General features: G+C 42.1%; 18 protein-coding genes and 1 non-coding gene across 35 annotated transcripts; 13 read left to right on the top strand and 6 right to left on the bottom strand.

Moving 5' to 3' along the window:
- Positions 1 to 767: 767 nt before the first annotated feature.
- Positions 768 to 2,407, bottom strand: LOC115684906 (uncharacterized protein At5g39865-like). Its single transcript, XM_030609853.2, has one exon. It carries the CDS (start codon positions 2,003 to 2,005, stop codon positions 1,196 to 1,198), a length of 810 nt encoding a protein of 269 aa, XP_030465713.1. The 5' UTR covers positions 2,006 to 2,407; the 3' UTR covers positions 768 to 1,195.
- A 557-nt stretch (positions 2,408 to 2,964) lies between these two features.
- Positions 2,965 to 5,731, bottom strand: LOC115684947 (protein SENSITIVITY TO RED LIGHT REDUCED 1). Its single transcript, XM_030609912.2, has 2 exons — positions 5,438 to 5,731; positions 2,965 to 3,952 (listed from the first exon to the last, which is right to left on the bottom strand). Exon 2 carries the CDS (start codon positions 3,918 to 3,920, stop codon positions 3,108 to 3,110), a length of 813 nt encoding a protein of 270 aa, XP_030465772.1. The 5' UTR covers positions 3,921 to 3,952; positions 5,438 to 5,731; the 3' UTR covers positions 2,965 to 3,107.
- A 2,423-nt stretch (positions 5,732 to 8,154) lies between these two features.
- Positions 8,155 to 16,367, top strand: LOC115684903 (flowering time control protein FY). Of its 2 annotated transcripts, none has more exons than XM_030609848.2 (18): positions 8,155 to 8,553; positions 9,448 to 9,539; positions 9,811 to 9,879; positions 9,974 to 10,078; positions 10,308 to 10,403; positions 10,496 to 10,578; positions 10,754 to 10,825; positions 10,903 to 11,000; positions 12,194 to 12,253; positions 12,339 to 12,399; positions 12,480 to 12,567; positions 12,719 to 12,782; positions 12,960 to 13,038; positions 13,845 to 13,934; positions 14,329 to 14,417; positions 14,598 to 15,064; positions 15,235 to 15,486; positions 16,123 to 16,367. In XM_030609848.2, the coding sequence occupies exons 1-18, from the start codon at positions 8,364 to 8,366 to the stop codon at positions 16,189 to 16,191; spliced, it is 2,124 nt and encodes a 707-aa protein (XP_030465708.1). In that variant the 5' UTR covers positions 8,155 to 8,363; the 3' UTR covers positions 16,192 to 16,367. The 2 variants fall into 2 exon arrangements, with proteins under 2 accessions (XP_030465708.1, XP_030465709.1); XM_030609849.2 differs by having other exon boundaries at positions 8,175 to 8,553; positions 14,601 to 15,064.
- A 1,938-nt stretch (positions 16,368 to 18,305) lies between these two features.
- On the top strand, positions 18,306 to 19,889 carry LOC115684924 (uncharacterized). 3 transcript variants are annotated; one of them, XM_030609876.2, is made up of 3 exons: positions 18,319 to 18,450; positions 18,577 to 19,067; positions 19,279 to 19,889. In XM_030609876.2, the coding sequence occupies exons 2-3, from the start codon at positions 19,038 to 19,040 to the stop codon at positions 19,513 to 19,515; spliced, it is 267 nt and encodes an 88-aa protein (XP_030465736.1). In that variant the 5' UTR covers positions 18,319 to 18,450; positions 18,577 to 19,037; the 3' UTR covers positions 19,516 to 19,889. The 3 variants fall into 3 exon arrangements, with proteins under 3 accessions (XP_056160069.1, XP_030465736.1, XP_030465738.1); XM_056304094.1 differs by lacking the exon at positions 18,577 to 19,067 and having other exon boundaries at positions 18,306 to 18,450; XM_030609878.2 differs by having other exon boundaries at positions 18,320 to 19,181.
- Positions 19,890 to 20,423: 534 nt separating this feature from the next.
- On the bottom strand, positions 20,424 to 22,636 carry LOC115684923 (two-component response regulator ORR9-like). The gene is made up of 5 exons (XM_030609875.2): positions 21,711 to 22,636; positions 21,486 to 21,592; positions 21,316 to 21,393; positions 20,911 to 20,981; positions 20,424 to 20,812 (listed from the first exon to the last, which is right to left on the bottom strand). Exons 1-5 carry the CDS (start codon positions 21,811 to 21,813, stop codon positions 20,620 to 20,622), a joined length of 552 nt encoding a protein of 183 aa, XP_030465735.1. The 5' UTR covers positions 21,814 to 22,636; the 3' UTR covers positions 20,424 to 20,619.
- Positions 22,637 to 26,126: 3,490 nt separating this feature from the next.
- LOC115684919 (protein LONG AFTER FAR-RED 3) lies at positions 26,127 to 33,601 on the top strand. 2 transcript variants are annotated; one of them, XM_030609872.2, is made up of 15 exons: positions 26,129 to 26,305; positions 26,431 to 26,600; positions 26,839 to 26,940; positions 27,896 to 27,968; positions 28,729 to 28,835; positions 28,933 to 29,056; positions 29,677 to 29,871; positions 30,329 to 30,414; positions 30,990 to 31,097; positions 31,325 to 31,420; positions 31,503 to 31,601; positions 31,740 to 31,814; positions 32,104 to 32,235; positions 32,323 to 32,438; positions 33,180 to 33,601. In XM_030609872.2, the coding sequence occupies exons 1-15, from the start codon at positions 26,227 to 26,229 to the stop codon at positions 33,352 to 33,354; spliced, it is 1,737 nt and encodes a 578-aa protein (XP_030465732.1). In that variant the 5' UTR covers positions 26,129 to 26,226; the 3' UTR covers positions 33,355 to 33,601. The 2 variants fall into 2 exon arrangements, with proteins under 2 accessions (XP_056164821.1, XP_030465732.1); XM_056308846.1 differs by lacking the exon at positions 33,180 to 33,601 and having other exon boundaries at positions 26,127 to 26,305; positions 32,108 to 32,235; positions 32,323 to 32,411.
- A 1,854-nt stretch (positions 33,602 to 35,455) lies between these two features.
- On the top strand, positions 35,456 to 40,720 carry LOC115684920 (uncharacterized). Its single transcript, XM_030609873.2, has 8 exons — positions 35,456 to 35,792; positions 36,455 to 36,739; positions 37,450 to 37,509; positions 37,616 to 37,825; positions 38,652 to 38,770; positions 38,973 to 39,070; positions 39,783 to 39,907; positions 40,098 to 40,720. The coding sequence occupies exons 1-8, from the start codon at positions 35,511 to 35,513 to the stop codon at positions 40,257 to 40,259; spliced, it is 1,341 nt and encodes a 446-aa protein (XP_030465733.1). The 5' UTR covers positions 35,456 to 35,510; the 3' UTR covers positions 40,260 to 40,720.
- Positions 40,721 to 46,131: 5,411 nt separating this feature from the next.
- Positions 46,132 to 50,756, top strand: LOC115684921 (protein LATERAL ROOT PRIMORDIUM 1). Of its 2 annotated transcripts, none has more exons than XM_056308791.1 (3): positions 46,132 to 47,332; positions 47,668 to 47,985; positions 50,456 to 50,756. In XM_056308791.1, the coding sequence occupies exons 1-3, from the start codon at positions 46,555 to 46,557 to the stop codon at positions 50,470 to 50,472; spliced, it is 1,113 nt and encodes a 370-aa protein (XP_056164766.1). In that variant the 5' UTR covers positions 46,132 to 46,554; the 3' UTR covers positions 50,473 to 50,756. The 2 variants fall into 2 exon arrangements, with proteins under 2 accessions (XP_056164766.1, XP_030465734.1); XM_030609874.2 differs by having other exon boundaries at positions 46,135 to 47,332; positions 47,686 to 47,985.
- Positions 50,757 to 51,786: 1,030 nt separating this feature from the next.
- On the bottom strand, positions 51,787 to 57,388 carry LOC115684801 (phosphatidylinositol 4-phosphate 5-kinase 6-like). 2 transcript variants are annotated; one of them, XR_004006179.2, is made up of 9 exons: positions 55,796 to 57,388; positions 55,038 to 55,205; positions 54,486 to 54,651; positions 53,970 to 54,086; positions 53,685 to 53,878; positions 53,157 to 53,302; positions 52,987 to 53,062; positions 52,207 to 52,558; positions 51,787 to 52,108 (listed from the first exon to the last, which is right to left on the bottom strand). XR_004006179.2 is itself a non-coding variant. In XM_030609681.2 (8 exons), exons 1-8 carry the CDS (start codon positions 56,965 to 56,967, stop codon positions 52,270 to 52,272), a joined length of 2,328 nt encoding a protein of 775 aa, XP_030465541.1. In that variant the 5' UTR covers positions 56,968 to 57,388; the 3' UTR covers positions 51,787 to 52,269. The 2 variants fall into 2 exon arrangements, 1 of the variants encoding a protein (XP_030465541.1); XM_030609681.2 differs by having other exon boundaries at positions 51,787 to 52,558.
- Positions 57,389 to 64,136: 6,748 nt separating this feature from the next.
- LOC115684905 (NAD(P)H:quinone oxidoreductase-like) lies at positions 64,137 to 65,804 on the bottom strand. Its single transcript, XM_030609852.2, has 3 exons — positions 65,602 to 65,804; positions 65,311 to 65,502; positions 64,137 to 64,616 (listed from the first exon to the last, which is right to left on the bottom strand). Exons 1-3 carry the CDS (start codon positions 65,687 to 65,689, stop codon positions 64,312 to 64,314), a joined length of 585 nt encoding a protein of 194 aa, XP_030465712.1. The 5' UTR covers positions 65,690 to 65,804; the 3' UTR covers positions 64,137 to 64,311.
- Positions 65,805 to 69,022: 3,218 nt separating this feature from the next.
- LOC115684913 (hydroxyproline O-arabinosyltransferase RDN2) lies at positions 69,023 to 74,089 on the top strand. 7 transcript variants are annotated; one of them, XM_030609860.2, is made up of 10 exons: positions 69,023 to 69,096; positions 69,682 to 69,729; positions 70,294 to 70,855; positions 71,561 to 71,628; positions 71,742 to 71,943; positions 72,153 to 72,250; positions 72,380 to 72,449; positions 72,571 to 72,642; positions 72,835 to 72,948; positions 73,724 to 74,089. In XM_030609860.2, exons 3-10 carry the CDS (start codon positions 70,436 to 70,438, stop codon positions 73,784 to 73,786), a joined length of 1,107 nt encoding a protein of 368 aa, XP_030465720.1. In that variant the 5' UTR covers positions 69,023 to 69,096; positions 69,682 to 69,729; positions 70,294 to 70,435; the 3' UTR covers positions 73,787 to 74,089. The 7 variants fall into 7 exon arrangements, with proteins under 7 accessions (XP_030465720.1, XP_030465722.1, XP_030465721.1 ...); XM_030609862.2 differs by having other exon boundaries at positions 69,026 to 69,096; positions 70,298 to 70,855; XM_030609861.2 differs by lacking the exon at positions 69,023 to 69,096 and adding an exon at positions 69,116 to 69,400 and having other exon boundaries at positions 70,298 to 70,855.
- A 4,756-nt stretch (positions 74,090 to 78,845) lies between these two features.
- On the top strand, positions 78,846 to 81,385 carry LOC115684873 (aspartyl protease AED3-like). Its single transcript, XM_030609810.2, has 3 exons — positions 78,846 to 79,376; positions 79,965 to 80,439; positions 80,837 to 81,385. Exons 1-3 carry the CDS (start codon positions 78,888 to 78,890, stop codon positions 81,193 to 81,195), a joined length of 1,323 nt encoding a protein of 440 aa, XP_030465670.1. The 5' UTR covers positions 78,846 to 78,887; the 3' UTR covers positions 81,196 to 81,385.
- A 2,393-nt stretch (positions 81,386 to 83,778) lies between these two features.
- LOC115684874 (U-box domain-containing protein 11) lies at positions 83,779 to 85,054 on the top strand. The gene has a single exon (XM_030609811.2). It carries the CDS (start codon positions 83,854 to 83,856, stop codon positions 84,829 to 84,831), a length of 978 nt encoding a protein of 325 aa, XP_030465671.1. The 5' UTR covers positions 83,779 to 83,853; the 3' UTR covers positions 84,832 to 85,054.
- On the top strand, positions 85,052 to 88,755 carry LOC130137414 (uncharacterized). The gene is made up of 5 exons (XM_056308664.1): positions 85,052 to 85,610; positions 86,083 to 86,217; positions 86,469 to 86,629; positions 86,706 to 86,804; positions 87,555 to 88,755. Coding segments are annotated over exons 2-5 (504 nt in total). The 5' UTR covers positions 85,052 to 85,610; positions 86,083 to 86,215; the 3' UTR covers positions 87,797 to 88,755.
- Positions 88,756 to 88,810: 55 nt separating this feature from the next.
- TRNAN-GUU (transfer RNA asparagine (anticodon GUU)) lies at positions 88,811 to 88,884 on the top strand. Its single transcript has one exon. It is a non-coding gene; the product is annotated as a tRNA-Asn (tRNA).
- A 3,672-nt stretch (positions 88,885 to 92,556) lies between these two features.
- On the top strand, positions 92,557 to 94,414 carry LOC115684914 (trihelix transcription factor ENAP2). The gene is made up of 2 exons (XM_030609864.2): positions 92,557 to 93,261; positions 93,811 to 94,414. Exons 1-2 carry the CDS (start codon positions 92,653 to 92,655, stop codon positions 94,213 to 94,215), a joined length of 1,014 nt encoding a protein of 337 aa, XP_030465724.1. The 5' UTR covers positions 92,557 to 92,652; the 3' UTR covers positions 94,216 to 94,414.
- A 1,209-nt stretch (positions 94,415 to 95,623) lies between these two features.
- Positions 95,624 to 97,831, top strand: LOC115684786 (thioredoxin-like protein CITRX2, chloroplastic). The gene is made up of 4 exons (XM_030609656.2): positions 95,624 to 95,990; positions 96,356 to 96,478; positions 97,241 to 97,321; positions 97,702 to 97,831. The coding sequence occupies exons 1-4, from the start codon at positions 95,751 to 95,753 to the stop codon at positions 97,816 to 97,818; spliced, it is 561 nt and encodes a 186-aa protein (XP_030465516.1). The 5' UTR covers positions 95,624 to 95,750; the 3' UTR covers positions 97,819 to 97,831.
- Positions 97,832 to 107,517: 9,686 nt separating this feature from the next.
- On the top strand, positions 107,518 to 112,674 carry LOC115684787 (nudix hydrolase 16, mitochondrial). Of its 2 annotated transcripts, none has more exons than XM_056305138.1 (4): positions 107,518 to 107,986; positions 109,818 to 109,932; positions 111,341 to 111,424; positions 112,200 to 112,674. In XM_056305138.1, exons 1-4 carry the CDS (start codon positions 107,916 to 107,918, stop codon positions 112,455 to 112,457), a joined length of 528 nt encoding a protein of 175 aa, XP_056161113.1. In that variant the 5' UTR covers positions 107,518 to 107,915; the 3' UTR covers positions 112,458 to 112,674. The 2 variants fall into 2 exon arrangements, with proteins under 2 accessions (XP_056161113.1, XP_056161115.1); XM_056305140.1 differs by lacking the exon at positions 107,518 to 107,986 and adding an exon at positions 108,063 to 108,491.
- Positions 112,675 to 114,323: 1,649 nt separating this feature from the next.
- LOC115684842 (E3 ubiquitin-protein ligase KEG) lies at positions 114,324 to 127,755 on the bottom strand. 4 transcript variants are annotated; one of them, XM_056308998.1, is made up of 17 exons: positions 126,723 to 127,755; positions 124,730 to 125,089; positions 124,404 to 124,634; positions 124,030 to 124,155; positions 123,613 to 123,949; positions 123,371 to 123,528; positions 122,441 to 122,598; positions 122,134 to 122,249; positions 121,856 to 121,990; positions 121,133 to 121,183; positions 119,388 to 119,512; positions 119,075 to 119,179; positions 118,758 to 118,991; positions 116,921 to 117,254; positions 116,606 to 116,794; positions 116,226 to 116,531; positions 114,324 to 115,938 (listed from the first exon to the last, which is right to left on the bottom strand). In XM_056308998.1, the coding sequence occupies exons 1-17, from the start codon at positions 127,445 to 127,447 to the stop codon at positions 114,703 to 114,705; spliced, it is 4,926 nt and encodes a 1,641-aa protein (XP_056164973.1). In that variant the 5' UTR covers positions 127,448 to 127,755; the 3' UTR covers positions 114,324 to 114,702. The 4 variants fall into 4 exon arrangements, with proteins under 4 accessions (XP_056164973.1, XP_056164972.1, XP_030465602.1 ...); XM_056308997.1 differs by having other exon boundaries at positions 122,134 to 122,252; positions 126,723 to 127,754; XM_030609742.2 differs by lacking the exon at positions 121,133 to 121,183 and having other exon boundaries at positions 122,134 to 122,252; positions 126,723 to 127,754.
- Between the last annotated feature and the right edge of the window lie 6,757 nt (positions 127,756 to 134,512).

The raw sequence follows: 134,512 nt of genomic DNA, 5'->3' as shown, positions 1-134,512 counted from the left end.
TGTCATCTCAATCAACAGTTTCTTCTGGTACGCTATAACTATAATGGTCCCCATCTGGAAGAACAATTCACAAACGGTGGTCAGAGAGTCTGGGATCAAATGGAAAAAAAAAAAAATCCTTCTCCAACAAGATTTCATCTAACATCACATGAACTCACAAGTTCTTAAAGAAAGCCTCATGGCATACAAAAACATTGACATATTACTGCTCGATAAAATGTTCAAGAAAGTGCATTGTCCATTACATGCAAATCTATTGCTGTACGTAAGGATAGCCCTAAACATATATGATTAAAGTGCCAACAACTTTTGATTTGAAGAAGCTTGATATGAGCTTTCAGCCTTTCAGTTCAAGTGGATCAGTTGGTCCAAAAGAGGGCTTTCATTAAGAGCAACAATCTATCTATTCTTCAGAAAGAGGGTTTTCGACAATAGCAACCATCCACCAGAATCAGATACATTGAGAAATTAAAGATGACACCGCGAAGCATAGGCAAAAGAAAGTATACTTTTTTTCTGAGTATCAACAGAAATGCTCACATACTATCTACACAAGTCCTACCAGAAAAAATAAACAGAAAGAATCAGGCCACTCACGATCCAATAAGTTAAGCAGCACCTTGTGTTAGAATCCAACTAATTGCGGCAAATTGTGTCCCATTTTCCTGTTAAATTCTCATCGAAATAATTCCTATGATATACAACCTCTTCATACAATGCAGTTGTCTAAAGAAATGTAAAGCAGTGGAGGAAAGTGGAAACCACTGTAAATCAAGAACTCAAAGCATGAGCTTTAACGAAAACAAGGTTACCAGGAAATGCCCCTTCCCGGCAGTCAATCATTGAGAATTTGAGGATCAATAAACCTCTTTTCTCGACAACCATCCGTGACAATATTTGCATCCTTGTCCATGTTATGGACTACATATTTACATTCTGATGAAGAAGACAGTTGTTGTCTTCACTATATAAGTAGTACGTACAATCCCCCTTGACCCCTGTCCAGAGAGATGATGAACACCAATCCCAACTAAATATTAGTTAACAAAGAAAACCCAACATGAACCCTATGTGGATTCACATCCCAAATCCAAAGACATGTCCACATTGTGACTGACTCAACAGTAGCCAGTCTTAATGGAGAAATCAGCATTGAATATTTGCAGAAAAACAGTGCGGAAACTTCTTTGACCCTTCAAGAACAGCAATCGGGGCAACGAATCAACCCATTCTCATTGCACTCCAAACACCTCTTCAATGCCCCTTCATCTTCATCGAACACCTTCCTACTTCCGCTGCAATTCGTGCACGGGACAAACCTCGCATCCCCACAACAATCGCACACGAACCCAGGCGCCCGTTTCGGAAACCGCTCGAGAATTTTCCCCAATTCGCCGACTTCATAAAGCTGCTTGATCACATCAACTCCGCCCACGTACTTGCCCCCAACGAAAACCTGCGGCAAGCTAACATTTTTCTCCCCCAACACGCTCAGCAGCTCCTTCCTATACGCCGAGTCCATCGACACATCCCTCTCGTCGACCCAAACCCTGAATCCCCTTAATATCATCCTCACCGCGTAACAATCCTCGAACGTCCTCCGAACTCCACGCAAACTGGTGAAATACACCACGATCCTATCCTCCGTGCCCGGCAACCTAAACGAGCAGCCGTGATCATACCCACAATCGACCGACTTCGCGGGTTTCAGCTTGGAAGGGGCATGAGCAGCCACGGTCTGGGCCTCATCCGCGCCCCCCCGAGACGGGGGCTTGGCGGATTCGAACAAGCTGCGGAGCCTCCGGACCTTACCTTTGATGGAATCGCCGGTGGGCATGAACGATTCGATCGAGCTGTAGATGCTCTTGACGGAACCAGCTCGCTCGAAAGAGGGCTTACCGCCGCAGGGCTTCTCCGCGGGCTCCGCGCGCATGGTGACCGACCGGTTGAACGGAGGCGATCTCCGCTTGGCGGAGAGATCGAAATTGGCATCGCAATTCGCCATCGAAGATCGCAGGAAGCGCGGGGAAATGACCGAGCAGGTCCGGCAAATCGTGTGTTTTGACAGTTCACCACGCGGGGGCTGACGTGCGATCGAAGCAAAATGGCGGAGAGACGAAATGGTGGAGGAGGAGGCGGAGGAAGGAAGGAAGGAAGGAGGAGGAAAAGTTTGTGGAGGAGCTGGCTTTGGGAGGCGTAGGCACAAAGGCAGGACGAAGAGGATGATGAAAAGATTATTGTTTGAGGATTTTCGATTTTTCGTTCAATTTGGGAGGTGGGGGCTGATATGACTGGACGCAGCACCGCCTGCTCGGAAAGGCGACGCGGTTCAAAAGCATTTGGTTTGAATCCGATGATCTCGAACGTGATTGACTCGTGTCGTCCCACATCGGCCGCCCTTTTGCTTTTCCTTCTTTTTTCGTTACGAACGGGAGCCGGAGCGTAACGGAAAAAGCAACCAGTTTCGTCGTCCTAAGCCCGTGTTGGGCCAACCGTGGAACTAAAAAGTCAAAGGAACCGGTTTCGTCCTCCTAAAGCCCGTGTTGGGCCAACCGTGGAACTAAAAAGTTCCAAGGCATTGCGGATGATGATGACCTCACCCCCATTCCCCTTTTCTAGAAATAATAATGTTTTGAGGTGATTAGCCAGTTCTTGTGCGAGGAGAGCTCGGGATTTCATCGATAGAGCTGCATCGCCGGGCGCCGAAGATGGATCGTTAACGTTGGCAAGTTGGGAGTCGGGGAATACCGGACTATAGAGGGCCCCGAAGGGAATACTTATAATAGGGCCTTCAATTTTGTTGCTTATATTACGAGCGTCTTAAGCTTTCAATTTGTGCAACAGCACAGAAAGGCCACCAAGAAAAAGAAGAACATGAAAAGTAAGACTACTTATTTCCGAATGCTAATGCTCATTAGGAAGTAAATGAGAATTGGGGAAAAGATAAATGACAACTTATCTCACAAGGGACGATTCGTTTAAGTCCATTTCATTCGTAGATGAATTTCCCACAATAACTTAACGCCAAAGCCATTCTATTTCCACCAGCATATAGTTTTTCACAATGCTGATCCAACAATAATTGGTCAGGGTTACACAAATAGCAGCTATGCGTCATGCACATTGCTGAAAAAATGCCAACTTGAATCATGGAAGGCTTTAAAATAATCATCGGACACAATCTGGATTTTGTACTCACATGTGAATTTCTTAAGAGCCAATATATGCCCTGCAGAATGCACTATGGACGAATTTCTAATCGCAGATGCATACTCCTCATACGTTTCGAAGCTATTTCCAAACAGTACTACGTTCTTCAGCGTGGCCGCCTCCTGATTGGCATGCAGAAGATTGTCGTATAACTCAGCCTCGCAATGAGGCATGTAAAAAAGCGTGGGCTTTAGAGCACAGCGACGACCTTGCTCATTAACTGAGAGGACATAGCAACCAAGAGCTTGTAACACTTGAGATTCTGTTGCAGAAAGTATGGGATCAAAAACTTCTATGCCGCCCATCCAACTGAACTTTCTCTTCATCAATAATAAGAGACTCAGCTGCAACCTCGGGGTTTCATATGAGTCAATGCTGCCAATACCATAAACAACCACCTGCATCTCCGATTCAGAGCCCAAAACCCGGCGAAAGCAATTAAAAGATTCTGAATTTGCAATTTGCTCCACAAAACGCCGGTAGAACTGAGAGGTCTCCATCCTCTTCATACATATCTCCAGCTTCTGCAGCAATTTTGAGACTCTTTCAGTATCAATGTTGGTATCTGCTGGAGTCCATGCTTCTCTTACTTCTGGAAGTTTGATCCTCGGGACATATCTTCTTTGTTTGCCACGCCGTCGTCCAACAACAGTCCATTCTCCGTTTAAGGAACAATTTCCAACGGTAAGAGGTTTGGCAGAAGCAGCCATGTCAAGCAAGATCTTCTATCCTGATTTTGATCCTGCTCGAGTATGGAAAGTCAACAGGGTGATCCATAAAATGACCGTGTGGGGTAGAAAACAGAGAAAGCAAGACAAGCATATACACGGTATGCGGAAAGCAACACAAAAATTCAACAAAGGAATGCATTGATTCTGCCATATACACTCCATGTACTTCTGTTTTCTTATCTCCCATTTTGTTAGGTACCTTAAAGACGACATAGACAGCAACAGAAAGGTTGACTGCAAAACTTAGGTAGTCATCATCAGCCGTCTTTACAAATGAATTGTCAGCCAAGATGACATGCGCATGACCAAAACTATCTATCTGCAGAACTCTATCCTTCAAAGTACAGTTAGACGTCATCCAGAAACATAGACTAGCACAGGCATGTTCTCATTACTCATTCCCTAAACATCACAGATGGGATCTGCGTTTAATAATCAAGGAATCTAATCATTTCTTCTTCAACAGACAACAGCATCAATGTCGTGTTGACGACCCAAGGAGGAATCTAGGCATTATACATTGATTTCGAGGATGGAAAGAGCAGAAAAGATGCTGCTTTATTATGAATCCTTCTATATTTTACGCAACAACTGCGTTTAATAGTCAAGGAAGCTCGTGGAGTCCAAGTAAGAAGTTAATCGAGTATATGAATAATACTCTTCCAATCAACTCAAATATCCAAATGACGCCCGTGTATGCTCATTCTTTCAAAAAAGCACTTGCTTTTAAATCAGTCGAAAAGTAGTTTCAGTTTTCACAAACAGAACAGGATGTAAGACAGTGAGAATGGCATGCATGTCCCCCACAACTATGCCTTTCAGTTGCAAAGCAACAGACAAAACTTCCTGATCATCTACACTTCACTGCAGTCGACATAATAAATAGTGATCAACACCAATTAAAAATCAAAGCAACCAAGAGAGATGGACGGCTCCCTCAACAAGAAGGAAGGGGTATCGCTAGTTTGCTCGAAAATGCTTCTATATCAGTTTCCTGTTTATCCTATGCAAGAATTGCAAGTTGGATAAAGGAACCAAAACTCGAAAACTATGAGCAGTTCACTCGTTCTCGGCTATAGCCACATGGTCCACATATGCTCCAACCTCTTCTTCTTCTTTGCTATGATAAATTCGCCTCTAGCTTGAATCGAACCGAAAGTGATCTTTCAATACACAAGACAGAAATAGATAGCTCAAACTAAAAATGCTATCGCCAGATCCAACCTGATGATATCAGCACCAGAATCTTACACGGGACTTACGAAACTCTCCCCATTGCCGAGGCAGAGCGAAATCGACTCTTCCCGTCTCGAACAAATTACGAATACCCCGACGCGAAAGACGCGATGCATCATAGAAGAACCGATCGAACAGCAAACACGAAACTGATGCACCGGCATTGGCGCTAAGATCGAGACCGGAAGACTCATTCGCCGAGGCGAGAATTCGGCCAAAAAAGAGGTCGAGAGTTGCAGTTGGTGAATTTTTGGAGTTACCTTCGATTCAGGAGAAGAGAGAGCGTTTTGATCCGGATCCGAGGGATCGAAAATTGCTGTCGAGCTCAAGCTCCTGGTTCGTTCTGGAATGGAGTCCTCTTCCTCTTCCTCTTCCTCGTACCGAAGCGTTCGCTTTCGCTGTTCGATCCCGCTTCGGAATTCAGAGCGAACTTGGAAGAGGGACAGGAGAATCGGAGAAGATGGAGAAACCCTAATGCACCTTCTCTTTCGGGCATTCCTCTTCTTCCCTGCCTCTGCGGCTCTGCCTCTCTCCGGCTGCGCTTTTGATTTTCTATGGAAAAAGCAGAAAATAATATAAAATTGCTAAAGAAAAAGTATATGCGAATCTATTAATAAAAAAAATTCAGAAAATTCCGAAAATGCTGATATTTTTTTTGTCGGACCAAAAATCCCTGAATTTTTTTTTTGGTCGAAGAAATCCTTGAATTGAAGTAGCGTAATTTTTCAAAGTTTCTCCAAATGCTAAAAGCTCGACACAAATCTTCTTTATTTGAGCTTTAGCATTTTCAAATAAGGGATTTAATGAAATATTTTATTCCAATCTTATCCTCACTAATATATATTACCCCTCAACCTTGAATGGAAATAGAGAGAAAGCCGGGGTCGATTGTGGCTGGGAAGTTCCTCGGCACCAATGTGAGGGAAGCTTTGCCGAAGGTCTCGTGAGTCAAATTCTATAATTGAAGTCCTACTCGGGTTTGTCTCAGTGGCCACTTTTCCTACTTGGGAAGGGAGAGGTGAGAAATTCGATTCCCCACCTTATCGGGAGTTAGTGGTGAAGACGTTTTGTGTCAAATGTGGATTTCGACTCTCCCGTTCTGTAAAGAAGCAGGGTAAAAGTCTAAAAGTGAGTTAAAAATTAAAATAAAATAGACAAAAAAAAAGTCCTACGAGAATTGCACCTTCCAAGATCTGGTCGAGGGGAAGGAGAAGAGGGGAATCGATTGAAAATTTTGATTTTTTTAGATTACAATTGGTTTTTGAGTAGGACAGCATATTGAAGTCTTGTGTAATGATTTTATTTAACAGTCAAAGCCAAAAAAAAATATCTATATCGTAAGAGACTCTTTTGATTTAAGAAAAAAATGGTCATCAAGATGGTTTAGTATTCTATTAAGTTATCCTAATGTAAATTCCTATATATGTTATCTTCATTTGAGAGAGTGCATGCTTAAGATTGTCTGAAATGATAGACTAGTCGAGGCTTATAAAAATTGGCTCGAACATCACCATCAAAACCTATCAATAAAAAAAATTACAAAACTTTGTTCATCGCCAATAAAAATATGAAACTGCATCCGCAATTACAATTGATTTTTTTTTTCCTATATAAATACGTTATTAGTGTTTTGGCACGTGCTTAGCGGAGTGGCGACTTAAAGGGGCTAGTGGTGGCTTTAACCCTTATTTTCCGATGTTTATTGCGCTTTGGAAAATGAGTTAACGGAAAATATTTTCCTACCAAAGTTTAAATTTAGGAAAATAGTTTCCTCTTTAAACGAACGAGAAAAACGTTTTCCAAAATATGACTTGATATTGACATTGGGACTCGAAACTCTACGACTGAGCACGAAAACCCCAACGTTAATTCCTAATTCCAGCGTTCAGGATCATGTCTTCGGCGATCGAGCCCAGGTCTATCAAGACCCGGCCCGAGACCACGGTGCTCAACCCTAGGCCCTCGACGCCCACGCTCGGGTCCATCCAGGGTGGGGGTGAACCCCTAGTGCTCGTACCCGATACTCCAACACCCGAACTAGGGTCCACAAAGACCATGTTCGATCCCCGACGGTCGAACTTTAGTCCCAACCCTTAGGCCCAGGTCCACAAAAACTGTCCGCGGGTCATCGGTGGTTAGGGTGAGGGGTGATTAGTTCCCGGTCTGATCCAGTTCTAAGATGGAACCGAGGATCGGATTGGGAGAATTGACACTCCCAGTAATCGGATCAAACCGCCAGTCCGGTCTAGGCGGTTTTCAATTTGGGTAGTCCGTTTTGCACACCCCTACTTAGGGTCGGTACTTAGTTAATAGAACGTTTATTCATATAATTTTTTTGAAAAAAATTACATATTATTATTTTATTCCTTTTCTTTTCTCTTTTCTTTCTTTTCCTTTCTCCTTCTTCCTCTGTTGGCCACGTGCCTTGGCGATTGGCCAAGACATAGGTCGGTGAGCTCAAGGATTGACCGAGGCCGACAAGCTTGTGACTCGCCAGATCCAGGCAAGCTCGGGCTCGTGCGAGGCCAGCGAGCTCGAGCTCGCTTGTGACCATCGTCGCTGGAGGAAAGGAGATGAGGATAGCGGCGAGGAAGCAAATGAGCGCCGGAGAGGAAGAAGGAAAAAAGAAACAGAAAAAAGAAAAGAAAAACATAACAAATAAAAAATTTCAATTGTTTTTAATAATTGTCTTATGGAAAATCAAATCAGATTTTTTGCATCAAATAACGGAAAATATTTTTTAATTGATTTTTAGGTTTCAGCTAAATATCAGAAAATAAAATCATTTACTTGAAAAATGACTTATGGAAAATATTTATTAGAAATGGTACATTTTCTGCGAAATAAATGGACTGTCAGGTCAAAAGAAAGAGAGAATAAAATCCCAATTTTTGTCAAAAGAAAAGAAAGAATATCCCGAATAAAAGTGGGGAAACTCTCTTCCCGGGCCCAAAACGGGATCCTATATGGGCCTAATGCTTATCCGCTCTCCTTTTCCTTTCCCGCTCTTCTTCTTCTTCTTCTTCTTCTTCCTCTTCTGCTCCGTCGAAGAACGGAAGTGAACTAGGGTTTCGAAGGTCCCCGATCCCCTGGTCTTGGGTCCACCTGAGCGAGCCACGCTCCGCCGGAGAACCACCCTCGCTCTCTCCGTCGCCGGAGATCGGAGTTCGCGGCGCGTCCGCAAGCATGATGTACGGCGATCCCCAGCAGCAGCAGCAGCAGCAGCCAGGTGGCGAGTTCCACCGGGGCCCCCCGCCGCCGCCGCCTCCGATGATGATGAGGCAACCCTCCGCTTCCTCCACCAACCTCGCCCCTCCGGATTATCAGCACCACCAGCCGGGCCCGCCTCCTCCGCATCAAGCTCATCCTTACGACGGTACAGTGTCTGCACCAATATGTACATTCGTGGCATCGGATGATATCGTCGAGAAATGTCTTGTCCTAGGGGTTGGCCAAGGGTATGCTGTATTCATTTCCTATTGGATTTGGCTATCGAGCTGTCGGCATTCTTGCTCATAAGTCCGAATTAGGGTGCGGTCCTTGATGTTAGTCGTAGCGCTTTTTCCGAGGCATTTAAGTTAGGATGCTTGTGCGTGAAATGACTTATGTGTAGAAAGAGTTAGTGGTACAGAGCAAAGAATCACTGGTGTCGGGAGGCGACAATTCAAATTTTCTTTCGGTATTGTTTGTACTGGGCATAGTATTGTCTTCCCCTTCACCAATTGGCAATCGAGATTTTGCAGTTTATCAAATCATAACAGAGCATAATTAACGACTTGTGGACCGTCTCATTTTAGAAATGGCAAGTGTAAATCTAGTTCAGCTTCCTCACCATTCCTGTACCTCTTTTAGCTTCCCCTTTGCAGGAATTACTGAGATCACGACTTTTTTATCACATCTTTTATTAGAAGCTTCTATTTTACCTGGCTAGTAGCATGTGCCTGTGTGTGTCCAAAACTTTGGAGGGTTTGACCCATTGCTAAAAAGTTGCCTTGCCTCTTCTTCACGCTGGCATGGACAATTTAGAAGTTCTTCTGCAATATTATAAAAAATAGATTGAGATATTGATTGCTGATATTTTCATGGAGCTATGCATTGTAGCCAGTTACAATACCGTGAATGACAAATTTTCGTAAGAAATGACTAGGTTAATATTAGTTAATTTTGGATCGATCAATTGGGTCCTCGTACTGTTATGAATTATGTTGTATGCTCAGGAGAATGATAGAAGAATCGCCATTCAGTTTCTTCTTTCTGTCTTTATATGCAGCTCATACCGATAATTTTGCTGCGAAAAGAATGAGAAAGCTTACACAAAGGAGGGCAGTTGACTACACTAGCACTGTTGTGCGGTATATGCAGGTATCTTTCATACCATCTTGTGCATGCTACACTAAATGAAAGCGGTTCAACATCTGCTTGTGGCATTGTTACTTTTTGGTTTTCACAGGAAATCGCATGCATTTTATTTTTTGGCTCTTTCTATCCTATAGATTTCTTTTCTTAGAACTGGTTGTATATTTATTACCGACCTACCTTTGGATGCTTTCAATTTTCTGAAGCTGTTAGTTAGTTGTGATGCTGTGCAAGTCTGTTTGAGTTTGGTTGTGAAGCTTGTAATTGTGTTTTGCAGATTCGTATGTGGCAGAGGGATTCTAGAGACAGGACGGTGTTGCAGCCTACACCAGCTGCAGCCATTGATGTGAGCATCATCTGTGCTTTTTTAATCATGCCCTATTATATACTGAATTGATACTGTTTGAGGATCTTTTATTATCTACCTATCCTTCATGCAGATGTTACCAGCTGTTGCATATTCAGATAATCCTTCCACAAGCTTTGCTGCAAAGTTTGTTCATACGTCAGTAAACAAGAATCGTTGTTCAATCAATCGAGTTTTGGTGAGAGGAACCATCTTTTAGAATGGGTCGCTCTTTCTCTATAAAGCAGCAACATAATATCTTTTCTAAAGGGAGAAAGAACCGGCTTCTTGAGTTTATACATCTTGCGGCCCTAGCATATAAAATTCTACAGCACTGCCAAACTTGACCAGTACTTGTCATTTAAGTTCTTTTCCATGTCATTTAAGTTCATTTAAGTGTTTGCTGACCTTTTCTTTGTCTTTCTAAGTGGACTCCTACGGGGCGGCGTCTCATTACAGGCTCTCATAGCGGCGAATTCACTCTTTGGAATGGACAGTCCTTCAATTTTGAAATGATTCTTCAGGTGTAATAAGTGGCTAAATCCTTATTCCTTGTTTTTGAGAAACCGGGAGGAATGTTTAGTTAATAGGGTTTGGTGCATTGTCTGATTTCTAGGCACATGATCAAGCAATTAGGTCAATGGTGTGGAGTCACAATGACAATTGGATGGTTTCTGGCGATGATGGAGGATCTATAAAGTACATCATTCAATATTTCCCTTTTTTAGAGGACAAATTTTCACATTTAAATTATAATTCCCCCCCCCCCCCCCCCCCAAAAAAAAAAAAAGCCTCTCATGGATGCACAAACGTGTTGATCTCAGCATTTTCTTTTATTGCTCATGTTATTGTGTTTGCCGGGAATATCTCTCAGGTATTGGCAGAACAACATGAACAATGTGAAGGCTAATAAATCTGCTCATAAAGAATCAGTTCGAGACTTAAGGTGAGCCTTACGAACACCGATATTTATGCCTGCACCCTAGCTATATGGGGCATGTCATGATTGAACTTTTGCAACAGCTTCTGTAGGACAGACTTGAAGTTCTGTTCCTGCTCCGATGATACTACTGTTAAAGTCTGGGACTTTGCTCGATGCCAAGAAGAGCGTTCGTTATCTGGTAATGTGACCAAACTCTATTGCAAGATTGTGTCACTTTTGCTGTATAGTCAGCATGGAGCTCCTTTGCCTTTTCGTATTACTTTAGTCATGAGAATTCGCATGATTCGTTTTAAATTTGACCTTTGGTGAAGTTGCATGAATTTATCTGCACCTTTTGTTGGCTGTAGATGCTTTAAATTTCTGGAGTTCTTTAGGACACACAAAAAAAAAAAAAAGATAGTAATTCACTTAAAATGTCACTGTAGAATTTTGCTGGGAGTGTCTTCAAGTGTACAAAGCTTACTGCTTATATTCTTTTACTTGGTCAATATTTTAACCGTCTTGTTATGTCTAACATCATGTTCATGGAGATGGATAGTTTGTTTAGTGTTTGACTAATTTTAGGTCCAAAAAGGAGAGTTAAATGGCATAGCATCTTTTAATTTGTTGCAACAGTAGTGCAAGACGACATAGGTTTTGAAGAACACAATATTTAAAAAACTTTTGCGCATCGAAGCCATTTAGTTCCGAAAACTGTGTATTTTTTTCCAAAATCTTCAGTATTTATTGAATAAGTTCATCCTTCAGTCATGAAAAGGAAATAATTTGAAAATAATCAGTCCCTTGAAAGAATCAGTTTGAGGGAGTGTATTCCAATTATGAGTCAGTAGGATGTAGAAGTGTTTCCATCAATTGAATAACTTTCAAGTAACAGTTTGACTTTCCTTGGAAATTAACTAACCTGGTGTGCTCATTTATCAGTGGTCTTGTTTTGGAGGCTACTGTCACCAAGGAAGCCATGGCTCTAAGACAATTGTCGGTTGTTAGTTTTGCGACAGTCGTCATGCCTACTTGGGTGAATCTACAGATTGTTGTTGACGTTTTGTTTTTTAAAACTTTGAGACAATAAAGTCACATAACCACAGAGCATTAGAATTTTTCATGTGAATTTAAGGATGATTCCCTATTTACTAGCTTTCACACATGTGATGTATTCCTCCTTGTTTTGCACTTGGAAATGACCGGATGTCTATGTTTCCTTTTTTTCCCAGTGGTAATGTCACTTACATCTCGTATAGATTATATGGCTGGAAGACTTATCTTTTGAATCCTTTGCTGTGAAATATGAATAGTCTGTGTGTATATGTGTCATGCCAGCTTTGCTGACAATGAACCAAGACTTCTTTTTATGTGTGGGTTGAACTCAGGCAGGTCATGGTTGGGATGTGAAGAGCGTTGATTGGCACCCTACCAAATCGTTGTTGGTTTCAGGTTTACAAAGTTTTGCCATAATCTTTTCCCTAAGATTCATAAGTTTCTCGGGCACCATCATCACATTTTTTTTGTCGCTTATTAGGCGGTAAGGACAATCTTGTAAAACTATGGGATGCTAAATCAGGAAGGGAGCTTTGTTCATTGTAAGTGCTCTATATCTTTGAACTTTTGAAGGGTTAGTTTATCCTCATACTTTCTGAGATATAATACATGTCTCTTGAAGTCATGGCCACAAGAATACAGTGCTTTGTGTCAAGTGGAACCAAAATGGAAACTGGGTGTTAACTGCTGCTAAGGATCAAATCATCAAGGTGCTTACTTTTTCAATTTGGCTGTCATTAAATGGCAGGATTGGGCTTGATACTTGATTGCCATCAAGCATTGTCCTTTCATTGTTTTTGATATATATTTTTGGTTTGTCCGCCATCGATTATAGTCTAAGATAGTACCTTGTGAGTGCAGCTCTATGACATCAGGGCTATGAAGGAGCTTGAATCTTTCCGTGGTCATCGGAAGGATGTCACTGGTGAGTGATGACCAAATATTTTGTTGCTTGCTATAGTTACAATTATTAGTTAGAGTTAGTCGAGTAAGATCCACTCTTAGCTTCTCAGTGTGTTGGACTAAAGTTAATGTCTCTTATTTAACCTCATTGCTACGTTTGATATTCATATTGAAACATTTACTTTTCAAAATTTTATAGCATTGGCTTGGCATCCATTCCATGAGGAGTACTTTGTCAGTGGGAGCTTCGATGGATCCATCTTCCATTGGCTTGTCGGGTACATATTTAATAGCATTTGGCCCACCTTGTCAAATATCCTTTCACAGCTTGCTATATCACTTTGCAAACTAATTTTGTAAGCTAGTCTTAGTATACATAGCATCACCATTAGATTAACATAATTTTGTCGCAGAAGACAAAGTTGAAGTGGAAAAGGTGATTGGTCGAATAGTAGCTTTTGATATCATTGTTTACAAGACTCAACATTTAGTAATGGACTTGCCCTTTCCTGGAGGTCCGTAGGGGCTCTCTGTGAGGTTAAGTAGGGAAGGTTTAAACTAAACATTTTTAAGCAGGTGTGAAAAATTGGAACGTCATTTTCCATGCCATCTGAGGAAACATTTCCTCTGTAGAATGTATGTCTAGTAGATATATGAGGGTTTCTTCTACTCGCACATGAAGATCCAAAGTACACTTATCTTGAATGAGAAAGAAAAAGATACTTGCAAATGGACTAAAGTTGACATCTGGAAGCAAGGTAAAAATGGAATTTACCATGTCCTTTAAATTACACTTACCTTGAACAGGAAGAGGAAAAGGTAGGGTTTTGTTGGACGGACTGTAGTTGATAGTTGGATCAAGGTAAATGTGAGATATTTAGTGAGACTTGATCTGGGGTCACTCTATAAATTACGTGTAATTCACTTTCTTGCCACTCTTCTATGGACTGCATGGATACATTAGTTAATTAGTCAGTCCTGTTGCTTGGCTAATTCCAACAATTGTTATTTGTTTTATTTTCTTTTGTACTTTCAGTTTTTGGCTGTCTTTAGTGTCTTCTAACTGTCAGAAACAATTTATCAGGCATGAAACTCCTCAGATTGAAATATCCAATGTACATGAAAACAGTGTATGGGACCTTGCATGGCATCCCATTGGCTATTTGCTCTGCAGGTAAATCTGAGTTATTTTTATGGGTGTGGTTCGGGTGGTTTATACTTCTGGCCTTTTGCTTTTTCCTGTGCTTCTAGCATCTGTAAATTGTGTGATATTGACAACCTCAAATCTTTAAAAACACATGGACATAAACATTCAAAATCCTTTAATTTGTCATTTTAGCAAAACAAAAAACTGTAAACTTTTAAGAGACCGGAAAGCTAAAACTAATAATTTTGGGTCGTAGTAAACAAACCCTTCCTTTCATTTACTAGAAAAGGTGTAAGTGGGTGATCTGCTATCTGGTGCTATATTGTCTGCAAATCACCTGGATTTTGTATGATCTCGTCAGTAGTCTAAATGTAACTGACTTCTGCTCTCAACTACTAACTGTGTTTTGTTCTTACTGCAGTGGTAGCAATGATCATACAACCAGGTTTTGGTGCAGAAATAGGCCAGGTGATACTCCTCGTGATAAATTTAACGTGGGACCCAACCAAGGTTAGTTTCTGCTCTGTTTTGTGGACCCACTGTATTAAATTTAGTCGAACACTTCTTGAATACAGTGGACTTGCTGCTTTTATCATAAAGAGACAAGAAAATGCTAATTATTTTAGGCATGATTTAGCATGTAGCTGATGTTAGATATTCTCTTGAAACTAAGCATTGATTGATCTATAGCAGGTTATGGTGAACAAAACCCTGCTCTTGCTGGCCGCATGCCTGGCAATTTTCCTGTACCTGAAACCCCAACAACCCCAGGACCGTTTGGCGGGGGCTTGTCTCGAAATGATGGGACCATTCCAGGTGTAGGAGTTGCCATGCCGCTGTCAATTCCTTCGTTAGATTTTTCTTCTCAGGGAGAGCAGAAGCAGCCACTAGGTTCAATGCCTGTAGGAGCTCCTCCTCTACCACCTGGTCCACATCCCTCCCTTCTTGCTGTTAATCAGCAGCAACCTTATCAACAAAATCCTCAGCAAATCCAGCAACAGCAACAACATCAACCATTCCCACAGCAAATGGCTCCTTTGCCTATGCCACCTCCGAATATGCCACAGTTACAACCTCCATCACATTTACCTTTGCTTCCTCATCCTCATTTACCTCGACCTCCACCCCAGCTGCCTCCACTTAATATGCCCTCACAGGTACCTTCTTCAATGCCTGCGTCTTTACTTGTTCTGTCTTCAGGAACCACCTCATGTCCATTGCGAATGCATATATAGGAAAAAGGATATTGCGCAAGAGTTGTATTGTTGGTTTTGATGTTTGTTCCCAGAAGCATTAATAGGCGAGTGTATTTATTTTTTAATTGAAGGGCATGCAAGGTACGATGAATCAGATGGTTCCTCCCATGCCACAAGGCCATTATATGGGCATGAACCCAATGCACTCGGGATCGTTACCTTCAAGTGGCGGACCTCCTCCAGTTGGGGGTTTTCCTGGTAGTTTGCCAAATATGCAAGGGCCATCGAGTGGAGGTGGGGCACAAATGTATCCAGCAGGTGGTCCATTTAACCGTCCACAAGGTGGACAAATGCCTATGATGCCAGGTTTCAATCCTTTTCAGGTATGATAATTGAATCTGCCGTTAGAAAAAGGCCGAGTCGCTATTAAGTTGCTGAACTATTCTCAGTGGTTTCTGATTCATGACTGGGATGCCTTTCAGAATTTTCTGTCATTGGCTGAATCTAATGTTCATTGTAAGAGAGGAGTTTTGGTTAGTAACTTGAGGATGCACTTCCATGACCTCAGATACTTCCATGTAGTGGTGAAAGGACTCGAGGCCTTCTCATGAGAGAAGCTAGGTTAGAACTTCAGTGCTGATTACATTCTAAAAACACATGAGTGAGCTTTCTCAGTTTATTAGACCAAATAACTCTAAAGTACTTAAGAGTCTTGAGTAGTAAGATTCGATACAAGACAGAAGGCTATGATGCAAAAATGCTTGGTTTTTGTTGGCGCTGCTGCTGCTGCGAGAACATTTTATTTCTCTTTTGAAGCACTTCTTTCTATAAGCTTGTATTTGCACTCCTATTCTTTCAACAAATAGCTGGGTGGCTAGATAATCATCTCATTCTGTTGTCAGTAGTATTATTTTTCGCCGCGACTTAGATGCATTTGGTCTTTTTCTTAAATAGCGATCCCCATGATAAGAAGCACACCATTCTAATTCGGCAGAAGCTGACCTGTATTTTCTTTGCAGCCTGGAAGTCAATCTGGTATGCCTCCCCCACCACCTCCCGGTCCACCACATGGTCAAGCACCTCAATGACTTCCTTGTTGTGTCGAAGTTTGTCGCATTCCGAAGGGGCTTCATTAATTTTTTATTCCCTTCTAGTGTTGTAGTTCTGGCGTCTCTCTTTTTTATTTCTCTTTCTTTATTCCTTTCTGTAAAACATGTATCCAGCTCTTTTATGTGGCAATGCATCAGAAAACACTATTTATATCTTCTTGGTTCTTAGTTGCATGATCTGTTGGCATGGGACAGTGATTCTGAAGATGTTTTATTGCAGTGCAAATAATAGTCCAACAAAAAAAATTTCTTGAATGTTCATGGTTTCTTAAGAGAGTTTTGATTTTAGGTGAGAGACATAAACGTGAGGGGATGACCATTAATTTGGTTTGTATAATGCATTTTAATGCCATATTCTAGGTTTGTTTGCGCATGGTAATCCCCTCAAAAAGTGTAGTTTGCAATACTAAAATGGGTCATGCCAGTCAGTCATTGTATATAAAAAAAATCCAAATTAAGATCTGTTCGGAACAAATTTTATGTGATACTTCTTTTTTGTAACAGTTAAGGCTCGTGCATTGGATCTTTGAAATGTACATATGTCGAGTTTAAATTTGGAATTGATAAGAGTTTTGTGAATAAATTGATGGACTTGTTCAAACCTTTTTGAATATCTGCAAAGTTCATATTATTACCGTAATATGTTCAAAAAGCCTTTTGCCTTCCTATGGACTGTTTCAGAAGCAGGTTATTATTCATCTTATGGCGTGCATGTTTTTTTTTTGGGAACTCTTTGAAAAATTGATTTTTGGCCATGATATATATGTGTGTGTTTATTATATATGGAAGAGAATCTGGAGAAGCCATACTGATCGAGCGTAACGAGGGTGCCTTTTCAACTTTTCTTTTTCTAATTCAACTCACATCGGAAAGGATCACAACCTCAAGAGACAAAACCTGATAACGAAACCAACCACCCCCCCAAAAAAAAACAGACCCATCATGAGCAAGACAATTATCTTGGTGACTTGCTCATAGAATGTTTCGGACGAACCATGCTATAGGAGGATGGAGAACATTGAGTCATCTGACTTGTAATCAAGGCAGGCGCCAAGAAGAATATTGATTTAGAGGATTAGGTAGTTTTATATCTGCGCAGTTGAAAAAAAGGGGTAATAAAAATAATGTTCACTTACTAATTAATTTCTCGTAACTATTGGCCAAGTGATAGATACGAAAAATAAGTTTATAGATTGTAGTTTTACTATGAAAGATATTTTTAACCTTTTAGAATATGATGGAATGAAGCTATTAGATTAGAACTTTCTGTAACTTTCTTTTTTTCCTAAGACCAAGGTGCGTGAAACTTGCATGCATCTTGGCTCCCCTACCAAGTCGCCGACTATGCTGAGTCTTTACTTGGGCACTTTATTGAGAAATTCGAGGTTATTCGGAAGGACCGTCCATGCGAATCCTGCCCCGAAACAAAGTACCTGTCTTAGTCATCAACTTCAGGACAAAGTTACCCTCGACAAAATGTTTCCGAGTATTGGGATAATCTGTAATAATCGCAAAGCCTAGGGGCAAAATGTAACTCAGCCTGAATTTCCTGCACATCCTTGCCCTTCATAGCTGGCACCATCATAAAGGTCATGTGAGAGCATGCAATTAAAGTTGGGAAAATGACAAACAATTCGTGAACTTTGGCCCAACGTGTATGTTGTTCATGAATTTTTGGTACATATTCAATTTAGTCCCGGAACTATATGAAAGTATTCAATTCAGTTCTTCTATTAATTCAAGTTTAGGGACTATATTGAGCATTTTCACATAGTTCAGAGACTACATTGAACATGTACCAAAAGTTTAGGGACGACAATGAATAAACTAAAAGTTTAAGGACCACATTACATATTGGGCTAAAGTTTAGATACTATATTGAACAAATTAAAAGTTCATGGACCACATTGCGCATTGCGACAAAGTTCAGGAACTATTTATGTTATTCTTCCATTAAAATTTGACGAGAATTTGATCGGACTCAATTTCAGGGGCACATTAGAGCAGATGCCAAAATGTAGGGGTGGATATTGAAGAAGTTCAAACATCGGCGGCCAATTGGCGCAGCCTTGTAAAAAAGGATGAAAACTGTCCCGACTCCAACCATCGGACTCAAAAGCAGTTGTCTTGTCGCCGGATCAAAACTGATTTTGCTTCGTTTGTCATAGCTTGCTCTGTTTCGTTTCTTCGACATTCCAATTTTTGCTTGCTTCGCGCGTTTCGGTTTCAAGAATCAGGGTGAGTCGCCTTCCTTTTCATTTCAATCACAACGCAAATCGTATAGCTATAGTCATTTGCAGAATCTTTTTGGGTATTAACAGGAAATTCTGAAACTCTGCTTTCTTTTTATTGCATTCAATTTAGGTGGCACCTCAGTGCTTTTGCATGCGATGTCTTGACTTTGTGGTATCTGTTGATGAAACTGGCTATCCCGTTTGCCTCCTTATTCTGATCCTGTATGGTGTAGTAGTATCCCTCAGTCTGATCTTGATAGAACCAAATGTACAAGATATCGTTAAGCCATCGGTTTGAAAACATCTCATGAAACTCATCCAAGAAAAGGAAACATTTTGCAAATTTCGATAAATCCTGCCACTGGCGCTTGAACATTCCGGATATTTTACTGAATAAGGCGATACCTGTAAAATTCGTTGGACTGTAAGAGATAAAACGGTTGGTGATGTAAAAATTCAGCGTTTTGCCTCGATCCCCTCGAGGATATTTTCCATTACGTGATGCTGTGCTCATTTTTTGACGAGAGGCATATGCAAAGAACAGCGATTCGATGACCATCTCAGATTAAATGCCTTCTTCCCAATGTGGCGATGGATGGAACCATGTTAGAGTATCTGCTGGTAATAGCAATTCAGGACTAATGTGGTTTTGTTACCCTCCCCTCGCTTTAATTAGCTGCTACTCATTTATTTAACTGGAAAGTGGGGCACCACAATGTTAAGCAACGCTGGAAGGTTGGATTTGGAACCACTCGCCTTGATATTCATTAAGTTTTCTTGTCGATGCAAGCCTACAATTTCACCATCTGATTCATAAAATATCCTGATACAGGGAATGGGTTTGTGGACGTTGCTTGAAGGCCTTTTGCTTCTTGCAAATGCACTGGCAATATTGAACGAGGACCGTTTCCTCACTCCGCAAGGGTGGACCTTTCAAGAATTTCCAGGAGGCAAGGTCAAGTCACTGAAAGGGCAGGTTCTTGGTCTCATCAATGCAACCCAATACCTAAGGGTTCCGCTTATCATCTTAAACGTTATCAGCATAGTGGTAAAGCTGGTCTCGGGCTGATTCTCCCCACCAAACGCAGATCTTTATATAAATGTCCAAAGGTCGCATCCTTAATGCCTTGTCCCTCATTTTTGGTAATATGGATCATATTATCAATCTTGTAGTATATAGGTTGGGTTGAGTCAACTAAGATTTTTAAGTCACTAATGTAGGTTGTGAGGGGAGCAGGTGCCGTAAATTTGAGATTGGTCAGTAATCAACTCTGATACTAATTATCCCACAGTTAATATCTCTGTTTTCTCTGTTTCGTTTTGTCCATTGGCTTAATTAGCCCGGTTAAAAAAAATTAGCCCGGTTTAGGCAGCATCCTTTAACATTATCAGAAGTCTATTGTATGGTTTATCAGCAGATTAGATTCGTCAACTGTTCAATAACTACTCAACATCTGTCGATGACATTCTGCAATTATATATTGGAGATGATGCTCAATTTATTGTTTCAAGAGAAAGCTTTCTCCCTTCTTGTCCAGAGTAGAGAAATACTGGTATTAAGAACAAGTAGTCTGTTTGGCTTGTTGGGGTTTCAAAGAGCATGGATTCATTTGAAACATTATTAGGTGCTTCCGGAGTCTATCCTTCCAGTAACACGACGTATGGATCCCCATTCATACAAACCCACATTCATGTGGGAGGAGGTTGTCCACTTTTGGTGATGCGATAATTACTAAGTTTTTCTTTGAGTCGTCATCAATGCAATTCTAAAAGTTAATGCAGAATCAGTTTCAGTTTGTCTAGTGAAGAGCCTCAGATTACTTAAAACTATCAATGTTCCCAAAATATCTTAATTTGGACAAAGAGTGAAACCGCATATATGTATAGTCATTCGAGTTTTTCTATATTCTTCAAAAAGAAGTCTTGAGTGCATCAGGAGATTCAAATGCCCAATTAAGAGAGAGAGACAGAGAGAGATGAGGCCCTGAAATTTTCGTTTAGAGAGAATCCTCTCTAAACAGAATTCTTTGTCACCATAAAGTTTGTATGATCTATAGTTGAGAGAGAAGACAAGAGTATCTACATAGACCACATCTCAACAAACTACCATGAATTTCCTTTTCCCGTGAGTGTTCGCCACAAGAACCCTGCATCAGCTGTATCTAGTTCTAAACTAAATCACTGCAGGGACATCATATCTTGTTCTTGTTCTCCCAGGTGATAATATCTCTTCCCTGTCCTTCCTCTTTTCGCTGTTGGGATGGTGTTCTTTAGATCTGCCTCTCAACAAATGGGGTCTAAGCTTGTTGACATCTGATAGTTGAACTGGTTTGAGAAAGAACTCTTCAGCCCCATCTTCCAAGCATCTGATCAGGCATTGCCACCAAGTCATGTCAAATTCCATGGTCATGGAACATAATTGAACTTTGAAGTATTAAAGGAAAAGCGAATAATTTCCCCTTACTGGCTGATTCTCGAGGGAACATTCTCAGAAGACATGATCACAACTGGTACGTCTTTGTAACTTTTCGATTCCTGCTCGTTAAATACATTTTTGTAAGGATCTTAACTATCAAGAAGTTAACTCAAAAATTAGCCACAAGTTCAACACGTGTTCTCAAATCCTTATGTCCCTGGACGAACTATTGCCAAGAATTTTAAAAAGTTCAGAATTTTGAGATTCAGGGAAGTACATATTAATTGCTGGGAGTTTTGAGTAATACTGCATTAAGTATTGCCAAACTAAGTGAGAAATTTATACTGGATCTAGCAAAACTTGAGCACAACCACAATACTTTTGTGTGGCCAATCAACAATAGAACATTTAAAACATAAGAAACTTAACCCAGACCGGAAAAAACCATATTACCTTGATCTTTCTCAAGAGATCATAGCCTGTCATTTCTGGCATGAAATAGTCTGTGATGATCAAATTCACTTCTATCTCCTGCAGGAACAAGAGAAAATCCCTCTAAATTCTAATACTGCCAGAACAAAAAGTACAACTAAATACGAGACAACGATTTTTCTGACGCACACCTGATTATGATAGTTTGGAGAGACAGAGGTAGTGTTTGCGTTTCTGGGCTGCTCCTCGTTCAGACCCAGGAACTCCAGAGCCTTACTTCCAGAATCGACTGCAGTCACTGTCACCCATCAAGGATATGAGCAAACGCATATGAACCAATCAAATTGAAAAAGATTGAACAAGATCAGCGCCAACGCTCATTCATTCGATCAAATTGACCCGTCAAAGACGACTACCTTGATAAGAAGAGGTTTTGAGGAGCCTCTCAATCAGCTTTCTGTCAATAAGACTGTCATCAACAGCCAAGACGTGAAATTGCGACTCGGTGGTAACACCCATTTTGATCGGCGATTGATCAAGAGCAACGGCGAGGAGCGACAGGGAGGAGGAGGAGGAGGAGGAGGAGGAGGAGGGGAAAAGGATGAACGAAGAGAACAAGATGGTGGGTCAATATTCAAATGGGAACCCATTTTGGAGTGCGAGAGAGATGTAAGAATCCCCTGGTGGGGGAGGAAAAATCTTTGACAGTTTGGAAAGCGAGATCCGACAGATTTCATCCAGAATCCGCAGGATCTTCTTTGGGGGGGTGTTGATTTTTGAATTCGAGAACAAGCAAAGAAGGTGCTTGGCTTCACTATTCTATTCACGACTTTTGCGCGTCTAGACAATCATCACATTCTGTTGACCCTTTCTTGATTAATATTTATACATATGGCGGCAACCCTTTAAGGGGCGTCTAATGACCTTTCGACCAGAGCTAGAGCTACAGTTAAAAGGGTCGCCTCCCTCTCTCCTGCACGACGGTTTGTGCTCACTTTCCACCCTCCTGCCTAGCTTCACCCAAGACTGTTGATGCAGGAGACAGAGTCAATCCCTGTACAGACTACGGGAGATATACAGAGTATTCTCACGTTTCGAACTCAAGATCAAATCTTTCTCATTCTACTGCTCACAGCGCGGTCCGCAAGCGCCAACCCATCTCCAGATCCGATCAGATACGCGAACTTTTCTACCAAGTCAAGTCGTGCTTGACTTGCTGACATTGTATCGTCCATGAGGGTGGTTTCCTCGGTCGCCGAAAATCTTCCCTCGGTCCCTCCACCACTCCGAGATATATACAGATCAAAAGGGAAGATCTCTTCAATTGACCGCGTGAGGTGGACACCCCCAGGGAGACTCGTAACAGAGAAGTTTGAAAAAAGTCGGGAGCTTTGAAGGCAAGAATCGTCCCACCATCTTTCCCCTGTAATTTCCCATCACGTTTCTCTCGCGGGGTTCCTCCTTTTTCTGACCACGCGACGTACCGACCCCCACACCGCTGTCGAAAGATGTTAGCTTTTTTTTTTCTAGAACTTGCATTGGGTGGTTCTTGCGGAAAATCACACGGACAAAGAGATAAAAGAAGGAGTGGGAAAACTAATAAAGGTCCATTTTGTATTATTACATAGAAAAACGAAGAGTGATATCCTACCTTTATGGAATTATAATCCTACTTTTCTATCCCGAAATATCCTCGATAAGTTAGTTTACAAAATATTCAAGGGACGCGCGGATGCGTAAAGTAATAATTTTTTCCGTGCATTTAGAAAATTTGGATAATTTTCTAATCTTACAGAAAGGCAAATTCACATCCGAACATTTTTGTTTGAGGAAAATGACACATGTGATCCCTGAACTTTGGCTCAATGTGCAATGTGATTTATAAATTCTTAATATATTCGATTTGGTTCCTGAACTTTAATCAAATGTGCAATCAATGCGGTTCACATATTCAATTTAATCCTTTCCAGAGACTAAATTGAACATGTACCAAAAGTTCATGGACCATATTATACAATGGGCTAAAGTTCAGGAATTATGTTGAACAAATTAAAATCTTATGGATCACATTGAATATTGGACGAAAGTTCATAAATCATTTATATTATTATCTCCTTTTTTTTTGGTAAATGTGTATACGTAGAATTTTTCCATACCGTGTCGAAGATATTTTCCTCGTTAATTAATAAATTTAATTTCTTAATGAGTTGGTACGGTGAAATCTTTTAAATGTCTAATTTTTCTTTTTCGTATGCAAGTTGCAATTTGTTGGGGGTACAAATTAGAAGAATCTCTAAACTTGGCAAAAGTAATAAAACTAGTTCTCCAGGATGAGATGGCCGCCGTGGACCGTCATCGCTCGAGGTCGCTGAAAGTGATTCCACACACTTTTTCCCCTCTCATAATTTAGTTTGACCAGCCTCTCCCTTGTAAAGACCAGTCAACATACGTTCTCAAAGGACGAAGGTTAACAAAAACAATGCTTTATCGTAATCTTAGCTTGACCGATCTCTCCAAAGGACCATAACTTAAGCACACACTTAGGGTGGTTTATTTCGCGGATAATATTTAAAAAAGAACATTTTTCTCATTTTTCGGCGCTTGGTTCGCTTTGGAGAACGAGTCAATTGAAAAAAAAAGTTTTACTATCAAAGCTTAAATTCAAGAAAATGATTTTCTATTTTGAAAGAACTAAAAAAACGTTTTCCAAAATATGACTAGGTGTCGGCACTTGAATCCGAAACTCTATATTTGGACATGAAAACCCCAATGTTAGCTCTCGAGTCTTGGCGTTCAAGACTAGATCTCCTGAGGCTAGGCCTGGGACCACAGTGCTCAGGCCTAGGCTCTCGACGCCCATACCCAAGTCTATCAAGGGCGAGCCCAAACCCCTAGTGCCCATACACGTACTCGATGCTCTGGCATCTGAACTCAAGTCCATCAAGGCCGTGCTTAGTCCCTAATGCTCGAAATCTAGTCCCAACCCTTAGGCCCATGTCTACAAAGACCATACGCTGGTCCTCAGCGCTCAAACTCAAATCCTTGGTTAATGGAACGTTTATTCTTATGTAAATATATTTTTATAAACAAATCGAATTTTTAATTATTTTTATTTAAAAAAATTGATTTTTTACTTTTTTTTAAATTTTCTTTTCTTTTCTTTTTTCCTCTTTTCTTTCCTCCTTCCTTCTCTAGACGCGTGCCTCGGCAATAGCCGGCAGCTCGACGACTGGCCAAGACGCAAGTTGGCGAGCTCAATACTTGGCCGATCTAGCTCGGGCTTGCCTGCAGTGAAGAAAAGTAATTAAAAATAAAAATAATTTAAAATTTTGAATTTTTTTAGTAATTTTCCCGTGGAAAATCAAATCAAATTCTGCACACCATGCAACGGAAAATATTTTCTAATTGATTTTCAGGTTGTAGCCAAATACCGAAAAATAAAATCATTTTCCTAGAAAATGACTTCCTGCTGCGAGATAAATGCTTGCGAAAATGAACGGACAAAAATATTTTCACCGTTCACAAAAAATTTTAAACGTAAATTGTTGTCGATAATGAAAATATTTTTAAACAACTAATTATTTCGAGCGAAATAAACCATTATCTTTAGGAAAATACTTTCTAATTTGTTCATTTTCTACAAAAAAAAATGGATAGTGCTTCTTAATCGGGAATCCAAATGCAAGCATAACCACGTGGTTGCTTATAGGAATTTGGTTCTTGCAATTGTTGAAGTTGAGAGAGAAAGAGAGTAAAAAACAAGGCGAGGGATTCACGTCCCAAAGAGGTGAGATCCATCAATGTTTATCTTTAGCAAACCAAGGTCCGGTGGTCTCTATCCCAATTGTAAGTTTAGCGATACTGCTTCGCGCTTTAAGTTGCTTCTATTTCACTTCATGTAATTGCAATGCATGCATAGAGCAGAGTCGATTATGTTGATTGGGTCCAGCTGCTCATGATGGATGACAAGGGAGTTACGCGCTAATCAAATTTTCCAAAGGGTGACTGTGATGATATCGAATGATATGTTCTTCTAGGTCATATCATTGTAGTTTAGCAATCATTCCTCAAATCTAGTGACTTGTTGGTGAAATAAGTGGATGTTGAATTAGAGATTTGACCAAACTTGCTTTGTCTTGTCGTAGAGGAGGAATAGATGCTCGACTATCTCGGGCTTTTTTCGACACAAAGGGCAAAACGGCTCAGATAATACCCTTCCCTTGAACAAGTTTACCCTGGTAGGTAATGCATGTTGGTAAACACTCCATATGAAAAGTCCGATTTTTAGAAGTGTTTCAGCTTCCAAATTTTGCTCCAGAGAGCATTGGGTGTATGGTAGGAAGAATAGGGCATAGGGCTGCCTAGAGCCGTGTGTGGTCTCATTCTTTCGTAGCTCATTATATCTGCTTTAACGGAATAGCAACCGGACTGATATGGTGACCACACAAGCGAGTCTTCCTTCGGGGTAGTTGGTAGTGGAGCAGTTAGGATTTCATTCACAACTTCTTCATCGAACGGATTGTGTAAAAGTGGCTCATTCCATAAAGGTTCAGTAGGGGCCGATCAGTTCTGCGACCACGTTGGGTTCATGCTAGTTTTTTGGTCCTCCTATAATCATGCTATAAGACTCATGCATACAAACCTCGTAGAATTTGTCTAGAAATCGGGTCGAGACGTGTTAATTCGGGTCGGAAATTTTGGGCCTCACGGAAGCGACATTCTCTTATGGGCCTGTCCCCGATCATTCAACTTTTTGGGCCATGAATAACGTTGTTCGGCCCATTTCACAAATCTCATGTTCTCTTCACCGTCGAAGAATCTCCACCGCCGATGATTCTCCGCCCGTGGCCGTGGCCGTGGCGGTGACTGTTGGTTTTGGAGGGTGAAAGAGTGATAGAGTGAGCAGTGAGAGCTCAGCTGAAACCCGAGCGCATGAATCTCTCCCCCATCATCTCCGCCGCCGCCGTCCTCCTCCTGTCGGTCCTCTCGCTCCGTCTTCTCGACTCTTACCGTAAGTCTCCGCCGCTCGTTTCGGCGACTTCTTCTTCTCCTTCTTCTCGTTCGCCCGCAAGAACGCGCGGGTTCTGTTCGTTTTTTGATTGCGAGCTCAGCTGGATTTTTGTTGGTTGGTGAAAGACTGGTCGAGCGTACGGTCGCTGCTCCCCTTCACCCGGTCGTCTCCGGTCGCGGACCTGATCGTGTGGAACGGCACGATATACACGAGCGATGAGTCCCTGCCGTTCGCCGACTCCATGGCCGTCCGCAGCGGGCGGATACTCCGAGTCGGAAGCTACTCGTCTCTCAAGGTTCTTCCTCTTCTTTTTGGAGAAATGGCTTGAATGAGCTGGTGTTTCCATGCTTTAAGTATGTGCAAACGTTAAGTGGTTAGGGATTCCTTGGAGTGTGTTCCTTGTATACGGAGAGAGCCTCTTAGAGCTGGTTGTGTTGTGATAAACTCAGGGGCTGCCTTTAACTCTAGCTTTATCATAATTTCGTTAGCTCAGATAGATGCCTTCTTTACATACATGGACTGTGTGAATGCAGGAGTTGGTACACTCCGGTACCGAACTATTGGATCTTGGAGGAAAAGTTGTGGTCTCCGGGTTCATCGATTCCCATGTGCACATGATTTTTGGAGGACTGCAGGTCTACAAACCATCCCCACTTACAATGCATTGGTTTGTTTTTATAAATTCGAATGTGCTGCGACACGCTCTCAAATCACGCAGATGGGGAAAAGAGCAAAAGGAGAAAAAACAGGCATATCAAGTTGGCTCGATAAATTTATGGTTTTTCTTTTGGGGTTGAGCAGACGTTATGTTTACATTATATGGGGTCCGTAGATTCTGGCTTAGTGTATGTTCAGCACGGTTCTGTGTACACTTCTCTGGTGACCGCTAAAGCTGTCGAGGGTACTTTGTTCTTCTATCCAATAACCCCCTTCCTTATCCCAAAATAAAGGGTTTTTCTGACATTCCTCAATAAGAATAAGTATTCAGCGTTTTGTTGAGAGTTGTTTAGCCCATGAACAGGATTAAAGGCTCATTCCATGGTATTTAGATGAGATTCCAGAGTGTGATAGAAAAATTTGTATGGACCTTAGCAATGGTTAACTGGCCAAAATGCAAAGAACAAAGTAATATTTATCCTGCAATCAATCACTGATCAGTTGGAGCCCAATTCCTGCTGTAAGCCCCATTTGAACAGAAAAAATGCATCACGTTCCAAGTTAGAGAGAAATTCCAATTTGGCAAAATCCGTCCTTCCTTTCTGGTAGACTTTATGAAAGTAGTAGGTTGAGCGTGGATTATTTGTTCGCTAATATTAAGATGAACAGCATCATTCTTCACTTAAGTGGCTGCATATAATATGTGAGCTTCTGCTTGAGGCTTCTGTCTAACCCCTCCCCCAACAAGGACACAACATGGGGCTTTTAGACAAATTATGACCATTTGCATTATCTAACATAACTTTGCCCAATGGTTTGTCCTTTTTGTAAAACTTACAAAGAATGATTCTTCTTTTCCATTGTCTATTTGGTTTTTCCATCTGATCATTCCGTATTTTCATGTGAGTACTTGTTGATGTTGATGGAAAACAGATGCGCCGGGTGGAACTCCGGGGTGTTAATCGTAAAGAAGAGTTTGTGAGGAAGATTGAAGAAGCTGCAAGAAGTAAATCCGATCCTGATTTTCACCTAACTAATAGTGAAATAACACATATACCTGTAGCCCTGTAGGTCACATTTTTTGTGCATATTTCGAATGGCCGGTTGATTTCCCATTGAAGATCTCACTGTGTGTGTTTATACTTGAGGTTTATACCAGGAAAGATTCCTAAGGTCTTTCTCAGCCATTCCATTCTCCTTCATACCTTTTCCTATAGCTTAATTTTGTGTTTCACCTATAACCTTTTTCATTTCCTTTTCTTCCGTGGCTTTGACAAGCTACTGATTTATTGACTTATTGTGATGTCATCCCTCAATAAGGTCACAGCGGCATCTAATCTTTTGATTGTGAATGATCATGTCAGAAATAGACTCCTAGTCTTATTTCAGTCTGTGATCTTATAGAAAAGTAAAGGCATCCTGAAGTTTGAAAATAGATGCTGCAGATGAAGTGAAAACTTCAGTTCATGAAGACTTGTAGGCCCAGCAAAGGGTTACTCCTTTCCTTCCATTTGTCTCCTTCTCTGTCCAATTACTTATTTCTTAGAAGCAGACGTTACTAGAGCTGTATCAACCACAGCATGCACCAAGAGTTTCTTCTGTTCCTGCATACTTTTTTCTTTTGAACATCTTTTAAAGAAGGAATTGTCACTGGCTATATAGTTTGGTAGTTCTAGCTCAATTTAATTTTTGGAAATCAAATACCTGGTGTTTGTTCATGTGATTTGTAACCTACTGGAAGGCTTCTTTCATGGTAATTATTTCAGATTCCAAACCTGGTTCTTGGATATTGGGTGGTGGATGGAACAATGACCTTTGGGGAGGAGAATTGCCTGTAACCTCCTGGGTCGATGAAGTTACACCTGCAAATCCTGTAAGGAGCTATACTTTGTGTGATTAAGATGCTCTTGTAATACGATTATAAATGCCAGATTGAAATTTCAGTGGTCCTTTTGTATACATGATTACAGGTCTGGGTAACAAGGATGGATGGTCACATGGGCTTGGCTAACTCTGTGGCAATGGAGGTGGCAGGTATTTCTAAGCTGTCGGAAGATCCTGAAGGGGGAACTATTTCTAGAACTGCTGATGGAGGTAATGTTGATACTGTCCAAGTGTTCCTAAGATTCAATGAATCAAATCAGATCAGAACATGATTTTTGATGGCACATAATGGACATAATCGTCGCTAGTTAAGAGAAGCTATTGAGTTGAGTAGCTAATTTAATTGGTGATGCCTCTATTAGTGTGTACGGGTTGTAATTCCCAGTATATTCCTGGTCATGGTGCAAGGGTGGCGAGTGGGTTGGGACTCTATTAATATTCTCCCTACAGAGCTTTGGTTTCTTTAAGAAGTACCTCAACTACTATTGTATTTGGAAACGGCATTGTCTGTTGGCAGGATATCAATCATTTTGATACAAAATTAGAAGTTAGCTGAAACTACAACAGTGTTCCCCTTATACTTGCAACGGCATCAGAACTTACTGGGTTACTGATTGTTGCTGGTTACCTGAGAAATCCATAGCAGACACTTGAAATTGTTGTGGGGAACTAACAGACTGATTCTCCTTCAAAGTATTTCATGTCATGTTTTACTTGATTCTGGTTTACGTCGTCAGGAATTCCTCATTGTTACCAAATGTGCTGTATATGTAACTTTCATCCAAAGTTAACGAGGGCAATTCTGAATCTGGCGTTGCATCGTTATGCAGAACTTACTGGGTTACTGATTGATTCTGCAATGAAGCTGCTTCTCGCATCCATACCGGAAGTTTCTTTGGATGAAAGGAGAGAGGCTCTTTTCAGAGCCAGCAAATATGCCTTGACAAAGGGTGTAACGACAGTTGCTGATTTTGGAAGATACTTTCCTGGGGCTCCAGTGGAGTTCTCTTGGCAGGATTTTTCAGGTATCAGGGAATAATACTTGCCGCAGGCACTGATTATTAAGTGAAGATTATCTTGTCATAAACTATGTGAATTTTTTAATGCTGTCTTCTACTTTGAAAATCTCGGCAGATTCGACTTATCTGCTTCTTTCTCCCTAATAGAATGATTTGTGTCTTCTAATGTGGACATGCTTTGTTCCCTTATTGATTCTGCCTGTCGAAAGTTTTGTATTTGAGTTGCTTTCTTCTCAACCAGTCTTATATGATATACATAGGAAAATATTTATCTCTTTGTATCCCCTGTAGATTCAACTTTTTATCGGAGTAATAATGCTCTCGAACCTGGTATTTATAAGAGGGAAGGCACCCCTCATTAAGACAACAATAAGGTATCTCGTAAATGATAGGAAAAAAGATGATGCATCTGAACCATCATGTGTTAGTAATCAGGATTATGACTTCCTGCCGTCTCTTGCAGATGTTTATCAGTGGGCCGATTCATCAGGGAGGATGATAATGAGAGTTTGCTTATTTTTTCCAATGGAGACATGGTCGCTTTTGCTTGTACGTTGTCGTAGGAATTATAATCTGAAATCTGCATGTTTATTATATATTCGTGCTGCTTAATGCTCTCAGTCAAGTGGATGTTACCTTTATTCATTTTTCTAATAAATGTGCATGAGCTATTGTGTAGGTAAATGATAAAATATTACTTCGGCAGACAATTTGAAGTTTGTTTGATCACATTTTCTGCATGGTCTGTCAATTTTTTATTTCTTTCATTTTCTCTATAAAATATGGCAAAAAAATCATGATGTTGTATCTGCGCATCAATTAGGAGAACTTTTGCCAAATATAAGTGACAAGTCTCCTATAAGATTCTGCATTTTCAGTTGATACTTGTTATAAGATTTGGCATCATCTGTAAGTCTCTCCATCAATATACACTCTCTTGGGCACCGTAATTATCGTTTACATAATTTATTTGCAATAGAAACTGTGTCAATTGTTTTCTTGTTCTTCTATCAAAGCAACTGTCGAGGTCACATGTTTGTGGACATGGTTGTCAGTAAAATTGATGGTGTGCTTCTGCTCTTTCCTTCCCTTTCACTTATTAAAACTGTGATTTTGTTCCTTAGGATCAAGTTAACAAATTTGGTCGAGCCTTCAGCCAATGGATTTACTTGGGTGGCGTTAAGGCTTTTGCTGATGGATCTTTGGGTTCTAGTAGTGCACTTTTTCGTGAGGTGAGAGACAACCATTCACATATATTCTATGAAATGTGGGAGCATTTACCCTTGTTTAGTGGGATAGCTGTAGAATTTTGTCTTCTCTATTTCATTACCTTCAACCGAAGGCAGGCCTGTTGGTAGGTTGGTAGCGACAATCTATCGTATTGATGAATGACAAGAACACAAATTCTATTCATGTAACCTAGTAATTGTTATTGCTCATGTGTGCTTTGTTTTCACAGCCTTATGTAAATGAGCCTCATAATCGCGGTTTGCAACTTATAGAACATGAGAGGCTTCTCAACATGACTGTGACTTCAGATAAATCCGGGCTTCAAGTAATTTCTCAACGTAAGCTGCTTGAAATTGATATACTTCTCTAATGTTTGACAATTGAAAGCTTTGTTTTGTTGTTTTCAGGTTGCTATTCATGCTATTGGAGATAAAGCAAATGATTTAGTTTTGGATGTGTATCAGTCAACTGCTTCTATAAATGGAGTGAGAGATCGCAGATTCAGGGTGATGTTTTGGCCAAAGCACAGAATTAGCTGTGCTATCTCATTAGACTTTGTCACAGATTGTGGAGGGTTAAGTTTTGACTTTAGTTGATGACTTTGTAGCGTCATATTATTGATGAGTAATGTGGGCTTTTTGCAGATTGAACATGCTCAACATTTGGCGATGGGAGCAGCAGCTCGATTTAGTCAGCAAGGGATCATTGCCTCAGTGCAGGTACATAAACTATTACCTTTTGGGTTTTCCACTTTAAACCTTGTTTGAGAGATGCTTACAAGTAGAGGTTTGTGGTGATCTTGGAGATGGTCGTTTCTGAATTATGTCTTCTGCAACTTCCTGATTTCTTTACATGCACCTCGATTTCAATCTAAAGCTCTTTGGAGTAAAGCATTTTACATGGGATGCTTTCTGCTGGATGCAACTAATGGTCCAATGACCTTTCTGCCTTTTGATCTGGTTAAACGTATGAATTGTCAATGCACAGATTAATGCTTGCTTTTTACAGCCAGACCACTTACTTGATGATGCTGATTCTGCATCAAAGAAGCTTGGAAAGGAAAGGGCTGACCTGGGATCTTATTTATTTCGATCACTTTCAGGCAGCAACGGAAGCTTGGCTTTTGGTTCTGACTGGCCTGTAAGAATTATGTTACCAACTGCTATGTATGTGTTGCTTAAGAGTAGAATATTCTACTTTGATGCATTTGCGATGATTTGATTTCAGGTTATAGATATTGATCCTTTACATAGTATCGGGACAGCAATTAAAAGAATACCACCTGGTTGGGAAGATCCTTGGGGTCCAACGGAATGTCTTACATTGAAAGATGCCATACATGCGTAAGCTCAATTTTCCATTTTTGATGGGTTGTCATGCTTGCTGCTATTCAAGTACACATTATGATAAATGATCTAGCAGTTAATCAAAACGAGTACCATCGTTAGTATGTTTTGCTGGACTGCTAGCCCAACAAGGAGAATTCCGGGGGTTGGTCAGATTGCCGATTTTCAACATCATCCTCTTGAGACTGTATATGCTGGAACACTTATTTAGTTCTATCCAGCAAAGTCATATTAATTAAGAGTCTATATGAGGGGTCCGCTATCGGGTTAAGGGCCATTGCTGTGGTGGAAAAAGACTAATTGGCAATGGCATATGTGGAGAGGGCTATAGGATATAAAATGGAGGATGATTTTGCTCAGATTTGATGGGAGGGGCTGCCTAGGAAGCATTAGCTGCTATACTTGTTCTGGGAACATTTCTTTCTCTCGACTCTTACCATTTTTTATCAGTTGGCACCTCGCTTGTGCCGTAACTCCCTGTATTCCTCTACTTTTTGGGTGCAAAGGAGATGCTTTTATTGTTTACACCAATCGATTCCCACTAATCTGAAAGTTGTTCATAATGAATCTGAAAGCTGTTAATGAAAGTTTTTCTATTTACCAACGGATTGGCCATCTCTCTCTGTGATGTGCACGAGCAACTGCACATGGATACTTGTTCCTCGCACCACTCTGCCCTGTTCTGCATTCTATTGTAAGCCCTTCTCTGCTTGTTGATCACAAATCTTGCCTCTGCAGATACACCATCTCAGCTGCGCATGCATGCTTCCTCGACAATGACTTGGGCTCTTTAGCTCCTGGAAAGCTGGCAGACTTTGTCGTATTATCCACCAACTCGTGGGATCACCTTGCAGCAGGAGGATCCGCGTCGGTTGTTGCAACATATGTCGGCGGTGTCAGGTCATTCCCATGAGTGTCTAAACTATGACGGCTCAGATGGAGAAACAAAGGTAGAAGAAATGACCCTCTGTATTATGCCAAGCCAACACGAGCACGGACCACATAGTATAGGAGAAGGTCGCTGGAAGTGCGCTTAGAAGGTCTTGACTAAGCTCTTGACATAGAAGGCGCATACAAACTAATACGTAGTAAAACCGCTCAAAGTTGTAGTGATCTGCGGGTTGTCGCAGGTTTCTATGTTCAATATGTGCTCCGCATCATACCTGTTACCTTAGTAGATGTTAGTGTGGACATGGATTGTTTCTCCATGTTATCTTTGATTGTTTGGCCGAATACATCGACAGGATGAGATGATAGATGGGAGATATCAATGTGGTTGTCACGGATGCTCTCCTTGTCGAACTCTAATGCGCAAACCCACGAAAAGCTAGTGATGATCGAAGGTAAGCGGATAAAATTCAGGTCCGAATGTCAATTTTGTCCTGAATTTTTGGGCCGTGCTTTTTCCGCTCCTCATTTGACTTAGACACTCCTATTTTTTGTGTTTTGACCATATTATCCTTTAAGGGGCTCATCATTTCTAGTATAACTCTACAAAAGTGATTTTTTTTTATTATTTGGATATCGTTTCTTTTTTTTTTTTCTTTGCGGGTCTCACTTTCCTTTTTCTTCATTTTTTCATGCCTTTGACATCTTAATTCTTCACTTTTGCAAATCGCCTTTGGGCTCCATTGTTGTCAAAGAAAATAGATTACTTCAATTCTCCTAAGATTAAACAACCAGATTAAACATATCATGTATCATTGTTTCCAACAAGTCAATTAATGAGAAGCAACAACAGCATCACAAAATTGAGGATGAAGAACTTATGGAAACGATATTGAGAAACTGAACCCAGAGGAATAAAAAGTTTATAAGACATAAGTATGCTACAGACTACAAAGAAATTGTGCAACTGATTCACAAACATTGTTTTGATGCACAATATACTCTAAACGCAAAATTGAATCACAAAATCAAGAATTTCTATGATCTAAAAGTCAAATTCACTTTTAAGAAAAGATTATCAAGAAATACTCAATAGAGACCGGGATGAGCATGAATCGAGAACAAGAAAACTAAAAAGAAAAAACAAACAAGCTTTTGCCAGAACCATACCTCCAATAGTGAATGAGGAGTGTGCGGATTGCTAAAGTAAGCAGTTTTTAGGGGATTGCAAATGCATGATAGATTTACTGAAGAAGAAGGAGGAGTGGGAGGCCTAAGAGAATGGCTTGTCAAAGAGAAAATATAAAGACGATTTGAAAAAGCGAAGAATTGAGATGTCAGAGACATGAAAAGAAAGAAAAAAAAAGGAAAGTGGAACCCGCAAAGAAAAAGAAGAAGGATCGAATAATTAAAAAAAATCACTCTTCTAGAGTTGTACCAGAAGTGGTGAGTCCCACAATGGATGGTAAGGTCAAAACACAAAGAAAAGGAGTGTCAAAGCCAAAGGATGAGTGGAAAAAGCACGATCCGAATTTTTTTGTCTAAAAAAATCACAAATTTTCACTATTGTCCTAAATTTGCACTCCCATCTAAAAATAGCCATCAATTTCTTCAAAATTATTAACATTAGCGCCAATTCGGGCTTTATTATCAGAACCCGTGTCTTCACTACGAACACTCTCATCTTCGTATGAACATAGCCTCTTTATGTTGATGTTTTAAAGAAATTAGTGGCAATTTCTGGATGAGAAGACGATTTGTGATTATAGCGTAAGTTTGTGACATTCTTTTTAGACAAAAAGAAAAGTTAGGTACGAAACTGAAATAAGATACATATCCTTTATTTTATCTATTCTCGTGATTCGATTTCCTACCACAAGTTGACAACACCTTAGCGAAAACATTTTTATTAGATGGAGACGGAAAAATTAATTTTCATCGTGCTGAAATTATGACGCCAGCGGCTCATTTAATAGTAATTAAAAAAATCATGATATTAATTAAGTCCGAGTATTTGGGAGATATTACGATCTGAACTCTTTTACACAAAAAAAGAAAAAAAGAAAGAAAAATGAAAAAAATCTAAAACCGAAATATAAACTCTCTCCGTCCTCCTCGAACGACATCCACTCTCGTTCCGTGGATATTTCTCTCTCTCTCTCTCTCGATGCGACTGTGGAAATGATGAATTCCATGGCAACGGCTGCTGCTACCCCTTCTCCTTCTCCTTCTCCTTCTTCCCCCTCTCAATGCGTCAAGTTCAGGACGCCTCTTCCCCCTCCGAAATCCTCGAGATCGCCGCCGCCGCCGCCGCCGCCGCAGCACCACCGATCCTGCTGCCGCCGCCGCCGTGGTCGCGTGATTTGCTGCGCCGGGCGGAGCCCTCGGTTTGTGGCCGGCGACCTCAAGTTCGCGTTGCACGACGCTTTGGACTCGTTGGGCGTCGAGACGACCCACGCCAAAGTGAGTAACCATTGGCTTGTGAGCGTAGCTTGTGTATGAGAAATCTCACGATTCAATGCGTTGATCGGATGTAAGCTTGCTCGGCCAGGGTTGTGCCATTTTGATTTCGTTGTAATGCTCATGTCTTGCTATTTTGCTTCGTTGTTTGAATTTGAGATGTCCTCCTTTTCTTTAGTTTTTTTGATAATTGAAACCGATATGTCATACGAGGCATGCGCAATGCATGGCTAGGCTAATCAAGTACTATAGTATCGTTTATCCAGGTTACGGTCTCTGGCGTTCCAATTGTTTCTCCTTTACGATTACAGGATGTTTTTGGTTTCTGTTTAATATCAAGTTTCGCTTTTTTTTCCTACACAGAAAATTGAATATATTATTGTGCTTATTGTTGGAAAGTCAGGTGAAATTCTTGAGAAATGTTTTGATTAAATCCCACTAATTGGTAAGACAGGTCCTTTTTTTGGCGACTTAAGTCGGTTCAGTTTGAAATGTGGATCTGTTTAAATATAGGAATGTCGGTTCCTTGCTCCTTTTAGAGATCGGGTTATACAATATGGTAATTGATTACATGTGGTTTTCGCTCGTGTTTGCATGCTTCCCTGGTAAACTTGATGCCGATGCGTATTCAGTACTGTAATTGGTGCTTGATTGATGTCCCGTAGGAGGCAAGGAAGGAATTCCGCTCGCAGATTGGAAAATTTTCTGATATAGAGAGAGAAACCAGCATTAGCATCAACAGAGGTGTTGATTTGGGGAAAACTGCTCTCTATATAGCGGCGGAGGATGATTCCCTTGTTTCTCACTCTTCAGTACCTCTCCCTGTGGAGGCATTTATTCAAAGATTGGATGACCTCTCGATGGGATACTGCTCGCACTACAATTCTCGGTTCAAGTCATCACCACAGACTTTTTTGGATAGCTTAGATAAGTATTTATACAGCAGGAAGGTATCCGAATGCAAAGCTTGTTTTACTTACGTTGAGTTATTCTTTTTCCAGTTTTGTGCTTGTTATTTTTGTTTTCGATTGTCGATATGCCTCTATCGGAAGAGGGTTCCATATTTGCTTGATCAAACGAAGAATTTTTCATTGGAATATGTTTCCATAGATTTTAGATGATTAGAAAATGAGCCCAAGGCGTTGTGGTGGGGATTTTGGTTGCAATTAAGACTGATGTAAGTATTTGGTCCTCTATTATCATCTATTGTGGTATTACGCACAGTCCTGTATATCTCCCTATTTCTGTCTATCGGTGGAGGCATTCACAGAAAAGTTTATTTCCAGAATATTTAATGTTTCACAGATCTTCACCCTGATAATATAAGATGGTTTTATTCTTCCAATAGTTAATCTTTTCTTTATATATAATTTGCAAATTTGGTACTCTCTCTCTCTCTCTCTCTCTCTCTCTCTCTCTTCCCACCATCTTCCGATTCCGAGGGTCACGAGAAACTGAGAGAAAGGCTTATCGATTTTTCTGCATTTCCTACTAAAATATTGCGTTCTGCCGAAATTAACGATGCTCCTTGTGTTGGCATTTTTTGACAAAATCTGATGCTCTGCTTTCTTCGCTTCGTATGAATTTTTGCTATGTTTTAGATCTTTTATTTTTCTTAATACAATAATGGGTTGCCTAACCATGATACCGTCTTGATCAGGGATTTCGCAGAAGCAGTGCCAGGAGTCTGCTAGATTTTCGATCTCTGTATCTTCATTCGGTAAATACTTCATTATTGAGTTTATGCCCATTTTATGAAGAGAATGAGTAGAATCAGAGGTGGGCCTTTCTTCAAATAATTCATCATATCTTGCTGTTCTGAGTAGGTTTTAACGCACCGCTCAGGGTCAGCTGCAATGCTTTCCCTTATCTATTCAGAAAGCTTAAAAATGCTCAGACTTTGGGGTCTGCTGAATTTTGATGTGGAAATATTCTTTCCACATGATCTTGAGGGTCTTCCAAGAGGCTATGATAAACAGCAAAGCAAAGAGTCTGATCAACCACACATAATGACTTCACAAGCCCTACTTGTGCAGGTCATTTCTCTCATCTTCTCATTATTTGGCTTATTTTAATGATGTCAGGAAATGTTCGACAAAAGATTATGCTGATTCTAATTATGATGCCAAAAGGTCATATTCACCCATCTGTCATTCAAACACATATCTTCTATGATTTAGGGCATGTTTGGATTGATTTTTACTTTTGCTTTTTGCTTAATTTAAACCTTGCGCTCACAGGACCTGACTTTTTTCAAATCTGAAACTCTTTGAAACTTTCACAACACTAGAGTGTTGACACATAGATTCACATATAAATTTTTTCATAATGTTCTGAAATTTGAATAATATTTTAATTCTATTGGGAAAGAATAGTACTATTTTGCTTTTGTTTAAATGCAAACAAACATGTCCTTAGTTACTTGGACTGAAGATGCTCCTCTTTGATTTTGACAATTTGTGAGGACGAAAGCTGAATTATGTTCATCTTACCTTTACCAAAAAAAAAGCTGAATTATGTTTCCCATGCCATGGGGCCTGTGATCTCTAATGTTAACACAAAGAAAGAGAAGGGGGAAAAGCCAATATGAACACATAAAACAACAAAACTGACTAGAAGGAATTTTGTCAGTGTCAGTTTTAAAATCCCAATTGATATTCACTTGATATTTGTGTTCATATCACTTTGATGGTGTATTACAAATTCGGGATCCATTCTTCTCGATGTGGTTCTTCATGGTATGGCTTGTGGCATAGTATTTATGGGATTGATTTGATTGAATAACTAGTGTCTTATATTAGGCTATTCCTTTGCAACTACAGGGGGATATTTATGGAGCTTTCTGCCTGATAACTTATGCAGATTTTGAGAGATTTAAAGGGTGCTTTCTGGCCATTTCAACACAACCGTAATGAGAGTCTATTCTTAAGGGCTGCACAAGCTGCTAATTGTTCCGACAGATCCAACGTTAGTGAAGAAAGGTAGTCGAGTGTGCTTCTGTGGGTTTTACATTTTATTTATTCATTAGGGCAGCACATGCTGCTAATCAAGTTGATAGATTTGATCTTAGTGAAGATAATTGAGTTTGCTCTGTGCAGTTTATATATATATTTTTAATTGCAATTATAAAACTGCAATTTAAGTTTGTTCTAGTCATTTATGTCTATTTTGGGCATGTTACAGTGGCTTTCAGCTTGCATCTACCAAGGCAGCTCAATACAGATTGGATCGCGGAGTTTGGACTACTGTTCGTCTTGGGGATATGAGGCGTGCATTAGCCGGTGCGTAATGTGCATCTTGAAAGAGTTCCTACCATCATTGGCCAAAAAAATAATAGCAATGAAAAGTTTTTAGTGTTGAAACTGCCGCATTTAGAACTCAAGTTCTTGAGTCATAGACACTATTTGTGCTGCTTTAGTTGCCCATGCGTAAAAGGTGAGTTTTTCTTGTTTATTGGTTTTTGCATCATTACTGCTGGAAATTGCCAATGGAAGTGTGAAAGTAATGTGTATCCTAATGATATACACGACATGTCCCTGTGGCTTCGGGCTTGTCTTCCTGAAAGGCCATAGGTTCTGGAATGAATTTCATAGGCTGGACTCTTTAGGAACATGATCCGGGTCTTAAATAGTTTTTCTTCTTTGTAAGGTTCTTGGTTGATTTCAATGTTTTGGGGAGGCAATGGCCTATGTTGGCAAAAGACAAGTTCTTAGACTCCTCTCTATGCACATCAACTTAGCCACTGGTTTATTTGGATATATTTCCATAATTTGAGTGGACACCAATGAAGTCTTTTATGTTTGACAGTGGATTTGCTTTTTAGTCAAATACTTCATGTGTTTTCTGTATGCCTTCTACTAGTTTGTGTCATCTGTACTTATCGGGGAACCAAGGATTTTGTGATGCCATTGTTGAGTGTACTTCAGTGTCTTTTTATTTAGCTTTTCTGATCTCTAGAAGAAGGCAATTTAATCGGTATTTTCATTGTTCCAGCATGTGAGCGTCTTATTCTTCTTGAGTTTGATCCAAAGGAACTAAGAGACTACAGCATTCTTCTCTATCACTGTGGTCTATACGAGCAATCTCTGGAATTTCTCAAGTTGTACAAGGAGACAAAGGTAAATTTTCTATATACAAGTATTTGCCTCCAACCTGAGATAGAAGTGCGAAAAATCTCCATGTACGAAGCAAGAGATAGCTCCTACCTGGATTTGGAGGCAAATATGCTCAATTTTGAAAGAGACAATTCGACTTTCCTGGTAAGTGATCTGTCTTCTTATTTAGTTTTTGCTATCTCGGTTGCTACAGAATTCCTCTTTAAAAGACATACCAAGTGATCCATCCACCATAATGGAGGATGATGCTGAAGAGAAACTCATGGTACGCCTCGATCTCATATTGATGGAGGACGGCTGGGGAAGGCCAACACAAGCTAGGAATTTTCTCAGTAACAATTCTGAACCATGGTGAAGTCTCATCTATAGTGTTAGAGGACAGTTACAATGGAAGCTGCTTCTGTCACCATTTAGGTTTGTGAATGATTAAACTAGAATGAACCCCCAGGAACAACTGACTAGAGTCGAACATGCAACCACAAGGATTGGAAGGACTGTTAGCATTGTAGTCTTTGGGGAAGAGGAGCGAGGTCAAGGGGACTGAGAACTCTTTGTTTAAGCTGGAATTGATGCTTTTGAACTAATTTTTGGAGCATGGTTCTTTGGGTCGAGCAAAATTGACTCAATCATCAAGTGAATCGCATGAAATTCAGGTCCAAAAAGGATCGTTCAGCCTGGTGGAAAAGCTCAAAAAGCTTCCTTTTGATGTACCTTGCTGTGGATTGTGTGCGCTTCACGTCATTGGCAACTCTTGTAAATTTTGGTAAATCGTTCTGTATATTCCAAGTAATCTCTATGGCAACGATTACATCAGTATATTGCGGCGATCACATAACTGCACTTTCAGTTTTCTACTAAGTTGTACCCTATTCTGGTATAGTGCTTTGAGATTTTTCCCGTGTGTACGAAATGCATTTTCGAGCACCTGACATGATGTATGGGAATTCTGAGTTCGAGATCTCAATCTCAGTTCTTTTCCTATCACCAACACCGCTGCTTGTGTGATCTCCACCATCTCTACTCCCACTACTTATACAGCCAACATGAACACATTGTCACCAGTCACCACCACCGACGCTGCCAAGCTCTCTAATTTCAGCCCCACAGTACCTACCATTTCGACACCGGTCATGGCGTAACTGCAGGCCACAGAATTCCAACACTTCCATCCCTATCATAGCTACCATTTTCGCCCCTTCCACGAGCTCAGTCCACATTGCTAGGCAATCACTCTCCACCATCTCCCACCACTATATATCCGACAAGATCACGTTTGACATTTCCGTCTCCATTACCGCCATCGATGCCCTTTCCTCCACTTCATCCGTGCACCTCCACTCCCAATACGGGCAGCACTTCACCAAACACCAACCGCTTAACTGAAACAGCTCCACCCCATTTGCTAACACCATCACTGCTTTCCGGATTACTGTGTCTTCGTTTTTGTCAAATGGTAGCACTTAATAGAGCAACAGCTTGGCCATACCCATCCAGAGGATGTGCTATGAGATTTGTGTATAGTTTCTGATCCTATCCTGTTATATTCAACTCCAAATATCACAGATCAATGAATTCTAGACGAAAGGAAAACAAATCCAAGGTAAGCAAAATTTTGTGGGATGGGTTCATTTTACCTTTAATTTTTAGGAGACTCAGGTCCGGGCTACAAAAGGAAGGTCACTCATTTTCAGTTGAAGAACATTATCACTTATCAGCCAAGGTCTTGATCCTTTTGTCCCTTTCGAGCCTCGTCAAGCGATGTGCAGCTGTCTGGTAATTTCTCCGCCGGAAAAACAATCAATGATGCCTCGATGCTGTCTACCATCTCAAGCACGTTTCATTTATCACCTAGCACATTGGCTTATGAACCATATCATTATGAAAGAAACAGTCGTAGGGTATTGAAACTATCCATTGAAATAAAACATCATGTGAGTCACGCTCACTTTAAGAGGCCTTCACGTGATGTGAAGCCTCATGCAAAGCAAGTGTTAGTAGTTGCTAGTTCTCTTTGGGGAAAATGACGCAAATAGTTTCTGAACTTTGGCCTAATGTGTAATGTGATCCATGAACTTTAACCAATCTGCAATATGGTCCCTAAACTTTTAATTTGTTCAATTTCGTTCATAAACTTTTGGTACATGTTTAATTTAGTCCTTGAACTATATGAAAATGTTTAATATAGTCCCGGAATGATTCATGAACGTGTATCAAAAGTCTACGGACCACATTGAACAAAATAAAAGTTCAAGAACTATATTGACCATTAAACTAAAATTCTGGATTATACTGAATAAATTAAAAGTTTAAAAATCACATTGTATATTGAGTCAAAATTAAGAAAATGGTTGTGTTGTTATCCTTTTTTCTTTTAAGACCCGTTAATTATTGACCTGGTGAATTAAGTCCACCAATTGTAGTCGTAAATGGTACGATAGATTTCACGTGATGATTCATTTCAGCGCTTCTGTCAAGCCCACTGCAAGTCAGGTTCAACCTAGGATGGTGGAGATGTGCCAGGACATCCTTTTGATCGACAACTTCAGACCAATTGCATCGGCTATTGCTGCTTTGGCAATTACATAATACATTTAAAGATGATAATAACGAAATTCTGTTTGTTTTCTCTGTCCACTAAGGACATGTGTGGTTCGACTTTGAAAATGTTACTTGGGGGAATGTAAATACCTTTGGGGAAATGCAAATAGTGTTTGGTAAAAATATTTTGTAAAGCTACTTTGACCAAAATATAGTGTTTGGTGAATTTTTTTTGTAAATGGAATTTGGGAATAAAAAAACCTAACTTACCCTTCGCCAGAGCCGGAGCCGGCGCTGGCCAGCCGCCGGCGAGCCAGATCTGGCGCCGGCGGCCGTCGCCTGAGGTCGGGCGACCGCTGGCGGGCCAGATCTGGGGCCGGTGGCCGTCACCCGAGGCCGAGCGACCCTCGGCGAGGGTCGCGGGACCCAAGCGGCCGCCTGAGTCGCGCTACCCAGGCGGCCGGCGCCTGGGTCGTGTGACCTCAGGTGGCCGTTGCCTGGGTCCCGCGACCCTCGCCGAGGGTCGCCCGGCCTCGGGAGAAGGCCGCTGGCCTCTTGCCGGCCCAATCCGGCGCCGGCCTCCCTCGCCGGTCACCTCATGAAGAAGAAGATGAACAGTACACACGAGGGGCAAAAGTGGGTTTTTAAAAAAATTTTAAGGGCAAAAAAGGCAACTAACATATTTTCATTAATTGGGTATTAGCATTCCGAGAATGTTGAAAGCTCAAGACAGCCCAGGGGGTGCCCTAGGGTGCCTTGAGCTTTCAGCCTTGAGAAGGTCAACATTTGACCAAAGAGTCCAAAAAATAATTTGCCAAAAACTCCATAATTTCCCCAAAAGGCTTTGGAGGCTCAAAACTCATTCACAAAGCCCAACCAAACACCCCCTAAGACTGTGGGTGTTACTAGCTAACCCTTGATTAGCTGCTGAACTCCTTGTGATGTTGAAGTTTTGTTCAAATCCAAGGAGGTGAAATTGACCCTAGGCCAACTGCTAAGCGACACGCGTGCACCCTAAGGCCTATGTCCTCGGAGGTCACTCCGTTCGCAGATGCTGCAGTAATTGGCAAGCGATGTGATATAGATCTGCACTGTGATTTACCCAAAGAAGGGTGCAAAGAAAGATCTTGAGAAGCCAACTCTTTTGCCATTCTTGCCGGATTGGAGAAAAAGGGTTGGAAAGATTCTTGGACCTTTTGATTTTGCTGGGTGCCTTCCTAATTTATATTTACTAAACAAAAATAAAAGTTCATGAACTCTTTGGAAAGTCATAAAGTTCTCAAATTGTGCAAATGAACAACCCGCAATTACAAAACCAAATACTAAGTAGTATGAAAGAACCGACTACAATCTGACATGATTTCTTATTTTGAAAAATTAACGGAGCAATCAAAGTTTGCGTTGCCCTGAAATTACATAATGCAAGTTTGATGGATTTACCTTACTCTAATGCAAGTGGGATTGATTCTTAGCACTTGGTCGTCCTCTGTTTTTTTTTAAATATTTTTCAGAAGAAAAGTTTGATGATGTTGCGCACTATTTCTTGAAGAAACCATTATTGTGTCTGCTTCAAATATCTATTCAATTACACCCATGGTCAAATTAAACAGCACTCTCTCCCACGATTCGTGAGAAAAATGAAAACAAAGACAGAAAACTTTTCACTGACCCCCCGTTTTTCGTTTCCTTCTAATTGCGGTCCCTAGAACTCTAGGTTATTTGTATATTGACCATCATCGAGTTTTGGATAACTCAAAGAATTTGTGTTGAATATCAGCCTAAGGAACTTTCTTTTACCTCCACTGTCAGTCCAAAGCTCTGCAGATAAGCAGACTAGAGCGGCACTGTTTTCTTTAACCTCCTTGGCCCATCTATAGCTCCCCAGCCTAGCCTCCTCCACCACCTAATGAACAAGGTGAACAGAAACAAAAGCTCTCGTGATTGATTCCAATTCCTTCGCCGAACATGTCAAAAATTATTTCTTTAGTTATTGACATTTCGTTGCCTGGTGGGGCTTTTGCTTTGGAGGAAGAGAAACAACAGCAGCAGATGGAGTGGTAGGGTGGCTTGTAAGCCATTTTTTCCTGCAAAAATCCCAATTCTTGACCCACCATTCCTCTTAGCCAATGATCCCCCACAAAACACTCCCAACCCAAACCCTTCACCGCCAATTTAGCCACACCAATAATGGCAAGTAGTTATCATGCGCCCTTTTCTCCTCTTATTAAATGATAATTGGCATTCCCTCCTCCTTTTTCTAAGCACCTGTGTCAAATCGTGAGGTACAGCCAATTGGAGGGGGGGGCGGGGGGGGAGGCAATAGGGGGCTACGACCTATGTTCAGTAGGGTGGCTAGTGGACCAATTGGTAGGGCCTAGCCCTAGTCCAGCCTAGTCTAGCTATAGGTCTAGGCTTAGATCCTAGACACCTAGCAGCAAGCAAAAGGCTGGTCCCAGAACCCACTACCCTACTCCTTTTACTCTAGTGTGCAGTACAGAGAGAGAGAGAGAGGCAGTGAGTGTGAGTGTGACTGCATTAGGAATTCAATGTGACTAGCAGTTTTGATTGTGGGGGTCTGCTGGTGGTGAGGGGCTATGCCTACGCCTTCCTCATTTGCCTGCACGACCCTCCAATTCTTCTCCACCTTTATCGGCCGCCTGTCGCCGTCACACTCACTTTTTCATGCCTTCTCCTCGTTAACCGCTACTCTCTCTTCTCTCTCTCTCTCTCTCTCTGACACCCTCTCGCTCTCTCAATTTTGCCACTAGCAGCCCATGATTTGCTTGCCTTACATTTATTTTGGTACATCAATCCATTTCATTCATGAATTGAGGGGAGATATAATTGGCTTTCCCCCCCCCCCCCCCCTCTCTCTCTCTCTCTCTCTCTCTCCTCGCTTTCTTTGACAGTTGGTGTATAATGCAGCATCGTACCATGTTGGTTTTTTTATCACGCTTAAACTTCATTTTCAAGAAATTATTTGTGTGAAGGAGTTCGAAAGATGGATAGACATAAGGGTCAGATCGATTGTGGACTGCTAGAGAGAATTACTTGAAAGACTGTTGGGATGAAGGCCTAGCTAACATATCCTCGAGACGAATGACCTTTTGGTCGCTAACGTAAAATATAATGATGTGATTGGTTTGGCCACAAAAATATAAGGAAGACTAGAAATTCAATTCATCAAATTCGGCATGAACTAGCAACCAATAAGAATACTTACAAACACGTGTGATCAATGTCTAAATACTTACAAATACTCAGTAGTTCATGTCTAGACCAAATATAATTAGTAACACTGAGCAAGATAAGTTTTGCTTATTAAAAATGGGTTACAACTCGAAGAAGCACTATCAAATCCCTGTAAACTCTACATTTTGGTATCACAGAAAAAAAAAAGTTTTTACGCGTGAAAATATGCTTAATTGTATGACCCGTTTAGCCCGACGAATCAAGGTAAGCAAGCCAAAGATTAGCGTGTAATTCTGGTTCGGATTATAGTTGCGACGACCTTACATATCGCGTCAAAATTTCCCTTTTTCTTCAAAAAAAAGTAACACATATATATATATATATATAAGAAAAAGAAAGGCAGTTTTCATTTTGAAAATCTCCAAGCATTTCCTCTTAAAAAGGATTAAAAAAATCGAGCCTCGGTGGGTTTTTCACTTCCGGGGCCAAGGGGGCGATTGATAATTTGACAGGAAGTGGAGAAAGCGGGTGGTTCAATTTCAGTTTCCATCATTCCTCACTTTCCCATTTCCTGCAAACACATCCTGCATTCCTGGGCGTTCGTTTTCCTTCTTTCTTTCCTTCTTCGTTTCCTGCCTCTCTTTAGTGCCAAAAGAAAAACAAGAAGACCAAACAAATTTCAAAGATGGAAACTTCCCGTCCCGGCGCCATCATCAATACCAGCAAGCAACCACGACAATAACATCTCTCCATCTCTCTCTCTCTCTCTCTGGTATTATTTAGCAGCGCATGCAATTATTACTTGTTACACAAACCTCAAAAGATTCTCATCAACCCTCCCAACTACAACTCTTCCTCTTCCGGAAGTCTCTCTCTCTCTCTCTCTCTCTCTCTCTCTCTCTGTGTGTCCATCTCCGTGCATGGCCACCACTCACCACTTCAACTACACCTCGGCCGACCACATCAACATGCTCGGCCTCCGCGACGTCGTTTTCATTGCCCCGCCGCCCTCCCTGCACCACCAGCAACCCCAGCAACCGCCCCCCATCTCCGACCACCACGCCCACCCCCACCACCCGAATTTCCACCTGCCTTCGTCGACCGCCCTGGGCGTCGGCGTCAGCATATTCCCCGTCCTCACCGCGACGCCCTACAACGTGGTCGAAGACTGCGGGAACGCCAACCATAACAGCGAGGCCAACAACACCGCGAATTTCTGGAGGAGGTGCGATGATCAGTCCAGCTTTGCCAAGAAGGACGCGCTGGGCGGTGGTGAAGACGAGAGCAATAAAGGCGAGAAACCGGAGGAGATCAATGGGTTGAGCAATAGCAATTTGAGGGTGTGTAGGGACTGTGGGAATAGAGCCAAGAAGGAGTGTAGTTATAGGAGGTGCAGGACCTGTTGCAAGAGTAGAGGGTACGATTGCTCCACCCACGTAAGGAGCACGTGGGTGCCGGCGGCGAGGAGGCGGGAGCGGCAGATGGCCATGGTGGGGGTTGGCTTTGGCGGTTGTGGTGAGGGAGGAGCAGGAGGTGGTGGTGGCGGCGGCGGCGGCGGCGGTTCTTCGGGGTCGTCTTCTGGAGTGAAGAGACCAAAACTAATTGATGGGTCATCGAATCACGGTGCAACTAATGCTTCTTCCACCTCGAATGCTACCACTCCTAGGAGCTTTGATACTAGTTCTTGTCATCATCAAGGTCCTCTCTCTCTCTCTCTCTCTCTCTCTCCAGATGGAGTATTAGGGGGCCACCAAGAGAAGGCGCCATCTGGGCATCTTTAAATGACATTTTAAAATTGACTGAAAGCTAAGTAGTTTAGAAGATCTAAGTCCCCATGTGTTAGAAGAGCGAATGTTCAACTGAAAATGGAAAAGCAGATTGATCCAGAGGGTGGTAATTGATGATGGAAAGCTTGGATATTTCTTATTTATGTTGTCTTTTACTGCTTAATGTGGATAATTAAAGGGATTTTTTTTTTCCTCTTGATTGATCGACTAATCTGCTTATTGGATCTTATTCTAAGATCGATGTAGTGATTTCTTGGATTCCAGATGCTAGCTTCAAGCAGTCCTTACCTGGCCAAGTCCGTGCTCCGGCAGTTTTCAGGTGCATTAGAGTCACTGCAATTAGTGACAATGCAGCTGAATTTGCCTATCAAGCTACTGTTAGTATCAGCGGGCATGTATTCAGAGGCTTCCTCTATGATCAGGGGATCGATGAGAAGAATGCGTTTCCATGTATTTCCGAACTTCGATTCGGAGGAGTAGCCGGCATGAGGAACAGGGATTCTTCTCCAATCGTCGACCCGCCAAATGCTTATGAAGCATCTGGTTGTCGCAGATTGCTTGAAGGTATAGCCTCTCGTAGGACTAATCAACTATGTGCTCTACATTCTTCTTTAGTTAATGTCACGTGCAAGCAAATTCATGAATTTAATCTAGTCATTCAGGCATTGATTACATGACATCATATGAATTAGCACGTCGCCTCAATTACTCATTTAGCATAATGTGGATGTAGCAGGGGTTGGGGAACTAGTGCACCATTCCGCCCTTGAAAATTTGAAATTCATACTTCATTGTATTTTTGGACGAACCTTGTTTTCCCATATTATGATGGGCATTATTTGATGCTTAATTCATTCAATTATTATACGTTGGTGGAAGTTATATAATGAAAAATCAACAGAAAACAAGGAAGTTCTGAAGATTGATGAATAAGGTAGTGGATGTCACTATCAGTCTCAAAGGGGCAAGATGTATGAGCAGACAGAGCACTCCAATGATCTATTTCTGAATAAATTTGTGCATCTGTTTTGTGCAAGTTGCTCATGATTAGATTCATGCGCTTGTCCTTGTTCTTGCTGTTGCTGCTAGATGCTAACTTACTAAAACAATTAGAGCTCTATTCTCATCTCTTCCATTAGGTTTTGCAATGTCAATCTGATTTCATATGCATTTTCTTTGGGAATTAAGTCACTTCTCCATTGTAAAGTGTATATAGACATGATATATCAATCGTTTCTATATGAAATCCCTGCCAGAACCATATAGTATTTACCCTTCAAGATGTCTCTTGAGATGCCATAATCAGTTAAAGCTTATCTTCAAACTATAGTGCCACTCCGTATCCTGTGATTCCGTTTGCAGTTAACTTGTCAATTCTTGTTACTATTCAGATAAAAAGCGAATAAGGAAATTGCTGGGGTTTCCTTTTTCAATGGAACTGCCTACTGACCGTTAGCCTCACACATGAATAATAGTACCTTTCAAGATCATTCAAGTTAGATGACTATGGCACGTGTAAAGATCCCTCATCAAGAGAGGAGATATTTATAGGAAATCTATATATCCTGTGAAACGGGGTTAAGAAGATCCTCCTTGCCATTGAGTAATTGGAGATGGAGAGTAATATCTGGTTGCATGCAATGTTAGGCGTAACCTCTTCCTTCTCAACTTATAGAATTCTCTCCAAATTTAAAAACAAAGTATTGTCCTTGTAAGTAGTAAGTACCTATCCTTTCTTGATTTTTTTACACACAACTGCTCTTCCATGATTAAATCCACATTGATCCTACCATACAGTTCTTAAGATGATTACCCCTGTACATGAGCTTCTATTATACATAAAGTGATTGCAGAGAATTCATTGATGAGCTCTATCTTTTTGTATTTCATTGGTCGTGGACAAGCCTGTTTCATGTATGTCTAATGATAAAAGATCACTTGTGATGTGAACTATGCAATCCTTAAGAAGTGCTTTTTCCATTTTTCGACCTACGGTGCCTAAGACTCCATGTTTAACATATCATGTAGAAGCCAGCGATTGAGAGGTATTCGTCATGATAAAGTATGTCTGCATGTATTCGTCACTATGTCTTTCCAAGTTTTGAGAATAATCAGTCAATGCTGAATACATCTAAATATTGTCACAGTCTAAGCTCACTCCGCCACTTTTCTTTTTTGGGGGATAATTCGGCCTCAGTTGTCTTATATCAAGGTGTTGGTGGCTTGTTCATGTGGTTGCTGTAATTTTTAATTGCTCTTCAGCCACTTAGGATTATCTGTTGTTAGAGCAATTAAATATTTAATTACACCTTCATCTTACAGGTTAAGCTTTTAGAACAGTTGACTGTGGTCTCACCAAAATCTCACATGGTATTTTAGAGCTGGAGGTCCTGAGTTCAAATCGTTTCAGGCCCCAATTTCCTCCCCAATTAAATATGTCCACACTTAGTACTAAGCAAAAAGATCAGACTAAGCGTGAGGGGGAGCGTTAGAACAATTAAATATTTAATTACATCTTCATCTAACAGTTTAAGCTTTTAGAACAGTTGGCTATGGTCCCACCAAAATCTCGCATTTGTGATTTGACATTCTCCACGAGGACCATCTAAAGTGTTACATGATCTTGGGTAGCTATAATGAGATTCTTTCCGGTCATTTAACCGAAAGAACATAGCGTGGTTGACTAATTCCTTCATATTTGGAGACTGGAGTAATGTGTGGCCAGAAGATTGTACCTTTTTGCTTTCCCTTCCGCGCCGTTGACAAACTAGAAAGGGGCCTCCAGCTAATGCTTGAAGAAGGATTCTTATGATATTCTCTAACCACTAAATTTTGAAGTGTGATCTGTTGGCTTGGGTCTCTTTCTTTCTGAGGAAGGTGCTATTTCCTGTTAAGTCAAGCTCTTTGCTTATACTCCCAATTAACACTCATGCTATCCTGATTCACTGTCAGTTCATCTGGTATTTTCTTCTACCTTATTTTGGTTGTTCTCTCTCCATTCAGACTAAGTTGAAATAGTTCTTTCATTTGGCAGTTCCTGGTGATGAATGATATGATAGGCATGACAAACAGGGCAAGAAGAGCAGAACTGGAACATATTCATTGTATAGGAATGCTATGGACATCGTCTGCATGTGAAGCACGGTAATGGAACATGCATCGCGGGACAGAAGGCAGTACTTTTAGATTTTACCTTTGTAAATGGTACGAGATTATCTGCTGTAGTATGTATGATACTTTATTTTCGCTGTATGATATGAATCAACTCAAGCGGCAACTTTTCAGCTATATAAAATATTTTAGGTCTGGAAATAAATTGACCGGGTCAATTCTAACTCTTCACTCTGATCTCTCTCTGTGATTTGATGAATTTGTGACATCAAAGAGTTTCGTCGGACACATGAGCATTATCATTCGTGGTTGTGGCTGATCCTCAATCACTGAATTTTCAATGGAATGAAAGAGTGGTTTGCAGCAACTTCATGGTTGTTCGCAGCAAGCCTATTGGAGTAGGGATAGAGGATTCATTTTTTATTCGTGAAGATGTACGAGGGGGTTGCTCCCCATTGGATCAAGCAGAGCCGTAGCCTTAAACTGTATGGTACTGATTGCCCCTCTGGGTTTTCACCTGCTATTGTGTTGGCAAGCTCGAACATACCTTTCTCCATCTGCACATGAAGACATAACCATGATATTATGTTGTTCCGTGTGTAGACCACCTCAAAACTCAAAGATAAACAATATAAGCAAAGTGGTCACCACTGCTACTACTACTTCATGACATGGTCGCCGCCGCTTGCTGTGTGCCCTCCACAATGCCAAAGAGTACACACGTCTTCTGTTTACTTTATTTTCCAATCTTTTTTCTTTTAAGATAGTTCCCCAAGTCCCCAACCCAAAAATAAAAAAGAAAAGAAAAAAAGAAAAATCAATCGAAGGTCAACTTCCTAGGATATAGGGGATGAAGGGTAGGTTAGAGGATTTGCATATAAAATATTCCAACGTGGTAACATCATCTAGCAATTAGGCATGAACCTAGGCAAAATAGCCCTGTGCATGGAATCTTTCTCAATGGAAGAGAATCGTAGCTGGTCCAAGAAAGAAGTGGAACAGAACAAAAATAACAGTCAATGCTACAATATTTGCTCATTTACGTAATTTGAGATACTTTTAATTTCGTTGGCGAAGTTAGATAAATAATAACGAAGAAGGACTAATCAGTTCATCAACTATTGTCCACAGAAGATTTTTTATAATGACCCTTCCTGTTCTTCCCAAAACTGGTATTTACAACCATTTGGGGCTCAAAAGCAGACTTAGAAGCTTCAATAGTGGCTATCGTAATTTTTTTTCTCAGTCCAAGTCTACAATAAATCACACCAGAACGAGCCTAAGATCATTCAGCACGAATCTGAGTACCATTTACAGAACTTTCCTTCTCATTAATCTACTGTACATCTTAACTCGTCCTGAATTTCAAGACACGCCCTCATCTCCCCGGAAATGCTTCGGTACAAAAAAGTGGCGAATTTCCCATAATCAATTGCCTGTTGGTTAGTGCATTTACATTTGAAATAGGCTTTGGGGGCAACTTCTCTTCATGGCTCCAGCCAACGCTTTTGCTTCAACATGAACCTTGAGCCTTTGGAACTGTTAACTTAATGAGCCGCTGCTGAAAAATCGCGAGCTGATCACGAAACACAGGTTGCCACGGAGTCAGAATGTCTCGCTCATAATTCTAACTCAAACAACTTAGGGCCGTGATCTGATGCAGATGAGAATCACCTTCCCAAACAAAAATTGGCTGTACACTGTGTGATTGATGAAATTCTTGGTCAATCTGAACCTTCAGGTATCTTCGACGAAAATTCTGAATATGAAATCGCGGAAGCGTCTAGAGTACTGCTTCGGATCAACGGCAGATATTGAAGTCGGATCATATTGGAACGACTTGTACGCATGCTCAATCTTCTTGCTAATATCATAATCTTGCAGTATGTCTATTATGCCGAAGTAGACGATAACATCATACAGTTCTCCCGTAGGATCTCCAATCAGCTGAGATTCGCAATTGGTTTCCCTCACTGTTAACTCGGCCCGAGCAGGCATGTTTACTCCCAATTTAACGGAAGCCCATCTGATTAGGAGTAACAAAGAGTAAGATCAATTGATAGCAAACATCTGAGAATATCTTCATCCAAGAAAAATGAATAATGAAATCAAGGCTGGAGATTTAGGGTCATTGGGTGATTCGCTCTAATGCAGGGAGAGGGAATCCACTTCTGGATAAGAGCATGAGTTATATCTACCAAAGCTCATTCAAAAAAGTGAATCTAAACTATCATCATTAAAGAGTGAAGTCAGCGAAAATACGCTTTGTATCGTACATGTGACTCTTGTCCCATTAGAAAAGAGGGATTGAGCTGCAACCATTTTTCCCTAATCTGGACATTGACTATGAGAATGGATTATGTATTCACAAAGCAACTGGTAAATAGTCTTAAACTACCTTTGATGCTATACATCTTCTACAATTTCAGAATTTCCCCAAAGTTTTTCATTTACCTGGTAGGATCCAAGAAATTTCGGTCCGCCTCTACATTAGAAAATCGTCCCTTGCCACTGCCAGTGTCCCCATTCCCTGAAGAAGCATTCACAGCAATTTAATTCCATCAAGAGGCATGGACATACACTCAACTGCTTAATGATAGTAGCAATGAGAAAGAAAAGACAACCTCTAGGAGTTTGAGCTGTGGAAGGATGAGCTTCCGCCACATGCAAATTTTTGTTATAAGATATATCCCGAAAGTGAAGACCAATCAGAAGGCTGTAGTCCATTATCCTCTCCTGTTCAAGGAAGTCACAATCTCTGTCCACTTGTCTGCAGAAATGAACTCTTCGTATCAATATAGAAGGTGGAAGCATATTCAAACATCATATGTGAATGCATTGGCAAACGTATATACCAGTGGAAGTTGATTATTCCGATTGCACGGGTAGCACTTAACTGAATTAGCATCATATATATTGTGCGTAATCTCACTTTCTCACTTTCTAGAGAGATCTTTGCATGATTAACAGCATTTTTAAACCTGAATCTCAGTATTTAGAAAGTGAACAACAAAGGTAAAGACTGCAGATCTTCTGTCTCAGGATTTGTCGAGAGAGAAAGAGATAGAGAGAGAGAGAGAGACAGAGAGAGAGACAGAGAGACAGAGAGATTGCGAAAAATGAAGGAGAACTGTTCAGAAAAGCATTTTTACCTGCAAAATTCTTGGAACCAAAACTTCTGCAATCTGAAAATAAAGTTGAGGTCCAGGTCTTTTAGGGTGGTGGTTGCATCAATGTCTGTCTCTGGTTTCTCAGTGATACGACCATGTGAAGAACCTTTTAAGTCGAAGCGTCTGTGTATAGTGTACTCCGAACAGAACAGATTTCCCATTATGACAAATCTTACCTGAATTAAGGATTGTGCATTAGATATATCAAAATTCAGTGAAGCTTATTATAACGGCAGGTTCTGTCTGGTTCTTAGTACCTCACATTACCTTCTTTTGGGAAGCCCCTGTCAATTTGACGCAATGTAGGCCAAAAAATTTGGTAACTAGAGTATTCTCATATGCCCTAAAGTGATTATAGTAGGCAGGTAGCATCCTCAAGAGCACCTGGATCACATCAAGAGGCACAGTATTATATAAAACACGATCCAGACACTTAAAATAAGTCTGTCCAATAAGAAAAAGATACTTCCTAGAAGAGCAGAGTTGATTTCAATAATAAGTAGTCAGGCAAAAAAGAAGTAACTAAGCCAGGGAAGTCTCTCTCCTAGGGAAACAATCCAAATTGTGACAAGATCTCAGTTAGATTTAGATGTCATTTAATTTTACCTTAGAAGTTTTGCCATTTTTTTCTACAGGAGCTTCCTTCCAAGACACTAGAAATTTTGGAAGGCATCCAAATTCAACATAATTTCATGAAAATTGGATAAAGCTCTTTTTTTCCCAATAAACCAAACAGAGTACAGATTATTCATTTCATATTTTCATGCAAGCTCGGAAACTGACCTTCACTTCTGCTTTCTTCACTGTCTTAATCATATAGCGGTCATCATTGGTTAAGTAGAAGAAACTTCCACTTTTTCCCGGGGATGAAAGTTCACGAAGAGCATCATTTCCACATATAGAAATCATGTAATCTGCTGCGTCCACCTTGAACAACTTTCTGAGAGTCCTGTACAAATAATGCAGGATGATGTATCAGCGCAGTTGACCTGGAACTAAACTTTTATCATAGTTGGTGACACTGAATATACTTTGGTAATGTTCTATTTAGTGGAGAATTCAGAAACGGATGGCAACACAACTAGCTACTTGTCCATGAAATTGTTGTCCATGCATCTGAAATTCAGAAGACATTTCTGTCAAATTGCAACTTATGTCAAGAGTACATCTAGGTATTGTCAACATCCCAAAGAAATATGTACTGAAATCAGAGTGTGTGTTGTATGAAGTACTCCCAAAATTCTAGTGTACCACAGCACTGATTGGCACACATATCACAAAATTTAGCTAATAGGAATGAATCGTTTTAATAGTGAAAATGTTATGAGGTGTAACCTGAAAACCACTGGGCAGTAATCCTTCCACTTGAATTCACAAGATTGGTGAGGTGGAGTATGCTTAGATCCTTCTGAGGGAAATTTTGTCCACACCTTCTCTTTAGGATCAAAAGCTGAAGCCTTCAGATCCAGAGAGGTAGCTGGAGCAGGCCGCCCAACAGAATGCCTGCAGGTTTCGAATAGCGTTGTCAACAAGATTACGCATCAGTTAATATAACCACATCAATCTTCCTAGAATATACTATTTCCTGTTGCCAATCTAATCGTCTGTTCATTTCCTTTTCCATTAGTTGCGTCCATTTTTTTAGAAAAGGCCATCATGGAATCGCACTCTTTGGTTTGTTGGGCTGGTAGTCTTACAAAATTTCTAGCCAAAATAGAGATGAAGCTTCTTGTCGGTGATAGAGTAGGCTGCAGATTGCGAAAGCTACAACAGAAACTTGACTGGAAGGACTAGATTTACGATGAAGAGTTAGAATCTAGTCTAACTGTCCAGAAAAAAAGGAGCATCAGATTGATCTACAGAACTGAACCATGACCTTACCTTGAAAAGGATTAAGCATAATTGATGCTGAGTCCGTTAATGCAAGGAAGACAAAAGTTCGAGAGGTTATTACAGCTTGTCGTTACATATACCAAGGTGAAAACTACTGGCTTGATCCGGATCGACTATGTATTGCATGATAAACACAGAACAGACCACACCAAGCAAAAATCGTTTTGGCCTTAAAAAAGGGAATCTGCATTCGCCAATACCTGATTCCTAGTTGAAGATTGAGCATTAGCTCATAGTTCTTGTGCCCCTTCGATATTGTCTCCCCTTGTCTCTTGACTGGCTGTATTCTTGAAGCCCGTAGCCTTGTGCGTGCTATTCTCGTATTCAAATCATCAAGCTTAAAACTGTCTAGCCCTTCGACCATACTCCTAGGTGTCGTGTCGCCATTTCTATCACCATCAGAATCCCAGCTATAATCACAGACCCTTCCATCTACCAGTGCTCGCCTTGACTTTCCATCGTTGCCCTTTGAGGGCTTGAAAACCCCCTCAACAACAGGACAGTTTAGCATCTTCTGTGAAGGCAAAACCGGCACCTTTTCACCAGTCGATACTTTACAATCGTTTAAATCCACTGCAAAAACCTTTTGTGGATCGAAATCAACATTACCCGCCGTCGAGCCGGACGGATAGTACGTTCCACTCTGCTCCTTCGGGTCTTTACTCCAAACGCCCACGTAGAAACTCCCATCTGCCCATCTAAAAGTCCCATTTCCTCTAGGCAAACCGTCTTCCCATAACCCATCATACCGGTTTCCATTACTCCAAATCATCGTGCCAGTTCCACTGATCACCCCATTTTTCCATTGTCCAACAAAATGGTTACCATTCATCCATCGGTACCTCCCATGACCATGCTGCAACCCGCGGTGCCATTCTCCTTCATAACCATCCCCATTGGCATAACTCTGGGTCCCTTGTCCATGTTTCAAGTTCATGGTCCAAGAACCTCTATAAGTATCCCCTGAGGGACCTGTGTAAGTCCCTTTACCATCCATATACCCATTCTTGAAATCACCCTCATAAGTGGCTCCACTAGGCCAACAAAATTTCCCTTTCCCATTGGTGTTGCCTTTGTGCCACTCGCCAACATACATACACCCGTCAGTCCATAGGTACTTCCCGTGACCGTGGGGGAGGTTATCGGCCCACTGGCCAGTGTAGAAGTCGCCGTTGGAGAGGAGTTTCTCGGCATGGTAGACCTCGCCGGAGCCGGCATTGTCGCCGTCCTCCTCCTCCTCCTCCTCGTCGACGTGCGCCACGGACATGACGGCAAAAATGCTGTTTGCCCTTCTTTTGTTAGCAGCAGCAGCTTGTGATTTGCGCACCGTTAATTCCCAGGCCTTGACAATGCCAACATTTTCTTTGCTCATTTCTCTTGTCTATCCAGCAAGAGAGAGGAAAGGCACTCTCCGTTTCACATTCTTTCTTCCCCGTCGCCCCCACCCATCGGCACCCAGATCAAGATCAAGCTCTCTCTCCCCTGTCGTCGCTATTCAAGACCGAGAAACCATTTCAAGAACGAGCTCGGAACAGGGGGACGGCAATCTTGAACAAGATCGACGTCGCGGGCAGGGGAAGGGAAAGAGGACAAGACGCCAAAGAAAAAAGAAGATATCTGTTTTATTGCCCTTCTGGAACGAAGCTGTGAGATTTGAACAACAAAACGATGAAAATGTCGGAGTGACGACGGCAAAGCAAAAGTTCGGATTGTACCATGACCCACCTACGTATGTCTGGCTTTTCCTCTGTTTTTCCGAGAAATTTGTTTTCTTTTCTTCTTCTTCTCTCTCTCTCTCTCTCTCTTCTCTTTTCTTTGTGTTTTCTTGAAATATTTCTTGAAGGGTTGCGTTCGGGACAAGAGAGAGATTCAAAGAGCAGAGGGTTGGTTCTTGATTCCGGATTTGGCTCGCAAAAAGACCACTTACAGGCCAACCATTTGGAAGGAGGAGAGACGTGGTGGTGGAGATGATGTCTTTGCCATTTTTAGTGTCTCGTCGCCATTGACCCCTCTCTCATTTCTTTAATTTCTTTCCCTTTTCTTCGAATATCTTAAAGCATCGTTTTGGTGCTATGCGATTGCATTATCCTTTTATTTTCTTCTCTTAATTTTCTGGCTCGGTGATTTGATGTTTCAGACCACCCCCCCGGTCGCGTTCTTATGATTAGTCACATTTTTAGTAATGAATTTCAATAAGGAAATGATTTCATGGGCTCAATTCACGTGCAATCTTATGGATGCAATCCCTATTTGATACATACGTGAGCGAGATAACTTATGTGTATCCGTGGAAATTTGCCGAATAGAAAAATTCGATTATCCGAGTCACCGAACAAAACCAAAGGTGCGAGGCAATTTTCAATCTCGACTAATGAATCGGTGAAATAACGACGACGCAGAGAAATTATGCAAGTGAAGATTTAGTCCGACTCAAGAACTCGAATCCAAGGCATTATGATACTAATGGCACAATAATAATAATAATAATAATAATGTCATTTAATCTTGAGAGGCGGGTAGGGTTAAAAGTGGCCGAACGAAAATTTGTAGGATGGAAGATGGGGGCAATTACGACAATAACGATAGATGATGTCCTTCTATGCAAATATTCAAACAATCCGTCCTCGAAATTGAAAGTCCTGTTGAGCTAAGATCCTTAAATTAATTGAGCAGCGTCTTAGTTTTTGATTAAAATAAATTGGCTCGATGCGGCTTTAGCGCCTCGTCGTGCCGCCCTGAACTTGGATGCCTACATAAAAATCAGACAAGGTCAAACCTAATACGTAACTATCATGGGATCCACAAAAAGCGTGGCATTGGCTCAATGTCGTAGCGACACTTGTCCCCTTTGGAGCAAAGCCACTCATTAATGCATGATTACAAGGGTGGGCAACCCCTCATTACCCTGCATAACGATCTAAAATAAATTTTAGCAAAAAAAAAAAATTAATGATATAAGCATTTTGTTTTTTTTTTGGGTAGAAAAATAAACATTTTGTTAAGAAAGTGCTAAAGAAGCACTCATTTTGGACTAATTAATCAGAGAAGTGCTTGGAATTCTTTCGGCGCACCGATTTTTTCTCATAATATATGATTTTGATATTTTGAAAATTAAACCTTTTTCATTTAGGTACGATTAAAATTTACCTAAGTTGACTTGTTAACGCGGCTCGTATTCCAATCATTGAGGTAAACCAAGTTTGGCTAACAACTGCAACGTGTTTTGCCTAAAATGTAAATGGGTTTTATTGCGTAGCACCCGAAAGATATCTATTAGAAATATTTCACAAAAATAATTTTTAATGGTATTGGGCATAAAATTGAAGAATGGAAATCGATTATTGAAAAGACAAATGAAAGAATCGAAGGTAATTGAGTCACTTGTCTCTTGACTCGATATTGTGTTGAAGTTTTGTAAAACTAACCATTGATTGATTTGAAAAGCTACGTTTCATCGGAGATGTGATCTAATATTTGAAAGTGCAACACTGTTCCCGTACATTGCCAAAAAAAAATTATCATCTTGCGAAAATGTTAGGTTTCTCCTTAGGTCAGGTTAGAAAAACAACAAATCGGAATAGAAATTAGATCTGACTTGGCTTTTCTGCAATGATTTGTGTTAACTATGCAGGTGGGTGTTCACCAAATGATTTCATACCGGCAATCTGTTAATTTAGACCATCAATAGAATAGAATTTTTTTTTTACATAAATGAAGATTGATTGAGCTACATCTGTACAGATATACGAATTATGCACGCATATATATATTGAGCTACATCATTTTGGCTTTTAGTTTTCGGCCACCATTCCTACAAAACGCCTCAAAACATCTGTTAAATATGTCTTGAATTTTATGTATTCGGTCCGGTTCATGATTCGACCCGACATATATTTTTGTGTGACAAAAAAGTGGAAAAAAAATTGAGATTTTTAGTTTGCGATGTGGAGGGTTAAGCCGATAGGCTCAACTTGGAGCAAGTGAACAAATTTCTATAGCGAATCGCCCAAGCTGGAGCAAGTGAATTAATGTTTCGGGGGGTTCGGGGGCGTAGCCCCCGAGGAAATTTTTTGGGAGCACTATTAATACTGCGGCTAGGTTTCCTCATTGAGTGAGAGAGAATTTTGTTTTCGGAGAGTTTTGCGAGTCGTGAGGTTTTGTCAAGTCGTTGTTTCGACTTCTGAAAACTGTACTCTCTCTGATTATAGTGGAATCTTGTCTTGCCTCGCCCGTGGACGTAGATCACCTTGTGATCGAACCACGTAAATCCTTGTGTTCTGTATTTGTTTTTCCGCATCCGTTTACAACAACATCAATTTCACGAAAATATGACGGCGTAGCCAATCATGATCTTATATTGTCGTTGACTTCATTGTTGATGTAATGGTATCTAGAATACCATGCATTGTTGGCAGTTGCTCAGGTACCTTCACCTTCCACATTAATCTCCTCGCACATGGGTTGGCCAACTACTTCGGGTGATTGAACACGCCCGTGCTTTGTTTTTGCAAGTTGGGAATGAAGAGAGAACATTTAATTGATGTTTTCTGGTATAATGCAAGGTACCCATCTATCTCTACGTTGGTAGTAGCGTTTGACAGGCGTACTCGGATTAGCACGAAGAACAAGCATCGGAAAATGGTTGTTCTCGTTCCAATGCACGTGCGAGATCACACGGGACTTCGTATGTTCACACATATTAAGCTTGTTGTGAACTTCCCTCCAAAAAGACACGTGGAATTTTCTCTAAAAGTTCAAAAGCACAAATCGGATTGAAATTCCTTCAATTCTACGTTAGTCTCCATAGGCAGCAGCATCATATCAATAACCAGGTTGTGTAACTTGATAGTTTCGCGACCGAAACTATCCCAATGTGATAATTCAATACATGGCTCATCTTAAAATGTGCAATACCTTAGTATCGGTAAGTTTTATCATCGAGACTTAGCATATTGACAGGGTTGCGGTGATAAATTCACTAATTTTGGTTCGCCGACGATGTGAAATAGTTACGGCTCAAACCGAACATTCCGTACCGAATATAAACGATGATGATAATGCCGAGAAGAGGTCACCGGCATCGATTGACTTCCCATCTTTTTATCCATAAAAAAAAAAATCAATACTTTGGTCAGACGATGCAATAGAATTTTTTTTTTCCGCCGATTCAATAGAATTGAGTAGGTAAGAAAAACCTTAAAAAAAGACATTTTTCGATCCGCCACAGAGGGAGAGAGAGCGAGAGAGAGAGAGAGAGAGAGAGAGACGGTGACCAAGCATTAAATCGAGGGATAGAAAAGAGCACACGATTTGAGCAGTGTGTGGGGGGTTGAAAGAAAGCGTCCTTTCTGAGGCCGCCAAGAAAGGTTGCTAGACAAGTACGCTAAATATGGCAAACCACATTGGCCTTTTGGATCCCGAAGTTCAGCTTTCATCAGTACCCAAAACCATGAATCTCTCTCTCTCTCTCTCCATTTCATCATTACATTTCCACGTCCCACCCTCCACCACCACCACCACCACCACCACCACCAACCCCACCTGCCATCCGCTGAGTGTTCGGATCAGACGGTGCAGTAGGCGGCGGAGAAGGCCATAGCCACGAGGCTCTCTTTCTCTCATTCATTAATGAGGCTGGTGATCCGTACACACTAGAGAGTAATGATGAACGGTATTCAAAAGCAGCTAAGCAGTGCTGGTTCTTGATCCTGTCCAACCCGGCATTTTCTCCAATTATGGACAGTTATTAATTGCTTGTGAAAAGAATCTGTCTTCGCTTTTCTTTCTTTGCAGAGCTGCAGATCCAACCCCGATTCGCTTTAGCATTTCTCGCCTCTTTCGTTCATTTTCTCTTCGGGTTTAAACTTTTCCTCACCCATAAAAATTTCTTTTCGTTCGCATGGTGAGATTCGATATTGGTCTTTCAGAGATTCTTCCCTTGCACTTCATCAGCTCTTTGTTTCAAAATGATCACTGGGTTAAATCGTCTTCAATTCCTATTCCAGCTTCCTATCGATCCGATCTTCCTTTGCACTGTTGAAAATGTGAAATTGATGCTTCGCCCTATGATAATCCAGAGACTTTGATGCTGATGTACTCTTCTAATGGGAAAGCCTTTCTCTGCCTCTTCCGCCACCAGATTATTCCATCTCCCTCGGCCTTGATCACTTGTCGATTGCTTCGCTATAATTAAATTTTTGCAGATGCTAAAGAGAGAAAGCTATTATGACACCTCCCACTAAGAAAAGGTACAAATAATGGAGCCTGCTTGTCGGAAAAGGCGCAATTGTCCATTGCCTTAACGCTCATCTAGCTACCAACAGCATGATATAGTAGCTGACTTAAGCTAGATTTACAGATTTTGAATTCTATGTTGGCTATGAGCATTAAAATGCCGGACTGAATCCATCTCATCTCATCTCATCTTTACTTATACAGACAGAGTCCACAGTTTCTTTAGTGTTCCTAAATCTTGTTCCAAAATAAAATGGGAACTTTTGAGATAAAACAGTAAAGACCATAACAAAGGTAAACCGCCCCCTCATTCTTTTTCTTTCTTTCTTTTTTCTTTATTTGTTTAGCTTCCATCTGCATGCTCTAACCTCCAGCATACCTTGTTCCCTAATTCCACCCAAAAGAGGAACATGAGCGAGCGAAGTGGGGAACAAAAACACATGTTGTGGACTTCTGGCCGCCCAACCACTGTTACGGAGATAGTGATGCTTAGGGCCCGTTTGGTAACGTGCCAAATAGTGAAAATTTCTGTTCTTTTGTTCCCAGAAATAGTTTGGGAACAGAAATGCGTTTGGTAAATTTTTTGTTCCTCGGCACATTTTTGCAAAAATTTGTGCCGAGAAACAGTTTTGGAAGAGAAACAAGAAGTAAAAAAAAGTTGCTTCTTGTTTCTGCACAATTTTGAGAATCGGTTTTTTTTTCTTCTTTTTCTTTTTTTTCTTTTCTTATTTTGTGGTGTTGTTCTTGGTCGAGCCGGCCACCTGACGGCATGGCCGGCCACGGCGATCGGCCACGGCCCGGGCGCGAGGGCGTCATGGCCCTCGCCGCCGCGGCGGAGGCGAGGGTCGCCCTCGCCGGCGAGGGCGAGGGCCGGACCCTCGCCGCCCGGGCGAGGCGGCCTCGCCCAGATCGAGCGAGGCCGAGCCTCGCCGTCGGTCGCGACGGCATGGTCGGCCTCGCCGTCGCGACCCACGGCTGGCCGGCCGCCGTCGCGACCCACGGCAAGGTCGGCCGCCGTGGGTCGCGACGGCGAGGCTCGGCCGCCGGATCCGGGCGAGGCCGAGCCTCGCCCGGGCGGCGAGGGTCCGCCCTCGCCCTCGCCGGCGAGGGCGACCCTCGCTCGCCGCGGCCCGGCGAGGTCCGTGACGCCCTCGCGGCCTCGGGCCGTGGCCGGTCGCCGGCGACCGGCGACCGGCCATGGCCAAAGAAGAAAGTAAAAAGAAAAAAAAAATTTAAACAATTCAAAATATTATTAAAATATTATTTGGGATTTGTGTAGTTACCAAACGCATTTCTGTTCTTTTCTACTCTAGGAATAGAAATTTTGGACATTTATCAAACGCCTTCAAATACTCAGAAATTGTTTCCGGGCACAGAATCAAAAAAAATCATTTCTGTTCAGAAATAGCGCCCGGGCACAGAATGGTATTCATGCGCACCCTTAGCAGTCGTTAGCACACCTTTGTTTTAGTGGACTTGGACCAAGTCCAGTCAAGAGTTTTCCCTGTTCTGTTTTTTAAACAATGCAGCACATTATTGGGTCGTCGACTTGGAATCGTTCATCTGAATCCATTACATGATTATGTGCCAAGCATAAAACAGAGCAAGAATAAATAAAGGGAACCTGAGCGAGTTAATAAAATTGAAGAGGACAAGTAGCCGGTCTCTGAGAATATCCAATTCGCGAAGGGACGGAATTAAAAAGGGTTTGTCGATTGAGGGCCAGATGATGAGTCAGGGGCAAATACACATAGGTTTGCTATGGAATCGTTGTTTTAGGAATAAAGGAATGGCAAAATGCACGGTATTTTGTTTTGTCGAGGATAAGAAGCTGAAAATTATACAAAAGAAGGAGAAGAAATGTGCGGATTATCGACATACAATTTTAGGTATAAACTCTGAGAGAATGCATATTGTTCAACGTGAACACGCGGCAGAACCGACAAAGATTCAACTGGCAACAAGCATGAATTTATGCCAACTCGTTTTGCACGCAGGCGAATACAAGCACGAGTTGCTGTTATGGACTTGCAGTTTTAGAGAGTGTGATCTCAACTCTAGAATAATCAGATTAAGGCTAACTAACAAGTTAATCGAGAATGCAAGTTATATCAGATTTGAGGTGGTAAGAAGACTCCTCTGGTGCAGCAGCTGACCAGCAAAGTGCAGAAAAGACGATTTAAAGGAGTATGCAACTTTGTGTTGGTTTGATTTGGATCTAACTGCTCTTGGAAAGCGGAATGTCGATTGAGTCTTGAGAAACAAAGGGGATAAAGGACACTATCGAAAGTCTCCAGCATGGCATCATTTACGTAACAATCACATAAATTCATTGACGGTTTGCTCAGGTCGTTAGACAACAATACAAGCTTTAAACCCTACTCCACAATCACCAATTCACTATCAACTTGAAGTCACTGGACAACAAACGGATGATATGCAATACCAGCATTATCAAAGTGCCAGAATCCGCGATCTCATGTCAGCACTGACCCCGGAGTCGCAATGTGAATTTCTGCAGTGAAAGCAGAACCTGCTTTAGCCTCTCCTTGACCTCTGCATCGATCAAGTTTCCATGGGCATCGAACTTCGCAGGAGGTTGAAATGCATATACAAAAAGCTCGGGCTTGTTAATGAAATGAAGGTCGAGGTACACTCCTGTCTGCCGGAGATGATATTGCCCTCTTCCGCCACCAAAATTTCCTCCCGCGCTTATTATAGCAGCAGCTTTATCGGCCCAAACATTCGGTGGTCTAGATGCCCAATCTATTGCATTCTTGAGAGGCGCTGGTACAGCAATAGAACCATCTCAATAAATGGGATGCATCATGCATTAACTAAGTTTTTTCTGCAAAAAGTAAAAATTTCTATTTTGCCCTCATAACTTTGATTGTTCCTTTTAATTTTGTGCCTTTGTTTTCAGAACTCGGCAAAACACAAGAAACGTTCGTCTAATCAGCTGATTCATAGCTGCTACAGTCCACATGCAAGAACTCAGATTGATCAAGAAAAATGCAGCTGCCCACTTGTTAAACTCTCATATCTACTCGACTCCATGCTCATTCATGGTCTTAAGTAGCTGTAAAGTTCCAAAGCTGGTAAAGAAGACTTCTCAATCATGTCAAGACTGGCTGATCTAAAGGAGTTAGTGCGGTCTGTCACAGTGTCACCGCACAGCCACCACTCACCAGGTGCTCGGTAAAATGCCCGGCCGTAAAATTCACATATAGTTTGGTCTCCTCAATGTAAGGCGATTTTTTTTAACCTCGACCCTCAACGAAGGCCAGCGTAATAACAAGTCTTTTCAACTTTATACTCCTGAATCAAGAACTAGTTCGAGAGCTTGATAATCAAGCACCATATCAGATATCACCGCCACAAACAAAACCCGATTTCTCACTCTCACTCGCAGCGGTTTGTATAACGGGAGCAATTCAACAAGGCCAAAAAGGAGGGAGGACAAAAGGACAGAGTGAATTACGAGCAACGGAGTAATTGTACTCGGGAGAGGCAAAGAGGAAGCTATCGGCTCCCGAAATCTTGCGGCGGAACTCCTCGACCGCGGCCGGGAATCCGCCGCCATCCTCGAGGTCGGTGTTGATCATGGGGAGGGGCGACACTTCCACGTACTGGATGTGCATACCGGGGATGGACTCTTCGCATATCTCCATGGCTTCAACCAAATCGAAACAGCCAATGTAAGAACCGAATCAACCCCGATACACCGCACGATTCTCGGAGCGCGAGAGAGGCACGGGGACAGAGATTTTACCTGAACGAATGAGGCCTCTGTTGTAGGAAGCTTTGCGAAGAGAGCCGCAGAGAGCTGCAACTTTGATGGCCGGTGCAGCTGCCGCCATCTCTCTCTCCTCTCTCTCTCTCTCTCTAGAATTCGTGCCGGAGGGAAATTGATACCTTGCTGTTCGTCGGAGAATCTCCGGGGAAGGGAGCGCACGACAAATAAGACGAAAGTCAGCATGTGGACGGATCGATTTGCAATCTTTAAATAATTGTCTGGCGGTATTGCTCCTGACGATGCCGATGGCAACTACTTTTAACTTAGTTTTATCAGTGAACGGTCCCCAATGCCATATTATTAAGCGTGAAATTAATACTGGATTTGGCGACTCTTTTGTGCTTGGGTTTTTGCCCGATTGAGTACGTTCCTATTCAATTTTCCCCTCCTTGGATTCTTCTCCTTTTCTGTCTGAATTCCCTTTCTTTTCCTTGCTATCCTGTTCATCCGCAGGAAAATCGTCCAAGAAGTCATAAATTTATTCTACTTTTGTCAATTCATTCGTAAACCTTTTAATTTTGCCAATTAAATCTTAAATATTTTCATTTTTTACCAATTAGATCCATCGGATTTAATAATATTTTAATACTTTTGTAATTTTTATAATCTTTTTTTTCTAAACTTCGCCTCACACTGCCTGCAATCGCGGTGCTCTTGCATGTACCTCTTCACCTCCTCCAGCATCAGAGCAATCGCCAACGATCAACCATCACCACCGCCGTCGTTTTCGGCCGACACGGCACCTTCCGCGGGTGCTATGGAAGGACCTGACGCCAAGGGCTGGGAAGAAGAGAGAGAAGCGCCCATGGCTTCTTGCACTTGGAGTTGAAAGGTGTAGTTGGCGTTGAAGTCTAGGGTCTAGGATGCAACGAGCTCCCAACGTTGCTCGGGGACGACAGCTTCGAGGTGTCGACTTCCATTTCTCGAGTTGGCCAAAACATTCCTCGTTTTCTCGGAAGGTGGATTGCGGGAAAGTGAGGAGTAGTAGTAGTAGCATGAGGGCTGCCTTAGCCTAGGCGACGGGAGCTTTCACCCAGGTGAGGCCAATTCGCTCGGCAACAGGCGGCAAAAGGAACAAGAAAGGGGCCCAAAAAAAAAGAAGACAAAAATCAAAAAGAAAAAATTATAAAAATAATTCGAAAAACTATTAAAAATTATTCATGTTGGCATTAGCCGTACCGCATAAGACGGCTAACGTCCACATCGGTGATTTCCGGTCAAAATTGGCCGGATGAACTCAATTGTCAAAATGCGAAATGTTTAGAACTCAGTTGACAAAATTAAAAGGTTTAAAATCGAATTGACAAAAGTACAGTAGATTTAAAACTCTTCTGACAAATTTTCCATTCATCTCCCCTCCGTCCCTGCAATTCTAAGAGCCTTTTCTCTCGATGCCGCATCCATCTTGCTGGTCGACCGTATATCTGATCACAAGCTACCCACCTCTCGGTCCACCCACTATCCGTCTGTTTCACGAAAAATAAATGATTTAGAAAATATTTTTCTAAAAATAATCGCTTAGATCGCTTATAAAAATGAATGAACGAAATTTTATTTTTTATTATCCACGAAAATAACTAGATAATTATTATTATCTATAATGAAAATATTTTCATTGACTAATTATTTCAAGTGATACAAGCGATCGTTTTTTATGAAAATATTTTTCAAATTATTCATTTTCGCAAAACAAATAGAGTCTAAAGACTCAATCCAGGTTAGCAAATGACCAAATAACAAATATTTATGTCGTCTGAACCGAAGTCGTGTGAAATAATTACGTTACTTTTTCATAATTGTTTCTCTTTTGTTCGAAAGGAAAGCCAATGAATAGCAAGCCATTAAATTTTACCTAAAAGTAGTCAGACATATCGCCGAATAGATAAGTCAAATCAGCAGAAACCGGGCCACGTTGATTGATGAATGCACCCGAGGCATTTTTATTGAACATGCTTGGCAAGGGAAAGTTCGATTTTCAAAGTACTTATTATACAGATGTTATTGATGAGCGTGTCGGGGCATCCGTAAACCATACTCGATAGGGGGAAACGTTCTGACTTTGAATGCACCGATTACACGCAACACGATAGAGGCCGAGCACTGGAAATAAATAAATTTTCTTTGATTGGATGTTTAACAAATGTTCCGAAGTCACTTCTTCAACAGAATCCTCGACCTCATCTTTCTTTTTATTGCGAATTAGGCCAAATACGATTGGGTGGTTTCATCGGTAATAGACGAGGGGAAACCACGAAAGCTACAACTCCCGATTCCAGCATCATGCGTGTTGAGACGAAATTCCTCCTAAATTTGAAGTTAATGGCCAACCAACTTAGTGCGATCTACTGTAGTCCGGGCACTCTACAAAGAAGCGCTGTCTATTAATTATAGTCTCCTTCATGTCAAGCTTCCTTACAATTAACTGCAATACCTAACTTTTATCTTCTCTCCGTGGGCAACTCTATTGATAGATTAGGTAGATGATTCTCTTTTTTAGGTGATTGGGCAAGCGGCGGTGTGGGTCTACAGAATCTATGGATTATGGCACGAGCTCGCCTAGATCCGGATTCATATGAATCGAATCGGCATGGCCGTTAGATCGTTCGCATGATGGATGATCGTAACAAATTTCGGATCCATGAACTTTGGTCAAATGCGAGAGCTTCTCCCGTGACGAGTCCACGATTGATTCTCGAGAACCTCGCGTTAATCGAAGCGGACATTTATTTTAAGCGGGAGTTAAAATGTGAAAATTTATTATTGCTCGTGCTCAGTCATTACCGCCCAGAGGAGATAGAAAAGACAGGCTTCCGGTTTCAATTTTTTTGTTTTATGTCAATTGACATGTATCGCCATCTATGTGAAGCCGATTAGGTTAACGCATCTCATGTAAATTGATGACGTGATGATTATAAATCACTGAATATTTTTTCCAACGGGACGGACCGTCTTCTCGTTTTGCGCATATTCTTCACCCCCAAATCGCGGAAAAGAAGGAGGAGAAGAAAAGGGAGGGAAAAGAAGGAGCCTTGGGCGCTACGACTGGACTTATGAGGACTTATGAAACAACATGAGACGGAACGCCGTCTAAGTGAAGCTGATTAGATTCGCACGTTTCACGTAAATTGATGATGTGATGATCATAAATCACTGAATATTTTCTACGAACCTCTTTTCCTTTTGCGCATATTCTTCCCCCCCAAATCGCGGAAAAGAGGAGGAGGAGAAAAGGTTGGGGGGGGGAAAAGACAAAGCCTTGAGCGCTACGATGAGGTGTCAACCGACATGGACTCACGAAACAACATCGTCGTCACATTTGACGGAACGATGAAGCCGTGGCGTGCACAGCGGAGCGGAGTGCACTTCTTAAAGCGAGGAGCGAGCGCGAGCTGAAAACGACAAAGGCCCAGAAGAGCTGAAAACCAATCCTTCTCTGTCTCTTCCGTGTCGTGTCGTGGCCACGTCGATCTCGTGAGTTCTCTCTTCGCACCTTTCTGAATCTTCCTCCTGACCGGCGGCTATGGAGGATCTTGCTCTCGTGTCGACACTTTCCTTTCCTCCGTCGTCTTGCTTTGTCGCTGCTTTATTCCTTGATTGGCTCGCACTCCTATGATGCTTTTCCTCGCGCTGCGTTCGTTCATTGACCGTCCGTCGGTATGTTCGGGGCCCCTTCTTTCCCTCCCTCCCTCCCCCTCCGTCGCTGAATTGACGCCGGAATTCGTCCGCCGCGACCGGCATTCCTCCGTTCCTCCGACGAGCTTTTCCATTGCCGGAGGTTTTCTTTAACGCTAATTATGTTCGCGACGCTCCGGTTCGGCGAACTCGACTGTCTCTCTTCTCTGAGAATTTCGTTTTCCCGTGTTTTGTATTTGGATTCTCGACTGAGTTTTTCTCCTTAATTTAATGTTGGTGGATGTGATTCGTGGTGGTGCGTGATGATTAGCGGCGTCCTTTTGTTTATTGGCGTTGACTTCCATCTGGCGCGGCGCGAATTGTGGGTCTACGTGCCCGATCGAGTCTCGAGAATCCCTAAGATATCTTCGTTCATGCGTGCAGATCGCATCTTCAGCTCGCTTCTTCTGGGAAATCGAAATCGAATTCGAGGTGAGTCGCCGAGAAGTGACATCTCTGTCTGACTACTTCATTACTTGGGTTACGTTGTCTTCCTCCCGCGGTTTTCTCTGTTTTCTGTCCTCATTGAATGTCGTGCGCGTCTCATTTGACTTTCGAACTGGCGTCTAATTGCTCCACGATCATGATGATTGCGATTGCGATGATTGCGATTTACTGCTGCGTTCCTGTCATTGGGATATGTTGGTCTGGCTTTGGCTATACAGTGACAATGTCGGTTATTCTGAATTTGAATTTCCTCGTCTTGCACTTTCTTGAATCATGATCGTGGCTCCATGTCGCTGCATTCTTTTGCCTTGAGTTGAATTTTTGCGATAAACAGTTAAAAACAGAAGACCGCCTTTTCTTTTCGTTCTTCTGCGTGCTTCAAAAGTTTAAATATTCGGCTGAAGCATGGTTTAGTGATTCACAGTCCTTTCTTTGGCGTTTTGAAGTTTATCAACTGATGATATGCTCGTAGTTATGCTCCCTCTCTCATGTCTTCTGTGAATAAAACTGATTTTGCAGCTCTGATTTTGATTACTGGCTACCGCATAGGAAGGCGTTCATCATGAATTCACCTGGGAAAGTCGGAGAAATTCACTAGGAGTATTGAGAAGCTTGTTAATCCACTTCAAATAGGAAGGCACTCCAGACATTGATATCCGCGAGTTCGACCTCTGTTTTGTCATCTGGAGTTATGTGCGGAAGGAAAGCCATGGGAAGGGCATCCCCAGTCTTACTCTTTCTTTTGGCTCTACTGTTTTGCTTTGCTACATACAATGTCCTAACCATGATACGGCACAACGGAATAATTAAAAATTTGGTGGGTGCTAATACAAATGGTGTGCTAGTACCAGATCCAATCATCGAGATGCCCGAGAATGTGAAAAAACCAAAACATGTAAGGTCGCCCTTCCATGTCGCCCTTACAGCAACAGACGCTCCTTACAGCAAATGGCAGTGTCGCATTATGTATTACTGGTATAAGCAGAAAAAGGACTCGCCAGATTCAGAGATGGGAGGATTTACTCGGATTTTGCATTCTGGAAGTCCCGATAACTTGATGGACGAGATTCCTACGATGGTGGTGGATCCTCTTCCAGAAGGCCTGGATAGGGTAAGTCATTTTCTATGTCAATTGTCCAATAGCTCATGTTTGTCTGATAGTGCTGGTTATTCAATCTCTTTGCCTGCGAGATACTAAAACTCTAGTTTGTTGGCTTTGTGTTCTGTATATATATGCACACCATACTTACACATAAAACTTTTGTGCTAGTTATGGTGTGCTTTCTCTCAGTATTGTGGACATTCTGAAAGGAATTTGAGTTAGCTATATGTTCTTCATAGCTGTCTGACCACACAGTAAGGAGATATAACCTACCTGTAATCTACTCCCTCAAGGAGTCAGGTGCAAGTATTTCTTTAAGTTGCTAAGTAAGTTGCTCACAGACCAATGTATGGCGGAGGTCTACAGTAGCTTTCTGGTGTGGGATTTCTCAAACGGTCAGTCCAGAAAATCCTTGTAATTTAACTGACAAAATATGATTTGTTGTTACGAGTGCCATAATCTTGGAATTGCAGCAGTTTAAATGTGATTCGTACAGTCGGAAGAATTTTGCTCGATTCTCATTCTAATTTTCCAGCATGTAAGGAACAACTTTTCTTACAGACCAAAAAAAAAGAAAGGAACAACTTTTCTTCACAGTTGCATCCCTTTTGAACACAATATAACCATCTTTCAGTAATATACTGGGATGTGTAGTTGTGGTTATTCAATATTACTTTGAGATTGTCTTATGCCATTTGTGTGCACCGTGATCAGGGATACGTTGTCCTAAATAGACCATGGGCCTTTGTGCAATGGCTGGAGAAGGCAACAATTGAGGAAGAGTGAGTTTCCATGGATTTTTTTCCTTCCTTGGGCCAGAAAGTTTCCACGGGCATGAAATTAAGTATGTTTAACATTTTAAAGATATTTCCCTGTTTTTCCTTCTCAACTGCAGATATATACTTATGGCAGAACCTGACCATATATTTATTAGACCCTTACCAAATCTGGCTCATGAAAGATATCCTGCTGCCTTCCCCTTTTTCTACATCAAGCCGGAGCAAAATGAGAAAATTGTGAGGAAGTTTTATCCTGAGGAGCATGGACCCGTGACAAATGTTGATCCAATTGGAAATTCACCTGTTATCATTAGGAAAGTAAGAGTTCTTGCTGTCGCTTTACTTATGAGACTTGGATCGAAGTAAATTCATGCTTAGACATTTGAAAATCACAATTGTTATGCTTGATGTGCCAGAAAATACAGTTGAAGATTGGGTGATTGTCTTGCATCATTGCAGTTTTCCTTCACCCAACAGTTTTCACTTTCTACACTTCTTCTCATTAGTTTACTTGTCTTTCTTTTCAGGATTTACTGGAGAAGATTGCTCCTACATGGATGAATGTCTCTCTAAAAATGAAGCAGGATCCAGAAACTGATAAAGTATTTGGATGGGTGCTAGAAATGTGAGCAGCGAAAGTGAATGCTTGAGCGCGTGCACATACACATGAATGTCACTCGTATTTAATTTTGTTTTATCAATCATCAACTTCATTGCAATGTGCTGATGATTCTGCTTTTTGCTTTGAGCTAAGGTATGCTTACGCGGTGGCATCTGCTTTGCATGGCGTGCAGCACATTCTACGTAAAGACTTTATGTTGCAGGTCTGTGCTGCTACTCTACTCTTATGCTTGCTTGCTGATCTCTTTCTCCGTGGTTCCCATTTCGGCTATATGCTGCACCCTACGAATTTTCTTGTGTAAAGCTCTTCTTTCTTTGTTTCAGCCTCCATGGGATCTGGAAACTGGAAAGAAGTTCATCATCCATTACACTTATGGATGCGACTACAACTTAAAGGTATAGCCTTTTCTATCTACTTAGGTAGGCAATAAGTATATGCTGCTCCAAGTATAGATTACAACGTACGTTCTTAGGTGACTCTGTCGGTTATTTGTTAACTTTCTCTAGTTTAGGATACTGGAACGTGCACATTCCTATGTGAACTAAAATATAAAAACAACTATATATCTGACATTTCAAGACTTCTAGGGTGAGCTAACGTATGGGAAGATAGGCGAATGGCGATTTGATAAGAGATCACATCTTCGAGGACCTCCACCAAGAAACCTCTCCCTGCCTCCACCTGGAGTTCCTGAAAGTGTGGTATGTCCTAAAGATACATCCTCGGACTCCTGGATAATGTCATATTGGTTTGTAGGAGACATTTCTTTGCGTCACACCTCATATGATTGCGTCTCATGTCACGCATTGCCCTTGTATGCCTTGTTTGCTTGCAATGTCCACGTCCACAATTTGATGTTATAGGTCATGTAAAATGTTCCTTTAACTACCATCCCCATAGGGTCTTGTTTACCTTGAGCTGATGAAATCATGTATTGTTATCAAGGAATTCGAGATGGCTCAAGACAAAATTTACTAACCAAAATAATGATGTGCACAGTACTACTGCATTATTCTTAGAATCTTAGGCCATTGCCACGATCCTTTACGAATGAAATAATGTATTGTTGTCAAGGAATTCGAGATGCTCCAGACAAAATTTACTAACCAAAAAAAGAGATGTGCACAGTACCACTGCATTATTTGTAAAATTTTAGGCCATTGCCACGATCCTGGCCTTTGTAAAGTGGTATGATCATCCTCCATCTTGGATAATTACAGAACTTTTGGGAGGTAATAATTGTGTATCACGGTTCTTTAAGATCATATCTGGCAGATGCATCTAAAATGCATTTTGCACATGTGGGCTTTGAAGAAGAGCTTATTAGCAAGGTTTCCAAGGAAACAGAATAATTGCTTAGAGTGAATAGATTGTGCATGGGTAGTTTTGCCAATCATGAGGTAGAATTTGTGGCAATCTCGAAAACATCGATTGTTAATTCTTTCATTTCGATGCTCTTCATTGCTGGTTTTGCAGGTCACTCTTGTCAAGATGGTGAACGAAGCTACAGCTAATATTCCAAATTGGGATACATCTTAAGGACTAAGTAAGGTTCCGATTCGAGCGTAAGTCCTCGAGACTCCTTTGGGAAACACTTTGAAATTTTGATCTAAATTGAAGCGTCTGGAAAGGATTCTACGCAAAGTGAGGGTCGACTAACCCCACCTCCCCCAAAAGAATTGCAGAGTCCAGAGCAGAGCTTGTCCATTCTGTATGGACTTGTTTAAATACTCCATACAAGCCGATCACACCATTTAGTTAACCAAATTTTGTAAATCTTCTTAGTATACACGACATTTGCTTTTTGAAAACAGCCGACTCCTTGAGGCTACCTTTGTTTCAGTATACCGTTCTCTCAATGCATCTTACAAAAGAATTGCCTGTCTTTGCATACAACTAGCTGTGCATCAATATGGGAAACCTCAATAAACAAAGATTCTTCCTGGCATATGCTTCAAGATATCGGAGTTTGACGATCATTTACGGATTTTCTCTTTATTAAGGCGAGACGTAACCAGAGCGCGACTATAAGAAATTGTTGGAGAGGTGAATATGAAAATTTGCATATTTCTCTAGATCGATGAACAACAATATGACACAACAGATAGGATTGGTATGTTCTTGTACTTCCTACATATATATGGCCAGCGATTCATTAAAAAGAAGGAAAAATACTAAAAACATGCCTTATTTTTTACTCAATGACTGCTTACATACCTCTATTTTCACGGCTACCATTCACATACCTTAAGGCGTTCCACATCAAAAAAATCAAATTGCCCTCCTTGTAAATTCAATTTTAGCATCTTATTTAGGGTTTGGATGATTTGTTGTTTAGTTGGTTTTGAGTGTTTTCGGTTATTGTGAGAATTAAAGATTATGGAATGGGCATATATCTGGAAAGAAAATTATATTTTCGTAAGTAGTGACAGAAGGATAATTACGTGAAGGTGCAAAGTAGTCTAAGGTAAAATTCAGATATGTATTTGGTAGTTTTCAAAATAACATTTATCTAAATTGTATTTGTCTGTGTTTCCTAAATTTTCTTAAATGAATAAAATAAAAGCTAGGAGTACCAAAATAAGTTCTTTATTCCGAGTTGGCAAATATGAGGAATCGGGAATACTAATCAAATTTGTCCAACAAAAGTACAAAGTGATTATTAACCTTGTCATGTTTGATTCACCTCATTTCCTAGCATGAAGAACTGTAAACTAAAAAGGTCAATCCCCTTTTCTTTGTCATTCCTAGAGATTCCGCATCTTCTTAATCGCTTGTCATTCACCAACTGTATCGCTTAGAGTTTACGCGATGAGTTGGGTGCATCATACGTTTAGGAATTCAAAATGAAGGTGCCATTTCCTCAAGGGCCGAGCATACTTGCTGTTCCATACAATCTTGTCCATTTAGAATCCAGTTGAGTACAATCCACAGAATTGAGGTGCAATATCTATACATGGTCGGGTGACAAAATGATCATGAAATCGGTGCGACCGATATCGATGTCTATCAGAGTCAGATGACTTACATTAAACACAACTGTTGGTAACACGACGAGTGAGAAGAGGGCTCGTTGGCAGCAGCTGTATGCTTTGCCGCCTACATCATGATTCAACTTCTTGGCTGGCTGTAATCTCATCTCCTTTTCTGGTCAGAACCGGGGAGATAAAATGGCTGGGGTGTTATCTTGGATGTTGACCTTCCGAGACACTGACCAGTCGTAAAACTTGGGGTCACTCATGGAGTTCCTTCGACATGCAGCTCAGTCGAAGGCTCCAACGTTAACCGCACCACACACATACACGATCTGTAAAAGGTAACAGTGTAAAGAACCCAGTGAAATGACGGGCATATCCTGTATGTGCTTGACGAGATCTAGGAAGTTCCCTTCGGGGCCACACACACACACAGCGCACTTGGAAGGAAAGGAAGCGACTTAAAACGAAGGGGGGTAAAAGTCACCTCGCGTGCACGGTTTACGAGCGAAAGATCCAGTAGTATGAAAGGCTCTCGAGCCAGTAGTACTAACCCGTGATCCCGAAGTGCCCCTCTCACGTCAATGACGACGACTCGTCACGGACCTCTCGCTCTCTCTCTCTCTCTCTCTCTCTCTCTCTCTCTCTCTCTCTCTCTCTCTCTCTCCCCAAGGTCACGGGTTGCAATGACCCGCTGCCGACGCCACTGTTTGGAAAATTGGCCATTCGAGCCCATCTCGTAATGCTAAACCGGAGCACCGACGGATTGGTGGGTGCTTCGAGGTCACTGGTTCGCGACGAAAAGTATTTAGTAATCCCGGCACAGAATGGTGGGAAATCCTTGTTGGGTCCGACCACTTGGGAAAGGAAGGAACGAAAACATCACTAACGTCATGAGTTGCGGTCCCCATTCCTTTGCTCCAGAGAATATGCCACTCTCTCCCAATGATGAGTGGCCTCCACCCTATCCCTTGATCTTTTAAATTACATACGTCCTAATCAAATGCCCTTGATTAATCACTGATGTTTAATTAAACAGCAAGTGCTCGAGGACTTGCGGAGTATTCGCCACCGCAAAAGGCGATCACTCGCGGAGTTATAACAACAGCAAATCCCCTCTAAGGCCTAATCTATTAAGTTACTGAGCAAGATGTGCAATGCTCTCTCGTTGGAAAAAGAAGAAGGAAATGGAGATGCTAAGATATAACAGCCTATGGTGTCAAGTTCAACAAGGGTATGAGGAAAGATGATGACCATCCCAATCAAGCGATGGGAAGGAGCAGTGTGTGCAGACGTGGGGTGTCGGCCACAGAAAAAAGCAAGTAAAAAGTGCAAGATCAGCGCCCGTGACACCATTCCAATGCAGTACGCATCTGAACCGAACCTCTTCGGTGGATGAGAATCAAGTCATAAGAACAACTCGACAAAACCCCAGGTTTAAAAGCCTGTGAGCTGCATCACTCCCACATGTACAGCCTTTTCGTTTGTTTTATATATGCGGGTACTCACCCATATATTCCCTTTGCTTTCCTTGTTCTTTATCGGGCCACCCTTAGCTTATTCGATTAGCTTCTAATTATTGCCTAGAAGAGTTATATAATAATACTAGAGGGAGATGAGTTTCGATTTCGTCATTGCATATGGTAGAAGTGCCATCGAGTATCATATGGATACACGAGTCATGTACAGTGTTAGCATCTCGATCATATCCGTCTCAGATGTGACGGCAACTGACATTGTGGCCTAGTGTGTTGGGTATTGGAATTCAACATTGGACCGAGCTGTCTGTTCAACCATGCAATCATGGAACTTGATGACGACAATATAACTGGATTCTCTACATGGTACCCGATGGGCTAGATCAAGTCAGAAACCCAGCTCCAAATGCAAACCTTTCGATAATCTTTTTTTGGTGGTTCGATCCACGCGATTTCTCACATTGAGCAGGCTACCATGAAATCGGTGACTCTAATTGCGAGGCCGAATGACACAAACAAAAAGTCCAGTATATCTATTTGGAGTTGGACCTTGTTTTTACATCGGATGCTCTTGGTCCGGTCATTCTTTGATTCGAGTTTTCCTGGAGAATTTCCACCCTCGTTCCTTGTCGTCGAGGCATCTCTGTCTTGTAGCTATATAAAGGAACGTTGGAGAAAGGTCGCTCTGCCGGTCAACACACAGTGCCATCACATGAAACCCCAGCCCTGGATGTGATGTGCATGGCTACGAGACAAGATAACCCCCCATTTCTTCGCTGTATTCACAGTTCACCACTGACCTTGAAGCTTAAAATTTTGTTTCTGTTTGTAATCTATTCAATATGGACAGCAATATGCTGAAAAGTGAATCTGCTTTTTCTCCCCCCATTCGACGACTATTATAGTCATAATGATAGTGCTTAAAAGCAATTCAGTAAATTAACGAAATGAGATCAAGATCTCACTTAGACTCGAAGAATCAAGGCACAGCAACAAACATATGCAAGCAGACAGTAACGGGTGTGTCGCTCATTTAGCGTGTGACCTTCTCTTTTTATCTTCACTGGCTCGCATAGAGATGCTTCCTGGATGATTGGCAGCTTCTCATCCCACGCGAGGATTGTCTAATGAAAAAGGCATGTTCTTGAAAAAGATGAAAGATTTGTGTCTTGATTATTTAATATCGTTGGAATGTAATCATTGGAATGACTTGAAGGGTTACTGCACATATGGACCTTGGTTGTATAATGCAACTTTTTTTTAGCATTGCCGACAGAAGTACATTCCCATGTGTTTCATACCACGTGGGGCGTCAGATAAAGATACTAAGTATCGTAGTGTAGTGTGAACATGCGAGTTTCTCATACATGTAATCATATCAGAGGATATGAATCTTCTGGTCCATGTATAAGCATGTTTACTGTGTATGATGAGAAAAAGCAAGGAATCTATACCTCGTTTCTTTTCCAATATGATTAGAACTGGGAAACAGGATGCCAATTTTACTTTGTATGCTATTAAGAAGAACAATGGTTCGCTCGTCTCTCTCGTCCTAGAGTTTTGGCTGGGACCGACTCGATGCAATATCGAGACTCGACTATATACAGGATGCTTCATGCTACTGCCGCAATTTGCCTAATCTGCAACATTTCACATTTTGAGCAGCAGATGAAAACTTTGTGATAACATATTATGGTGTCACTGCTGGGACATATAAACCAATTGGACAGTGCATCAGCTAAAAATTCAGCCAAAAAGAAAAGGATAAATCTCATTCTCATCATGAGAGATGAAGCTCGAGGAAGTGGAGACATGTCATGTTCCGCCACCCTCATACGCACATTACAAAAAGACAAACTGCTTCACATAAAAAAAAATACAAAAGAATCGCCAGTGTCATTTCACTAGACTGAGAATGACAAAGCACTGTTCGTGAGAGAGGACCGATCCAAAAATAAATAAATAAAGAAAATAATTAGTATACTCTTCTTTTGGCCAAATGTTAAAGTACCCTTATTGATTAATCAGTACAAAATTTAATTCACAGCTTAATAAGCTCGATACCATATTCGTATTCATACACATGCCCCACTCTCCATGTCATCTCACTAGTATATATTCCATGTATATATATCACCCAAGAACACACTCACTTCCCACTCTAAACCCCAAAACCTGAAACCAGCCATGAAAACCCCACAGCTCCCTCTCTCCATCCTCCTCTCCTTCCTCCTCCTCCTCCTGCTCTCCACCTCCTCACAAGCCCAAACCCCAAAATGCAGCGTCCAAGACCAGGGGTCAACCCTGGAGGTGTTCCACATATACAGCCCCTGCTCTCCATTCAGGCCCTCCACTCCATCCCTCTCCTGGGAAGAGTCCATCCTGCAGATGCAGCAGAAGGACCAGGCCAGGCTCCAGTTCCTGTCGAGCCTCGTGGTGCGCAGGTCGGTGGTGCCGGTGGCGTCGGGGAGGCAGATCATCCAGAGCCCCACTTACATCCTGAGGGCCAAGATCGGGACTCCCCCTCAGACCCTGCTCATGGCCATGGACACCAGCAATGACGCCGCCTGGGTCCCCTGCTCTGGCTGCGTCGGCTGCCCGTCGTCCGTGGCGTTCGCTTCCGCCGAGTCCACCACCTACAAGAACCTCCCTTGCAAGTCTCCTCAGTGCTCTCAGGTACATATCTCACATTTTGGGTTTACGTCTTGTAGCTACTATTGGTATATACGTCCAGGACATGAAAAGTCTCGGTCACATGTTTCTTCTCAAGAGGACACTCTCTTGAATGCCTTCTTAAGGGTGCAGGGAAGAATTTATTACGTACCCACGAAGGACTAGAACAGGTTCGATATGAATCGGGGGGAAATAGTAACTTTTCACCGCGGTAGAATTTGCATCCTAAGCAGGACAAAATCAGAAATGCGGGGACGGTGGACCAAACAATAGTTTGTCATCTATGGTGGAGAAGAATGAATGTCACCTGGACGGTCATTCCTAGACAAGATTGTTAATTGAAAACTAATTGGATTGCAGTTCAGGGGAAGACGTTAAACTCAGCGCTCTTTCAGCCCGTGACTGGCGCCATAATCTAGGCTCTCTCCTTTACCTTTTTCTCTGTCCACAATCCCCATCGGTGCGCGTGGGGCTTCATATAATTGCACTGCGGTGCGGTCACTTCGGTCAGAAGAACTCGCGGTCCAAAAGTGTGTTCGGTCGCTCAATGTGAAATTTCACGAGCTCACGTGAATGACTGCGCATCTTCAGGTGTCGAACCCTACCTGCGGAGGCTGGGCGTGCCTCTTCAACGTGACTTACGGGAGCTCCACCATCGCGGCGAACCTCTCGCAGGACACTTTCACCCTCGCCTCCGACCCGATCCCCAACTACACCTTCGGGTGCATCCAGAAGGCCACGGGCAGCTCCCTGCCGCCGCAGGGCCTACTGGGCCTGGGCCGAGGCCCGTTGTCGCTGCTGTCGCAGTCCCAGAACCTCTACAAGTCCACCTTCTCCTACTGCTTGCCCAGCTTCAAGTCCCTCAACTTCTCCGGGTCGCTGCGGCTTGGCCCGACTGGCCAGCCCCTGCGCATCAAGTATACCCCTCTGCTCAAGAACCCGAGGCGGTCATCCCTCTATTACGTCAACCTGGTCGCGATCCGGGTGGGCCGGAAGATCGTGGACATCCCGCCCAGCGCGTTCGCTTTCAACCCCACCACCGGCTCAGGGACCATATTCGATTCCGGTACGTGCATCATCTCGCTTTTCGGATTCAGTAGCTTGTTCATGTTGTTGTATTCAGCTGTGATGTAACTGATCGGATCTGTAATGTTTCCAATGTCTCGCATGTTGCCTCCAGTTGGGCATTTGTCTTCTCCTGAAGACCAGCAAAGAGGGACATGAAAAATTGGACTAAAGTCAAAATTTTTAAGTCTTTGCGTCCAAGTAGCCTAGTGTAAAGATTCATGAATCCATATACACGAGATGATGAGCGACCCTTTAGAAAGATAGATGAAGAAGATTCGTGAATCCTTTAGGTTGACGCTGTGCTTGTGCACTGGACTGTATCTTGTTTTCTGTTCTTATGTGATTTGCCTAACGCTCTTTTCAATGTTTTTTCCTCCAAAATTGTAACAATGTAGGTACTGTCTTCACTCGGCTAGTGGCGCCGGCCTACACCGCCGTGAGGGACGAGTTCCGCAGACGAGTCGGCAGGAACCTGACCGTGACCTCCCTTGGAGGCTTCGACACCTGCTACTCCGTGCCCATCGTAGTGCCGACCCTGACCTTCATGTTCTCGGGCATGAACGTGACGCTCCCCGCCGACAACCTGCTCATCCACAGCACCGCCGGCAGCATCACGTGCTTGGCTATGGCCGCGTCGCCCGGCGACCTCAACTCCGTGCTCAACGTGATCGCCAGCATGCAGCAGCAGAACCACAGGGTGCTCTACGACTTACCGAACTCGAGGCTCGGAGTGGCCCGCGAGCGCTGTAGCTGATTAGATTTGCGATATGAGGTTCGATGTGTTGGTGGCGTTATGATATTGTCTTGTGTAAGGGCACGTCGTTTGGATGGGTCATGAATTTACTAGCGGTTCATTTGATTAATTGTTTCGGTGTGGGGGTTTCGAATCGGAACATTGTGGTTTCAATTTCATCCAATGATGCTTCCAATTTCGTCTTGCTGTACCGCTTTGGTTTATGTGTGCGGCATGTTGTTACGGTAAAAGAGCAGTCTGCAAGAAAAATGAGAGATTAACAAGTTCCCTTCTGGGTTTTCAAATGTGTTTTGAGTTTATTATACTGGGCCTGCCAAATTAGAGTACCAAAAGTACAAAGTCCATCAATGCAATTAGGGGTGTGCAACGGTCCCGGTCCGATCCGAGAACCGGACTGGACTCGTCGGTTATGGCTTTGGCATATCAGGTCCAGCGGTACTAAAATCCCATAACTCGGCCCATTAGTAATCAACACGGACTAGGCCCATGCAAAGCCGCCCTTTGTCAATTGTTCATGTTACGTACTTGTCCAATAACTGATGCTTCGTGGTTGATATGACTCGTGCCGTTTCAGAGCACCCACTTGATCATCATTTAATTGCCATTGATCATCGGTAGTTACTCGTTCATTCGTACATCACGAACAATCGAAAAATAAAAAAAATCAATCTGCCTAATCCACTACAAAAATCTCCCAACTTTAAGTCCAACTTAAATCTGCCCCGACCTTTTTTTGTTTAAAAAAATCACTAATTTTGACTCTAGTCCTAAATTTGCCCACGTTTGCTCTTCGTTAAAAAATCGCCGTTAATCATCCCTAATTTCCCTTATTTTTTCGTATCAAATAACGATTTCGTTTTGGAGATAATATTTCACTTCACCTTGCTAATGTGGATTTGTTACGGGTGTGGAAATCCCATGTCAAATAACTAATGCAATTTTTGGACAAAAGGTTAACTAGGACAGATTTTAGACCGGATTGAAAGTTGGCAGCTTTAATGACAGAAAAAAGTTCAAGGCAGATTTGGGACTAAAGTTAAAGTTAGTAATTTTTTTTATAACAAAATAAAGCCCGAGACAAAATTGGGGTTGGACCAAAAGTTTAGGTTTTTTTTTAAGATAAAAAGAAATTTGGGGCAAAATTGGAGTCGGATCTAAATTTTGGGTAAAATTGGGATCGGACCTAAAGTTTGAATTTTTTAGGGAAGTAGGCCAACTATCTACACATTGCCTTATTGTATGACAAAATACACAGCCCAACATTGGTACCGAGTCCTCCTCCTTTTATTTTTTTCACGCATTGTAATTGATTTAGTTAACGTTGAAAAGCGTCGTGAACAATATGATGAGTCGTAAATGGACATATAAGTGAACGGGTCATTGTCGACACCTTACAATAGAATGCCACATCACTTATTAGTAAATTAATTTTATCGATTAATCTTATAAACACATTTAGAGCAATGGTCTCCATTTTTAAGTTCTAGAAACAATCAACTTTGAGATTAATAAGTCTAAAGAAAAAAGGAGGAAGAAAAAGAAGAGAATGCTCCGGTGGCCACCTTTCTTTCACCCTTTTTACTTGGAATGAGAAGGTGGAGAGTTCGAATCCTCACATTTTCAGGGGGTTAAGGATTGGGATATGTAATTTCAAAGCAAAAATCCGAGAATAAGTTGAGATGAGAATTAGAGTATGGCAAATTAAAAAAAAAAACAAAAGAAGAAGAAGGGAATGTCGTCTCTTTCACGTGGGAGTGCAATGGGGGATGATTATTCTCATCGACCCTTCTGAACCTAAAAAAACGTGAAATTGATCGGTCCTTAACGCGGGCCCAACCTGGCGGCGGGGGAAGGATCGTTAATCCGCCGCGCAGCACGTGCTTGAAAAGTCAAACCCTCCGCGATCACGTGACCAAGATAAAAAAATACGGCGGCTCCCCCTTTGACCCCGCCTCCCACGTTTCTTTCCCAATCCAAAATTCGAAACAAAATAACGAAACTAATAATCTCTCAATTTTGATTTAATATATAATATAATTTATAAAATTTAAATTTATTTAATATTATCTCTAAATTTTAACTTCACATTTAAAGTCATCTCTAAACTTTTAAACTATTAAGATTTGTCCTAATGGTTACCTTTTCTACTTAGAAATGAAAGATGGGTAGTTCGATTTCTCACATTCTCAAGAGTCGAGAGTGGGAATATTTAATTTTGAATGTAAATTTCGACTTTCACAGTAAAGTTTTGAAAGTGCGTTAAGAGTTATAATATTAAATATTTAATTTAGCATGTGAATCGTACGAAAATAGTTCAAGGACAATTGGTATTGGTGTCCTTAGATCCGGATAACGACGGAAAGAACACAAAAGAAAAGCGGCAGAAAATGGCGACTCCAACTGCAAGAAGCAATAAGTGAGGAAGAAGCAAAGAGTTAGGTGATTATCCCTTTGACCCTCATCATTTTCGTCGCCACACGATTCCCCTTCTGTCCCGCGTTCACACCTCTTCTCTGCGATCCCGCTTCTTCTTCTTCTTCTTCTTCGTCGTCTTGATCTTCATCTTCATCCTCTGTAGACCTCTCGCTTTCCTCCTCGCCGCCTGCCACCTCTCGAAGGGATAGGATCCTTCATCGCCGGCCGTGAGAGCGAGCGCACATGGAGGTCAAACGCCGGACGGCCAAGTCCCTGGTGGCCAAGCTCAGCTCCGTCTCCGACCTCACCCGCACCGAGGCCCTCTGCGAGCTCCGCCTCATCTCCAAGCACGACCCCGACGCCCGGCCCCTCATCGCCGACGCCGGCGCCATCCCCTACTTGTCCGAGACCCTCTACTCGTCCGCTCCCGACGCGCAGGAGAACGCCGCCGCCACCCTCCTCAACCTCTCCATCAACGCCAAGGAGGCCCTGATGTCCACCCGCGGCCTCCTCGACGCCCTCTCCCACGTCCTCCGCCACCACGGCCCCGGCTCCGCCCCCGACGCCGCCGTCCAGTCCGCCGCCGCCGCCCTCCACAGCCTCCTCATCGTCGACTCCTACCGCCCCATCATCGGCGCCAAGCGCGACATCGTCTACGCCCTCATCGACATCGTCAAGAGCCCCGACTCGCCCCCCAGGTCCATCAAGGACGCTCTGAAGGCGCTCTTCGGGGCCTCGCTCTACGCGCTCAACAGATCCACCATGATTCAGCTCGGCATCGTGGCTCCGCTGTTTGGACTGATCCTGAAGGACGGGAGGGTCGGATTGGTGGAGGACGCGACGGCGGTCGTGGCGCAGATCGCGGGGTGCGAAGAGAGCGAAGAGGCGTTCCGGAGGGTGTCGGGGGTCGAGGTTTTGGTGGATCTGCTGGACGCCGCGACGGGCTCGAGCATCAGAATAAAGGAGAATTCGGTATCGGCTTTGTTGAATCTGGCTAGGTGCGGAGGAGAGGGAGTGGTGGAGGACGTGAGGAGGATGGGTTTGGGTGTGTTTGATGGGATCAACGACGTGGTCGAGAAGGGGAGCGCCAAAGGGAAGAACAAGGCCGTGGCGCTGCTCAACTTGCTCGATGCTCGGGGTCTCAGCGGCAGCAGCGAGGGAAGCAATGAGAATTTGTTCAGAGATTCGCGGTTCGAGTATCTACTGCATCATTCTTCGTGATTTGGATTCTTATGCAATTGAACCGTGGTGCCCGTGTGCCTTTGTGTTTGCCATATGGGAAAAAATGAATGTACAGCCCGTGGAGTTTGCTGATAATTAGAGGCTCTTGAGCGGTGCCATTGTTGAATTTTGTTCACCTTGATGACTTAGCTTTTTGCTCCGGTTCGTTCTGTAAATAGTTCTGATACTGAATATATGAAATTCATACTGTAGTTTTGAGCCAGCTTGCCCTCATCATTCTTCGTGATTTGGATTCTTATGCAATTGAACCGTGATGCCCGTGTGCCTTTGTGTTTGCCATATGGGAAAAAATGAATGTACAGCCCGTGGAGTATGCTGATAATTAGAGGCTCTTGAGCGGTGCCATTGTTGAATTTGGTTCACCTTGATGACTTAGCTTTTTACTCCGGTTCGTTCTGTAAATAGTTCTGATACTGAATATATGAAATCCATACTGTAGTTTTGAGCCAGTTGGCCCTTCTTTGATCTTGAATCCACCCTTGGCTACGGAGCTTTCTATGTTTGTATGAATTAGATACTATGTAGTTATGTCTCTTTCAGTGAATCGAATTCATTCAAGGTTTTATGAAAGAACCTCGATGTTCTGATTCGACTGTCGAAATGGTACCATTAAAGCAACTGTAGACGCTGGGCGGTGTCTAGTAGTGACCGACCACGTGCCACCCAAGGTGTTAATCTGATTTGTGTTAAGGCAGCCATTATCGAGCAGATAAGGGGAAGTTTCAACAGCAAGAAACTGAAGATCAGCCCCTCCTAAGGTAACAACAGGTTTTTATGCAGCATGAAGAAATTGTGTGTGCTTGAGGGTGTAGAGTTCGGTTCAATTTGTACGGTTTTACCACGGGGAAGTCTTATCGAATCTACTTGAGGGCTGAAAAGCTTGTTTTTGTTTTTTAATGGATGTGATGTTCTCGCCCGTTTATTCAATCCTCAGCTTGCACTATTCTGACTTTGACTTCCTAATATCTTTCCCAAGTCAAACTCAAAAGTTCTTTTCCAAACTCACAACTTGTGATGCAGTATCGTCTGTTACTGTAAGTCTGTTCTTCAAAGCTCATTTCCATACCACGAAAGTCAAATTCTTAATTTTATTTGATGAATGTATTAGTTTACTTCACTGTTTGACCATAGATACGTTGGGTAGATTAAAGACATGAGAACGTCTTCAAGATGATTATGCGCAGCTTCTGTTCTCTATGGTAAATTTCATTGTTCAAATGTGTTGAGCAGGGATTTTGCTTGGTTTGGGGAACGGGCCTTGCCTGTCCATTGCAGTGTGCCACAGCAAAAGTGAATATGGAGCCTGAGGCTCCAGAATGCTCCATTTGCCGAGGCCACTCCCTCGTTGCCATGGCTAGTTGCTATGTTAAGTACCCACAACCCAGAAAAATTTGCACAATTAACTCAGTCTTTTACATTTCTGATTATAATTCTAATCGGAAGATCATCCAGTCGGAATACGTCAATGTGATAAAAATGGTAAGGCCATCCTACCCCCAACCCCTCCTCTCCCTCGCAACTTCTGGTTGTCACCATATATAATGTGTCACAGATTCGGTTTGGCAAACCTATTATTAGAACTTTGTGTGAGTTGTACTTCCTTTGCCGTTAGACAGGACGGTGGATGCAATTTCTTTGTTTCGTTGCCAGATGGAGGGCGGTGCAGTACATCGGTATTGCGTACATGATGTAATAAATTGCTCAAAGATTGGCCTTGGAACATGCAGCAGCAGGGCTAGAGGTTCATCACGGGAAGCTTATTCATCACTTGGCAGGGGTATATTCTTCTCATATATATATGGATGTCACAAGCTCTAAAATTTGGCAGCTTATCTTGCTTAATTGTTCTGAAGCTGTTCAAAAGAGAATTTCGGTCTTCATGTATGGCCTGTCGTGTGAGAAAAGGTATTTCATCAGGTGGGAGCATAAAGTTATAATGTTAACGTGTTCAGGTTAGTTTTGTCCTTCTTCTCATTGCTGTGGTCAACGTTAGCATCATTTTGGCATACTGTATGGGTCTCTCATGGTCCCTTCGGCACACCAGATGCTTTTCTGATATATTCTCTGCATTTGCGGTGCAGATGGCATGGTCTCTAACTTTATTCTCAACAAAATAGGATTTTATAGAGTCAATAGTTTACTTTCTTCAAGTGATGGGCGTTGTTTAACATGAGAAATCAATAAGGCTAGTAGTGAAAAGAGAGAGGACCCTTAAAATTTTATTCTCTTCCCTTTTCATGGAGATAAGCAAAGGACAATGAGGAAAACCACTTTAATTGAGCAGTAGAAAGTCGTTGTCCTGTTAATATTTGCAGGTATTGACTAGGAACAGCATCTGAATCGTTTGCGTTGGTTTTGGTTCATGTCTACCAAAAGTAGACCAATGGGTCCTCTGTTTTAGTTCTTTTTCTAAATGATGATGCTCTTGCTTCTCTGTAACCTAAGTGTGCTTGTTCTAGCATCAGCTTACAAGCCTGGCTGGTGCTTATTGTTTCATAGGGTCTTCCTCTGCTGATCACCACTTTGCAAACCCCAGGAATTGTGTTCAGGTTACTCACGTGTGTGTCACGAGAAGATCAGCAGCCTCTTTATGAGATTATTCGATCCTCTCAGCAGTTGACAGAAATTGTCAAGAGGAAATTTTCAAGAACATAATGCTTGTAGACTGTCTTCTCAAAATCAAACTTTTATTGGTATTTCAGGGCGCATCCTCGACAAGGCAATACAGCTAGTCTCCTGCGAACGGACCCATCTTATCTTCGCGCACGACTTATTTGCCCGTCTATTTGGTTCCCCTGCATTAACTTCCAAAAAGGAAAGCCACTGCTGTGAGTTGTGTGTGACATCCTGTCAACTGGGCTGTTCTGGTGGCATGAGTCGACAAGGGTGGGGGGATGATTACGATATCAATCTACCTATCAATTCATCCTCCTGTGGCTATTAAAGATGCAGATTAATCGAACTGTGGAGATTGTTTCTCTCTAATACTTTTCTCGGCCTTGACCGAGCTGGGCACGCGGCAGAACAATAGAATAGGAGCCGAATCCATCAACTTGGTCCAAGTGGAATACTTGGCACCAGATTCAACAGATTGGCTACCCATTGGCTGTTTTATCTTTGAGTAGCCACGTTGTTGACTTTGATTATTATGCTCTGGTTTGGGAATTTGAAACCTTCAAAATGAAGCGGTGGTTGATGCCGCCTGGACCCACGACGCGGCGATGAGCGACCACCAATTATCTTTTCTTTACTCTTTCGAGTCGTAAGCGAGACGGGTTTCTGGAACCTTTTAAGAAAGGAACTGGGAGATGATAGACACAAACGGTGTTCCTGCAAACGAAACCCTTCCTATCTTCCTGAAGTTGAAGATTACAAGGAAAAGACCTACAGTAGTTGTACAGTGCCCTCGGCTTCTTGTCAAAACAGCTTGAAAACGTAGGCGGGATCGATCAATCATGCTCGCAACGAGAGACCCCACGAAGGGGATGCCCATTATGACCTTTGCCCGTCTCACGTTTGTCTGCATTATTGACTAGGAAGGGCGTCCCCACAAGCACTTTTCCTTTTTTCAACCACCTTTCAATGGACTTTTCAAGTACCTCTCGCTTTACCAATGCCAAGATCCTCAATTCCCACTCTCGCTCCATTCAATTCTCCGTCGCCTTTTGTCTGGGAACGGACAGTTGTACTGACTTTATCTTTTGCTAATCGATCGCCTTGCGCGCTTACAATCGCGGTCAGTCCCAGGCAGCATCACTCACGGTCTTTCTTCGTGGTGCGAAAAGGAACCATGCGAAGAAAACCTATTCTGCTGCTGCATCAGTGCAACTTTTCTTTCTTTAGATTTCCATTTTATTAAATTAACACCAAGAAAAATATTACGTTTATTGAATAGAGTTCTAAGTCAGCGTTTCATAGGTTTTTATTTTATTATTATATGGAAAATACAGGACCACAAGCTGGAATAGCTCAGTTGGTTAGAGCGTGTGGCTGTTAACCACAAGGTCGGAGGTTCAAGCCCTCCTTCTAGCGTTCTTCTGTTTCTTTTTGTTGTTTGGTCCCTCCTTCCTTAAACTCCAAGATTTGTCGGGCAAAATCTTGTTCCTAAAAGAGAGGAAAAAGTTTCATGATAGGTAAGCCACCAAAAGACGTGTAATTTCGTCTCCAGGAGGGCAATTCAAATGAACTTGTTTCACTATTCGTTTTTTGGGACCCAAAGAGCGGAAAATAACACATTGCTAGCGGAGAACTTTAGCAAGCGCACACTATAAAGAATGTAAAGCCGAGATGGTGCTTTCCAATTGGCCGATGAAAGCGACCAATGGCGGTTCAAGAAATTGGCGAGGGTGAGAGCCACCACTCCCACGCACGGACCCCCCCAAAAACGTCCTGTTAACCTTAGTGGCGATGAATCCACCAAAAGGGCAAAGGGAAGAAGAAAAGCATTCAAAAAAGTGCCAAAAAGGCAATCAAATAAAAAGCAAAGCTTAGAGAGAAGGAGAAAAAAGAAAAGGAAAAGGAAGAGGGGTGTGGATGTGGAAAAAGGCAGCAGAGGAGCGAGAGAGAGAGAGAGAGAGAGCGAGTGGCGGCACCGGATTGGCCGATGGTGGTGGTGATATGGACGTGCGGAGTGGGTGACACGCCCACGTGAGTGGCCCACCACCACCACCACCACCACAGGCGCTTCCTTCCTTCCTTCCTTCCCTCGCTTCATATCAACGCTAACTGCCAAAACAGCTCCCACCTCACCACCATCCCACACCGTAAAGTTGCCTCGCTTGCTCTGGTAATGTGCGTGCTTATTCTTTCTCCTTTTTAATTTCAACTTTGAATCATCGTATTCGCGGATTCTCAATATAAAAATTGCGAAAGAAATTATGGAAAGGCAAAAGGTTTAGGAAGGCTTCCCACGACAAAAGAAATATTGAGTATGCCGTGAAAGAATTGAAGTGGCGTGGCTCCATTGCAGTTAAAAGGAAAATGCGTTACATACTATCATTTTAAGCCTTATGTCGATATATCTTTTACCTAAACCCTAATCTTCTCTCCTCTCTCAGCCTCTCCATCCGCCTTTGCCGATGTGTGGCGCCTCCGTCATTGTTATGCTCGTCACTCCGCGCCTTCTTTCTCTCTCTCTTAATGAAGATAGAGAGAGGTCGCAATGGCCACGACTTTGTGACCATTGAGGTTGCGAACACCGCAAGTAATGACCTGACCTCAAGTGACTCTAGATCTTTGGTCACCTGAGGCCGGCAAAGTCGAATTTGAGGTCACAATTTAGATCCCACTTACCAGCCTTGATATGAGGCTTAGGAAGAGAGGGTTGAAGCGACCAAAGCAACACGGACTAATAACGGTGCGTGGTTCAAACAGAGCTAGCAGTGACGAAGGGGGTGGCGACATGTAAAAGAGGGGAAAATTGCCCAAAAAGTGTTAAACATATTATACTTTTATCAATTCAGTCATAAACCTTCAACTAATTCAATCCATTCGGAAATCACTAATGTGGACAGCAACACTACTACATAACACGGATGGCATTAATGTAGACAATTTTTAATAATATTTTAATAATTATTTATTTATTATTATTTTTTTCTTTTCTCTTCTTTTCTTTTTATAAAACTTTGGCTAGCGAGGGCCACAATGCCCTCGCTGGCCATAGGCGAGGGTTGCCATTGCCTCGTTGGCCATAGGTGAGTGCGCTTGCCTAGATCTGCGCGAGGGCCCGATGTCTCCGCTTATGGTCGGCGATGGTCGATCGGACGAGTCGCCGGTTACAAGTTTAAAGAAAAGAAAATTATTAATAAAAAATTAAAATTATTAAAAATTATCCATGTCAGCGTACATTGGCCGTGCCACATAGGGCGGCTAGTGTCCACGTCAGCAATTTTCGACCAAAATTGATCAGATGGACTCAATTGGCAAAGCGTGAAAATGTTTAGGATTTAATTGGCAAATTTAAAAGGTTTGAGACTTAATTGACAAAAGTACACTAAATTTAAGACTTTTTGAACAATTTTCCCGGTAAGATAGCTGCAGCAGGTGCATGTCTCGGGAAGTAAGGAAGGAAGGGCATAAGAGAAAAGAGAAATATGAGGGAAAAAATGGAAAGAAAGAGAAATGCAAAACAAAATTGAGTCGCCTAAATTGCACATATTAGGGGTGATCGGTTCCCGGTTTGATCCAATTGAACTGGTCACTTTTTTATTTCCCACTATTTGATATCATGTGTCATGAAACTGGAATTAGTTCCCCATGCCGACTAAACATAATAACAAAAATAAGTGTGCAATTCGAACCAATGCAATGACGAATCGATGTAGACTGATCAAAACATGTCGACTACACATATATTACTAACGTCTATGATGGAAGTAAAAAAAAAAGAGAGAGAGACCCATCAGAAACAATTTTATTGGTGTTAAGTATTACTCCCTTGTTTAGTTGTACATTGGTAAGTTTAGGACATCCATTAATTCTAATGGGTGGTGTTAAGTAATACCCCCTTGCGGAGGCGAATTGACGAGACTTGAGAAGTCGAGAGAATTTAAGTATTTTTATTAAGTACTCCACTTAGGGTTAAGTTAATATTTTACTAATTTTTTGAAGAAATTTAAAAAATAATAAAAAAAGTATATGTAGTCAATTTAGTTCTCCCTTGGAATCGGGAACCGGACTGCCTGGGCACCAATTTCACTTTTAGGAACTAAGAACCAAACGGACACTCTTGTGAACCGGACCAAACCGGCCTATTCGAGCGGTTTCCGGTTTGGGCGATCAGTTTTGCGCACTCCTAGCACATAACTACATGTGCCTAGCACATAACCCTAGCACATGTAGTTATATGTTGACATCTCAAGGTAATTATGCAGTTATACCCTAATTTTAGATGATAATGTCTTTTAAATTCACACGTTTAGATAGCATAAAGTTTTTTTTTTTTTGTAACCGAGGTGTCCGGGCCAGCTTAGATAGCGTAAAGTTCAACCCCTGATATATGCGTTTCTCGCTATTTTCATTCAACGCGTTCACATAGAGTCACTCTTTTTCTTACTAAAAAAAAAATCCCGTTGCTGGACTGTTCGGGTTAAGGAGCCAACGAAACACCAGTTGCCCACTAGGCAAGTCCGTCACCGCAATCGCATTGCGGGTTCAGGTGCGAGCAGGGAACAATATCACACCTAAGCTTAATATCTGCGATATACCTAAATCCATGAATAGATTAATCAAGGTTTTCTGAAAATCGAGGATAGATTGAGAAACCAAATCTATAATTTTCAGAATGTAAACTAATTCTTTGATCAATCGATTAACCGCGGTTGTCAAAAAGAGTTACTTGCATGGATTTGTGGGTACATAATATTTCTCCTTTATCTGGGAAAAAAAATGAAGGAAAGGGGGTTGAAAAATATGGAGAAATCAAAACGCACCCATAAAGCAAGAAAGGAAAAAGTTAAGAGGTTACTATCATTAACTCATTTGACAAAAGTGACCCCCTTTCCCTTTGGTTGCCCACTCACACTGGATCTTTCCTCCCCCCCCTATTGTCTAATGCTAGTGGTTCCTTCCTTTCCCTCTCTCTCTCTCTCTCCTCCTTTGGTTGGCCACTAGAGCTAGCCTCTCTTTTTCCCACTTCTAATAATGCTAGTGGTTCTTGTCTCTCATGTCTCTATTCTCCACTACCATACAAAGGCCTCCCGGGCTGCTTTTTTCTGGGGGGTGGGGGTCCTGGCTTTAGGATGTTAGCAGCTAAGTAAAAGGTCAAAAACACCCGAGGAAATTTTAGCATGGGGAGAGATGATGGAGGATAAAGAAGCTACCCAGGAAACCCCATCTCTCCTCCCCAACAATAGCACCGTCAAGTTGGAAGAGTCCCCTAGGAAATCAGCCACCGCTGGCGGTGTTCTCGGGGTCGGCAGTGGCGGCGGCGATAGGTTGAAGAGGGATGAGTGGAGCGAAGGCGCGGTTTCGAGCCTTCTCGAGGCCTACGAAGCCAAATGGGTGCTCAGGAACCGGGCCAAGCTCAAGGGTCACGACTGGGAAGATGTTGCGCGCTTCGTTTCGTCCCGGGGCAATTGCACGAAGTCGCCCAAGACTCAAACGCAATGCAAGAACAAGATTGAGTCCATGAAGAAGAGATACCGGACGGAGTCCGCCGCCGCCGACACGTCCTCCTGGCCGTTGTATCCACGTCTCGATATGCTCCTGCGCGGCACCGCACCGCCGCAGACGCCTTTGCCCCCGCCGACGTTTTCTCAGCCGCTGGCCCCTAATCCACCACCTTTGATATTGTTAGAGCCGTCCTCTGCTGCAGCCGCGCCACAACTGCTGCCGCTTCCGGGTCCGCCGCCGCCTGGTAATGCCCAGAATTCTCATGGATCCAATGGAGTTGACAAGTTGCCCAAGGTAAGAAGAGTGCGAGGCCACTTTATTTTCGCTTGTGTTCCTTTCATTTTATTATATCCGAGTGAATATCGTTTTATCTGTTGTACCCAGGAAACTTGAATTCATTCTAGCTCTGCATGATTTATCATACTGGTAGGCTAATAAACAAATAGAACCCAAATGATGATAATTTCCAGTGGATAGTGCTATCATGATTTGACTTGAATATATTAATCATGGGGATCAATGCCCAGCCCAGAATAATTGCAAGATTATTTTCTATGCACACACACATATATATCTAACCCTCTATCTAGAACAAAACGTCTGCAGTAACAACATGTACACATGATAATATTTGAATATATGCAAATTAATGAACTTGTTGATGCCTGAAGTATTTACTTGTAACTATGCTGAGGTAGCAACCGAGTAAATGAAGAGATCGGCCCACTTGACTATTGTGTTTTCTCTAGCATTGCCTCTAATAAATGGATTCAAGTCAGGCTCATTGGTTTTGATATATGACTAAGATAATTGCTTGCTGCACTGTCTTTAATGTCCATGTAGGAAGATGGAGCGGGAACCAAATTATCAGATCAAGTATCTGACAAGAATCCAGTGGAGACAGATAGCAGCACGCCGGCCCTTTACAGTGATAAACAGAAGTCGTCAAGGTCGAAGAAACATAAGACGGTGATGAAGATGGAAAAGAACAAGAAGAGGCGAAAGAGAGAAGAGTACGGGATTGCCGAGAGCATCCGGTGGTTAGCAGAAGTCATCGTGAGATCCGAGCAATCGAGGATGGAGACGATGAAGGAGTTGGAGAAAATGAGGATCGAGGCCGAGGCGAGGCGAGGCGAGATGGATCTCAAAAGAACCGAGATCATCGCTAATACCCAGTTGGAAATCGCAAAGCTCTTTGCTGGGAGCAATAAAGGGATTGATTCTTCCTTAAGAATTGGAAGAAACTAAGGTGGACTATGTGAAGCTTATGATGATAATTATGATTGTGTTATGGTAATGTGTGTAAAGATCACCTAGACTTTGTGTACTAACACTGTGAAAATGGCTAGAAGGACCGGAAGATGAGGTGATGATTGCCTAAATCTCAGCATTGTACCTCTCTTTTGGTGTAAAAAATTCTATGCCTCATCTTCATGTTCTCTTTCAACGACATATCGCAGTGTATATTAGACCCAATGTAAACTGATTTAGAAGCACCCAACATAAGCCTAAAAAGAAAAGAAGAAACTTCATGCTGATACTTTTGCCTGCATCTGTGTGAAATCAAGATAACGCATTTAGCCAGAGGGAGCAAAATGTGGAAACACACGTAAGGCCGAACATGCTCGATACACGCAAATTTCCTGAACTGTGACAGTTTACGAATTTTGTCAAGAATTGCTATGAAACATATTGCCTCCATTTTTCCACTTCTCATCTTTGCTCTGTTGTTTTTGGATTCTCCTGCTTTTCATAGAGACTCTGCTTGTATTTGTATTTTCTGGATTGCGCGTTAAATCATTGACGGACAGAGATGAGGAATGAAGTACCTAGATTTTCTCCTATCTGCAATGTAGTTTTATAAGAAAGCATTCTATATAAAAATTGCAATACATCTTTCCGAGTCTCTCTGGCTAGTCATACTGATGTAAATGCATTCTATAAAACAGGGAACTAGGAAGAGAGAGATACAGGGATGGACTTTAACAGATGAATTGACTTCATTCACCTTTTGATTGATCACTGCTTCAACATGTCTTCTGAGTCACTTTCGGTATCTCTGCCTCAGATAGAGCAAAAGCCATCCTTTCAGCCTTCTGTCTTCTTGAAGAAATTAAATTGCCAAGTCGTTTCTTTGCTTAATCAGGGCACTTGATGGACAAAAATGTACTTTTAGCTAATGCTTAATGCTTTCTGACGCCACACAAGTTCCTGTATCATGCAACACTTCTCAAATATCTATAAAAAAGAAGGCGTGCTAGTTTTTGATGAGAAAATGTACTGGTACTATTACTAATCTTGCTCTGTATTAGACTTGTCAATTGCTTCAAAACCAATATTAAAAGTATATCATCAATTTTCATCTACCAAAACCAAATGAGTCAAAAATTGCTGAGACTATCATTTTGGTAATCGTTAGTTTAAATATTTTTAAACAAAATTCTGGGTCTTTACAGGGAAAGTCCGAAAAAAATCTTCCAGATTTTCTGATTCGAAAGGAAAGAACGAAAAACAGCTTTCGGTAAGAACGAAAAACAGCTTTCGGTTTGTTCGAATCCAGTTCTAAATAACCATTATCAGACCAGCAGCTGTTATTATCAGAATCATACTTGTCTGATCATTCAGGGGACCTTTACAAGTGGACGGGACTTTTCTTTTTTCCTCGCGCGGCATAGACCAGACACTGCAACCAAACACGGCCAATTGGATAACCATGAAAAACTGAAAACCCCCACCAAAACCCCCCGCAGCTCCTTCTCTTCTCTATCTCCACAAGATAGAAAATGGGTCTTCTTCAAATACACTCTCCAATCGCGGTGTTTCTCCGCAAACCAGTCTCGTCCTCCCATTCTAAACCGCCTTGTCTTCCTCCGTTCCAAGATTCCACCAAGAATTTTGGACGAAGTTCGCTTTTTTCGTCTTCTCCTGGGATTAGGGACAGGCTCTTGACGCTATCCACTGTACCCAGAAAGCTGCTCTGCGCACCACCTCAAGGGAAGCACGTCAGAGAAGACTATCTTGTGGTATGTTGCCATGTTCGATTGTGGGTCTTCTTCGTTCCTACTAACGCGTGCGTAAATCTGTGTAATTTCGATGTTTTCAGTGGATAAGTGGATATTCTTGAATGTGGAATTAGGCTAATACGAGTGGGTAGGGGAGCTATCTGATGATGGAATTTGGAACTTCGGATTTCTCCCTTGTTAGCCTATGAAAATGGAGGAAAAGAAGTTTAGGATAAGTTATTATCTTTAGTGAGCTGGTGTATCGCGGTGTTTTCATTCAAATTGTATGGTTAGTTTTGCTTGGGCTTGGAGGCGATTCATGTCCCTGTTCTTCCGCAGACTGTACAATCTTTTACATTGATATGCTTCTTCTTTTGGTTCGGAAGAAAAAATTGTCGGCTCAGGAGGTGCAGGATCTTGTGAGGGGAGAAAGGAACGTGCCCCTTATCATTGATTTCTATGCAACATGGTGTGGACCCTGTATTTTGATGGCCCAAGAACTCGAAATGGTAGGCTCAAATCTCATGTCTTGTTGTGGGTTGGTTTTAATCTCGTGTCATTTCTGGGTTTTTATTTTGATTAATTTCTCTCGTTTGCGTAGTATCTTTGTTGAGGGAAATAGTTTGCTCCATAAGAAGGGAGATGATGGATGTAGATGCTGCAAGTATAGAAATCTTGAGCAAGTTAGTGCCGGATCTTCAGAATGGAAATGCTCTTCAATGAACTGATTACTATTGGGAGTTTCTTTCATTAGGCCCCAGCCTTTATTCTAGCCTGCCTTATACTCAATAACTGCCTTGCTTGAACTAGCTTATTCGCTGGCTTGAGATAGAACTACTTAAATACCAACAGGAGGACTGGCGGGGCTAAAGATAACGTAGTTTTAGCAGAAATCCATAGTGTATATCCTAAGTGGGGTACAAGATATAGATCTCTAACAGGCTTGCTTGCTAATAGCTCGAAGCATTCATGATAGACCTGAATCGAGAGACACTCTGATCAGAAATCAGTCAATTGGCTTTCATTATTGCTTTTGATCAGTCTCAAGATTGACATGCTCCCATTAGTATAGCAACATTGTCGATATCTCTAGTTGCTGTATTGTCTTCCCCCATAGTTTTCTCCTTGACAGCCTTGGGGACAAGACGCTATGTAGATAGTATACTTATTTACACTCAAGCTACTTCAGCTTGCTGTATAGTTTATAAGATGCTTGCTACAAGTTACCTCATGGGTCAGATCCAAATACTTAGGTTTATTTCCTATTGCAGCTTGCGGTGGAGTATGAGAATAATGCCATGATTGTGAAAGTTGATACGGACGATGAGTATGACTTTGCCCGAGATATGCAGGTAATTGTTGCACATGATACTAGCCTGATACCTTTTCTCATGATTGTTGCATTCAAACTCTTGGCTTGAGATCTCCATCATTCGGTGATATCATAACACACTTGATGTTGGTACTCTTGTCTGGGTCCATGAATGCTGGTGAATGACAACTGGAAACAGCTTTTAATTTAAAACCTTGCTCGGTCGTGAGCCTCCTCTTAAGCTGCTCCTTTCTTCCCCTTTTCCAGTTAAGTCAAACGAAATCAAAATTTGCTGGAGTTTTTCAGAAATGAATTTAAATTATGATGCATCAAAATTCAGGACAAGTTAAGCCTGTTAATCTCTAGGGAAAATAAAAAATTGGCTGCTTATGAATGGAAATTTGAAACTCTACGTTTCAGGTACGTGGCCTGCCAACTTTGTACTTCATCAGTCCAGATCCCAACAAAGAGGCTATTCGAACGGAAGGTCTTATCCCAATTCAGATGATGCGCGATATCCTGGACAATGAGATGTGAAGGCATTGCAAAATGAAGTGATAAAAAGTCTTCCAGGATTTGGAGGACAGGGAATTTTTCTCCGTGGTATTCTTTTACTATGAAGGTGGTTATAGGCCATTCAGTCTAGAGTTGGCCAACTTTTGTTGTTATACTTGAAACTAGATAGTGCACTCGGAGGTCTGGGCGTTCAGCCCAGTGGAAGGCATGGCACATGAATTTTGGTCGGTTGTAATTTGAATTTGGCCATTAAGATGTATTTAGTAACTAGGGACGGCAATAGTCTTTAATGTAGTTCGGATGGTTTAATATGCAATCGGAAGATTGCTTTTACATCCCGGCAGATGCTGGATAAAGCGTGCTCTCTGTTTGCTTTATTTTCCTGGCAGATACCAAAGCACATGGATACAGATCTGCTTATTTTGCACTGGAAATGACTTTCCTAATTCGAAATGAGCAGAGTGAGTTTCTCAAATGGTTCTAATTAATACTAGACAACCATATATTCCGTGGGGAATCAACCGGGTAGATGGATTGCTCCATCTAGTATCAGATCAGTTGTATGCTGAGCAGGGGAAATGGCACATTTCAACAGGTGCCAGACCTGATGATGCTGATGTAGGAACTGGTGAGGTAGATTTTACTATATTGCTTATCAAAGTGTAAGTTAGATTGAAATGTTGCCATATTTAAAGTCTGTCGGATGTACGGTGCACGTGTGCCTTTAGTCAATACGAACGAGTCTAGTTCTTGGCGATCAGCTGGGCACAGCATGCCATGCTTCCCACGATTAGGATGAAGGAAGGCACACCTTTGTCACGATTGCATTATGAATCCTGCTGCTCTGTCCTAAGTCATTGGGAAATGAAAGAAAAGGGCTGCGGAAAAAATAAGAAACTTGACATCTAAATGATGAAAGAGTGGATACACGACTAATGTGGCGTCCATACTTGCTAAGTATCAGCAGACAATCTCGCTCACATTCATTCGAGCAGAAGCTGCATTTTTCTCGGGGACAAGCATGTGGTCATATTCTCTTCCAGGATACCCATGTTTCCCGATGTGAAGGGACTCATTGAAACAGTACGCACTCACTCTCGATGCAATGCTATTCTTCCATTCGGCACACGAACCCAGCCCCACGACTTTCTGGAAAAGATAGATGCTTTTGAAGACCCTTTGTGGGGGGCGTCAGTCAAGCCACTTGCATATGAACGAACATGGAGTGATTCCAACGCATGAAAGATGCGAAACCACTCCTCTTCCTGTTTAAATTGATTGATTGGATAGTCCCGTCTCCTGTCACATTGATGAGAAAGGGGGAGGGAGGGACGAGTTTCCTTTTCGCGGCCGAAAGCGAGGACCATGTGCCTCTTCTCATCGAAAGCCGAAAGGACTAGAGTGGGAGTGGAGATGATTCAGAAAAACAAAAGAAAGGAAGAAGTGCAAAGAAAAAATTCTGCCATTCTGGTTCTGTACAAGACGATATAAACGATCAGTCTCAATAACGAAGTGAAATGGAATCGCAGTTGGGAGTCTCTCTGTCATAAATTGTGGAGTGAACCTCAAATAGAGTCGATTCTGAGCGTAATGCTTGCAGAAATGTCAAGGGACGTATTCTCAAATACAAAGTTGTGCGGCGAGTTCCTAAAGATGGGCTCGTCAAACGAAGGTGTGGACAGCGGTGGCAGCGGGGGAGAAGGCCAAGAACACGAGGGCGGCCATGATGCCGACGGGGAAGAGGAGGAGCATCAGCGGCGGAGGAGGCAGGGGCGGCAACACCAGGGGCAGCACCACCATGAACGCCGCGAGAGCCGCCAGTACCAGAACCGTCCCCAAGCCCGTCGCGCACCTTACCATGCTCCTCCAACCACCATCCCCCGTCTCTGAAATCGTCTCCCCTCCTTTCTCCTTCCGCAATGGGTTTAATTTTCCGGTCAAGTTGTCGATGACGGAGAGAGACAGAGCAATCAAGAACAAGAACTAGCAAGCAAGAAAGTACAAGAAGAAGAAGAAGAAGAAGAAGAAGAGCTTCAGAGCAAGCAAGAACAAGAAGTAGGCAGCCTTTTAGGTGGAAATAGGACAGACTTGGCTTGGGTATATATAGATGGTGGCGTGACGCTTTTGCATGAAAAGGAAAAAGGTTAATACCACGAAAAATCTCAAATTTATATATTTATGATAATTTTATTTCAAATTATTTTTTTGAACATAAAAAATTTCAAACTGGTATATTTATGATAAATTTATTCCAAACTAATTTTTTGACCATTAAAAACCCTAAATTGGTACATTTGTGACAAATTTATCCTCCGTTAGTTTTTATTAAATTAAAATAATACCACAAAAAATCACAAACTGATACACTTGTGACAAATGGAGGTTAAAACATAAAACTGGTACATCAATTAACTGTCGCGTGTCATTTAATAAAGTAATTTGATAGTAAAATTTAACGGAAACAAACTGAGAATAAATTTGTCACAAGTATACCAATTTGGGATTTTTTGAGGTCAAAAAATTAGTTTGGAATAAAATTATCACAAGTATATCAGTTTGGGATTTTTCGTGGTATAAACCCAAAAGTAAAAAGGTTTCCAATCACGGAATTTATGCTTCTCTCATTTCTGTAAAAAGGTTTCCAATCACGGAATTTATTTTAAGTTATTTGTAAAAAGTAAACCATTGCCCCTCCCTCATTTCTGTAATGTCGTATTTTAGTTTATCTTCTAGAGGACGGGTGCATAATATATTTGATTCCACCCTCGCTTGGCAATACAACTCTTCAACATTTTGATATTTTCGATTTTGGTACGTAAGTACGTAAATCTCAATAAAATAGGTTGGTTCAACGCACCTACGATATGCCAATAGTTTCTAAGAACCGCCTAACGCGATTAATCTAGGGATTCCCATGTTCGTTTGTCTTCTATGAGAACCTAAGTTCAATAATTCAAATTGGATTTTCGTGGTGAGTTTGAAACTCCAATAGTGAAGTCATGGTTGCTAATCTCGGTAGCTCCTCTCCACTCTCTTATTACCTGAAAATAAAAAGGGATAAGTGCCTTATAAGTCCTAAAATTTATCACGAAATTACAATTGAGTCTTAAAACTTTCGAAAAATGCAATGGAGTCCTAAAACCTTTCACAAAAGTATAATTGAATTCTAAAATTTTCAAAAAGTATAATTAAGTCATAAAACTTATCAAGTTTGTGCAATCGAGTTCTAAAACTTGTTAACATTTTTCGCTTGTAAAGTTGGATGCAGTTAATAGAAAGACTTAATTGCACCAACTTGATTGCATTTTTTGAAAATTTTAAAATTCAATTATACTTTCGTAGCAAATTTTAGAACTTTATTGAATTTTTTGCAAGTTTTAAGTCTAACGATTACGATTATAACCTAAAAGGATGGTCCTTTTTTGAAAATTAAAAAAATAATATATTCGATGGCTCAGGAAACGTTATCAACAAAATCTCGATTAAGATATGTCCAATGACAGACACATCAACGGTAATAGGGAAGAGAAAAGGATGTGGGGCCCAAAGGGAGGGAGGGAGAGATTCATCGGTTGGGTCAATTGCCAGGAAACCTGGCATCGTGCAATGGTCCGAATCGGACAGGATCGGGGCTCATGATCCCCAGGGATCCATCTCGTTCGCGATACGTTGCGTATCAACGTCAGTTTAATAATTGACCTATATTGATTCTCTCATTTTTTTAGAAATAATATCTTCGATAGCTTTATTTAATCAGTGCATCGGAGAACGTAATCCCCTCTCGCTTCTACTTTCTACGGTACTGTCGTTTTGTCTTATTTCTCGGCATGGCTTCTTCTTCTTCTTCTTCTTCTTTATTTATACCGAGTGTAATGACAAGTTGTTCTCCAGCAATATGGTGATATAAAAAGAGGACCGGGTCCTTGTCTCGGTAACGATAAGACGAGAGTGACAGAGCTGTGTTTATGGCGACAGAAATCATTTTTTTTTAAAGTTATGTGCTGTAGAAAAGAACTAACAAAAACAAGAGCAACTTGATACTGGTCTTTTTTGGACTTAGCGAGGTTTATAGAAATGGGAGTACCCTAACATTACGTGCGAAATGCAAATGTAGACAAGTTGATCACGACTTGCGGAACATCGGGAAGGAAAAATGACAACTTCTGATCTTGCTTGCTTAGGATGCTTTTCCAAAGGAACGGAAAAAGGAGCAAGAATTTTACTTGGCTGCAACATGGGATAGGGTTTTATCGTAAATGGTGGGTGCTGAAATTCCTACCCATGAACGAACTATCTCTTTGGGTGGTGGTTTAGACGTGCGACATCGTCGTGCATTTCTTTCCTAACTTTACCTCTCACAAAACCATGCGGGAGAAAGCGTAATGTACAATTTCATGTGCCCTCTGTCCGTTCATTACTTCTTATGAAAGAGTGGACCATCAAACTTTTTACAGATTCCATCGGATTGACTTGTCTTCAGTGCAATTGCAAACCTCGGTGGCTTTACTATGTACAGATGCATTTGATTTCTCCTCTCGTTCTCTGTTTTCTTGTGTTGACTTTCCCAACATTTGAATCTTGGGCATCTAGATTGGTCGGTGAATCAAATATGAGCTTAGAATAGAAAACTACTTCCCTCGAGGGTTTAAACTTCAATGTACTTGGCCAGAGGCTGCAATACTTTGTTGCCAGTCGACCAAAAAGCAGCTACATTGATGGGCAATCGATGCAATCTCCGGTTGCAAAATTTGGGAATAAAGAACGACCATTCAATGTCTCTCTCCCTAATTCCAAGAATGCCTAGAGTAGGAGTAGGAATAAGAAATCATCACGGATAGGACGGCGCTCGCATGGCATCCCGATTCAGTGAACAAAGGCAGTTTGGTACGCCATGCTTGCCAATTTGTGGCTGAGTTTTAGATGAAGAACATGTGCAAGTTGGTGCGACTGCACTTTCTGCACTTAGGCACGCTTTTTCTGTTCGCTCGGTGTTCAATGTATCTTGATTTCTTCTCCTCTTTTTCGTGTGTTCAAAGCTCCTACGTTTCTCTCTTCCCAAAAAATCTCTGTGCGGCTCGGTACTGTTTGGTGGGGGATCGTGTTGAGAAGTCCAAAAACAGATTCAATTCCCTCAAATTCCGAGATTCCGAGATTCGGGTCTCGGTCAGTTCATGACCCGGATTGAGATTTAATTTAGATTTCTTTTTGCGGCCAAAATTTTTCGCCCTTTCTGTTGGGCCTCTGTCCATCTCGTTAGGCCTTAGAAAGCGAGAGATCTTGGAAGGAATTCCCATCGAGAGGGGACTGCGCAACCAAAAGGCGTGTTGGTTCGCAGAGTGGATTTGGATTTCAAGTAGGGGTGAACAGTTCCTGAATAGTATGGTTGCCACCTAAGAACCGGAAATCAAATCAAAAAAATCGGTTCCCGATTTCCGAAACCGGACCACCCAGTCTTGAAACCGGTGGCATGTTCTGTTTTTTTTTTTTTTCTTAAGCATATAGTCCATAATTCGTGACAAGATCTTTACGAGGAGGATGTTAAACCCCTCATAGGAATTAGTATTGGTTAAAAGAAAATGCCTATGGACCATGTTCCGTGCAAAATTGATCTCGATGTTTCGTAATGAACTCATAGATAAAGGAAAGTGACTCGATAGGAAACAAGCAGAGGGTAAGAGTCGTGCGTGCTTATGACTTTTTACGGATTTGCAAGAAATTAAAAAAAAAAAAACAACGGTCTGATCCAGATGGGCGATTAACACTTGGAACCGGACCGATGCCCCCGGGAATTGCCTAGAACCGGCCGGTCCGGTCTGGTCCAAGCGGTTTCTGATCCGGGCGGTTCCTTTTGCACATCCTTAACTTCAAGCCAATGCAGTCGACTCTAGCCTCAAAGGGCGATGATCATGGCCAGGCCGCCATGCACCTTGCATTGGAGGGTTGTCCAGAGACCAAGCCTAGGAGATTTCTTTGTTTGTAATGTGCAGTTCGAGTTGCTATAAGGGGTTCAAGCCGACCTAGGGGAGCTTGGGAAATCTACGCATCGCAAATGCCATTCTTACCCCCTAAAAACTATAGGATACTGTAATCATTAGACGAGTTGCTAATCTATCTTTGATTGTCGCCTCTCCTTTGGTAACTTCCTTTCTGGTTACTGCTCGTTCTTTCTCCATTTACATGTGACGGCTTTCATTTTCTTGCACAAAACAAATTCCACAATCAAATGCACATTACTAATTTAACACAAATGTTGCGCGCATGTGCATGAGAACTAGTATCACCTAAATTTAAGAAAGGATACCGGACCTACAGCAGTAGACTCCCCTTGCTTCATATTCCGTAACTATACGCGTAACGAGCACCCAGTTCATGTTCCGCAACTATTTCCGCGCGATAAAATAGCCCAGTGTTTTCCTCCAGGACCTTGATCAAGAGGCATTCAAACATTAGTAATGATTTGTTTCTTTAATGTCTAGTGCGTGTATATATGTATGTATGTACATGCCCATGTGTATCTTGGATACACACAACGAGGTGTGGATGCGATGCGGTGTGAAAAGAATCGATCCACTCCGGAGACAAAACCATCTTGTAAACAGGAGGCATCACGTTCAAATAACCCCACGGAGAAGACAAAACATACAATATTTGACAAGGTAAAACATCCTTGTCCAGCGCATTTTCTCTTATGGTGGGCATTTCTTCAACGTTTCTCACGTGCTCCCTTTGCTTTCTCCCTTGTCGTGTTTCTTGCTCAGTACGTGGTGCTCGATGCCATCCATTGTCCACGGCATCCACTATAAGTATGCTTATTCCTCAACCACCTCTTCCGTACGAGATTCGAACATAAGAGTGAGAACTTTCCACGCCTTGCCAAATCACGACCCCGAGCATTAGACGGATCTATTCGGAGAAATCCGACCATAATATAATTAACTCAAACCTCAACATGACACGACATGACGCGACACTACACATTTTCAGTAGGAATTGATTGTTATATTAGATTTTGCTCACGATACGAAATAACCCGAACGGTCCGCTTTATCCCGACTTAAACCCATCATATATTCCTTGTGATTGGTAAGGCACTACCTCTCTTTTTGTCAGAAGCATGAAACCTGCCGCTTAAGAATGCATACAAATTCGCCGTTGCTTGAAAACTAGGTTGACTCAATATCACTGGACTCTAGATTTGGGCTCCATAGAAGGAAAATGACGTTCACGTTTCTTTCCATCTTTTTATGGAGGCCCAATCAACGTTTTGCCAGGGCCCACCTCGGAGCGACAAGGCAAACACGTGCACGCACGCGCGACAATTTGCCGAGAAGAAAGAATTGGAATTTAGGAGTCTAAAAGCTAAATTTGAGCATCCAATTACAACAAAAATATTTATTTATATTCACATTAGGCATTTTTTTTAAAAAGGCGTAAATTCGCAATAAAACGTATCGAGCACAAAAACACTGCTAATAGTTTTATTTAAGACTGGGAAATTAGTTTAAAATATTAGTCGTGTCTACACAAATGTCGCTCTCGTTTCTAATATTGGGAATCGTAATTTCTAATGCATGCAAGCGTGCATATATGTCGTTGCGAAAACGAGAGGAGTGCTTGATTAAGTAAAGATTAGCTGGGCATTTGGCGTTACGATTATTAAAAAGGGGCATCATTTTCTATTGGCATAATTCCCTGAAAAAACCCAAGCTTCAAGTGCACTATCAATTTTGCCCTCGAACTTTTTTTGATCTGAAGAAAAAATCACTAACTTTCACTATAATCCCAAATCTACCCTGTCTCCAAAAATCGCCATTGGTGTCTTCAAAACCATCAATATTATGGTTCGTTATAGGTCCATTATTAGAACCCATGTTTTCACCAATACTTTCACATTAGCATGGAACAATAGCAGCCTCTCGATGCAAATAATTTTGAAGAAACCGGTGGCGATTTTTTGATGCGGGACAAATTTATGAATGAAGTGAAAGTTTGTGATTTTTTTTTTAGACAAAAAAGTTCGGAGCAGAATTGAGATTGTATCTGAAGCTATGGATTTTTTTTCAATGAATTATGCTCTCTTCTATCACGCAATAGGGAGGATTTATTCCACTGTCTGAGATAATATTAGATCGATCTGTGGGATTATAGGCTTATAGAGCCAAAAAGAAGTTGGATCCTAGAATTGCAAATCCTAATATCTAGATTAGGCTATTGGTCCTCAAAAGGCGCGGGGCTTTAGCTTTAGAATCATATAATCATCATTCTCTTTCGTTTTCTTTTTTATTTTTCTTTTTCTTCTTTTGACAAATCTCGCTCGCCACTTGGCGAGACAAGCACCGACAAAGCGTGCCTTTTGTGAATCACCAATCGCTCTTGATTTGCTGCTTCCGCGTTTACGGAGCAGCATTCGCCCACCCAATCGAAACGCTTGGTAGTGGCGACCTTTACTCACCATACGAACGGCTGAGATTGGATCTAGACACGTCGATTTCCCCTCTCGCAGATTGGTTTAATACCAACGCTCGAATCGACGACCGTAAGTCCACCCATACTATACCTCGGGACATCCTCTTTACATCTATTTGTTAGATCCTTCGAAGAAATCATAATGAACTCATTAAACATGATAAAAAAAGAATATATTCCGCATTGACAACAATTTATTACATGAATCGCCAATTTATCGAAAAAGTTAAAAGCTGATGTGTTGGATCAGCTCGGAAAAAATCGTCTTTCCAGCTGGAAAATAGTGTGGATATAGCTCCGAACCTCTTAATTGTCAATGCACTCCCCTTTTGAGAAAAAAAGAAAAGGATTTTCAAATCATAATTGATTTTATAATGATACTGAATATGATCTATTTGTCTAAATACATGTGTACTGAATTATTTAATATATCGATTCTATAGGTCTCATACCGTTGGATGTCTCATTTTTTTTTTCTTTTACAAGGAAAACCTTTTATTTCTCATGATCGGCCTTGCTTAGAGTTAAATCCAAATACAAATTCAAAGACAATATCGCGTTAACTTTTAACTCTCCAAAAGTGATCATGATTAGTTCTTAATTAAACACCAAGTAGTAGCTAAATTGTGAGCAGCCTGCTTGCCTTCTTTTCAAGTCTATTTTATTCGCCACAGGGGCCGATGCTTAAGCTCATTCCTCAAGTCGTGAACTAAGGCGGTAATGGCCCAAAGCGGTTTAAGATTCTTTGCGACAAAAAAACTAGAGAACTGAAAAGTGGATCCCCTTTTGATCACGTGCTCCTAGAGTTTTATATCTCCTCAAAGGTCTGTTAAAAAAAACATATGAAACTTCTATGTACCAAACTTCACCTATATGAGTATCGTCGAGAAAAGAATCAATAAGGGCCGGTATTATTTTCCACGAGATCACAAGTTCGAGTCATATTGATGAACGAAAAAAATTAAGTTTTATTCTGAATACTTATTATCTCATAACAATAGAATTCTTTATTTTTATTTCTTTTGGCACCACCATATGTATAATATACATTGTATATAGCCGCCGCAATGACTATAGAATATAGATCACACAATGCACCGCTTTTAAGGAGTACCGTGAATATACTGTAGGCGAGAGAGATTCACGCAATGCACGATACACTCCGACCCACGAGATCGCCCGCCTCGCTAACGGATCCCAAAGCGGTGCCCAACCCGCGCGGGGCCCATCACCACCACCCCTTCCCCCCCACCGACGTGGCTTTGACCGTCCCCCCACCGTCTGATCTTCGCCTCCCAGCGCGCTCTTCTCCTCCTCCTCCTCTCTCTCTCGACCATCCCTTCTCTCTCCCTCTCTCGCTCTCTCCCATGCTCTCGCGTCCGTCCCATTCGCAGGAACAACGGGACTCCTCCCAAACCCTAGCGAGCATCCACGCCTCGAAGCTTCCGGATAATGTCCGCCCGCGTTGAGCGAAACCGTCGCGAGAGGCGCAGCAGGGATCACGTACGCCCCGCCCGCCGCGAGCATGAGGACGACGATTAGGCGCAGCAGGGATTGGGATCGGTGCTGAGAATACCCCCCCCCCTCGCAACCCCCGTCGATTCGATAGCGACGCTCTCCAGTTCCTTCTCGTGGTTCGTCCGATCCTTAGCATGTGCGATTTGGTGGCGCGGACGGGTCGGCATCAGCAGCGGTACGAGGCCGGTTGTCGCCTTGTCGCCGGGTACGATCGAAGCTCGCCCTCTCCATTTCCCTTCTTTTTGGCCTTTTTGCCCTCGATGTGCGCGAATCTCGTACGAGTGTGATGCTTTCGTGTTGTTTCGTTGGACGACGGCGGATGTTTGTTTTCGCATTGTATTTTTTCGTTAGCTCTTGCATTAGGTTGTGTTTTTGGTGTCGATTCCGTAGTTGTGTTTTTTGGTGTCGTGGTCGTTGTCATTGGGAATGAGTGGGCCCTTATCGTGTCGATGACGGTCGTTTTCGGTTTTGCCCCGCCTTTTTGGCCTTTGTCGAGATTCAATTCCTTTTGATTTGATGCGCCCCGCAATGCTTTGTTTTGACTTTTTGATGTTAATTCGTGTTGATCGATGTGATTTACTTTAAATTAACGGCAGACCTAGGCGTGATGGTGATATTGTGCAGTTTTATTGTCCTGATGTCTTTTTGAGTCTGTCTTAGATGGGGGAAGGATATTGGTGGGTTTCTGGGTCCGTGGTTTCAAGTGATGGGTTTGTTTCTTCCTGTCCTTTGTGTTGCCTTTTTTTTTTTTTCCGTTTTTTTGGGCCAGACTATTCATTGTGATTGGATGAGCGTTTCAGTCATCACAGATGCTGACATTTCTTCTGAGGATCTCTGATGCTTGCTCAATTTAGCTTCTTGGTGGAAAAGTCACGAATTGGATTTTAAAATATCCTCGAGTTTAGTAAATTGTGGATTAGAGAATTATCGTGTTTTTTGGAGTATCGCGATTCTTTATTTATGCCGTTCCACCTTTATGTAAGGTTAACATGTGCTTTGACTTTACAAGAGAGGTCCAGTGAAACATATATTTTTTAATAGCAAATCTTCTTTGGTATCAGTGTGTAAGAGTCCACCCCCACGGGTTGATCTAGTTGAGGTCGACACTCTTGGGAAGGCGAATATGTGAGCCGCATGAGTCTGTACATACCCGAGTCTATGGACCATCTTATGTTTGGTGATACAGTTAAAAGATGGTTATGGTAGGTTTTGTTATTACCGAATTATGGTGCATATCATGGACAGTGGACTGCTTCACATGTGGTCGTTGGGCTATTGCTTAGATGAAGGATATATTGGGGAATTGGGAAGTGCTACCTTTTTTACACAGTGAATGCGGCTTCTGCCTCTTTCTAGGCATAAAATACCATCCTTATGACTGATGCAAAGCACATTCTTCTTTTGCAAAAGGAAAGAAAAAGGATGAATATGGGAAGCTAGAGAAGGTCGGTTAAATGTTTCATATTAAGTGTGCTTCTGAAGACTGATCCATGACTGAATATGAGTTCTTATGTGGTGGACGCTTGTTGCTTTTCCTAAACTTTTTTCTTGCACTTCATAAGACTTCTGTTTTGTCCTTTTTCTTCGCCAGTGGGGCTTTTGGCGCTGGAGGTTGGATTAAAGGCGGATAAGTGCCATGAACAGAGAAAAGAGGATAATTCTTTTTTTTTAATTCGCGTTTATGTGAATTTTACTTGGAAATGTAAGATTGTACTCACTCTGTACCTTTCATAACTTCAATTAAGTAATAATGGTGGGATCGAACTTAGGAAGTTCTTTCTGAGGTGGCGGTTATTTATCCTGCTTTCTTTGTTTTTTCTCTTCACTCCTTTTTGTTGAGACTATATGTTCATCATACAAAATTGTCATATGCTCACTCAGCATTGCCGTTAATTCTAGGATGATTGCCCTTCGTTCTTCTGCAGTGTTTTGTATAGGAAGAAAAGAAAACGTAGAGGAGATTCTTCTTCGATTTTTTCCTATTTTTGGGTGCATCAGTCCGAAGGGATAACTAACTCAGTGGTTTCTTTTTCCAGGTGTATTCCTTATAGGTATAGACAATCTATAGACTGTAGCAGTGACACCGATGAAAAGATTGTTGAGGTGCTCATGATCAATTCAACTAGTGGACCAGGTCTTCTATTTCCAAAGGTATACTGCTAATTATATTCTTTTCTGAATATAGTCGTCCTGTGTATTGATCCTGATAAGGGTATCTAGAGCTTTGTGTTAGATGGAAAATGTTCTGTTGTTGGTTGTGTAGATGCTTTTGTTGTGTAACATTCCAAGTGAGGGACTAAGAATATTACTGACCACATCTTCTCACTCAAAAGAACAGGTTTTATTGGTTTGACACGATAAGTTTGGAGAAATGGCTAAATGCCTCTTTAAGCCTTCTAGGCTTCATTAATGGCTAAGCTCAAACTGAACTGAAAATGGTCATCTGGCCAAAGTATTTAATTTTTTCTTCTCCAATTTCTTTGTTGCACCTGATGTAAGACTAAAATGAAAAGGATACATAGCCTCATCTTCTCTTGTTTCTGTTGGTTCAGACTCTTAATGTGTATAGACTACTCAGATTTACATAAGTGTGCTATTTGTTGAAAGGGAAAGCACTTCTACTGCTGTACAGAGTTACTTTAAGTTGTTCCTTCTGGTCTATAACTAGTTTGATGTATGTGTCCAGAACTTCCGTTGCTCAAAATTTGGAATTTGCTGAACAGATCACTTATTGACTTCCTAATCCATTTTGAAAATGCACATTTCTATCACCTTATGTGACTAGTATTATGATGAATTTGATGGGCATGCTGTTGATTCTGACTTATAGCTTTATGTACCATGATTGGTGTCACGGTCTTGAGTGCATGCCCAATATTTGTGATAAGCCCTTTGAACTGCAAACACCTAGTTTTGAATGACTAAGAACCAACTATTGTTCTCCATTCCATAAATGGAGTTACGTCTTAGGCGACGAACTTGTCTCACTAGAATCCCATTCTTGGATTATTTGAGCTTTTTTTCATAAGCCATGAATTGTGGTCCACAGTAACATCTTTAAGTGATAAACAACAGAAGTTTATATGGGAAAGACAGGACATGGGTTATGTCACTTGATTTTCTTCTTGGTTGGGGGGACAATGGACTTGTCTGCAAGCATGCCACAGATTTACATAGATTTTTATGGCTCATCACTTAATTGCTTCACGTTTTTGGGGAGATTAACATTTACAATTCAAATAGTTACTCCAGGTTACTTGTATGTAGTTTGGGGCTTTCAGGCCTGGAGATGGAGAACATAGCTTGAGCATGCATACTGTCTTCTGGGAAGTGATGTTCTTTTATCTCTTCGGTTACTGGAATTCTTGCACAATATGTCATTATAGCTCTCACTAGATTTACTCGTGAGTTGTGAATTGATGGAAGCTCTGTTTGTTGGATTGTGAGTTATTGCTTTATAAAAATATATATGTTTCTTCATCATCCTGCGAAGCTCCATCACTTGTTCACTTGTGTTGGGTTTTTGCTCTTTTTCACTAGCTTATTTTATTTCTATAAGGGAGGCTGGGAGAACGATGAAACTGTTGAGGAAGCCGCTGTGAGGGAAGCAATTGAAGAAGCTGGTGTGAAAGGAGATTTGAAGGTATTAAATTTTGTGGACTCTGTTGATCTTTCTTATCTTTTGTTCATTATTTCTTTAATAAGATTTTGCGTGAAAATCAACTTTATGATTCTAAGAGTTACCTTAAGATTATGTGACTTGTTGGATTTCTTTTCAGTTTGCATTGGTAAAATTTTGGAGAGCGGAGTAGGTCAAGGTCACTCATATTGGACTATTAACTGTAGCTTGAGATAATTTCACTCCATATGTGTTATCTATTCCATGTTTTTTTATTACAATGATAACATTGGCTGTTGCAGGGCAGTTATTGAAAAAAATAAATGAGTAAATATGATATTGTGCACAGTGGATGTTGTCATTCTTAACTGCACGAACTCTTCTTGTCCTGAATGGGGAAAAAGAGCGTTCCTCATCCTTTTTAAGCCGAGTTTTGCAGTGTATGTGAATGTGCGAAATAAATGATCATCATGACAATAAAAGTTATCATCTCTCTCTCTCTCTCTCTCTCTCCCCCGCGTATGGGTGCGGTGGTTATGCTCTTTTGATAAAAAATTCTTTTTTGAGGCCATGTGGTAGCATGTAGGTGCAGGGCACTACACTCTGTTCCTCTGCATCTTTGGTACTGTGGATCTTCTCTACATCTGTTGTGAATGTCTTTATTTTTAGGTCAAGACCTTCTAGTCAGCTGCTATGTGTTTGTTCTGTGCTCTGAATCCTCTTACTCCACCAATGAAAAGGGGATATACATTCGTGATCTTTCTTAGATTGTGCAACCAAGTCTTTTTGTTGTTTTCAGGATCTTTTAGGGCATTATGACTTCAAGAGTAAAACTCACCAAGACGAGTTTTGTCCTGAAGGTTTATGTAAGGCAGCAATGTTTGCATTGTTTGTAAGGGAGGAGCTTGAATCATGGCCAGAGCAAAGTATCAGACAGAGGAGCTGGCTGACTATTACTGAAGCTGTTGAGAGTTGTCGGCATCCGTGGATGAGAGATGCACTCGTGCAGGGCTTCCTCAATTGGCATGCTGAGAAAAGCGAGGAAGTTTTCGATTGAACCTGACTTCATAATTTACAAAAGTAGAGGCGCATTAAAATCAGCTTCTAACCCCGTGAATCTGTTTGAATTCCTTGGGCAAATCTTTTGTTGTTGTTGCTGCTGCTGCCGCTTTAGAAGGTCTCTCTATTTTAGGTCTGATTCCATCCCGTAGGTCTCTTCATACTGATCTCAGATTACATTTATTCAGAGTCCATTTAAATAGCATATTGATCAACTTCCCCAATCCATTTAGATGTTCATTGCAGCAGTTTACCGTTTATCCACCCAAGGGCAGTTCACCCTTTATCTTGTTTTTCTTTTGCTCAGCATCAGTTTCGGTTGGTGAAAGCTTCACGGTGAGAAGCTTCGTCAAATGGGATTTTTGGATGTACTCTAATTTTGTGGACTGTGGGTTTAGATCAGGAACTGTTTGCAGCTATTAATTTAACTACCGAAGGGAGATCCTTTTTCGCATGTTCATTTTGTCATGTACATCTCTGTAATGACGGACCATTGTAAAATCTGCAACCATTTTTAACTAGGACGTAGCTCTGTCCCATCCCAGCCCAGCCCAGCTCAAGCTCAGAAAGGTCCGAATCGTGTCCAGCTAAGGCCCAACCGTGGGCCCAAAAATCGACGTTGGGATTAGAATCGGCCAACCTTACCCACTTTTGGGATTTCAAAAGTGGCCCTATAAAGCCCAACTTTGGGCCCAGATCAATACCATCCTGGGCTTAATTGGGCCCCATTTTTGGAACTGCAAATTTGGCCCAACAAAGGTCAAACCTGCCCAAGAAAAGCCCAAAACGAGGCCCAGATATGACCCAGCTAAAAAACTCGTCTTCGGTCCAACGTTTTGGGTCACAATAGGCCTAACGATGCCCAAGTACGGGCCCAGATATGCCCAAATCGGTTCCCAGATTGGGCCCAGGCCCAGATTCAATGGTCACATTTCAGTCCAACCTGGGCTAGAAAGCCCATACCGAGACCCAGAAGAAAATCATCATTCGGCCCATTTTGGCCCAAATGGACCCATATCAGCTCAAAATGAGGCCCCGAGAGGGCCCAAATCTCGGTCCAACCTGGGCCCAGAGAAGCCCAGTTTAGGGCCCATTATGAGGCCGAGGAAAACTGTATCACGGCTCAAATTTTAGGCTTAAAATGGCCCCACAAGGCCCAAGTAAGGGCCCAGATCGGCTCAAAAAGAGGCCAAGCATATGGGCCCAAATTAGTCCCAGAAAAGCCCAAATCGATGGGCCCCATATAAAGACCGGTCTTAAGGCCCAATTTCTGTCCAACCTGGGCCCAAACTTAAGACAGCAAAGTTCGACCTATGGCCCAAATTTTTGGGCTTAAAACGGGCGCAACAGGGCCCAGGTATGAGCCAGACCAGCTTCAACCGAGGGTCAGAAAGAGCTGTATAAGAAGGCCCGGCGTCAGGGCCCAACTTTCGGTCCAACATGGACACAGATAAGCGCAAACTGAGGCCCAGATCAGGGTCTATTTGAGGCCCATAGCCGTTCGACCTTGGGCCCAAATTTTGATATTAAAATGGGCCTAGATTAGCCCAAACTGAGACCCATGCATGGTCCACATAAGGCCGAGAGTTAGGGCCCAAATTTCGAATAGGCCCAACCCCAAGCAATGATCAGCCCAACTCGGTGTGTAACTTCGACCGACTTTGAGCCCAACCTCAAGGCCATCAAATCTTGAGGCCGAGCCCGCGAGTTTTCTTTTTTATTAATGTTCATCAATGAAATTTACAGAACATAATGAAAACAACCACCAATCCAAGCTTTAATTACGAGTATTATACGCATGGATGAACAAAATAAATTCTTTCTACCGATTGGGAAATGGGAAAGCTATCTGAAGAGCCCCGACTGAAAGACCAAAATTTCATAATTCACAGATATATATAACAGTCCAATTTGTACAAACGAGAGCAGAATTATATACCTCAGAGCTCAATAATTGAAAGTCCATAGAGTACAAATTTCCTATCACTACCTCTGCCGTGAGAGCTGAACCCGGATCTCCTATGGCTGTGCAAGTGAAGACGAATCCCCCCATTCTGATTTGGCACTGACATTATCCGGCTTTGCATCATGTACGTTCTTCGCAATTACCACACCCACCCCCGTCCACATCAATGGAATCGGCGGTTTGCATGTGCAAGAATGCATAACATCAGCAGCACCGGCTTCGTCATGGCAGAGAGCAGCCAAGAACAGCATTTTGAGTTATAATGACACGCGAGGTCTCATGATGCACAAGTCCTTACTGGGCATTCGTCCAAAACAACATCCGCAGGGTCTCCAGTCCATGGTCTCCCTTCTCTCCACTGAAATCTGATCCTCAACTTGCCATTGGCATCCACCCCCACGGTCTCACCTTTACTAGCATGTGTCTCCATTCCCCAACCCCATCGTGGAGATATCAGTCCTCCTCTGATCCGTATTTTGTCACCGACTTTAAACGGCCTAACCCGTTCCATCTCAAAAGCTTTGCAAAGCCAAAGCCTGTCCATAAAGCAAAACGCAACCCACAAATTTTCATCATCTATTCTATGCACTACCCCGATGCTCGAGTGACTCACCTCACCCCACTGATGGGTTGGGGTTGATACTGATGCCTTCACCTTTACCCAATCTCCAATGCGAAGCTCTTCTTCCTCCACAATCTCCACCTCTGACGGGTCTAGCACCCAAGCTTTTGAGCCTGCTGGGGTATATATTCTCAGCTTACCATCACCGTCAATTGCGGAGATGGTTCCAATACTCGAATGGACATGGCCCGACCATCCAAATCTTGGCTGCTTTACTGAGAGCTTTACCTTCACCTTCTGCCCAACCATCAGCTTTTCAACCCTTTCCAGATGGGAAGTGGACCCCGCCCATCTTTCTTGCTCCCCACAAAATGAGACAATTGTGCTCCCATCCCACTCGTCTCCATTATATCCTAATCCTTGTACGACACCTATACTGCCGGGTCCAATGGATTTCCAGCTATTTGCATTTTCTCCGAGTCTCACCCACTCCCCCACTTCAAAAGTCTGCTCTATCTCAAAATCTGCAGGGTCTCCTCTCCAAAAGCCAGGCAAACCATAAATTGCCACCCTCAATTCTCCATCAGCATGAACACTAGTTATAACACCTCGTGAATCAGGCTGGGCCCCTCTCCATCCCCATCTTGGCTCACTCAGACCAGCCCGGAAACGAACATTCTGGCCGATTTTAAAGCTAGGAACTTTTTCAACATCTGTATAGTGAGTAATCCACCTCCCCTTGCGAAAACAGCATGCTAATTCTAGGTAACCGGTCTCCTGCACGCTGTGCACAAGAGCGAGGCTTTCCTTCCCAATACTGTTCCAGTCATAACTAGGTCTAGTCCCAAGACTGGGTTTTGACCGTACCCAATCACCAACTTCAAATCCAGCAAGTTGTTCTGCATCTCCAGGGGAAACCTTCCACAAACTATGTCGACCGGCCACTTTAACCTATCAACAGACAGTGATCAATAGCATGTCCCCAGGTATGAGGAGCCTGATGATGACAAACAGAACAATGCACTGCCAAGAAAATACCAAAGACACGAGTGCTAATTGACACAACTGAGGATCACACGCAGTAACTTAACCAGCTGACATTAAAACTCCGCTGCTAATCTTAGTGAAAACAAGTGTTCACAGGTAAATATGTGGTTTTCCCTTGGTCAGTCAAATAATTCCTAGATTGTTGTGTCTAGAGGCAGCATGCACCAATATAGCAAAGGGAATATACTCACATTCAAAGCTCCATCCATGTCTATTCTCACAACTTTTCCAACAGTTGCAGGGGTCTCATTTGACCATCCAAGCCGAGGCTGGGTAACAGACGGCTTCATCCGAATCTCTTGTCCCACTTCAAAAGGAGGAACCTTTTCCACGTCTGTAACTGAGCAACAAAAGGGCTTACTGCGGAAGCAGAAGGCGACCCCCATATCGCCATCTTCTTCCAAGCTATGCACTATGCCAACGCTGTCTCGTGTGATGTCGTCCCATCCATATTTGGGGAATGGAACAGAAGCTTTCACTCGAACCCAATCACCAACCTAGGAAAGAGCAAAGCTCAATTTAGCAAAAGACATTCGAAGGGATAGGATATAAAATAACGTGGTGATCTTACCTTGAAATCCTCCAACTTTTCCATGTCAGAAGGATCGGCTCGCCATGGCATATTGCGATTTGGTATCTCGATTAGCAGCAGACCATCATTCTCTATTTCACATATCCTCCCAACACTGTGATGAGTCTCACGACCCCAAGCATATCGCGGTTCTGCAACAGACCGTTTCACACAAACTCGGTCCCCAATCTGTCAAAAACGTAATATAATTTTTCATTTCATATGTAAACTAAGAAAATGGAACTGTAGAACAACAAAAAAGCACAAGACGCGAAAAAAGCCATCATTCTTAAAGAAGAGAAGACTTTTGCTCACCCTAAAAGGGACAACATGCTCGACTTCTTCTGGCTCACAATGCCATCGAGTGCCCAGGTAGCTCAATTCCAGAAAAAGGCTACTATCTGGTCTTATACAGTAAACTATACCGACACTCCCTGGTGTAACAGCACCTAATCCATGCTTAGCAGTGGTAAGACCAGGACGAATGCGAACCCAATCCCCAACCTTGAATTCTTCAACCCTTTCCATCTCTGCCGGGTCCGCTTTCCATCCTCTGGATGCTCCAGGAAACCCAACACGCAGAATGCCATCGTCATCAACACATAAAACAGTGCCAATGCTGTCCCTTGACTGACCGCGCCAACCAAACCTGAGCATTGAACCAGATTATACATGGAAGTTTTTAAAGGTAACTACAACTAGATAGACTACTGCAGAGATCAATTCCAGATGCCTAAACAGCAATGCTTTAACAAATATTGGGCAAGCCTTGCTAATAAAGAAATAATATCAGGCAAGGTCCTACATCCTTTAGACAATACTGGAACAATGAATTTCCAGAACTAGCCCAAGACAATGAAGAACATGCATATTTGTTCTAAGCAATTCATCAACTTATCATGAACTTTAAACATGAATCTGAAAGTGACAACAATTAGCAATCAATGCCAGAATATGTCCATTGTTATATGCATAGTACTATGCAACATTATTTGTCCAAAATACTACATGATGTAAAGTTACCAAGAGTGAAATCATAAATCTACCTGATGTTACCATAACATTTCTCAAAGCAACATAGCAAATCCTCTCAGATCAAGCCAATTCCACGAGAAATTTCCTGCTCTCCTGATGATATCGCTATTTTCTTATTATAAAGAAAAAATGCCATAAAAAACCCCAAATTATGCCCATTGTGACACATTTACCCTAAACTTTTTTTTTGTGACACCATATACCCCAAATTTGTACCCGTGTGACACATTTACCCCCAAATTTTTTCTATGCCACCAAAAACCCCAAACTTCTACCCGTGTGACACATTTACCCCAAACTTGCACTCTTGCCACCACATTTACCTTCCGTCAAAATTCCGTTAACCAAACGCCCCTAAAAATATTATGTGGCTGCCTACATGGACGACGGAAAGCAAACGGTGCTGATGTGGCACTCGTGGAAAAAATTTTGTAAACTCATTGTATGTTTTTCTTTTCTCGTTTTCTTTTTAAGTTTTTTTAACTTCCTCCTTTGTTTTCTTCCTTGATTTGGCGACAGTGAGGACAGTGGCGATGGCAACGATAAGGACGGCGGCGGTGAAGAGGAAGGAGGAAGGAAAAAAGAAAAGGAAAAAAACAATCTAGACGGAGAATAAATGTGTGGCCTGGGTGTAAGTTTGGGATTTTTGGTGTCACAAAAAAATAAATTTGGGATAAATGTGTCAAATGCATACAAGAGTTTGGAGTATGTCATACAAGTAAAAGTTCGGGGTGAAGATGTCGCACGGGTAAAATTTTGAGATTATCGGTGTTACAAAAAAAAGTTTCAATTAAATGTGTCACAGAGGGCCGTTTGAGATTTTTGGTGGCTTTTACCCTATTATAAATCAAAATTCTGCATAAAAAGTGGGCAACTCCTACTTCTTTAGACAGAATAACCAACTTGACTTCAGAGGACAGGTGCAACAGCTCGAGTTTGACTGAACAAATGAGACTTACTAAATTTTTATGGATGAGTTTAGGGACATTCCTGAAGCAGTTTGAGAGAATTTTCTTACTAATGCATGAAAAATTCCATGTCTACAAAGAATGCTCCATCAAGTGATATGATCCATTAATAACGTGCATATGGAAGATGAGCAACAATTCATTCATACCTGGGTTCTTCAACGTCTGCTTTAAGTTTCACATGCTGTCCTCTGTCCAGGGGTATTACTTTTACAACTTCACTTGCCAATACACGAGCCTCTCCAGAACAAAATGAAACAATGAGGTTCTCTTTGTCTGGAACACCTTGTACAAACCCAACACTCTTATTGTTTGCACCTTGCCATCCATATGTAGGATTTTTAACACTTCTTTTGAACTTTACCCAATCTCCCACTTCATACCTAAACATATAGAAGCAAACAATCAAAAAATGTTCCTAAGGATAGATAATTATTGCTTTAAAAAGCAGAACCTTTCAACTCACATTGTGGGAGATAGATGAACTCCTCTATTTGCAAGAGCCTCTATAAGATCTTCTGATATCCATTCTCGAGGAAGGGCCTCCAAGAAATCGCGCAATGTCTTACCACTACCAACAAACAGCAAGGACAGGTCTATGTTAAGAATAAAGAGAACAAATATCATCCTCAGGTCATCAGGTTCAAACTTTCTCACAAATTTAAGTGCAAGATCTCAGAAATGAAAATGTATGAAGGTAGAAGAATAGCTAATTATGATCATCAGTTTACATATATATGGTAAAATCAAAGAGGAAGTAGGTTCGTATTGGAACTTGCCTGTGATTTCTCGCTTCAACAGCAGCATCAGGGCTTCTAAGCATTATTATGAGCCACTGAAGATTTTCTCGAATCATTTTTGCAGATTCAGCAGCTATGTGGAATGCATTGTCACCGTCATCATCCTGCGAAGGATATACAAAGAAATCAGACAAGTAGAAAGATTGCAAAGTAGATTTATCTACTCTAGCAAGTAAAAAAGGAGAAAAGCCAATGTCCTAGAAAACTCAATATATGAAATTCATACAATCTGCTAGGTGCAGAGAAGTGGTTATCCAAGGCATGTCAGCAAAGCAAAGAAGGAAATTTCAGAACCCTGAATGAATACTTCTAGTTTTTGGTCCTTCACTTCTTCTTCATCTTTTTTTACGGGGGGAATCACTATCATGCTACGTACATGTGTTTGTCTACAAAAATGGAACGGAAATGGAGTTACCATTTCTGGACTTAGTGACCCTTTAGAAGCTCGAATGGGCATTTCATGGGGGTATGTCCATTCTAGCTTGTGAAGGATTGGGCACTCACAATGCTTGTAGTAGGGAATACTTTATCTGTGCTAATTAAAGGAAATGCTCGAACATGGTAGGGATTCAAGCAGTAGTTTACCTACGGTCACCGAGTACATTAGAGCGAACATGAAAAATATCACTCCTAATTTACTTACCACCCTTCCCACTTCTCTTCTAGGAAATGTGCACATATTATCCAGTGGACATCACAACAGGCTAATTGCCTGGTCATCCAACTAACTACAGCACTGGACATGCTTGTAGAGATCAAACCATGCATCCAAATGCAGCTTTAGGTAATGTTAGCATCCAGTGTTCTATAGTTTGCATTCAACCCTCTCTACTCGAATGATTAATGAGAATGAGTCGCTCAGATCCTCTGATATGGAGATCCAGGACTCGGAGGTTGTCAAAAGCTAAGAAAAAGAAGTTGGCTGGAAAAAAGAGCATAGATAAGATCCCAGTAACTAAACTGGGTCATCAGATCAAGATTTGAAGGTCAGAATAGTAGCTATACTGCAATTTCAGGCTTTTCTTTTAGGGACAGCACCAAATACTATGTATATACAAAAATGACGATGACAAGTCAAACCAGAAGTTTAAGTTGGCTATATGAATCATCTTTTCCAATTGCACTTGATTTTGTGTGAAGCCTTCTCTAAGCTATTGTACATGCTTCATATTTTTATTTTTCACCTTCCACATTTTTAAAGTCTTCTCCTGCCCCCGTAACCTCGAGCCCCCAAACCCAATCAGATAGGCTAGAAAATCCAAAGGCCTTCGTTTAACTTGTCCAACCATCTCCAACGAGCTTATCTTATCCTTGCTTGGAGAGGCACCTACTTTTCCCTGGATAAGTTTATTTTCAACTATGTCTTTTCTTGGGTGCCAGCAGATCCAACTAAGCATACTCATCATCAAATTCAATTAGTGGACATATTTGCATTTAATTGCCCAACAATCCATGACATAGAGTATTGTCCGCCTTATTGTCATTCAATAATACTTTAAAAATTAAAAGAAGACAACCAGAGATGGATAGAAAATGATAGAAAAATTTAAAAATTAAAGAAAAAGGAAAAAAAAAGAAGTAGAATACAGCTCAGCCATTAAGTATTGAATGGTTGAAATGTATTCTCCCCAAAAAAAAACCTAAATTTTGTAAATGTATATCATAAAGTTTTCAGTCATTAACGCAACTGAAAAAAACAATACTATTATAAGGAAAGTGATTACTTGGAATGGAAATCCACTAATGGACGCCTTGTCAGTGGAAGCAAACGAGGCCTAAGATTTGAACATTAGCATCAAAATAATTAAAACAGGAATTATACCAAGGGGGTATCACATATATCATTTTCCAAAGCATACACCAAGGGAGTATCACACATAAATAATCAAAATAATTCCACTGGTCTAACCACCACTTGATGACCAGTGAACTCTAGGAAAAGCAAACATGAGCACCAGATGATACTAAAACAGGAACTCGTCTTGAAGAAATCCGTGCAAGAACTAGACGAGTAAATACTTCTGAGCAAATATACTGCAGATACCAACAAGAGCACTTTTCCAATGTCGCCCATGATATGACATTAGCATACAAGACTGAAGAGACAATTGCTTGTAGGAAAGAGATCTTATCCATAAGTTCAAAGTCAATACTTCAAAGGGTAACATATGCTAGAAATAGCAATGAGGCAACAGCTTCTTATGGATACATAAACGAATATTTATAAAGATCAACAGACCGGAGAGTAAGGAGACATTAAGCAGAGGGGACTGTGACACCTAGCAAGAATTTCACCCAATAAAAGAAAAGGAAAGCACGATAGTATAAGAGTATATACACTCACAGGCCACAGTTCATTGCTAGGGAAGCATTGACACCAGCAAAGGAAGGACCAAGACCAACACCAATGCAGGCACAACAATAGATAAGGAAGTGAAAAGAGAAACCTGTAAATTATAATTCGCCCCAGCATATAATAGCAATCCGACACAAGACTTGGCCCCACTACTTAAGGCTGAATGAAGAGGTATCATGTTGTGCATATCCCGGATGTTCACATCTACTCCAGCATCAAGAATAGCCTACAAAATGTTTACAGGAAAAGAGTAACAAAATAGTTCCTCCAAGTGGCCACAAATCAAGAAGATCTTCAAAATTCCATATTTGGATGAAATTATCCAGCAATAGACAAAAATCAAATTCATGTATTAAGTAAACAAGTAACCTTGACCAAGTCAACATCATCAGCCATAGCAGCTGCATGCAGAATTGTTCTCCCATGGGCATCTTGAGCAGTTGGATCTGCTCCAGCAGCAAGCAACAATCGAACAAGCTCCCTCCCTTCTATAGCACAATTACAATGGAAGAAATGTTCAACGAGTGAAAAGCCAGGTAATTGTACCAAGAAAATTCTAGAGAGATTGTAACAAATTATGTTTCCAAGTGGAACAATAAATATTAATGCCAAGGATATCAAAGAGAGTAGGCATTGAAGATAAATAAAAAATGACCTGGGATACAATCTAGCATACCAAATTCACGGTCTTTCTTTAGAGCAGCCGCCATACATACTGCAGTGCCAACTGGACTGGGTATATCTATCGCATTTTCAACATCTTCAGTGCTAGAAACTTCCACCCACCGTCTCACCACGGTGACATTGTGCGTTGCCACACACAAGTGCAATGGTCTGCAAATGCAGCAAAGAAGAAACAGTTTTATACTGACAAATTATGCTGCAATCATTCCAAGGCCATTGAGAACATATATTGAACAAAAGAGACGGAGCTAGGAGATTTCAGATTCAAACAGCATACCATAGAAAAGGAAAAAAGAATCATAACAGAGAGTTAAAGAATGGCGATGGTACTCGTTGACCACACATTCAATACACTTTGACACAATGAAGCATATAAACAAAAGCAATGACTCCAACATGAGTTCCGGCTCCAGATCCTTACTGAACACTTGAAAATCGACAAAGATTTTTAGATAGAGAAGGTTGACTGCAAGTGAGAGGAGAGTCACAAGAATTGTTCAATACATGATTCACATGACATTTTAAAGGAAAAACCATTAAGGTACTAGCACGCTGTTCTAACCAAAAGATAGTTGTGCATACACATATTCATGTGAGATTTTGAAGGAAGGAAGGAAAGGGAGAAGGGGGGGTGTGCATGCACGTATTCATGTGAGATTTTAAAGGAAGGAAAGGGAGGTGAGGGGGGTAAGGGGGAGATCTCCACAAATTAAAATGAAAAGAGATTCTACAAACTCAAACTGATCCAAATCGGAAAGTTCTTTTTCAGTAACCCAAATATCAAGTACCACAACCATCAATTCTTTATGAACAGGTGATGCGCTAAAGTCAGATTCTTCAGCTTAAATTGCTAGTTTCGTTTAGCTGTCTTTTTCATACATATCATTTCGAGTGGTCAAAGAAGAAAAGCAAATTGACTCACGTAAGATTTTTAGAGTTCGCAATGGACATGGATGGACAGCCCCCACATTCCAAAATGACCACAGCACAGTCAGTGTATTTCTTTGCCACAGCCTGGTGTAGAACAGATTCACCTTCATCATCCACAGCATTGGGATCAGCTCCAGCTAATAGCAATTCCTGTATTACAAGACCATCAGAGCTAGATCTTCAAAGAACCCAAAAGCTATGTGAATATAAAGTTTACCAACAACAATGACTTACACGCATGCAATCTGGTTGGCCATGGTAAGCACATACATGAGCAACGGAAGGCCCAAAGCCATCCCTCAACCTCGATCTAACATTAGCACCTCTTCTGATGAGAGCATGGACACATTCTGGGGATCCCGCAGCTAACGCAAAAACAAGAGGAGGGTCGCCATCCTTATCCAAAACATCTACATATGCTTCACGATGCTCTAAAATAGCCTCAACTAATTCTGCACTACCACGCCTACATGCCAAATGCAGCGCGGTTTGGCCATCAGGATTCTGTGCTTTCAGAAGTGAAGATATAGAGTTGTTCATCTTTCCTGATGCAGCCTTTGCGAGCAGATCCCTACAGATGACAGAACTCAAAGTCAAAACTCGTCCCCGTAATTGTCTGACAGAGACCAAAAAAGGCTGCATCTTACTAACCTAACTCCATTCACGTTACCCTCTGATACCAGCTTGTGGAGAAGGCCAGTGTTATCCTGTACTAGATCGGAAACAGATCCACGAAGTGGTTCTGTCAAACTTGAACCGGAAGTTCTGGTGACGTCACTGTAAGGGCACATACAGAGTAAAATATATGATAACAGATCAAACCAATCAGAGTTGTCGAGGTTACGAGTTAATTGACAGTGCAGGAAAGACATCCTGTTAAGTGCTAGAAGTAGAAGACCAGTCCAGATATAGCTCATAAATTGATTCTTCGTATTAGACACCCGTCGTGACAAAGGAAGAAAAAAGGACAGTCTGAATATGTGAAATCACAAGATACAAGAAGCAAAGGTCAAAGCAAAACTTACTTTTCGGGGCTTGCAGGAGGACTACGTGGTATTTCTTGCAAGTGTTTCAGGAATATTGCCAACATTGAATTAAAAGATGGTCTTCTTGACGCCTTAAACTGGAGGCAGTCACCAATCATCTTCCACAAATCCCTCGGTATTCCAACTCCGACGACACTTGCATATTGCGGAGGCAATCTCCCACCCTTGACAACAGCCCGGTATATTTCCTCCGCACTAAGACCAGTCCACCTGCACAGCAAGTGTCATTTTCTACAGCTCAGAAAACATTTAAAGCGATCTTTGTACGGGGAGCGATAGGAAATGACGCATGGAAATCTACATACGGGGCAGAACCAGTGCACATTTCCACCAAAGTGCAACCAAAACTCCAGGCATCCGATTCTCCAGAAATACCAATGGCATCATCCCAGAACTTCAAAGACTTCTTCACCGGCTCCCATGCCTCTGGAGCAGCATACTGGGGGCTAAGCATTGTACAATCCATGCAAGAATGGACTCTGGCTGAATCACACTCCGATCGAGCTTTTCGGCAGGAAGGTTTTTTCAGGATTGAAGCAAGTCCATAGTCAGAAACTACCGCATGGCCATTTGCATCTAAAAGAAGATTAGACGGTTTCAAATTCATGCAAACAACTCCTGCTGCATGGAGTTCAGCCACGCCACGTGCAATATCCGCACCATATCTACAATTGCAGAGAGCACACCAAGTCAGGACGGGGTTCATTGGCGGATAACATTATGCGATATAGCATTTTCACCAAGAACGAAAAAGTACCACTAAAAGTTGCGGCTTACAGCATTCTTCAATGATAATTCAGTCGTTACAGAAAGCACAATGATCTAACTTAAGAACCATTATATCCTTACTCTAGTTCCTGAATTTCAACAAATAGCACACAATAGAAGGGACCTGATGGTGTGTTTTACCTCTTTAAATTCCAGAATGCTATTTCAAATCTGTTGATGCAATATCCCTCTCATCCAGTCACTATCCAGAAAATTTACATCCAAAGATAACAAAATAACTCCAGAATATACTGTCTTCAAATCAAGTCTCTCTATGTTCTCACCCCCTCATTTCTAGTGCGTCGTGCATATGGTTTCACAGGAGATGCCAACCTTTGTTTTCAAGTAACACCACGAGCCAAAAGCAATTTTTTTTTTTTTCGAAACCAAAAGCAAGTTTATTCCAACAATAACAAACCATCTTCAAAAAGATACATCTCCATACTTTTCACAATTTTGATAACTTTCCCCAATCTCCTAGGATGTCCTGGCATCATTTACATCTGAAATTAGGAACGGTTATAGTGATAGTGACAGCCACGAAAGCCCATGCATGTGCCTAAACGTGATAGTGACACCACGAAAGCCATCTTCCATCCGCAAACTACTCTCTTCAGAAAGGTGGACTCATCATCCTTCGGCTTTACTCAATTTATTCCAGGAAAATTTAGGCACTGAAAGCTTGACTCCTTGAAATCCCCAAATCAAGCTGCTAATATTTCAGTTGGGAATCTCTCTCACCCTTTTTCCTCTTAATAGTTCATGGCAGTCCCAAATATGTATTTTCAGATCCCCCTCTAGCCAATATTCAGCAATGGAGGTGGACAGCTCAGAAAGTACAAATGGTAAACATGACAATGATTTTTATCACCGAGATGTAACCAGGAAGGGCGTTTAAGTAATGTCCTATTGGCGCATCACTCGTCGACAGAAACTAATCTGAAATTCAATCTGCATTATCGAATTATAACTTGTATTCATAGGTAGCCCTAATTGATGTAGCTTGAGATCTATAGGCATACACACGAGCAGGTCTGCAGACACAGGTGCATGTTCTATCTTCCCATGGACAATCAACACGAGCAGAATGACTAGAAAGAACAATGCCACAACCCCATGTTGACGAGTTGCCATGCAAAGCCCAAATCCAAAGGGAAGGAAGCACAATGACTAACTTTTCTCCAACAAAGAACCCAATTATACTAAGAGTCTAGAAAGCACAGTAGTACGTTTTTGCTTGACTAAAAAGATCAAGGTATCGAGTTCCGGCGCAAAAGGAGAAAAGAAGGATCAATCACGCAAATTCCATAACCTATTGCATCAAAACGTACTAACAAAGAACTGCCAAGAAAGATTATACACAAATCAAACATCAGGAGATAGAAATCCCCAGATCTCACCACACCCCACTAAAGAGGTACCAATTTTGAACCCCAAGCATGAGGGTAGGACTATTTTTTCGCTTTCTCTTAAGTACCAATTCTTTTACAGCATAGAGAAGAATCAGATGAAAGAGCTTCTCAACAGAACCTTAAGATTTGCTCCAATGTCAGCCTCCCCTCGTTGCGCTGCATCTCTGACTGCACCGACCCGTGACACCTATCCAAGAAAAGGCATAAGCTACCGTCTTCATTCCTAACAGCCCCGTGAAAAGTGCACACATTCCTACACCACATTGACATCCTCCTCAAATTCTCAAGCTGCCCTTGCACCCACTCCATATCCATTGCTGCCGCATCGTCCCCAACCGCCACCTTCTTCACCGCCACGCGGTGCCTACACCGCCCCCCACTGCCGCTGCCGATCACCACTTCCCACACCTCCACTCCAGCCCTCCTCCCCTCCCCAATCTTCCTCACCCATTTCAGCTCCTGGTGGGTCCCCAGCTCGATCACCGGTCCGCATCCGCCGGAGCTCGAGGCCAGGGCCCCACGCCGCGCCCGCGAGTCCTCGCCGTCCGCCTCCCCGTCGGCGTCCTCCTCGTCGTCGGTGAAATCGACGTCGAAGTTGGCCGGCATCGTGGAGTTGGAGTGGATTAGGGCGAGGACGGCGTAGTTCTTGCGGAGGGAGGAGACCGAGTTGCCGACGGAGGAGACGTGGCGGCACCGGGGGCAGGGGAGGGTGTTGTCGAGCGACGCGGCGAACATCCTGGAGAGGCACTCCTTGCAGAACCCGTGGCCGCATTGGAGCAGCAGGGGCACCCGGTCCTCCTCGTTGTACCGCGTCTGGCAGACGGAGCAGCAAGGCACTTTCATCTCCTCTCCGATTTCCCCCTCTTCCCCTCTCTCTCTCTCTCTCTCTCTCTAGAATCTTCCCGGAAGTCGGAAGCGAGCAGGGTGGGAAACAGCGCCCGAATGCCGCGAGATTAGGGATTGCGTTCGAGGCTCGAAGCGATCGGGAGAGGAACGAGCTAACCTGAAGCCGGCGACATGGACGGATCCGTCGGAGAAGACGACGGAGGAGAGGAGCAGAGGAGGAGGAGGAGGAAGGGAGGGATCGATCGGACTAGAGAAGAAGAAGAAGAAGAAGAGCTCTAGAAAGAGAATGTGTGAGGGTTTTAGAGAGAGAGAGAGAGAGAGAGAGAGTTGTTTTTTTCTTTTTTCCTTTGTTTTTGGTTGCCCCTTTTTCCGGTTATGTTTGTTCGGAGGATATTTTTATAGTGATTTTTTGCCGAACCTCTTTTTTCTTTTCGATTTTCAAAGGTAGGCTGGGAGAAGCTGCTTGTTTTGTTCGTGAGTCCACGCTGCCCCCCCCCCAACCTGTCTCCCTCCACCTGTAAAGTACGACTGATTTTCATTTTCAGCGCTTGCTTAAACATGGATTTAATTAAATTAAAATGTATATGCTTGCTACTGGCAAAAAAATCACTGTAAAAATTAGAAAGAGAAAATAAATTAAGGAATAGAAAAATTAATCAGGTTGTTTAGAAAATGATCCAAGCAGTTGAGAGATGGGAATATTTATAAAAGATACATGAGATCATCATAGCATCCCACTGTTAACGGATAATAGATTCATTCATTTTGAAAAATCTAGAGTTTGTTATTCCTTCTTTCGTAAAGTGTGTACTTCAAATAAAAAGGAGTTACTGCATCTACATATGTTTTTGGTATAAAAAACGGTCATTCGAATATGTGGATAAGGGATGTGTGTATATTTAAGTGATGATTTTTTGGACTTTTATAGGATACGCAAATCTTAGTTTTTTATACAGGCGCCTTTATCACAGTTGATTTGAATAGTTAACTGCTCCGATTTGATTTAAAAGTTTGAGTTACTAGCTTAAACTAATTTCAAGGGCGCGTTTATTTTGATAGGTTGAGCATGGGTCCCAATGCATGAGTTTTGTAACCGAAAGATTATCATTCGAGATATATAAATAAATGAACCTATCATTATGAAAATGGGCACGAAGAATTGAATACCAACTTAGAACCGTGAATGCAATTATTTAATTTCAAAAATTTAAACCTTTATAGATTATAGGTCAAACGATATCATCAGCTATGGATGTGAGTTTTGTAAAACAGATCTATTTTTCATGTTTCTCTACCCTTGCTTCATTTTTTCTATTTCAATTGTAAATTTTTATCTGCAATGCATTTGTAATAAGGCTTTCTTCGTAAAATATTGTCCCTCGAATCATTGAGATTGCATAGCCATGTTAAGAGACGGTATGTGTAAATTATAGAGAAAAAAGTCACTATATATTAAGCCAGTGAAATTCGAAATCAATAAGTATGCTAATATTAAGGCGGTTAGTTAAAAAGACATAGAAAAAGGAAAGAGTATACCGCGGGAAGTAGTTTGACTATTCTGTCCTTTTTCCGGTATCAGATTTCCAAGATACTTTAATTAATTTACCGTGGTTAACGACAGCGTTTGATATTAGCGACCCCAATTATTTCTGACAAAGACATTGCATCAAACACAGCTCATCGCCCTGGCTTATAACTGGGCTTGTCCCAAGACAAGCCTGCTCTAAGTGGGCCGGGCCGAGCCGGGCCCGTATGTTTTCATTCGATGCTCCACCTCTCATTGGGCCACATTTAAGGCTTTTGCACACGTGACTAATTCATCTCCCCGAGCTATCTTAGGCTTTGTTAGTTTCGCGGAAAATAACTTCCGGAAAAATATTTTCCGGTGTTCGTTTCACGGAAAATAACTTCCCATGGAAAATATTTTCCTTCCTATGGACAAAATGCCTTCACTTTTTGAGGAAAATGATTTCCTCTTTTTTCCTCCGTCTTCTTCTTCTTTCACCATTTATTTTCAATATTTTCTTTTTTTTTCCTTATTCTTCCTGAGCCGGTCGCCAACCAGCTCGAGCCTTGCCATAGGCCGACGAGGCTCGAGCTCTTGCCAGATTCCGGCGAGGTCAAGCCTCGTCGCCCTGTGGCAAGGCTCCTGCTTGCCTAATTCGGCGCAGGCGAGCTTGCCCAAGGCCGGTCGGGCGAGCTCGGGGCCTCGTCAGATTTGGCGAAGCTCGAGCTCGTCGGATCTGTCGACCTCGCCCGAGCTCAGGCCTCACTAGATCCGACGAGGCTTGAGCTCGCCTGATCGGCCTTGGGTGAGCTCACTCGCGCTGGATCAGGCTAGCCAGAGCCTTGCCAAAGGCTTATGAAGAAGAAGAATAAGGAAGAAGAAGGAGGAAAAAAAAAAGAAAAAGAAAAATATATTTAATGACTTCCAGGAAAATTAAAAAATATTTTTCGAAACTTTTTCAGATTTCAATCGAACACCGGAAAATTGTGTCATTTTTCAGGAAAATGACTTCCGCGAAAATATTTTTCACAAACGTAACATTTTCCGTGAAATGAACGGATTCTTGAAGGGGTGCTCCCTCGTCTCCGACTCCCAATAAGATTTAAACCTAAGAAGAGCAAACCCTCAGTGCTATCTAAAGCCAATATCTTGTTCGGCGGCGATTCTCTCTGCTCATCTTTGAACTAATTCCATACATGCGATGTGAAGAAGAAAAACCTGAAACTCCACTTTACTAACGATGTCATTGACAAAAAATAGGAAAACGGTACTTAAGATATATGTGGCGCGTAGCGACTGTTAAGTGCCCACGAAGTCTTTCCCATTACTTAGCGTCGTAAAGATCACATGGCCGTTCAAATGAGGCCCGAACCTGTGCATGACATATAATATAGTCTTGTCGTCTCATGAATTCGAGATCCATCTTTCATGCGAACCATGAACTAGAACTTCCGACCCGTTCGCTTGCACGATGGTCAGGCCGTTTGCCAGCAATCTTGACCACGAACAGAACAGGCATGTTCACTCGCACGTCTTATCTGGTAAATCAGCAATCTGACCACCAACAAAATAGACATGTTCACTCCACGAGCTTGTATTCATCACGATCGATTTGGATATAAGCGATCAAGAAACAGAATGGAAATATTTCTACATGTAGCACCGGTGGTATTATTATTCCTGGATTCCCAAAAATCAAATAATAGCGATACAGACAGATGCAGATATGAGTAATTACATAGGGTGAGCGGTGGTGGGGTATGCAGCTGCGATCGCCCGCATCGAACTCTTCAACGAACATCCAGAAAAGAAAGAAGGAAAAAATCAAGCCATAGCATCAAAGCAGCTAAGCACCTCTAACAACGTAGATTCATTGAAATAGTTGGACGGAAACACCATCCCTCTCTCGCCGCCGCCGCCGCCGCCGTGCACGGACCCGCCTTCGAACGGTTCGAACACCGAGTCCGACTCGGTCGGCGACTCGCAGCTCGTGTTACTACCACTGCCCATCCCGAAAACGCAATTGTTATTACCAATGCTACTATTACCCCCCATGTAGTAATCACCGGCCGGCACGAACCCTCTCTCGTCGACGGCGCTCCGGCCCCGAGCCTTCTCGCCGCCCCTGCCGTCGGCGTCCATGAGCCGAGCGACGTCCGAGTCACGGCCGGTGAGCCCTTGCACGGTGGCCCTGAACTCGGCCGCGCTCGTCTTCACCTTCATGGGGCTCGATATGTACACGACCTTGATCCCCTTATCGGCGGACGGTCTCCTCCGCGCCGCGCCGCCGCCCAGCTTCCGGCCGCCGGGGATCTTCTTCTGGTGGTGGCTGACACCGAGCACGTCCATTTTTGATTCTCAACCGAATCTCGAATTCCCACGACAAAGGGTGTATAAGTGCTTGGCGGGGGTGTTTGAGCAAGGAGAGAAGGGTGTGGATGGAGCGGTTATATAAAGATGGAAGGGCATAGAGGGCTGTGGAAAAGTGAGGTTTTAAGGATGTTTCGGCGAAGGAGCTGCTGATGGATGATGGGTTTCGAGAGGGGCGGGGGAAGAAACAGGGAACGATGGAAGATTCTACTGGGGAGACACGATGCTCAAACGACCCGGAACTGCACGGCTCGTTCGGTGCCACCTTACCTTTAACCTTAGCTAGGGTTTTGCGTTCAGACATTATTGGATAACGCACGTGCGCAGCCACACGCGACCCCCGCAGGAGGGTCTTGAGTCCAAACGCAGCCTTTGAAAAAAAAAAAAAAAATACGGCGCACGTGGCTCGACCGCATTGGCTGGGTGACTCGCGGGGGGGGGGGGGGCGGGGGGAGCTTCCGGGAAGAAGCTCTTCGTTCATTTATGTCAATTACCCATGATGACGACGAGACGGGAGGGCAATATCGTCCGCACGACCCCGATTTTTCGTGTGTGAAAGAGCCTTCCCCGACGTCGCTTTCGAGAGAGGAAGATGGGGGAGCCGTTCGTACATTGAACTTGGCGCCATGTGGGGACGCATCGGGACGTTTTGTTTTAAATCTTAATCATAATCTCTTTGTCTGCGTGTCCGAGATTATCTTCGTAGGCCACAAGTTTTTCTTCGATTAGAGTCGTCCTCGTCCTCGGCCTCGTCGAAACAGTGTGCGGAAATGATGTCGCGGTTCGTATTTGGACGTTCGTCGATGTCTCTTGTTATGATGCCGTTGATTAATAATGATCGTGATCTAAGCAAGAGCGACTATTATCCTGTCTGTTTTTTAAGCTTTCGTTGGTGGAGCATTTGTGTGTCGAGATTGGGGCGTTAATGGTCGCATCGGAGAGTGAAGTGGAGTTTAACATTTTCTTATATGGGGTAGGCTACGAAATGTTGATGGCGCTGTTGATTTGGCCGATTTTGTTTCGCGGGTTTTCGCGATTCGTCATCGTTGTTCGCTAATTGACGATCCCCCATAAACAACTACAAAAGAAAAGAAAAAAAATCCTTGCTAGTAATCTGCTTAAGAATTAACTAATCGAGAGAAAAAAAAAGGCGCAATCCATTTGAGAATTATATCCTATTTGTAGTTTTGTTCGAATAAGCTTCGATCCAAGGAAAGAGTGTTTGTCAATTAAATCCATAGTTTAGTAGATAAGGGATGCGAGAGATTTGAAGATTGTCAATTCCTTGCTTGTAGCTCACTCTTTAAATTGATGTCACATGTTTATTTGACAAAACAATCCGATTCTGACGTGTGCGCAATGACTTGAACTCGGACAAAAAATCAGCTTACGATCAGGCTAGTAAGTAATCAATGGCGCCCTTTGATGCATTTGCCGGGCAAGTTTAAAGAGGAATCGTATTTAACTCCGTGTTGGTAGCAATATATACCAGCGCAATACACGACGTGACGAAAAAGGAGTACTCGAGATACGACAAAAATCAGAGGAGGAGGAGCGGGCGAGCGACACATTTTAGGTTCGATTTTCGAATCCGCGCGAGTGCAGTCACTCCATGAAACGTGCTCATATCCGAAACGAAGCGCGGGGGTGTCGCGCCGGCCGGCGTCCTAACCTCGCGGGAAGAGGAAAGGAGGGAGGAAGGAGGGCAGGAAACAGCACTACAATCTAGAAGCCACAGGTATCAATGGGGGGACATTAGGACTAGGAGGGAGGAAAGCAAAGAGCAATCTATTGTTGTTTCTCTAATGAGACAAAAGCTCTTGTCATGTCAATTATTATTGTCAAGGACTAGCAAAAGTTTTTGAAAAACAAGGCAAGAAGCCGGTTTGACAAATCTCACTCCCTCCCTCCCCCCCTCCCCCCCTCTAGAAACGGACCCCAAAGAAAAAAAAACCATCAAAACACCAAGTGGGGCCGCACGTGGTCGCGTGGTGCGGTGCAGTTTGGAGGATACGCCACCCCCCGTGACGTGTCAAAAAGCTGTCTCTTTCTCTCTCTTCGTTTTCATCCCAAAAAAGAAAGAGAGAGAGAGAGAGAGAGAGAGAGAGAGAATCCGGGAAAATGAGAAAAATTGAGAATCTCGCGAAACGGCGATGGCGTCGATGTCGTTCGAGGGCGGGTGGGAGAGCGTTTCCTTCCACGCAAGTGACGCTTTGACCCGGATTTGCGGACCGCTGGGTCGTGTGTGTGCGGTGCAGAATTGGGCAACGATGCCGCACATGTGGGTCACGACTCCTGCGAAACGACGTCGGATCCTCGGCCACGGCTCCTGTAAAACGACGTCGTATATAGGTTCTTGCCTTTGTTTGGGCTCGGGTCTTGAAGAAAGAGGCCTCGAACGGATGCAATTTTGGGCTTCGCTTTCGGAGCTCGCGTTTTGAGATTCGGGCTCGAGTCCCGACCCACCTCTTTCCCATTTCTTTTCGGGGATTACGACAAAACACGACTTGTTACGAGTGGGACGTCGTCGTCGTCGTCGTCTGTCGTCTCCGTCTTTCTTTGGGTACTTTCCTAGGTAACCTACGTTTGTTTTACCCATTTCTCTGTTTAGCGTTTGAGAAAGAAAACGAGTTCCAATGCGACCGAATTGACTACTTAGGGAGAGAGGATACGCGTAATTAACGATATTGAAAAGAGTCGCATCTATCGTGAAATCTATGTATAGATCTTTCTTTCGAAAAAATAGGGATTCATAAATCTCGATTGACATTTAAAGAATTCCTATTCACATTCAGTATTTAATAGCGACATTAAAGTTTTAATTATATGGGTATCAACGACGCATTATAAGAGTATCAATAAAAGATACGGTTCTTCCCCTCTCTCTCTCTCTCTCTCTCGAGGATTAAGAATTTAAATACGTATCTTTATTCAACGCTGTTTGTCGAACACAATAGTTGAAAAACGTAGAATATCGTCCAAACTTTTTAGTATTCCATTCTAGTTGCTGATTTGATTACTATGAAGCTCGACAGCGTGATATACACCGAATTTCATCATATTAATCCATATGAAAAGAGCACGTGTCTAAGGCCACAAACCGTATAAGTAGCTAGAAGAAAAAAATTTATCGCGTTAAGTAGTAGTAGAACACGCAAAGATTGATTTCCCCCCCCTTTCAAAAT

Source organism: Syzygium oleosum, unplaced genomic scaffold (genome assembly GCF_021117445.2).
Source record: "Syzygium oleosum isolate NSW1041296 unplaced genomic scaffold, Sole_v2.1 Sole_v2.02, whole genome shotgun sequence".
Taxonomy (NCBI): Eukaryota; Viridiplantae; Streptophyta; class Magnoliopsida; order Myrtales; family Myrtaceae; genus Syzygium; species Syzygium oleosum.
The sequence above is the reverse complement of the archived record's forward strand: the minus strand, read 5'-3'. Positions and strand labels throughout refer to the sequence as shown.

What these genes read in the sequence shown, in the direction of transcription:
- LOC115684924 (XM_030609876.2), top strand. Translation starts at nt 19,038, where the DNA reads ATGGATGGAACCATGTTAGAGTATCTGCTG. An exon ending in CCATGTTAGAGTATCTGCTG is followed by an intron (nt 19,068 to 19,278) that starts GTAATAGCAATT and finishes ATCCTGATACAG; the next exon opens with GGAATGGGTTTGTGGACGTT.
- LOC115684873 (XM_030609810.2), top strand. Translation starts at nt 78,888, where the DNA reads ATGAAAACCCCACAGCTCCCTCTCTCCATCCTCCTCTCCTTCCTCCTC. An exon ending in AGTCTCCTCAGTGCTCTCAG is followed by an intron (nt 79,377 to 79,964) that starts GTACATATCTCA and finishes GCGCATCTTCAG; the next exon opens with GTGTCGAACCCTACCTGCGG. An exon ending in AGGGACCATATTCGATTCCG is followed by an intron (nt 80,440 to 80,836) that starts GTACGTGCATCA and finishes GTAACAATGTAG; the next exon opens with GTACTGTCTTCACTCGGCTA.
- LOC115684920 (XM_030609873.2), top strand. Translation starts at nt 35,511, where the DNA reads ATGATGAATTCCATGGCAACGGCTGCTGCTACCCCTTCTCCTTCTCCT. An exon ending in TCCAACGTTAGTGAAGAAAG is followed by an intron (nt 38,771 to 38,972) that starts GTAGTCGAGTGT and finishes GGCATGTTACAG; the next exon opens with TGGCTTTCAGCTTGCATCTA. An exon ending in AGTTGTACAAGGAGACAAAG is followed by an intron (nt 39,908 to 40,097) that starts GTAAATTTTCTA and finishes CGGTTGCTACAG; the next exon opens with AATTCCTCTTTAAAAGACAT.
- LOC115684923 (XM_030609875.2), bottom strand. Translation starts at nt 21,813, where the DNA reads ATGGGTGTTACCACCGAGTCGCAATTTCACGTCTTGGCTGTTGATGAC. An exon ending in ATCTCTTGAGAAAGATCAAG is followed by an intron (nt 20,982 to 21,315) that starts GTAATATGGTTT and finishes TTTAACGAGCAG; the next exon opens with GAATCGAAAAGTTACAAAGA. An exon ending in GTTCCCTCGAGAATCAGCCA is followed by an intron (nt 20,813 to 20,910) that starts GTAAGGGGAAAT and finishes ATGCCTGATCAG; the next exon opens with ATGCTTGGAAGATGGGGCTG.
- LOC115684913 (XM_030609860.2), top strand. Translation starts at nt 70,436, where the DNA reads ATGTGCGGAAGGAAAGCCATGGGAAGGGCATCCCCAGTCTTACTCTTT. An exon ending in TTCCAGAAGGCCTGGATAGG is followed by an intron (nt 70,856 to 71,560) that starts GTAAGTCATTTT and finishes CACCGTGATCAG; the next exon opens with GGATACGTTGTCCTAAATAG. An exon ending in TTTGGATGGGTGCTAGAAAT is followed by an intron (nt 72,251 to 72,379) that starts GTGAGCAGCGAA and finishes CTTTGAGCTAAG; the next exon opens with GTATGCTTACGCGGTGGCAT.
- LOC115684921 (XM_056308791.1), top strand. Translation starts at nt 46,555, where the DNA reads ATGGCCACCACTCACCACTTCAACTACACCTCGGCCGACCACATCAAC. An exon ending in TAGTTCTTGTCATCATCAAG is followed by an intron (nt 47,333 to 47,667) that starts GTCCTCTCTCTC and finishes AGATCGATGTAG; the next exon opens with TGATTTCTTGGATTCCAGAT.
- LOC115684842 (XM_056308997.1), bottom strand. Translation starts at nt 127,447, where the DNA reads ATGAAAGTGCCTTGCTGCTCCGTCTGCCAGACGCGGTACAACGAGGAG. An exon ending in CCTCCTGCAAGCCCCGAAAA is followed by an intron (nt 124,156 to 124,403) that starts GTAAGTTTTGCT and finishes GTGCCCTTACAG; the next exon opens with TGACGTCACCAGAACTTCCG. An exon ending in GGTAACGTGAATGGAGTTAG is followed by an intron (nt 123,950 to 124,029) that starts GTTAGTAAGATG and finishes TGTCATCTGTAG; the next exon opens with GGATCTGCTCGCAAAGGCTG.
- LOC115684947 (XM_030609912.2), bottom strand. Translation starts at nt 3,920, where the DNA reads ATGGCTGCTTCTGCCAAACCTCTTACCGTTGGAAATTGTTCCTTAAAC.
- LOC115684914 (XM_030609864.2), top strand. Translation starts at nt 92,653, where the DNA reads ATGATGGAGGATAAAGAAGCTACCCAGGAAACCCCATCTCTCCTCCCC. An exon ending in GAGTTGACAAGTTGCCCAAG is followed by an intron (nt 93,262 to 93,810) that starts GTAAGAAGAGTG and finishes ATGTCCATGTAG; the next exon opens with GAAGATGGAGCGGGAACCAA.
- LOC115684906 (XM_030609853.2), bottom strand. Translation starts at nt 2,005, where the DNA reads ATGGCGAATTGCGATGCCAATTTCGATCTCTCCGCCAAGCGGAGATCG.
- LOC115684874 (XM_030609811.2), top strand. Translation starts at nt 83,854, where the DNA reads ATGGAGGTCAAACGCCGGACGGCCAAGTCCCTGGTGGCCAAGCTCAGC.
- LOC115684919 (XM_030609872.2), top strand. Translation starts at nt 26,227, where the DNA reads ATGAATCTCTCCCCCATCATCTCCGCCGCCGCCGTCCTCCTCCTGTCG. An exon ending in GATTGAAGAAGCTGCAAGAA is followed by an intron (nt 27,969 to 28,728) that starts GTAAATCCGATC and finishes TAATTATTTCAG; the next exon opens with ATTCCAAACCTGGTTCTTGG. An exon ending in CTTTTGGTTCTGACTGGCCT is followed by an intron (nt 32,236 to 32,322) that starts GTAAGAATTATG and finishes ATTTGATTTCAG; the next exon opens with GTTATAGATATTGATCCTTT.
- LOC115684786 (XM_030609656.2), top strand. Translation starts at nt 95,751, where the DNA reads ATGGGTCTTCTTCAAATACACTCTCCAATCGCGGTGTTTCTCCGCAAA. An exon ending in TGGCCCAAGAACTCGAAATG is followed by an intron (nt 96,479 to 97,240) that starts GTAGGCTCAAAT and finishes TTCCTATTGCAG; the next exon opens with CTTGCGGTGGAGTATGAGAA. An exon ending in ACTTTGCCCGAGATATGCAG is followed by an intron (nt 97,322 to 97,701) that starts GTAATTGTTGCA and finishes TCTACGTTTCAG; the next exon opens with GTACGTGGCCTGCCAACTTT.
- LOC115684905 (XM_030609852.2), bottom strand. Translation starts at nt 65,689, where the DNA reads ATGGCGGCAGCTGCACCGGCCATCAAAGTTGCAGCTCTCTGCGGCTCT. An exon ending in CAGAGGCCTCATTCGTTCAG is followed by an intron (nt 65,503 to 65,601) that starts GTAAAATCTCTG and finishes ATTTGGTTGAAG; the next exon opens with CCATGGAGATATGCGAAGAG. An exon ending in GTACAATTACTCCGTTGCTC is followed by an intron (nt 64,617 to 65,310) that starts GTAATTCACTCT and finishes TTGCTGTACCAG; the next exon opens with CGCCTCTCAAGAATGCAATA.
- LOC115684787 (XM_056305138.1), top strand. Translation starts at nt 107,916, where the DNA reads ATGTGCGATTTGGTGGCGCGGACGGGTCGGCATCAGCAGCGGTACGAG. An exon ending in GGTTGTCGCCTTGTCGCCGG is followed by an intron (nt 107,987 to 109,817) that starts GTACGATCGAAG and finishes TTCTTTTTCCAG; the next exon opens with GTGTATTCCTTATAGGTATA. An exon ending in GTGTGAAAGGAGATTTGAAG is followed by an intron (nt 111,425 to 112,199) that starts GTATTAAATTTT and finishes TGTTGTTTTCAG; the next exon opens with GATCTTTTAGGGCATTATGA.
- LOC130137414 (XM_056308664.1), top strand. An exon ending in TTATTCATCACTTGGCAGGG is followed by an intron (nt 86,630 to 86,705) that starts GTATATTCTTCT and finishes ATTGTTCTGAAG; the next exon opens with CTGTTCAAAAGAGAATTTCG. An exon ending in TATAATGTTAACGTGTTCAG is followed by an intron (nt 86,805 to 87,554) that starts GTTAGTTTTGTC and finishes TTGGTATTTCAG; the next exon opens with GGCGCATCCTCGACAAGGCA.
- LOC115684801 (XM_030609681.2), bottom strand. Translation starts at nt 56,967, where the DNA reads ATGAGCAAAGAAAATGTTGGCATTGTCAAGGCCTGGGAATTAACGGTG. An exon ending in TGGTTCCAAGAATTTTGCAG is followed by an intron (nt 53,303 to 53,684) that starts GTAAAAATGCTT and finishes TCATTTCTGCAG; the next exon opens with ACAAGTGGACAGAGATTGTG. An exon ending in CACAGCTCAAACTCCTAGAG is followed by an intron (nt 53,063 to 53,156) that starts GTTGTCTTTTCT and finishes ATGCTTCTTCAG; the next exon opens with GGAATGGGGACACTGGCAGT.
- LOC115684903 (XM_030609848.2), top strand. Translation starts at nt 8,364, where the DNA reads ATGATGTACGGCGATCCCCAGCAGCAGCAGCAGCAGCAGCCAGGTGGC. An exon ending in GAATCAGTTCGAGACTTAAG is followed by an intron (nt 10,826 to 10,902) that starts GTGAGCCTTACG and finishes CTTTTGCAACAG; the next exon opens with CTTCTGTAGGACAGACTTGA. An exon ending in CACTTAATATGCCCTCACAG is followed by an intron (nt 15,065 to 15,234) that starts GTACCTTCTTCA and finishes TTTTAATTGAAG; the next exon opens with GGCATGCAAGGTACGATGAA.